The 110,710-nt window shown below is 51.2% G+C and overlaps 7 protein-coding genes, 1 non-coding gene and 1 pseudogene across 20 annotated transcripts in view; 7 read left to right on the top strand and 2 right to left on the bottom strand.

Annotated features, from left to right (window-relative positions):
- Nucleotides 1-8,038: 8,038 nt before the first annotated feature.
- Nucleotides 8,039-8,743, top strand: LOC109729940 (interleukin enhancer-binding factor 2 pseudogene; annotated as a pseudogene).
- A 6,336-nt stretch (nt 8,744-15,079) lies between these two features.
- LOC142861448 (U6 spliceosomal RNA) lies at nt 15,080-15,183 on the top strand. Its single transcript, XR_012912678.1, has one exon. It is a non-coding gene; the product is annotated as a U6 spliceosomal RNA (small nuclear RNA).
- A 15,235-nt stretch (nt 15,184-30,418) lies between these two features.
- MZF1 (myeloid zinc finger 1) lies at nt 30,419-45,730 on the top strand. 4 transcript variants are annotated; one of them, XM_075993332.1, is made up of 6 exons: nt 30,419-30,539; nt 35,639-36,074; nt 36,517-36,703; nt 37,457-37,527; nt 37,648-37,768; nt 43,284-45,730. In XM_075993332.1, the coding sequence occupies exons 2-6, from the start codon at nt 35,679-35,681 to the stop codon at nt 44,726-44,728; spliced, it is 2,220 nt and encodes a 739-aa protein (XP_075849447.1). In that variant the 5' UTR covers nt 30,419-30,539; nt 35,639-35,678; the 3' UTR covers nt 44,729-45,730. The 4 variants fall into 4 exon arrangements, with proteins under 4 accessions (XP_075849447.1, XP_075849446.1, XP_075849445.1 ...); XM_075993331.1 differs by lacking the exon at nt 30,419-30,539 and adding an exon at nt 32,628-33,810; XM_075993330.1 differs by lacking the exon at nt 30,419-30,539 and adding an exon at nt 33,821-34,503.
- A 4,515-nt stretch (nt 45,731-50,245) lies between these two features.
- Nucleotides 50,246-53,853, top strand: UBE2M (ubiquitin conjugating enzyme E2 M). Its single transcript, XM_012752406.3, has 6 exons — nt 50,246-50,940; nt 52,469-52,563; nt 52,696-52,734; nt 52,835-52,938; nt 53,184-53,247; nt 53,336-53,853. Exons 1-6 carry the CDS (start codon nt 50,832-50,834, stop codon nt 53,474-53,476), a joined length of 552 nt encoding a protein of 183 aa, XP_012607860.1. The 5' UTR covers nt 50,246-50,831; the 3' UTR covers nt 53,477-53,853.
- A 580-nt stretch (nt 53,854-54,433) lies between these two features.
- Nucleotides 54,434-57,525, top strand: CHMP2A (charged multivesicular body protein 2A). Of its 3 annotated transcripts, none has more exons than XM_012752405.2 (6): nt 54,434-54,601; nt 55,261-55,452; nt 56,682-56,861; nt 56,933-57,063; nt 57,141-57,202; nt 57,316-57,525. In XM_012752405.2, the coding sequence occupies exons 2-6, from the start codon at nt 55,285-55,287 to the stop codon at nt 57,441-57,443; spliced, it is 669 nt and encodes a 222-aa protein (XP_012607859.1). In that variant the 5' UTR covers nt 54,434-54,601; nt 55,261-55,284; the 3' UTR covers nt 57,444-57,525. The 3 variants fall into 3 exon arrangements, with proteins under 3 accessions (XP_012607859.1, XP_012607858.1, XP_075849448.1); XM_012752404.3 differs by having other exon boundaries at nt 54,435-54,601; nt 55,239-55,452; XM_075993333.1 differs by having other exon boundaries at nt 54,435-54,601; nt 55,186-55,452.
- A 788-nt stretch (nt 57,526-58,313) lies between these two features.
- Nucleotides 58,314-64,778, bottom strand: TRIM28 (tripartite motif containing 28). Of its 2 annotated transcripts, none has more exons than XM_012752396.2 (17): nt 63,772-64,778; nt 63,332-63,444; nt 62,973-63,105; nt 61,415-61,550; nt 61,223-61,339; nt 61,034-61,148; nt 60,765-60,911; nt 60,549-60,663; nt 60,362-60,468; nt 60,233-60,269; nt 60,098-60,146; nt 59,758-60,010; nt 59,344-59,663; nt 59,141-59,261; nt 58,966-59,052; nt 58,743-58,880; nt 58,314-58,654 (listed from the first exon to the last, which is right to left on the bottom strand). In XM_012752396.2, the coding sequence occupies exons 1-17, from the start codon at nt 64,100-64,102 to the stop codon at nt 58,478-58,480; spliced, it is 2,496 nt and encodes an 831-aa protein (XP_012607850.1). In that variant the 5' UTR covers nt 64,103-64,778; the 3' UTR covers nt 58,314-58,477. The 2 variants fall into 2 exon arrangements, with proteins under 2 accessions (XP_012607850.1, XP_012607852.1); XM_012752398.2 differs by having other exon boundaries at nt 60,098-60,143; nt 63,772-64,408.
- A 19,179-nt stretch (nt 64,779-83,957) lies between these two features.
- Nucleotides 83,958-90,500, top strand: ZBTB45 (zinc finger and BTB domain containing 45). 6 transcript variants are annotated; one of them, XM_075993328.1, is made up of 4 exons: nt 83,958-84,092; nt 84,596-84,659; nt 86,641-87,922; nt 89,750-90,500. In XM_075993328.1, exons 3-4 carry the CDS (start codon nt 86,641-86,643, stop codon nt 90,004-90,006), a joined length of 1,539 nt encoding a protein of 512 aa, XP_075849443.1. In that variant the 5' UTR covers nt 83,958-84,092; nt 84,596-84,659; the 3' UTR covers nt 90,007-90,500. The 6 variants fall into 6 exon arrangements, with proteins under 6 accessions (XP_075849443.1, XP_012607865.1, XP_075849444.1 ...); XM_012752411.3 differs by lacking the exon at nt 84,596-84,659 and having other exon boundaries at nt 83,959-84,092; XM_075993329.1 differs by lacking the exons at nt 83,958-84,092; nt 84,596-84,659 and adding an exon at nt 84,194-84,338.
- Nucleotides 90,501-92,513: 2,013 nt separating this feature from the next.
- Nucleotides 92,514-103,664, top strand: SLC27A5 (solute carrier family 27 member 5). Its single transcript, XM_012752421.2, has 10 exons — nt 92,514-93,239; nt 93,621-93,830; nt 94,392-94,550; nt 100,559-100,683; nt 101,405-101,599; nt 101,689-101,779; nt 102,400-102,598; nt 102,806-102,903; nt 103,114-103,244; nt 103,334-103,664. The coding sequence occupies exons 1-10, from the start codon at nt 92,549-92,551 to the stop codon at nt 103,508-103,510; spliced, it is 2,076 nt and encodes a 691-aa protein (XP_012607875.1). The 5' UTR covers nt 92,514-92,548; the 3' UTR covers nt 103,511-103,664.
- A 3,086-nt stretch (nt 103,665-106,750) lies between these two features.
- The window catches only part of ZNF446 (zinc finger protein 446), an 8,096-nt gene continuing 4,136 nt past the window's right edge, over nt 106,751-110,710 (bottom strand). Inside the window, exons 5-7 of one of the 2 annotated variants that reach the window (XM_012752420.3) lie at nt 109,699-109,783; nt 109,383-109,460; nt 106,751-109,274 (exon numbers count right to left, since the gene is read on the bottom strand). In XM_012752420.3, the coding sequence (XP_012607874.1) occupies nt 108,721-109,274; nt 109,383-109,460; nt 109,699-109,783 (717 nt within the window). In that variant the 3' untranslated portion in view covers nt 106,751-108,720. Of the gene's footprint in view, nt 109,275-109,382; nt 109,464-109,698; nt 109,784-110,710 lie in introns of both variants that reach the window. The other variant, XM_012752418.3, reaches the window with a different exon arrangement.

Genomic DNA, 110,710 nt, shown 5'->3' with positions numbered 1-110,710 from the left:
CCCTAACACATTTCATCACCTCCAATGGAAGGAAGTACTAACTCTGGAAGAGATTACCAAGAGAATAAAAAAAGACTAATTCAGTTGGGCAAAAAAAAGAAGTTCCCAATGCAAACATGTAGAGTGACTTACACAAAGAAGTGAGAAATTGCATTGATAACACAGTTGCTTCTGTCTGAGAAATGAAGCAGTGTGTAGGGTTTCATAGAAAACATGCATAAGGTACAATAAGTTCTTACATAAATAACGTCCAAACGCAAATATGCACAGTGATTTACAAAAAGAACCGACCACGTGTGTCATGGCCCGTTTATAAGACGGAAGATGAACACAGAACACAAAACACTAACACAACAAAAAACAGAGAAACACGTACAAATGGTTGACTCGAGTAATAATACACGGGGTCCGTTTTATTTTTATACTCTAAAAGATTAATGTTATTTCCTTGTTCGTAAGCACCCAGGCGTGGCAGCGATAGCCATAAATTCCGGAGAACGTAGGTTTAGGGAAGCAGAATGCCCTGACTCAGATTCTCAAGGAGGTTGCTCTAGGCACTAGGACTAAAGGACTGAGATTAGCAAGGGTGGGCAAGGTGAGCCTCAGGGGGCATTTCTCATCCACAGCTTCTCTTAGGGTGACCCCCTAAGATCGTCAGATGAACCCAGGCTCCTGTGCCTGGCTTAAGTTGCGCCTCCATTGAGGGGTGTCTAACCCATCATTGACGAACCAGCCATCTTATGGGGTGTACGCAGCAATCACAGGAACAATATATTTCTCGTGTGGCCTCCAGACCCCCAATGCTGTGCGGTGGGCGCTCTTGCTAGTTGAAGCTCAGGTCCTTTGTTATGCCTCTGGGCAACACCTTTGTTTATCACAGGGAGTCTGTCAGGAACAGATGACTTTCAAACACTGGTCAGAACACGTATAATACTAATTCTTTTTTTTTTTTTTTTTTGAGACAGAGTCTCACTTTGTTGCCCAGGCTACAGTGAGTGCCGTGCCGTCAGCCTAGCTCACAGCAACCTCAGACTCCTCCTGGGCTCAAGCGATCCTCCTGCCTCAGCCTCCCGAGTAGCTGGGACTACAGGCATGCGCCACCATGCCCGGCTAATTTTTTTGTGTGTGTATATATTTTTAGTTGGTCAATTAATTTCTTTCTATTCTTAGTAGAGACGGGGTCTCGCTCAGGCTGGTTTCGAACTCCCGACCTCGAGCAATCCGCCCGCCTCGGCCTCCCAGAGTGCTAGGATTACAGGCGTGAGCCACCGCGCCCGGCCTAATTCTTTAATCCCATGTGTAACTTTAATTCTGAAACTAGAAAAATATGTCAGTCCTCTATATCTCCCCATATCTTATTTAATTTTGAAGAGGAACACGCTGAAACACAGCCATTATTTTGTCTTTGCTGTTGCCAGGTAGCTTGCATTTTTTTCCAGCATCAGTAGATTAAGAACACAAAACATTATACAAGGAGGAGAACACCCAAATTACTTTCCAATACTACTAAGCATAGTTTTTTTTAATGAAGCCAATGGAAAGGCCTGGACCATCCACTGGCCAGGCCAGAAAAGAAGTCATTATTATTAAAACCTGGCAAATTGTCTTGGAAAGCAGAGGTGATTTCTTGTTCTAATTTTTGGAGGTCACTATATTGGTTTCAGCTTCCATTTAACAATTTTCATAATGACATCGAATGTCAACTACTATTGAAAGGCATAGGAGTGACACAAAAATGGGAAGACTTCTAATCACAACAGAGAAAAAGATTTTGTCAAACCTGAATTTGGTCTCCTGGCCACTGAACTGTAAGAACGGCTGAGGAAGCAATAGCTATTAAGCCAAAGACTGCCACGCTTAGTAGACTAAGGACAGGTTTTGTTTTACAATCCAGAGAAGTTATTTTATTTAAAAGAGTGGTGACCCGGGCTGAATCACCCCAAGGTCAAGATAGGTCGACAGGCTACCATATCTCCGTATGAACCTTGAGAATATATAGACTATGTAAGGATTTGTTAAAAGTAGCCCATGGAGTGAAGTTTATACAAGTAAATAGGGCACAATTCCCATGCAAGTCAGCTTTCCTGTAGACTGGCTCGAATAAACAGTTCCCATGTGTAAAAGATAAGGACAAGGAACGCATGCCAATAAAGTTTTAGAATGCCGATGCTGGAGGTGTCTTTTAAGCCTCCGTTCTCTTCTGAGGACATATTTCCTACCCAAATTTTGAGATTTCCTTTTGTAGCCAAGGGTTTCTAGACCTGCCTTTGTTTTTCTGACCCACTGAGTGAAGCTGTGGAGGGGAAAGGCCTTTATCATGCCAGATAACCTCCTCATTAGCAATGGCCTCAACAGTGTCTTGATAAACATGCCAGCATAAGGAGTGACCAGAAAACTTTTCTTTTAAAGTCACCACAGGGGCTCTAGTCAACAATCAGGATTATTTTGTACTTCTTTTAGAACTTTACTTCTATATATGCTCCACTCAAAATGAGTTAAGGGAGGTTTAAGATGAGGCATGGAGCAAAGCCGTAAGCAGGAGGTCTTCCTGTCAAATTACACATTACCCCCTTAAAACCTTTCATGGATAATAATGTAGTGCGGGTAGCAAACGAGGTGGAATTATAGTGCAAACCTCATGCTTTATATGAATGTTAAGCACTGTTCCCCAGCCCCAAGGCAAACGAGGTAGCCTTGAGCATAAGTGAAATAATTGAAAACTACCCCCCACCCTTCATCCTCAGGAGGCGGTGACTGATATTGAAATGGAGGTGGCACCAATTTTGAATTCTTAGTATAGACAAGGACGTTGGGCTCTCCTTATGACACTGCATTAAAAAGGGGAGGATATGGAACCTAAGCCCAATATATATACTAAGCATTAACAGAATCAACCTGGCCAATTACAGAGGAATATAAGATTAGCAAGGAGGCAGCTTGGCTAAGGAGCAGCCACATTGCCAGCATTACTGCCTGCGTTCCCTTCTTTTGTTTGGGGCACTTCTGTCCCATCTTGTGTGGTTTCCTGGTGTGGATATTGTCTTTTGAGTCATCGTACAGGAACTCTCTCAAAACCGTGTCCTGTGGAAACGTAAGCATATACTCGCCCCGAGTGAAGAACTTTTTCCTCAATCCATCCTCTAGTAGGAGCAGCATGCACAGGGTCCCAGGCCTACTGCAAAGGAGGGGAAGAAGCAAAATGACGCTCTGCTGTTGAAGTATGTAGGTCCTGCCAAAGATTTATTTATTTTTTTTTTTTTTATTCTAACCCCTGAGCAGTACAAAGATTTAAAAATTAAGGGCACAGAGGGCACAGAGTAAATGTCAGTGAGATTTCTTAACTCTTCCTTTTTCTTGAGAGTACGATTGACATGTTTAATGATGGCTTGCCTTGGCTGTTAAAAGGAATTTTAGTAATATGTTGAATGGAATATAATGTTAAGAACTTTGCAAGTTTTCGGGAGGTATAAGCTGTAGCATTATCTGTTTTTAATGTCGCTGGAAGTCTCATGAGAGCAAAACAGAATAAGGATGAGTAATAGCCTCATCGGCCTTTTTAGTGCTGTAGCCCACTAAAAATGAGAATAAGTGCTGTTCGAATGATGCACGTACCACGCAACTCTCGTGGGTTGCAACCAGTGGCGAGAGAGGGAACAGTGAGAGGGGCGCAGGCGGACCACAAGTGGATAATTGCAGGAGCTTGTTTTTTGGAGAGAAAAATTCCTTGTTGAAGGCTTTTAGCATTAGTAAAGTTTACTTTGCTGGACTGATGGAAAAGGAGAGATAACAACTCTTGGCACCTGGGAACTCCAATAACCAATTCTGCGAGTGCTGGAAGCATCAGTAAAACAAAGTAAAAACAAAGTAGGTGAGATAACTACTTTATGGCCATTTTACATAGAATAATTTTAGGTTTTATACTGGCTTTAGGGAAGAATTTATACAAGAGGCAGACAAGGACAGAAATTTTTTTCTTTGAAGCCTTTAAGTTAGTTATTTGAATCCCATCAACATAAGATCACCTGGCTGTAGACGGAGGGAAAAAACTTTTAGCAACAACTGTTAGCACCTCAAACAATAATACAAAGTGGTAACATGCTTTTTACATGAGGATCAAGCTTATTTACCAAAGGTTACTAAATTCACGTGAAGCATTTGGGTTAAATTTATGAGCGCTCACTTAAATTTAAACTGGTCCGGAACCATATAAGCACAAACACGTAATACATGGACAGACATAAAACATACCCAAACATATACACTCTCCCACACACATATACACACACAAAGTTTCTATAAATTTTACCCTAGAACTCTAGACATGAAATGGTAACCCAAACCCACCAGTCTGTAAAAGAAAGCAGGATCTAAATTTCTTCTGATGAGACTGGAACTTATTCACATGGCAAACTTAGTCGCTTTTGCTTGATAGGTAACCTAATTAGGCCTGTGGCTCGAAGTTTTGGGTAAAGCAGTTTTTATAGTGATTTGATTTTTTTTTAAAAAAGCTAGAGATTTATTGTTATTTTGTGATTAATAAATCATCAAATTGGTTATGACACTATCCCACACTGTATACCACCACTCACCAGTACAAAAGTTTTAAAACCAGACTGAGGCATAAGGCAGAAAGAGCAAAGACACATGAATATCATCCTTAGTAATCTCCAGTCATGCCTCCACCCTAACCTTTGTACATATTTTCCTCCTGGGAAAAGTGTCAGAGCAGTGCATGAACTGCTGGGCAACCTGGCCTCTTGACCTTTTTTAACAGCAAGCAACTTGTAGAAGTAATGGAATTCACCTTGTATTTCCCTTGATTTTATTGGTCTGGACTCATTTTAGGTTACTTTAACATTTTAATTTCCTGTAACTGTACATGAGAGAATGACCTAAGAGAATACTGAACCAGAGTCAGTCAAATATATTACTGACCCTAAATTATGTTTTAATTGGTCCTAAAGGAATGTACCATCCCAACAGTTTGAGTTAGGCAGAACTTCTCTGGGGAGGGAAGAAAAAGGCTGCAGAACAGCCAAATGTACTCAACATTGTTAAAACAGCTTTTGTTTTCACCCCTGAATGATACTTCTTTACTACACTATATGCACAGAAATCCTAACAGAATCTTAGTTGCCAGTATTATTTAAACTGGCCTAATCCAGGATAGATTCCAGTGCTCCCCTTTCCCTCCTCTCTGAGGCTCTGCACAATATTTAACTATTTCTTAATAGAACTACCAAAACACTTCAGAAACAAGTGGCTCACAAATCATTTTAAATCCATGTATTGCCTGTGCATGAGAAAACAGATAAACCCAAAAGATAGTTCTATTTTTATATGGCAATTAAAAATAACTGAAACATCAAGACACTTTCAGTGAAATCAACATTTCAATTACAAATTGTAATGCCTGTTAAAACTATCTATGGGAGAAGCTGAAAAGTCCTAGGCAAATGCACTTTTGGGTATACTACAGTGTTCCTTCAGTCTGCACAAAGATTAAGGTTAATTTACAGTCAATTTGTGAATGTTGAGACAATGTTACATTATGTTGTCTGTACAATTAAATGTCCTTAAAGAGATAACCAGAATCAGCTTTTCTACTATATTTTCAAAAAACCTGACTAACCAATACTTTTTGCTGGGAGATGTTTATCAAAGATGCCGTAAGATTTTATACAATTAGAAAATACTCAACTCTGAGAGTATTTCCTTATCTTGACTTTTTCGGTTACAGGTGTTTTGCTCAGATAACCTATTGCAATATGATTCTAGAAACGCAGTCCCAAATGTGCATACTCTGATTTGATTTTTTTTAAAAAAACCTTTACCCTTTAGGTAGTCTTTCAATTGTAAATACCATAAATAATGTTATCTTAACATCAATAGAGTGAGCAGGATTTACAGTAGCCAGAAAAGAAGAGAGAGAAATAAGTTGGACACATTTTAATAAGTGGTAGGTCGACCATTTCAGCTCTGAATTTTCTTTGATGTAATTTTGCCCTTTCATGAAAACTTGTGCAGAAGAATTAGTTATAACCAGCTGGAGGCCTAGAAAACCTGGCATGCCTTTGAATCCTTTTATTTACAAAAATACTTGCAAGTAAAGGTGGGCAAACCATTTGGGGTGCCCAAGAGTCATTTTCTTTGTTTTTCCTTGTTTTTAAAGGATTTCTTATTTTTCTTACAGAAAAGCCAATTGAGATTAATTTTAGGATAAAAAGACAATGGAGAAGACCTTTTAGAATGCACCTTCAAACTTAAATTAGGAACACAAACAATTTTCAGGACAGGAACTAGTTTAGAATACTCCAAGACCATCACCCAAAAATGGGAGGTTCGGATCTCAGGAGGGCTTACCAGTTCCTGCTAAAGGAGAAGCTTGGAGTTGGAAAGCATAAAAGGGTCATGCCGGGGCCTAGCGCCGAGTTCGCACTGCTCCTTAGGTTGTCCTGAGTCTTTTCTGAGATCTTGCTGACGATGCTGCACACCGAGATGTTAGAGAAGCTGCGGCAACCATTTATTTTTGACATGACAAAATCTTTAAATTAATAATATCTCCTTGCTGATGAACTACATGCAAGGCTGTAACAACATGCTGCCAGCTATATAAACTTGCTGAACTTAGCTGAACTTGTGATTGAGATTCAAACCAGTAACAACGTTTCTACACAAAAGCAAACAACTGCTTTAGGGTTCCTTCTTTTAATTTCACCCCCAAAGAGTTTAACAACCCTGAATTAACTTTCTGTATTCCCGCACTGTAGCGGAGGAGGTATTTCCCATTTTTCCCAAGAGTCCCCTGTTGGGTGACCATTAGCCAAAAGGGTGCCCTCTTGGTTCTCAATTTTTCCGGACAGTCCCCTGTTGGATGCCACTTACTGATAGCCAAAGAGGTACCTGCCCGGTCTTTGGCCCTGAAATGATACAGACCCTGCTTGCTGTTGACCCGTTAACTGGACGGAAGATGAACACAGAACACAAAACACAAACACAAAGAAAATCACAGACACACGTACAAATGGTTGACTCGACTAATAATACACCGGGTCCGTTTTATTTTTATACTGTAAAAGATTAAAGTTAGTTCCTTATACGTAACCACCCAGGCGTGGCAGCGATAGCCATAAATTCCGGAAAGCGTCGCCTTAGGGAAGCAGATATCCCCTGACTCAGAATTTCAAGGTGGTTGCTCTAAGCAGTAGGCATAGCTAAAAAACTATTAGCAAGGATGGGCAAGATGAGCCACAGGGGGCATTTCTCAACCACAGCTTCTCTTAGGATGACCCCCTAAGATCTTTGGCTGAACCCTAGCGACTGTGCTTGGCTTAGGTCCCCCCTCCCTTGTGTGGTCTTACCCGTCATTGACTAACCAGCCATCTTATGTGGTGTACAAAGCAATCACAGGAACAATATGTTTATCGTGTGGCTTCTAGACCACCCAATGCCGTGGGATGGGGCTGCTCTTGCTAGTTGTGGCTCAGTTCCTTTGTTATGCCTCTAGGCAACACCTTTGTTTATCACAGGGAGCCTGTCCAGAACAAATTACTTTCAAACAGTCTGAGCAGAACATGTACATTACTCACTAACTTTAATTCTTAAACTAGGAAAATATATCTCAGTCCCCTATGTCAGTGTCTACTGTGGGCCTTCTTCACTCTGAAGCCACTGTCTACCTCGTCCAACTCCACTGGGCCTCCCAAGTCCTCCAAGCTGGCTGATGATACCTTGGGCTGTGCATGGTGACTGATGTGTACTGTCTCTGAGTGTGTCTGGGCAAGCACAGCTGAACCTGTGGTATGAATGAGTGGGTGTGTGTGTGTGTGTGTGTGTGTGTGTTATGTTTATATGAAGGCTTCACTGTGTGGCTTTTGTGTGGGTCTGTCTTTGAGTGTTGCATATGCCTCTCCTTGTTTCTTCATGAGTTTTCGTGGCTCTGGAGTGTAGAGAAGCGGCTGTGCCATGGAGCCCTGGTGGAGGTATATCCACATAGGCCGTGCAAAGATGTACACCATGGCTGCTGAGTCTTGGTAGCATGTCTGTGCTCCTTAGAGAGCACCAGGGTGCTCCAAGCCCACTTTTCACACCCTGTCTCAGGAGACAGTTTCTCGTCACCTCCTGCCCCAGTTCTGTTGAAGTATGAGGCTCCCTGCTATCCAATCTCCAAAAACTGGACCCAAGGTGGAGATCAAGGTGTTACAGAGTGCCTTACCAGCCATCTGACATTCCCTCCGGTCTGAGGAAAATTCTTCGTCCAGAGTTAAAAGTTCTTATCAGACTGCTGAAGGACTTGAGGACTTGTTTTCTTGGATTTGAGCCCCTCACAGCCTAGATCCTTGACCTATGGGGGTTATTACCCTGTGATAGCCCCACCAGATGGCCTTTGGCCCTACATGTGGCACACAGGCATGGCTTACAGACTATGGCTGCAGGACTATTCTTGCCAGGTTCAATGGGTATCACTGACCACTCCGGTGAGAGTGGCAACTTCAGGATACACACAGTCATGACCCCAGAACAGGAGGACATGGTCTTCTACACAGTCCAGACTCTCGTCTGAATCCTCTCATGTGCTGGCTTTAGGAAGGTCCTTGGCCAGGAGGGTGATGCCAGCTATCTTTCATCTGAAAGACCTACCTGGGATGGAGTGATAGTGACACCTTTAGAAAAGGACTGTGAGAAGAACACAGAAGAACCACCTCAAGGAGAAGAAGAGGACAGCGAGGAAACTCAGGAGTGAGCCACTTCTTGTCCTACCCCAGGAGAAGGCCTAAGGGGGCTGCTACTATTTTTATCTGGTGGCATTTCCATGGCAAAGGGAAGACAACAGGAAGCAAAATGAGCCCTAGAAGGAAGTGTCATTTCACTGGCCTTTGATATTGGCTTAGAAGCCAGAGGTATATTTGTAATGGTGCATAAAATAATGCCTGTTTTATAAACATTGACACCCTGTGTTACATGAAACATATTTTCATTCTGATATTCTCAAATGCATTTGAGGTATAAGGTGTTTTTCTTGGAATATTTTTCATTTTATTACACAAAAAGGCACAGATCATTTTTATCATTAATTTAATGACTAGCTCTATTGACATTATAATTACTTAAGTTCAACTAAATTTGGATACATTCTAGAGTTTGGGCTGCCGATAATTTTTTATGATCATCTGTTTTTCCCATAAAACATAACAACATCTCTGCAATTGCAGAGAAATCACAGAGATTTCCCATGTAGCTCCACAGACAAAGTTTCTTCTCCATCTTCCATCAGTATTTATCCTGTGTCTTCTTAACATCTTATGTCTTTTGTCAAGTTAATGAACCAATATCGATATGCTATTATGAACTAAAATCTATATCGTATTTGCCTCCCTTCATCTGAGGACATATTTCCCACCCAACATTTAAGATTTCCTCCTGTAGCCAAGAGTTTCTAGATGTGCCTTTGTTTTTCTGACCCACTGAGTAAGTGAGGTTGTGGAGGGGAAAGGCCTTTATCATGCCAGATAACCGCTTCATTAGCAATGGCCTCAACAGTGTCTTGATAAACATGCCAGCATAAGGAGTGACCAGAAAACTTTTCTTTTAAGTCACCACAGGGGCTCTAGTCAACAATCAGGATTATTTTGTACTTCTTTTAGAACTTTACCTCTATATATGCTCCACTCAAAATGAGTTAAAGGAGGTTTAAGATGAGGCATGGAGCAAAGCCGTAAGGGGGGAGGTCTTCCTGTCAAATTACACATTACCCCCTTAAAACCTTTCATGGAGAATAATGTAGTAAGGGTAGCAACTGAGGTGGAATTATATTGCAAACCTCATGCTTGATATGAGAGAGTTAAGCACTGTTCCACAGCCCCAAGGCAAACAGGGTAGCCTTGAGCATAAGTGGAATAATTGAAAACTACCCCCCCAACCTTCATCCTCAGGATGCGGTGACTGATATGAAATGGAGGTGGCATCCATTTTGAATCATTAGTATAGAGTTACTGATACAAAGAAGGGCCAAAAGGCATTGATTACAAACTTGCTTTTCCCAGAAAACTGAAGCAGTGTTTTTAGTTTCCAGTCACATTTGTACAAAATTGTAATGTTCTTTTTAAAGAAGTTCAACATGCAACCATAACACTAACCCTAACCTTAACCCTAGCTGTAAACCATAACACAATCTTAGCCAGGCTGAAAACTCTAACCTTAACCCCATTCCTACCCTGAAACCCTAATCCTAACGTTAACACGAAACCTTAACCTTAACCCTATCTCTACCTCAAAGGCCGAACCCTATATTTAAGACTAGCCCAGAAGTACATTGAACATATGCTTGCTTTACTCAGAAAGTTAAACAGTGTTTCCAGTTTCTTGTGACTCGCACATAAGGAACAGTATCTACTTTCATAAAGAAGTCGAAAATGCAAATATTTAGACTGACTTACACAATAAAGCGAGAAATTGCATTGATAACACAGTTGAATTTCTCTGAGAAATGAAGTAGTGTGTAGACTTTAACAGAAAACATGAATAAGATACAGTAAGTTCTTACATAAATAACTTCCAAAGGTAAATATTTACAGTGACATACACAAAGAAGTGACAATGTTAGTTAATTACACACTTGCTTTTCTCTGAGAACTGAGGGAATGTGTAGAGTTTCCTAGAAAGCAACACAAAGTTATGAAAGTTATATCATAAAGATATTCCAAGGATATATATTTAAAATCCCACAAAGAATGGGAAAAGTGCATTCCTAAAAAGTGGCTTTCCAGGACAAATAAAGCAGTGTATATAGATTCCGGTCACATTCATACAACAACATAATGTTTTTTCTAAAGAAGTTCCATAAGCAACCCTAACCCTAACACCAGTTCAAATCCATAAGCCTAACCGAAGACCTGCCAAAAACCCTTACCCTAACCCTATCAGTACACTGAAACCCTAACCCTAACTCTTTTTTTTTTTTTTTTTTTTTTTTTTTTTTTTTTTTTTTTGAGACAGAGTCTCACTTTGTTGCCCAGGCTAGAGTGAGTGCCGTGGCGTCAGCCTAGCTCACAGCAACCTCAAACTCCTGGGCTCAAGCGATCCTTCTGTCTCAGCCTCCCAAGTAGCTGGGACTACAGGCATGCGCCACCATGCCCGGCTAATTTTTTCTATATATATTAGTTGGCCAATTAGTTTCTTTCTATTTATAGTAGAGACGGGGTCTCGCTCTTGCTCAGGCTGGTTTCGAACTCCTGACCTCGAGCAATCCGCCCGCCTCGGCCTCCCAGAGAGCTAGGATTACAGGCGTGAGCCACCGCGCCCGGCCCTAACCCTAACTCTTGCACGAAACCCTAACCCTAAAACGAAGGTGTAATCATAACCCTAAACCTAATACTATCCTAGAAGGACATTAAATATATGCTTGCTTTTCTCTGAAAGATAATAGTGTTTCTAGTTTCCTGCGAATCACACAAACAGTATCTACATTCATAAAGAAGTTCCAAATAAAAACATTTAGAGTGACTTACACAAAGAAGCAAGAAATTGCATTGATAACAGATGCATTTCTCTGAGTAATGAAGCAGTGTGTAGAGTTTCATACAAAACACACATAATGCACAACGAGTTACTACATAAATAACTTCCAAAGGTAAATATTTACAGTGACGTTCACAAAGTAGCGACAATGTATGTAAATTGCAATCTTGCTTTTCTGTAAGAACTAAAGCAGCGTTTCATAGAAAACAAGCATGAGTTAGAATAAGTTATATAATAAAGATATTCCAGGGATACATAAGGACAGTTACTCAAAGAAGTGATGACGTGCGTTGATTACAGACTTACTTTTTCCTAACAACTGAAGCAGTGTTTATAGTTTCCAGTCACATTTGTACAACTAACATAAAGTTCTTTCTACAGAAGTTCCATATGAAACCCTAACCACAACTATAACACTAAAATTAGCTATAAACGATAACCCTAACTCAGCTCAAAACCCTAACCCTATTCCTACCCTGAAACCCTAACCCTAACCCTAAAATGAAACCTTAAACCTAACCCTAACCTGAAGCTGAAACCCTAACCCCAGCAATAACGCTAGCCTAGAAGTACATTAAATATATGCTTGCTTTTCTCTGAAAGTTAAACAGTGTTTCTAGTTTCCTGTGAATCGCACATAGCAAACTGTATCTGCTGTCATAAAGAAGTTCCAAATGGAGAGATTTAAGGTGACTTACAAAAGACGTGAGAAATTGCATTGAAAACACAGTTGCTTTTCTCTGAGAAATGAAGCAGTATGTAGAGTTTCATAGAAAACATGCATAAGATACAATAAGTTCTCACATAAAAACTTCCATAGGTAAATATTAGCAGTGACACAAAAAGAAGTGACAATCAACGTTATTACACACTTGCTCTTCTCTAGAACTGATGCAATGTATAGAGATTACTAGAAAACAACCCAAGTTACATTAAGTTACATAATAAGGACATTCCAAGGATATATATTTAGAGATACTTACACAAAGAAGGGATGAAGTGCATACCTTACAAAGTTGCTTTTCCAGGACAACTGAAGCAGTGTTTATAGTTTCCAGTCATATTCATACAACAACATTATGTTCTTTCTCAAGAAGTTCCATATGCAACCCTAACCCTAACCATAGCTCAAATCCATAACCCTAACCCAAGACCTGCCAAAAACCCTAACCCTAACCCTGGCCTGAAACCATAACCCTAACATGAAACACTAACTCTAACCCTAACTCTTGCACGTAACCATAACCCTAACCCGAAGTTGAAACCGTAACCCTAATCCTAACACTATCCTAGAAGTAAATTGAATATACGCTTGCTTTTCTCTGAAAGTTAAACAATGTTTCTAGTTTCCTGTGAATCGCACATCAGGAACAGTATCTACTTTCATAAAGAAGTTCCAAATGCAAACATTTAGAGTGACTTACACAAAGAAGCAAGAAATTGCATTGATAACACAGTTGCTTTTCTCTGAGAAATGAAGCAGTGTGTAGAGTTTCATAGAAAACACACAAAAAGTACAATAAGTTCTTACATAAATAACTTTCAAAGGTAAATATTAAAAGGGACTTACACAAAGAAGAGACAATGTGCTTGAATTACAAACTTGCTTTACTCTGAGAACTCAAGCAATGTGTAGAGTTTCATAAAAAACAACCCAAAGTTACAATGAGTTATAAAGATATTCCAAAGATACATTATTAGAGTTACTTATACAAAGTGACGAATGCATTGATTACAAACTTGCATTTCCCAGACAGCTGAAGCAGTGTTTATAGTTTCCAGTCAAATTTGTACAACACACATAATGTTCTTTCTCAAGAAGTTCCATATGCAACCCTAACCCTAAACCTAGCCCTGCCAAAAACCCTAACCCTAACCCTATCCCTACCCCGAAACCCTAACAATAACCCTAACATGAAACCCTAACAACACAAAATCCTAACCCTAACCCAAAGCCAAAACCATAACCCTAACCCTAACACTATCCTAGAAGTACATTGAATGTATGCTTGCATTTCTCTGAGAGATAAACAGTGTTCGAGGGGCACTTTCGTCCCCAGTTTCTCTAGGCTGGCCCCCAGCAGCTGTGCATGTCTTAGGTTGTTCCTCCCTGAGGAATCTTATCCGTCATTGACTAACCAGCCATCTTATGGGGCTTAGCAGCAATCCTAGGAATAATGTCTTTATCATGTGGCCTCCAGGCCCCCACTGCCATGGGGCTGGGCAGCTCTTGCCTTAGTGCAGAAACTCAGATCCTTTATTATGCCTCTAGGCAGCAACCTTGTTTGTCACAAGGACCCTGTCCGGAACACATTACTCTCAAAGGCTCTGGGCAGAGTATGTACATTGCTCACTAAATTTAATTCTTAAACCAGGAAAATATGTCAGTTCCCAACAGTACAGTCATTTGGAAGACAATGTAGGAGACAAGAATATGCCACTCCAAAATATCACCATAGAATACCACAATATAACACCCCAAAATACACCTCTATTTATTTATTTTTGAGACAGGGTCTTGTACTATCACCCAGGCTGGAATGCAGTGGCATGATCACAGCTCACTATAATCTCAAATTTGCCCACTCAAGCAATCTTTAGCCTACCTAGTATCTGGGACTACAGGCACATATCTAAATGGATATGGATCCAGCTTTCTATGGATCAGGAGTAAAAAAAAAAAAAAAAAACAAACATGTTCAGTTAATTATGATGGGGAAAAGTGTAAGGCTTGCCAGGAAATTTCTGAAAAGGAAAAGTGATGAGGGAGAACTTGTCAGATTTTGAATCTGTTAAAATAAATAATATAGATAGTAAACAAAACCATGATGACTTAAGATAGCACTTACTGAGTATTGACTCTAATTATTCCAATTGCATGAAGAAAGAGGTCCAAAGAGGAGAGAAGCAATAGAGATGGTCAGTAAGTAACTTATCCAAGGTCACATTGCTATGAATCAAGTAACTGAACTGGGAGCTCATTCCATGTAGCATGGTCCAGAAGGCAATAGAACATCTAGAAATAGTGATTAAAGATGCCTTAGAGCAGCATCTAACATCCCATCACAGAGAGTGGAAAGGAGAGACAACTATATCTCCAATAGGCATTGATTGTTACATTTTGGCACTGCCTTCTATTGGAAATATCTAGCCTTAAAAGATCTAGCCATAGGCCAGGCGCAGTGGCTCATGCCTGTAATCCTAGCACTCTGGGAGGCCGAGGCGGGCGGATTGCTCAAGGTCAGGAGTTCGAAACCAGCCCGAGCGAGACCCTGTCTCTACCAAAAATAGAAATAAATTAATTGACCAACTAAAATATATATACAAAAAATTAGCCGGGCATGGTGGCGCATGCCTGTAGTCCCAGCTACTTGGGAGGCTGAGGCAGTAGGATCGCTGAGCCCCAGAGTTTGAGGTTGCTGTGAGCCAGGCTGATGCCACGGCACTCACTCTAGCCTGGGCAACAAAGTGAGACTCTGTCTCAAAAAAAAAGATCTAGCCATTAAAAGTGGAGCTTATAAATTTGTCTTGATTTAAAACACCTAGAATTTAAACTTCAGCAGCATATTTTGTGCACAGCAGAACAAAATTGTAATGATGCAGAGAAGATTAGCATGGCCCCTGCACAAGGATGACATACAAATTAGTAAAGCATTCTATATTTTTTAAAAGGTAGACTTTTAAGTCTAATGGTTAAGGTGGGCCACTTTGGAAAGTGTTTTAAAATTTGCTCACAGGCTGCTTGGAAGGCTCAAATAAAACAATATTGGTAATCAATAGCCTCTTACTTGGGACATATTGAGTGTTCAGCAAATAGCAGCGAAAAGTAACTGATTTTATAACAATGAATATAATCATAAAATTTGTTGAATTCAGTCAGGCTCAGTGGCACCAAGTAGCTATAGTTCCAGCTACTTGGAAGGCTGTCGCAGAAAGATCACTTGAACCCAGGAGTTCAAGGGCTGTGTGGGAAATACAGCAAGAACCTCGTCTCTAAAAAAATAAAAACACATAAAATAAAAAATTGTTGAATTCATTTAAGTTCATTTATGTAGGAACTTTGACATTTTAGATTCCACTGAGTTTTTAAATTCATTGGTGCGATCAGGAGTATTGCTCTCTTCTCTTCTATGTCTAGGACACACCCTAGTGTATCCTACAGAAACAGCCTGTGACTGCATGGAGAGTTTGCTGCAGGCGACCTCTAATTTCTGGTCTGCTCTCCACCTAGGTCAGAGTGGCTGAGGCCTCAATACACTTGGGCAGTCAGGACTGCTTCCCCATCCCTGCTGTCCTGTTTTCTCTTTCCACTCGTTGAAAAGTAGTTTAAAAATAGAAAACCACAAATTTATATTTTATAAAAATTACAAAATGTAGATAAACAAAAACATGAACATTAAAGTGTCTATAAATGTACTAAAACAAAATAATGATTCCATCACCCACAGGGGCAACCAGGGTTTAACAATGTTGCATACATCATTTTATCTCTACTTCCAAATGGACTCGTATCACTCAAACTGTCCTACAACACAGCGACCTCCAACCTTTTTGGCACGGGGGCCGGTTTCATGGAAGACAATTTTTCCACGGATGGGGTGGGGGCTAAGCAGAGCTCAAGCGATGATGCAAGCGATAGGGGACGGCTGTCCCCTATCGCAAGCGATGCTCGCCCACCGCTCACCTCCTGGGCACGCCTCCCGCCCCTTCCTAGGTTTCACGGAAGACAGTTTTTCCAGACAGGGTCGGAGGGGGCGAGCAGCGGAGCTCTGAGGCCCGGTCCCTACAGGCTGCGGACCAGCGCCGGCCAGTGGCGGGGTCTCGGGGCCGCAGTGAAACAGGCCATTTTGCTGTGCAACGTGTCATTACCACGAGCCGGTCAGGAAGCGTGCGTCCTCGGCACCAGCACGCGTCACCTTCCAAGAGCCCATGCTCGGTCCGAATTACGATTTACTTAGCAAACACTCTACCAGACATTTGAGTTCTGTAGATTTTTACTGGAACAAACACTAAAATGTTTACCTTTCGGCCCAAGTCCTCTGCATGAGCTCATGCATAAGCCACGACGTCAGAGAATTGCTTTCTTTCCAGTGAGACCTCGGCCACCCTGTGAAAGCCAACCCCAGCCCTCTCGCCCTTGCGCTCCCGGGCGCCTGCTGTGTGGGCGCCACGTGGGACCGAGGCCAGGCTGAGGGGGAGCAGGGAGGGTGCCCCGGGCCCCGTCCACTCTGGATCCGGCGGGCGGACGCCAGGCAGTGCCCTGCGCACTGCGCCCAGACGTACAGGCCCGCGCCCTGATGTACAGGCCCGCGCCCTGGGGTACAAGCCCGCGCCCCGCGCCCCAATGTACAGGCCCGCGCTCAGCGCCCAGATGTGCAGGCCGGCACCCCGAGCTCCAGGCTACCGCGTGGTCCCGGCGCCGCCTGCAGGCCAGCCGGCCCTTCCCGCTCCGACCTCTGAACTTAGGGGCCGGCGCGCTCACACCTCACGGTGGTTGGGGTCCAATCCACTCCTGGCCAGGCCTAGGCCCTTTCTGCCTCTCTCCCAAGGGAATCTGTTTAGCAGCTCAGCCCCCTTGAACTGGGCCACAGGAGGACACAAAGTAAGGTCCCGGCCCCCACGGTAGGGCTGCTGGCAGTTCTCCAAGGGCTTGGGGGTTTTCCTGAGGTAGGAAATGAAGGGGACTGGTTTTTTTAGCGCCCCCCCCACCACCACACACATCCCAAGGGACCGACCTACACTCTCTCCCCTCCCCCATGCGCTGTGCCCAAGCCCTGGCCCAGGTTTATAAGTGGCAGCCCATGGGGCAGCGTAGCAGCTGAAAGCTGTTCTGCCAGAAAGACCCAGGTGGCAAAGGGCGAGGGCACATGCACAGTCAGCCCGCAGGGGGGTGGGGGATGGACCAGGCTAGGGGTTTCCTCTTGGGCGGGGAGCTCGTACCCCACACCCAGGCTGCAGGCAATCCCGTGGCCCACCAGGGTCCCTGTGATGGGGGGGGGCGGGTTACCTGGGGTGTGCTAGAAGTGGGGGTTGCCGTGGCAAGGGGGCTCCTGTAGAAGGGCAGTGGTGGGGCTGGACAGTTTGGTAGGTGTAGCCAGACAGGGTCGGCAGAAGCAAGGCGGATGGGCCCGGGCGATGAGCAGGAGGGGAGCACCAAGGCCCCGGGTGTGCTGGGCCCTGAGGCCGCGGGGACGGCAGCCAGCCCTGAGCATGACCCTCTTTTGGGCTGACGGGAATCGGGAATCGGTCCCGCTTGGGGAAGGCCCTAGCGTCCAGCTCCCAGACAGGTCTGGGAGGCAGGTGGGGCGAGGCCCGCGCCTCTGGCGCCCTGTGGTGCAGCTGGACAGTGCTGTGCCTGTGGTTTGGGGCAAAGGGTGCTTGGCGGCCTGTGGGGGCGCATTGTGTGTAGGGGCAGCCTGCCCCGCCCAACACCCTTGTCCCGCAGAGCCCCTGGGCCTTGGGCCGAAGACGCGATGCCCAGGGTTAGCGCTGGCGCAGGGCTGTTGGCGGGACTAGGAGCAGGGACTCCTAGCAGGAGCAGCAAGGCCTCTTGAGGCTGTCAGGGGCACCCTCTGCCCTCTATGGCTATACTACCCGGGTTGGGCCTGGTTAGTACTTGCATGGGAGACCGCCTGGAAATCTGGGATGTTGTAAGCTTTTGCCTCCCTCTGCCGCCTTCTTGGGAGGGCACAGGGAGGCCATGCTCTGTAACAGTCCACATGCCTCCTCCCCACTGACCTTACATGCCCATTTATAGGAGGCCTCACTTTTAAACTCCAGTCATGTGGAAATCCAACTACATAGGCCACGTGGAGGCAGGTGGCCTGTTTTGGAGACACCATGTCCCCTATGCCCAGCACTGAGCCTGGTATGGGAGAAGCTGGCAATCATAAGTTAATACACCCCTATTATCACCGCCCTGGCACTCCCCACCTCCTGTCCTGGAAGTCCTTTAGGCCTCCTCCTGCCACACCCCCTGACCTTCTCAGGTGTGGCTCACATGTCCCCATCCCAGTCATGGCCTGGGGTCCTGTCCCAGACCGCCCTGCCTCTCCCACGCGGGCCCCCCTCATGCTTCCAACCTGCTGGGCTTTTCTCCCCTCCGTCCTCACTGCCTAACACCCAGATCGTGCCCTTACGTGTTTGTCCCCTGCCTGCCCCACCCCATGGATGCTCTTGAATGTCCTATGTCCTGCACCTAGAATGGGGTCTGGAACTCGCAGGCCCTGGATGAATGTCACAGATGGTACAGACAGCGCTCTGGCCTCTTCTCAGCGGGTACTTCTCTTCCAGGAGGGGGTGGCTGGGCCGGAGTTTTTTTTTTTTTTTTTTACAATACAAACTTTTTTTTAACAATATAAACTTTTTTTTTTTGAGACAGAGTCTTGCTTTGTCGCCCAGGCTAGAGTGAGTGTCGTGGCATCTGCCTAGCTCACAGCAACCTCAAACTCCTGGGCTCAAGCAATTCTGCTGCCTCAGCCTCCCAAGTAGCTGGGACTACAGGCATGCGCCACCATGCCCGGCTAATTTTTTCTATATGTATTAGTTGGCCAATTAATTTCTTTCTATTTATAGTAGAGACGGGGTCTCGCTCTTGCTCAGGCTGGTTTCGAACTCCTGACCTCCAGCGATCCGCCCGCCTCGGCCTCCCAGAGAGCTAGGATCACAGGCGTGAGCCACCTCGCCTGGCCTCAATATAAACTTTTTATCTTGACTGCCAGAGATGCTCCTTTATGATGATTTCCAGTAACCAAATTGTTGGGGAAAACACACAGCGGCCTTCATTTCTTCAGGGGCTGGTAAGCAGAGGCATTGGGATCCAGTCCACAGGGGTTGGTCTCCACAAATTTGGAAGAGTCCCGGTACCCCCAGGCTGCTCCGGGCCCCGTACGGGGAGGATGCTGCTGCCTTCATCAGCCATGCTGGTCTCCTCTGTGCGCCAGCATTTCCCTGCAGGACCTCAGGGCCTTAATGGGACTGCCCTTGCAACTTCAAAGGCTCTTCCCCGAACCCCCTCATCCCACTCTCTCCAGGGGGCATACCTTTCTAACAACTGCTTCGCCAGGATCATCTGGGGTCTGGCTCGCCTACTCTGCGTTGTTCACTCTGTCCATCAGTCATTCAACAGGTGTCAACTGAGCAGCTACTGCATGCCTGGCTCAGTACTGGAGCTGGGAACAAGACAGGCCATGCTCCATCCCCAGGGAGCTGCACCTGAGCAGCTCTGCTGCCTCTCCCCTCCACATTCATCTGCCCCTACCAGGTAGGACCCTCAGCCACTGCTCCAGAGCCCTCAGACAGGGGCTGCTGCTGCTGTGGCCAATGAGGCACTGGTGGGAGCATGAGGAAGGGGACACTATCTGGGGGTAGCAGCAGAGACAGTGACCTCAGTGAACCAGGGGCTCCTGGGTCCTGCAGGCAGTGATCCCCAACCTTTTTGGCACCAGGGACCCTTTTCTTGAAAGACAATTTTTCTACAGACTGTGGGGGTGGGTGATTCAAGAGCATTACATTTATTGTGCACTTTATTTCTATTATAATTATGTTGTAGTATATAATGAAATAAGTATATGACTAGGTTGGGAGCTAGGGATGGAGGCAGGGGAGGAGGCAGATGGAGCTGCAGCCTACCAGAGTGTATCTGGGTGGAAGCAGAGCAGAGGTTGGCTGGGGTTAAAGCCACATGATCTCACTTATGTTAGAATTTTAAAGCAACAAACCTTTTTAGGTGATGTGTGTATGTGTGCATGGGCATTATTGTCACAAATGTTCAGAAAAGGTCCAAAATGCAAATGCCCAACTGACAATTCTAAGGAAAGAAAGTGGAAGAGAATGCCCACGTTTTCCTTTATAAACTGTGTACCTTTTGAATTTTCTTTGCAATGGTCATTTGTTACTGTAAATAGGGAGAGTCTCTAGAGAATATAGGAATTCAATCAACCTGTTCTGTAGCCTTAGTTTAAGAGGCCTGTGGCTAATCAGCTGACTAAAACTAGCCCCAGACAGACCCTGGCAGCCTATACATGAACTCAAGTGAACTTTCCTCCTTATGCTAAAGTCTCCACCCGGGTAATAGCTATAGTTTCGTTACCATAACATGTGACCGTGTGTGTATATGACAACTAATCACATGTGTAAGGGAAACTATACCCCTACATGCAGTAACACATCTTTTTCTTTCTTTACTACCCCATAAAACCCCAATACCACTTTCCCTCGTAGAGATACTGCTTTAAAAATATTTCCAGTACTCTCCTCACTTGCTGTGATTAAAACTCCTACTGACCAAGATCCCCATGTTCTCACTGAGAGTCATTTGTGGCCAGGCAAGGTGGCTCACATCTGTAATCCTAGCACTGTGGGAGGCTGAGGCAGAAGTATTCCTATAGGCCAGGAGTTGGAGACCAGCCTGAGCAAGAGTGAGACCCTGTCCCTACAAAAAATATAAAACTTAGCCAGTCTACTGGGGAGGCTGAGGCAGGAGGATCCCTTGAGCCCAGGAGTTTGAGGCTGCAGTTAGCTGCACTCTAGGTTGGGCATGAGTGAGACTCTGTCTCAAAACAAACAAAAAACACGAGAGAGAGAGAAAGGAGAGAGAGAAAGGAGAGAGAGAGAGAGAGAGAGAGAGAGAGAGAGAGAGAGAGAGAGAGAGAGAGAGAGAGAGTCGTTTGTTACTTGCCGGCCAAATGAAACTGGATCTTTCAGGTAACATTACTATTGCAATTTCCAAAAATAAAATATTGTTTCAGTGCCAATGCATGCTTTTCCTACCCACTCAAGGCTCCTCACCTCCTGAGGAGATGACAGATGGAAGGGAAGGCATTCTGGGTAGCAGGAATACCACTGTGGCTAGGGCGACCTTTCAGGGCCTTTGGCCGGGTAAGGGCCTAGATTTTAATCCCGGTTGGGTAAGGGTATGCGGGGAACGCCCCCTCCACCTCAATGTACTGACGGACGCGGGCGCAGGTGCAGTGGAAACAGAGAACAGACCCAGACCTAGGCTAACGAAATCAAAGACTGCCCTGAGGATGTGAGACAGCTTGGGGGCGCTGAGTGGGAAAGCGGACAGCATCTGCACACAGAACTAGTGACCCCTGCAGGTCTAGGAGGAGCCCAAACCTAGCTGGTCTCTCCAGGCCACTAGCTTGTCAAATCTGCACATCAGACCCTACACCCATTCTGGAGCAAGGTCCTGAGAGCCGAACTAAAGGCGGAATCGCTTCCGGGGCAAGCCCCGCCTCCGCTGGACTCCACGTCCCAGCAGCCCCCCTTGCCGCCTTTTCCCACGGACTCGCCAGGACTCCTGAGAAGACGAGCGGCGCACCCTATCCCCGGCCTTCTAGATGCCTCTGGCCGCCCTGCGTCCAGACTCACCGTCCTACGTGACCTCCGGACCTACGTGAACGGTTTGCACCGCGCGGGAACGACGGCCGACCACCAGAGGACCCGGAGCTTGCGGCCACCTTGCCAGCTACCTTCGGCACCTTGCTCTCGAGACTCCAGCCTCTCATGCGCCACCCGCACCCCCATCCAATATTTGGGGCGGGGGACGGAGCCAGGTGCCTGTTTCCACAGCAACAGAATGTAACGCTAGCGCGGGAGTGGAAGGCGCCCTGGACAGTCTCTGCGCAAGGCCCCTGGGAAATGTAGTTCCGGTTGGTGCGGGAGGCCTTGCCCGCAGGGTTCGATACTACGCTTCCCAGGAGACAGTGGGTCCTGCGCCCGGAGCTGGAGTCGCGGCCCGGCTGCTCAGAGATGTAGCTCTTAAGGGGTTTGCGACAGGAGGCTGGTTGAGTGAATCCAGGGCATCCCACCACGCATTTCTTAAGGGCCAGTGACTGACCTCGAAAGAGCCCTGGAGCCACAGGCCCATGCGTGTGTCGTCACCATGCACTGCCGGCATGACCTCGAGTCCTGTCGCTTCCTCACCCTATGCTAGCACACAGCGGCTGTACACAGTAGCTGCTCGTTGTCCCTCCCTCCCCAACCGTTTGGGACTTAGCTGGCTCCCTCCTCCCCACACACTTGGATTTGGCCTTAACAGTGCCCGCCTGGTCACCTTCCTCCTTCATGTACTGTACCTCGCTCACTCCAGTGGGTGGCCTCCGCCAATACTGGGGCCACTCCTCTCTTCCACACTGGCTGCCCTCAAGCTCCTCTCTGACTCCTGACATTTTGAAATAAGCGAGGTTTCCGGTTGATTGTCGGAAGTGTCCTGGAAGGCTGGACACCACCTCAAGAAAGTCTATCATGTCCTGTCCTCTGCCCCAGGCTAAATGGAGTCCCTCCTAAGTCCTCATCATAACCCTTGTCACAAAGACTGTAACAACTTCTGGTCTGGCAGCTCCTGAAGCCAGTCTCATTCACCCTTGGTCTCCCCAGACCTAGCACATTACAAGTGCTCAAAATTTGTGCAATGAATTAATCCAGTCACCAGGGTCCTAAGGAAAGCTGCTCCCCTTCTTCTACATCCCCTTTTCCAGGAGAGCAATGGAGAAGCCTCATCTGACCTTTCCCCCAGTAAGTCTGGGCCCCCTAACCCTTTCCTGACCACCAGTCCCTGTGACATGTTGATAGCAGGCCCATCACTGCACTGTGGGGTTAGCCAAGATAGTAGTGGCAGGAATCCTTTCTCCTGCCTTTATTTCTTGGCTCACAGACATACATGTGCAGGTACCTGTGTTGAAAAAAGTCCTTTAAGCCAGACTTCACTGTCTAAACCCCTGTGGCTCATCCAGCTGGAACACAAACATCTTCCCTCACTGAATATCTGTGTTTTGGTGGTCCGTCTGATGTCTCACTTTTTTTTTTTTTTTGAGACAGAGTCTCACTTTGTTGCCCAGGCTACAGTGAATGCCATGGCGTCAGCCTAGCTCACAGCAACCTCAAACTCCTGGGCTCAAGTGATCCTGCTGCCTCAGCCTCCCAAGTAGCTGGGACTACAGGCATGTGCCACCATGCCCAGCTAATTATATATATAGATATATATTAGTTGGCCAATTAATTTCTATTTTTATAGTAGAGACGGGGTCTCGCTCTTGCTCAGGCTGGTTTTGAACTCCTGACCTCGAGCAATCTGCCCGCCTCGGCCTCCCAGAGTGCTAGGATTACAGGCGTGAGCCACCACACCTGGCCTGTCTGGTGTCTCTGTTGAGTCTAGCATATACCCCAGGGTTCCTGTTGTTACAGTTTGGGGGCAAAAGAACAAGCTGGAATGAGAGGAAATGTCCAGACTGTCCAGGGGGCCCATTCATTGGAGCCAGATCTCTGCATCTAGACCTTGGGAAGAGGTGGGACTGTGGCCAGTACACGAGGAGCTGACCCTGAGGTGGCAATTGAATCCTTGGAATGGGATTTTCCATGGAGTATTAGACCCAGGAGACCATTAGTATCACAAAAAGGCCATGTGTGGCGGCTCATACCTACAATCCTAGCACTCTGGGAGGCCAAGTGGGAGGATCACTTGAGCTCAAGAGCAATACCCCATGTGTACTAAAAATAGAAAAATTAGCTGGGCATCATGGCGTGCACCTGTAGTCCCAGCTATTCAGGAGGCTGAGGCAGGAGGATCACTTAAGCCCAGGAGTTTGAGGTTGCTGTGAGATAGGCTGACGCCATGGCACTCTAGCCTGGGCAACAGAGCAAGATGCTGTCTCACAAAAAAAAAAAAAAAAAAAAAAAAAAAAAATCACAAAAGGCTCTGCTGCAGACAGCAGAGAGAAACCAAGACAGACATGTCACATAAGCCCAGAAAACAAAACATCACCAAATCAAGGAAATGGTCCCTGGTATCAAAGGCCACAGTGGGGTGAGGCCAGGGTTCAACACATGCCCATTGGTGCCCAAAGACCTCAGACAACAGAAGCATGGAAACCAGAGTTGGCAGGATGGTGTGGAAAGTGAGCAGGGATATGCCGAGCACAGGAAACCTCCATCTAAAGTTTGCTGGTTAGTGTCACAATGGAGCAGGGAGTGATCTCTCCCTGCTCCATTGTGACACTTGTGATTAGCCCCTTACCTCACACCCCTCAAGGAAGGCTGCCCCGGGTAATGCTGCATCTTCATCTTGGGTGAGTACTCCTGAGCCCTGCAGCTCACCGACTGATCAGGAAGCACTGCCTTTCCATTCCCCAAGCCTAGCCCTATGTGTTAAGTCACTGCAGAAACACAGGACAGGAGACATGAGAACCATGGGGGAAAGAGGCAGTGTCTGCCCTCCAGAAACAAAACACCACCAGGCAGAGTTCATCTGAGGTCAGGCCCAAGGCCAAAATCATGCAGAACAGCTGCAGAAGTCTCTCCTTTCAGACCTGTGCCCTGGGCCACTCGCCTACCCTCTGTAGAACCTTCTTGGGGTGAATGCAGGCTTCCTGCCAACTCCCTTGTCACCACTGCCGCAGGGCTTTCTACGGATATTATCGCCTGAGCCTGCTACCTCCTGTCTCGGTGCAGCTTCTGGAGGTGGGTGAGGGCACTGTGGATACCCCGGGACACCCACAGACTGCGCTCCCAGTTGGGGTCATTTTCTACAAGGACTCAGAGGCCAGCAGCAAAGTGGGATAGGGCCTGAGCCAGGTACTCATGGCTCAGCAACCCCTCACTGGCTTCCTCAGTCCCCATACCCTCTGTGGTCTCCATGAACTCTGGCTTTGCTCTCTTGGAGGCCAGGCCTTTTGCTACTGCCCAGGATTGCCCAGAGCTGCTGGCAGCCCCATCCTCTGTGTCCTGGGAGACATGGCAGGGTGAGGGATTTCCATGGGCCTGCAGCAGGTGAGCAACTTCGGCTTCAGGTACATCCCCAAGACCCACATTGCTGGCTAGTGCCAGCTGCTAGTGGAGCTGGGACACCTCATTAGGCTCCAGGGAACCTGCAGGCACACACTCAGGCCAGAGCCTCCTCCAGGCACTGTTCATGGTAGCAGGCTGCAGTTTAGCCCAGGCCTCTGCAGTGTTGTCCATGGCGGTCATCACAGTGTAGCCGCACCAGAATTCTCACACAGAGGGCCTGTCATCACCAGCCATCTCTTGGACCAGCTGGCTAAGTGTGCAGCACAGGTAGTGGGCCTTGAAGGCAGCCATACACCCTGGTTCATGGGCTGGATCAGGGATGAGGTGTTCTTGGACAAGAACTCAACATGCACATGGGCCAAGAGGCCACCCAGCTGCGTATAGTGGCAGGGTGCACCATCTAAGATTAGCAGGGTGCGATGTGGGAGGCCATGGCAGGCACAATAGCTCTCCACAGCAGGGCAGAAGCAGCTGATGAACCACTCCTGAAACATGCTAGGAGCAGGCTGGGCTTGGAGCAGCCTTTGAGGGCACGAGGATTCTCAGAGGGGTACACCAGCAGTGGCTTTAGCTTGAAGTCACCAGCTGCACTGCCACCAAGCAACAGGGTCAGATGGTCCTTAGAGGCCTTGGGCCCAGGCCCAAGCCTGGCCACCACCTCCAGTGCCAGCATTGTGCGCTCAGGCAGCCACTTCCAGAATAGGCCCATCTCATCCACATTGAAGCCTTGCTGTGGTGAGTAGCAGCGCTCCTCCAGGACGGTGCAAAACACCAGGCGGTATCAGGCAGCAGCCTGGGTGTCGGCTATGGCCGGCTCATCTGTCAGCAGCAAATTGTGGTGTGCTTTGAAGCAGGCAAACCAGCCATTGCTGACACCAAAGGTCTCAGCCCGGGCACAATCACCCTGTTCTCACTGCAGCCGTGCATGGAGCTGGTGTGCTCTGTCCTGGATTAGCAGTGTGCCGACAGGCAGGTTCCGCTGCTTCTGCTCCTCGATCCACAGGTTCAACAGGCGCTCCATGCGGCCCATCACCACGCCTCGACAGCAAGTCAGCTGTGTGGTGCTGACCGGAGTGGCCACCTGGGAATTGACTTGGATCTTGTCCTTGTTGACACAGATTGAGGCAACAGTGGAGGTGGCCAGGCCCAGGGCCCGGGTGATCTGTGTCAGCTTCTCACCCTCTTTGAACCTCTGCAAGCACCTCTAGCTTCACATGCAGGGTGATGGATTTCCGGTCCCACTTGGCACTTCAGTGGAGGCCAATCTCACCTAGGGGTGCCTTCCTTGGCACCTGTGGGTGGGGGACTATCTTCATTCTGCCTCCCTGAGCCATGCCACTCAATAAGCTCTCTTCCCTCTGCCCAGTCCTGGCAGCTACCGCTATGCCCACAATAGCAGTCTCTTGCCTTCTCCTGCCACGCCTGCCTCTACCTGTAAGAGGAAGACACATAAACATTAATGTGTAAGCACATGCCTGGCTTCCCATGCTCTGACACAGAGCACTCAGCCCTGCTTCATCTCTCTGTGCCAACAAAAACACTGTATACTTCCCAGCCTTCATTGTATCTGGGGGACTATGTCACTCAGTCTGGCTTATGAGATCAAAAGAGAGGTCTACTGGGGTATTTTGCACTCCTCTTCCAGCGATGGGGGCTATAGGAACCTCTTGAAATCAACAAGGGGAAGCCAAGAGGCTCAAGACCCTGACCCACCTCCCAGACACAGATGAGTTGATAAGCTACCCACTTTTTTTTTTTTTTTTTTTTTTTTAGACAGAGTCTCGCTTTGTTGCCCAGGCTAGAGTGAGTGCCATGGCATCAGCCTAGCTCACAGCAACCTCAAACTCCTGGGCTCAAGCAATCCTGCTGCCTCAGCCTTCCAAGCAGCTGGGACTACAGGCATGCACCACTATGCCCAGCTAATTTTTTCTATATATATTAGTTGGCCAATTAATTTCTTTCTATTTATAGTAGAGATGGGGTCTCGCTCTTGCTCAGGCTAGTTTCGAACTCCTGACCTCGAGCAATCCACCCGCCTCAGCCTCCCAGAGTGCTAGGATGACAGGCATGAGCCACCGTGCCCGGCCGATAAGCTACCCACTTTCACACTTCTGAGAGATATCAAATGTCAGTGTGAGCCGGGCGCGGTGGCTCACACCTGTAATCCTAGCACTCTGGGAGGCTGAGGCGGGTGGATTGCTCGAGGTCAGGAGTTCGAAACCAGCCTGAGCAAGAGCGAGACCCCGTCTCTACTATAAATAGAAAGAAATTAATTGGCCAACTAATATATATATATAAAAAATTAGCCGGGCATGGTGGCGCATGCCTGTAGTCCCAGCTACTCGGGAGGCTGAGGCAGCAGGATTGCTTGAGCCCAGGAGTTTGAGGTTGCTGTGAGCTAGGCTGACGCCACGGCACTCACTCTAGCGTGGGCAACAAGCGAGACTCTGTCTCAAAAAAAAAAAAAAAAAAAAAAATGTCAGTGTGGGAGGCTGAATAAGGGTATTTATAGATGTCCACATCCTAACTACAGGAACCTATGAGTAAGTTACCTCACATGACAAAAAGAACTTTGTAAATTAATAATCTCAAGATGAGGAGATTATCCTGGGTTATTCAAGTGGCCCCTAAATATAATCACAAGAGTCCTTATAAGAGGAGGCAGAGAAGAATTTGACTCAGAAGAAGGCAATACGATCACTGAAGCCCAGAGCCTCCAGAAGGAACCAGCCTTGCTGTAACCTTGACTTTAGCCTAGTGAGACTTATTTCAGAGTCTGACTTCCAGGACTATAAGATAATAAATATGTTGTTTTAAGCCACTAAATTTGTAGTAATTCGTTATAGCAGTAACAGAAAACTAACACAGAAAATACCTAATTGGTGCCACCACTGTGGAATACTCAGGGACAGAGGACAGTAATCCTCCATATCACAACAATAATTCAGTAAAACCTTCGTCAGATCATGTCCCTCCTCTGCTTGAGCCCTCCAAGCCCTCCCAGCTCTCTCTGAGTAAAAGCCACAGTCCTCACCAGCTTCCCTGTGGGGTTCAAATACTCCTGCTCTCTTTCCCTTACTCCCGACCACATCCTCTAGGCAGAGCAAGGGTACTCAGAGCTTTGGTTCCTGCATTTCCTTTGCCCTAGAGCAGGTGCTCTGCCCCGTTTTCTGCATGGCTTGTTCTCTCACCTTCTGCAGGTCTCTGTTCAAATGTAACCTTATCAGAAAGGCCCTCTTCCCCTGTATTTGTGTGTCTGTCACACACTGCCTATGGGCAGAAGCTTTGTCTGCTGAACTCTCTATTTTGTTCCCAGGCCCAGGAACAGTGCCTGACACTTAGCAGGCACCCAACAATCACTTGTTGAATAAATCATTATTATTACTTCTGAAAAAGGGTCTGGCTCTGTTGCCCAGGCTGGAATGCTGTTGCATATCTCACTGTAATCTCAAACTCCTGGGCTCAAGCCATCCTCCTGCCTCAGCCTCCTCAGCAGCTTGAATTATGGGTGCACACCACTACCATGCCCAGCTAATTTTTAAAAATTTTTGGTAGTGATGGGGGTCTCACTATGTCATCCAGGCTCATCTCAAACTCCTGGCCTCAAGCAATTCTCCTGCCTCCACCTCCCAAACTGCTGGGAGTATATGTGTGAATAAATTAAATAAGTACAGTCGTAGGAGGCAGGCCTCTCACCTTGTCTGTCTTAACATTTTGAAACATACTAATGTAGCACATGATCAAAACAGAATTTTTTAAAGGAGTGCTTGTGAAATCAGGAAAAAAAAGGTCTGTGTTTATGGGATGGCTACCACACCTAGGATGAGTACCTCCATGGACCATGCACCTATCTTGAAACAAGGTTGCATAGCCCACAGAGCTCTAAGCTGGAAAGACAGAACGGCTGTGGGCATGAGGAAGGCTCCGACCTGGTCAGGGCCTTGAATTCTAAAACACTCACGCACCCATCCTTCTTTCCCCCCATTCATGCCGTCGCCTGATCTCCCATAATTTTAAATTAAATTTGCTGTGGCCTGTTTCTAGGACAGTGGATGAACACAGAACACAAAGAGACTCAAAAAGAAAGACACATACACACACAAAGATGGTACAAGACTGCAGTGCAGAACACACGAGTCGTTTTATTTTTATACCCCCAAAAATCAAAGTTAGTTCCTTATACGTGACCACCCAGGCATTGCAACAATGGCCATAAATTCTGGAGCACGTAGCCTAAGGACACAGATGTCCCCTGACTCAAGGTTTCCAGGCAGTTGCTCAAAGCATAGGTCTCAGGCTGAGATAAGCAAAGGTTAAGCAAGGCAGCCACAGGGGGCACTTTTTGTCCCCAGTTCCTCCAGGCTGCCCCCCCCCACCTGTCTTAGGTTGTTCCTCCTTGAGGAACCTTACCCATCATTGACTATCCAGCCATCTTACAGGGCCAAGCAACAATAATAGGAACAATGTGCTTATCCTGTGGCCTCCAGGCCCTTATTAACATGGGGCTGGGCAGCTCTTGCCTATTTGCAGAAACTCAGATCCTTTGTTATGCCTCAAGGCAGCAACCTTGTCTAGAGCACATTACTCTTAAATGTTCTGGGCAAGGCACCTACACTATTTACTAAATTTAACTCTAAGCTGGATAAATATTTTGTTAGTACCAAACATTAATTCATCCACATATTCACTTATTCCCTCCCTCACCCTCTGGACAGGCAGCCTCAAGCCCGCTCACCGCCCAAAGTCTGTGGGGAAGACAGGGATCGTCCCTCCAGACTACATTTCACAGATGCTTGAGATGGACAAAGAACTGAACAGTGCACACGTATGCGCTGTGAGACTGAAGAGGCCCGAGAGGGGGCCTTAGGACTGCAGGCGCTTGACCTACGCTGTCGAAGTCTTGGCGAACTCGCAAGCTCAAGCCTCCAGAGGAAAAAAGCCCTTGAACCGAGGAGTAGGGGACCACAACCGAGTTAGCACTTGCTGCATTAGGAACCAGGAGGCTGGCATCCCGCCCAGAGAGACTACATCTCCCAGACAGCCGTGGGGCCGCCGAAGGCTCCCACTGGCCCACTCGTGTGCGTCCTTGCTGCACACGCAGTGGTGTCTCCAGTTTCCCCGCAGCTGGAGGCGAGAAGGCGCCCCTGCTCCTGCCACCCAGAACTTGACGACACGCACGGCCGACCACCCTCACCTCCAGGCCGCGACCTGAGCCATCGGCTTCATCTGGGCAGGTGGGACTTCGGCCTTTCCCCATCAACAGCCTCACAGCGTCTTCCGCGGGAGGCCGAGCCCAGCCTCCATGTTGGCGGCGGAGGGAGAACGTTGCCGCCTGACAGCCAGCATTGGAGTCCGCGTCAGGCCCGCGCCAGAAGACGCGCTCCGCCTAGCGCCCTGCGCCTCGGGCCCTGGAGGCTGCTGGGAAACGTAGTTCCACAAGGAGGCTGCGGTGCGCAGAGTCTAGGCTGGGACGCCGGAGGCCATTTCTGCCCAAGGCTGGCTTTCTCGCTAATTTCTTTGTTTTTACAATCATCCTCTCTTCCTCCTTCCATTCCTGGCTCTGTCTGCTTCTCTTCCCTGTGTGTCCCCCAGCCGGAAGAACTGGTTCGATTCTTTTTTTTTTTTTTGAGACAGAGTCTCGCTTTGTTGCCCAGGCTAGAGTGAGTGCCGTGGCGTCAGCCTAGCTCACAGCAACCTCAAACTCCTGGCTCATGTGATCCTGCTGCCTCAGCCTCCCGAGTAGCTGGGACTACAGGCATGCGCCACCATGCCCGGCTAATTTTTTCTATATATATTAGTTGACCAATTAATTTCTTTCTATTTATAATAGAGACGGGCTCGTTCTTGCTAAGGCTGGTTTCGAACTCCTGACCTCAAGTAATGTGCCCTCCTCAGCCTCCCAGAGTGCTAGGATTACAGGCATGAAGCCACCGTGCCCCGCCGGTTTCGCTTCTGAACTGCTGAAATACAATTTTTTTTTTTTTTTTTTTTTGAGACAGAGTCTGACTTTGGTGCCCAGGCTGGAGTGAGTGCCGTGGCGTCAGCCTAGCTCACAGCAACCCCAAACTCCTGGGCTCAAGCGATCCTGCTGCCTCAGCCTCCCAAGTAGCTGGGACTACAGGCATGCGCCACCATGCCCAGCTAATTTTTTCTATATATATTAGTTGGCCAATTAATTTCTTTCTATTTCTAGTAGAGACAGGGTCTCACTCTTGCTCAGGCTGGTTTCGAACTCCTGACCTCGAGCAATCCGCCCACCTCGGCCTCCCAGAGTGCTAGGATTACAGGTGTGAGCCACCACACCCAGCCTGAAATACAATTTTTAAAAAAGTTAAAAACCTGTCTCTCAGAACGTTCCAAATGTTTATCTGCCTTAGTCAGGGAACCAGCAAGGTGACAGGAAAATGGGAAAGAAATAATAAACACTGAAATAAAAGCTCAAAGTCATTACAAAACTGCTTAGTGGCCTACACACTGGACAGAAAACATTTGCAATCTATCAGTCTTTACAAGGTAGCATCTAATTGAACAGCATCTGGATCTTGATTAAAAGTAAATATAGGGCCGGGCGTGGTGGCTCACGCCTGTAATCCTAGCTCTCTGGGAGGCCGAGGCGGGCGGATTGCTCGAGGTCAGGAGTTCGAAACCAGCCTGAGCAAGAGCGAGACCCCGTCTCTACTATAAATAGAAAGAAATTAATTGGCCAACTAATATATATATATATATAAATTAGCCGGGCATGGTGGCGCATGCCTGTAGTCCCAGCTACTTGGGAGGCTGAGGCAGAAGGATTGCTTGGGCCAGGAGATTGAGGTTGCTGTGAGCTAGGCTGACGCCATGGCACTCACTCTAGCCTAGGCAACAAAGCGAGACTTTGTCTCAAAAAAAAATAAAAATAAAAAGTAAATATAAAAAAAGAGTTGCTTCACATAGGGAGTCAGATGACCCGAAGCAGAACTGAGAGGTGGCTTACAATCATCTTCCTGTCTTATTGTCAAGTTTTTTTTGTTTCATTTTGTTTTTGAGACAGAGTCTCACTTTGTTGCCCAGGCTAGAGTGAGTGCCGTGGCGTCAGCCTAGCTCACAGCAACCTCAAACTCCTGGGTTCAAGCCTAGGCATGCGCCACCATGCCTGGCTAATTTTTTTTCTATATATATTAGTTGGCCAATTAATTTCTTTCTATTTATAGTAGAGACGGGGTCTCGCTCTTACTCAGGCTGGTTTCGAACTCCTGACCTTGAGCAATCGGCCCACCTCGGCCTCCCAGAGTGCTAGGATTACAGGCGTGAGCCACCGCGCCCGGCCTATTATCAAGTTTTGAATAACTTTTTCTAATAAGTCTGCCTCCAATTCTTCCAGTCTCACTTACTTTCTATCATCTTTCTCTGAGTCTTTGAAAACTGTCAATCCATCTTACTGTATCTCTAATTTCTGTCCCTTTCTCCCATCTTGCCTCTGTACTCCTGTCTGTGCCTCAAGTCTTGATGTCTGTATGTCCTGTCTCTGTGGATCCATTCTTAATTTCCCTCTGTCTCTCCTTTCATCTTTATCCCTTCCTGAGCTCTCTCCCTGTTCCTAACTGTTCTGACACACCTCCCTGGCCCTGATTCTGACCCTCTTTAATGACAGTTGAAATGCTCTTTGACTTGGACCCCTGTCTCTGTTTACTTACTTTTACTGTCTCCTCACGTCAAGACTCTGCGCTCCCAGACTGTGGGACCCTCCTTCCCTCTCTCTTCCTGCGTCCTGTCTCTGTTTCTGCATCTGTCTCCTCACTGTCTATGTAGGGGAGCATCTCTCTGCCCTAGTCCCCCCCCTTAGTCCTCCTCCCTCTGTCCATTTCGAACACCCACCAGGTCTCGGGGTTGCCCTGGCGACAACCGGGTCAGGTCACCAGGCTATCCTGGAGACTGGCAGGGCTGCCCACCGCCCACAGCAACGTAATCGCCCTGCGCATGCGCGAAGGGAAGTCACCGGCCGACTACATCCCCCAGAAACCACTGGTTCGACCCTCTTTCCATTTTGCGGTCCGCAAGGTAGCAGAGGGAAGGGGCCCCCCCTCCCAGCAACGGGTTGCCACGGAGACAGGAGGGGGGAACTGACGGCATCCTAGTAGGGGCCGCGATTGGCGCAGAACCCTGCTAATTCAGGGAAGGCCCGTGAAGAATTTAAGGAAAACGTGGTGGGATGCATGCGCGGTCTGGAAGGCGGTACTGTGGTCCGTTGCCTTCGAGGAGTTTGCGCACGTCGATGGGGGCCAGAGGACTGGATTCGAGGCGGGGAGCATGGAAAGAGGCAGCAGGCAGTGGGACCTAATCTTTTCGACCACCGCTATCTCCAGGGGACGGGAAGCGGCGGGGTAGAAACGAAGGCGAGGGGTGGGGGAAGGTAAGGAGGTGCTAGGGCTGGTACGCGGGCGTCCTGGGAAACGTAGTCCATCCTGGGAGGCAGAAGTCGGCGAGTGCGCATGCCCAAGTGCGCGGAGCGGCACGCTGAGCGCAGAGGTGAGGGCGGGGGAGGCCTCTCGACTGGGAATGCTCGGGTGGGGAATGGGGCGGCGGCTGCGGAGACCCGGAGTGCAGGGCAGGGACCCTGGCAATCTCTGCAGGCTGGCCCTGCGCTGTTGCCCAAGGCCCATCAATCACCGCTCGTTGTGACAACAGGCTTTGAGAGCTCGGTCCCGCCGTTGCCATGGCGGCACACCCTAAAGCGGAAGTTAGCCGCCTAGACTTCTGGGAAGTGTATTTCAGGAACCTCCGCGGGGACTCGCCGGCTTGATGACCCACGTTTCCCCCAGGATTTCAGGTTGACATGGGACCTTGAGGAGTGGAGGTTTGACCCACGGGATCAGGCGGCCTTCGAAATTGGTTCCACCCATGGGGGGATGACTGTGCGGCACCATCCCCTTAATAAACGCCAATTCCTTCACAAAGCCCAAGCTTCAGGAGGAGCGCGATGGGGACTTAGGCCTACCTTCTAGGCCTAAGTCACCCCACTTGCTGATGGGGAAACAGGTTCACAGAAGCACAGCGACCTAAAAATGGACAGAATCAGGATCTCGGAACTTTCTTGCAGGCTCCTGTTCAACCAGTGGTCTGGAGGGGGGGGAGTCTTTGCAGCCCCTTCAGAAGTTCCCTGGTCACTTCCCAGCCCCACCTAAATCACGGAGCTGAGGAATTGGGCCATTGCATGGTATGGTAAGTTGGGATTAGAGAATGGGACTGAGTAGGGAGAAGCTGCTGCCTGAGGGCTGGACCAGCGAGTGGCTTTGCACCAGTTATGATGGGAGACCAGGTGGGTGAAGCAAGTCTGCCCTCTGGAACCAGGACAGAAGGAGTATGATGGTGGGGCCCCAGTGAAAGGCCAAATCTAAGAGTAGTTTGGTAGGAGAGTGGATGATGAAGTGAGGAACTGGCATTGGGCAGGGGCCTGGCAGTGGAGCTAATGCACAGGGCTTAGATGGTAAAGATGCCATCCCTTTGGTAAAGGGATTGCCGCAGGGCAGGGATGAGGTTGCACGTGTAGAAGACAGGCAGGATTTAGGGAAGAGAGGAGGTACCTTCTAGGCCTAAGAAACAACTTGTGATGCTGGGTGTGGTGGCTCGTGCTTGTAATCTTACCAGTGGGAGACCAAGGCAGAGGATCATTTGAGGTCAGGAGTTCTGAGACCAGCCTGAGCAAGAGGGAGACCCTGTCCCTACAAAAAATAGAAAAATTAGCCAACCATGGTGGTGTGTGCCTATAGCCCCAGCTTCTTGGTTGCTTGAATGCAGGAGTTCAGGGTTGCAGTGAGCTATGATGATGCCACTGCACTCTAGCCCCAGTGACAGAGTGAGAGTCTGTCTCAAAAAAAAAAAAGAAACCGCCTGTGTTGGGAGCAAGAGGGCTACCAGAGACTCCATACAGGCCCACCTAGAGAGAAGGCCTCTGGAACCAGGACGGAAGGAGTGATGGTGGGGCCCCAGTGAGGGGCCAAATCTAAGAGTAGTTTGGTAGGAATGTGGATGATGAAGTGAGGAACTGGCATTGGGCAGGGGGCTGGCAGTGGAGCTAATGCACAGGGCTTAGATGGTAAAAATGCCATCCATTTGGTAAAGGGACTGCTACAGGGCAGGGATGAGGTTGCACGTGTAGATGGGTGGTTCAGTGAGGGCTTCCAACCTCATAAATCCCAGGGGTATGACCTGACTCTGTGAGCCTCACTTTCCTCATCTGCTTTCCACATAGGGTAGGTCTGAGGCTTGACCAACACAGTGTATAGTAGATACTCAGTAAGCATTTACTGTCACTGTCTACTCTTATTGCAGCAGCCTCATCCCATTCCTTTCGTAGGGGCAGACGGTGGCCTCAGAAACCTGACCTGGTACTCCCAATGAGGCCTGCTGCGCTGGGATCCCCAGGCACCACACCCCCAGAAGATGAGGGGCCTGTCATGGTGAAGCTGGAGGACTCTGAGGAGGAGGGTGAAGCTGCCCCATGGGACCTGGGCCCCGAGGCTGCGCGCCTACGCTTCCGGTGCTTTCACTATGAGGAAGCAATAGAACCCCAAGAGGCCTTAGCCCAGCTCCGAGAGCTGTGTCGCCAGTGGCTTCAGCCAGAAGTGCACTCCAAGGAGCAAATGCTGGAGCTGCTGGTGCTGGAGCAGTTCCTGGGTGCACTGCCCTCTGAGATCCAGGCTCGTGTGCAGAGACAGTGCCCAGGCAGCCCCGAGGAGGCCGCTGCACTGGTAGACAGGCTGCGCCGGGAGCTGGATGGGCCTCGGAGATGGGTGAGTCAGTGGCCCTGAGCGGAGGCTCAGGACTGGCACATTGTCCATCTCTGTCTCATCCTGGGGGTGCTGTGCTTAGCCAGAAATGTATCTTCCTCATGGTACAGAAGTGGCCACCTGCCACAGGGCAGAGTAGTTCCAAGGCCAGCCTTACCAGCCCATCCTTGTGTTATCTGGAGTCACGTGGACACAAGGGCTGCAAGGTAGAGTGAGACAGGGAGGTTAATGGGCAGCCCAGAGTGTCAGCAGCAGGAGAGGGACTGCAGGTGGTCCCTTTGCTCCTTGCTCCTTGCTCAGGAGAAATAGGTCCTTGGAAGACCTAGTCAGTAGTTGTTTACTAGACAGACCCCTGGGGTCCTGCAATGTGATGAGTACCTGTGAACCCCAGGTTGTGTCCAGGCCCCCTCTGCTTGAGCCTCTGATGGTGGGAACACTTCCCCAGGTCACAGTCCAGGTGCAAGGCCAAGAGGTCCTATCAGAGAAGATGGAGCCCTCCAGCTTCCAGTCTCTGCCTCAAAGTGAGCCTCAAATTCCAGAGCCTGGGCTAAAGATGCCCCCTGGGGCCATGCAGGGATCACCACTGCTGAGCCTTCAGGTGAAAGAGGATCCAGAGGTTACAGAGGACCCAGGTGAGGACAAACAGGGTGGGCAGGGCCTGAAGCCTAGTTGGGTAGACCAGAGGGGGCTGGTCTGAGTAGTCTGAAGTTTGCTGGGCTAGGCTTCTGCTAGATGGGAATGGTTTACATGTGCCAGCAGCCCCCACGTGCCACCCAGTTGGGTCTCCCCTGCAGCCTAGCCAATAGCCCTGTTGGTCACTGTTCCTTGCATACCAAGCCTGACTGCCACACCCCTGTTTCCATGACTCTCCCTAGCATGGAATGGACTTTTGGAATTTCCTCATGTAGAAAACTTTCACTCCCTGAGACGATCCACTGGGGGATATCCACTGGTCTTGGGGGAACAGACAGCAGGCTGCAGTATAGATGGGTGCTACTGAGGGAAGACCCAACAGTGTTGGGGGTATGCCCACCCATTCATGTGCCAGTCATGGCACTTAAATCAGCTGCCCACACTCTGCCATTCCTATGTGGGCCCTTGTACAGCCACCCCTACTGGCCATCCTGTCCTAGCGTTCATATAGGGCCACAAGGGCACAGACCCAAGCCCACTTCATTCCACTGCAGCTCAACCCCTGGCCTGCAGAGTACCGTGCTCCACCCAACTCCCAAGCTGGGCCCTAAGCTGCCCTGTGTTTCCCTCCCCAGCCCCAAGCCCATATCCAGGACTCCCCCATACCTGGATGCTAGCACATGACACACCACTGAGAAGGGCAGTAGGGTGGGAACTCCCTCAGGCTGCCTGACCCAACCCTTCCTCTCCAGAGCCCCTGGATTTTGGGCCTATAGCTGCCAGCCAGGAGGCTGCACCCATCCTCCTGCCTGAGGAGGCCCAGGTGAGTCCTGCACAGGCTGTGCCTGCCTCCCTACCCCAGGAGCTTCAGTTGGTGAGGGTTGAGTAGATCCCTCCCTGACCCCAGCCAGGCACAGATGAGCAGTAACCACTGTGGTTTCAGGGCTGTGGGACAGCGTTGGACCAAGCCTTTCCCCACAGCAAGACTGGGCCTGAATGGCCCTCATGGAGGCAGCACCCTGGGGCCCTGTGGCATGAGGAAACTGGGGGCATCTTCTCCCCAGGTAAGTGAGATGGAGCATGGTGGGGTAGACCCTCTGCATGGATAGCACTACTTCTGCCTGCTTCTGGCCCTACCCAGGCAGCCCTCTTCCTCTAGCATCTGCAAGCTCCCCTGTTCCCTAGACCATCCCCTGCAGTGTTCAGCCTGCTTGAGCATCTTCCGCTTTCCAAAGCCAAGCCCACCACTCAACCCACAGCCTCTCTCACTTTTGCTCCCCACCAAAATAAAACCTGAGAATGGGGCCTATGTTCCCCACACCCACATTCTCTACCAGTCCTGGCATCTTTGATGGCCCCCAGACTCTGGGCTTGCATCCTGCTGGCAGGGCATTGGAGCAGGGAGGGTCAGGACCTGCAAGGACAGCAGGTTAATATACAGGATGGGTGCACAGGAGGGACCTTGATATAAGATAGGGATCAGGCAAGGACAGACCAGGATCCTGCCCAGTCATCCGGACGTCACAGGCCGAGGCCCTCTGACATCTACCTCTTAGCCACTGTCCTGGTCTGCCATCATCCAGGCTCCCTCACAGCCCTTCCTGTTCCCCAGACCCACGATCTCCTTCTTCTTGGTTTACTCCCTTGTTTTGTTGGAGCTTTCTGTGAGGTCTGATGTGGGAAGTAAAATGTTGAGATGTCACATACCTGAACACATTTGTCTAACCCTCAACGTTAGATTGAAGTTTGCCCAGAAAAATTGTTTTGACACAGAGTCTCGCTCTGTCACCCTGGCTAGAATGCAGTGGTGTCATTATAGCTCACTGCAACATCAAGCTCGTGGGCTCAAGCAATCTTCCTATATCAGCTGTCTGAGTGGCTGGGACTATAGGTGCACACCCAGTGAATTTTTTTTTTTAGAGACAGGGTCTCACTCTTGCTCAGCCTGGTCTTGAACCCCTGACCCCTCAAGTGATTTCCCTGCCTTGGCCTCCCAAAGTGCTAGGATTACAGGTATGAGCCACCACCACCCAGCCAAGAATTCTTTTTAACTCAATCACAGACCTGTCTTTTTAAAAAATCACTGTTGTCGGTGAGACCTTTCAATTTGAAATTGACATATCTCAGTTGTAGGAAATTGTTTTGAAATGTTTCTTGGATTTCCTTCCCCTCCATTGCTCTGTTCTCTGTTTTTGAGAAGCCTGATACTTGGCTGTTGCCCTCCAGGACAGATCCTCTCATGTTCTTATCTTTTCATTCCAATTTTCCATCCCTTTGTCCTTCTGCTCTGTTTTCCAGGAAATGTTCTTACTTGTATCTTTCGGACCTTCTATTGAGATTTTCATTTCTTTTCTTTTTTTCTTTTTTTTTTTTTTTGAGATTTTTCATTTCTGCTAGCATATTTTTAATTTCCAAAAGTGTCTTCATTTTCATTCTGTGATTGGTTCATCTTTTTTTCTTTTCTTTATTTATTTATTTTTGAGACCAAGTCTCCTCACTCTGTTGCCCTGAGTAGAGAGTCTAGCTCACTGCTAGACTGTCTAGCTCAAGCAATCCTCCTGCCTTGGCCTCCCAAGTAGTAGGGACTTGGAAGTGTGCACCACGATGCTCGACTAATTTTTTTTTATTTTTAATAGAGACAGGGTCTTGCTCTTGCTCAGGCTGGTCTCAAACTCCTCAGCTCAAGTGATCCTCCCACCTCGGCCTCCCAGAGTGCTAGGATTACAAGCATGAGCCACCGCACCCGGCCTGATTGTTCATCTTTAAAGCTGTTGTTCTTTCACTTATAATGCCTTTCCTTATTTCTCTGAGGACTCTCTTTTTTTTTAATTTTTAATTTCCTTTGACCAGGGTGGTCTTTGTTCCCTACTAGTTATTGGTGTATGTGTAAGATGGGGGTTCACAAATTGCCTGGCAGCTCTGAGTAGCTAAGTAAGGGTTTTATTCACTGTGACAACACTAACCAGCACTGGGAAGGACAGGGGGAAGCCCATTCCCCAAGGAGATCCACTTGGAAAACGTGAATGGGTGGCTGGAGTCTGAATCGATGTCACTGAAGGATCCATGGGGCAATCTGGCTGCACCATTAGGGGGCATTCCCCACTGTGAGCATCTTCAGGTCCTTCCTCTGAGTCCCACAAGAAGGAACTCTTAGCCTTCTGCCAGCATCCTGTGAGAAAGGCTGATGTCTCAGCACCAAGTGTGACTGTTTACATAATTTCCCTGACTTTCTCAGTACAGTCTCCCACCTCCAACACAGCCTTCTGCTAGGATAGGAGAAGAAATCCAAAAATCAGAGCCACAGCAGTGCACACTGTTGGCTCAGAATCCTGTGCAGACAGAGCCCAGAGCGGCAGTTCTGCCCAGCATCCGCTTCTCACACTGCCTTTCCTAGCCTGGGTGGTCCCTGCACCTTCACCCACAAGGCCAGAGGTACCTGGTACCTCCAACTCCCAAGATTTTAGAATCTTTTTTGAAGTAAAACTCTGCCTCCTCTCTGTAGCCAGAGATGTCTTTTTAATGTTTTGGTCATGAGGATATTTTAAATGGCTAATACATTCACGTTAGAAAATTCCAAAGGCACAAGACAGTATAACAGTAGAATGTCCCTCGCCTGCCTGTGCCATGAAGTCCTACTTTCCAACAGCCAACATTACCAGTTTTATGTCTTTCCAGAAAGATTCTGTACATGGAGAAGCAAACACATGTACAGATGCAAGCTCATTTCCCTTCTATGAAAGTCATGTTCCAGGCTGGGCACGGTGGCTCATGCCTGTAATCCTAGCATTCTAGGAGGCTGAGGTGGAAGGATCCCTTGAGCTCAGAAGTTTGAGACCAGCCTGAGCAAGAGTGAGACTCCATCTCTACTAAAAATAGTAAAAATTAGCTGGGTGTGGTGATGCACACCTGTAGTCCCAGCTACTTAAGAGGCTGAGGCAAGAGGATTGCTTGAGCCCATGGCACTCTAGCCTGGGTGACTGAGTGCTGAATGAGACTCGGTCTCAAAAAAACAAACAAAAAAACACATGTTCAAGCCAGCAAGAGTGAGACCCTGTCTCTCCTAAAAATAGAAAAATTAGCCGGGCATTATGTCACCAGCCTGTAGTCTCAGCTACTCAGGAGGCTGAGGCAGGAGGATCGCTTGAGCCCAGGAGTTGGAGGTTGCAGTGAGCTAGGCTGATGCCACAGCACTCTACCCAGGGCAACGGAGTGGGACTCTGTCTCAAAACATTAAAAAAAATATATATATATATATATATGGATGGTTAATCTCCACCCTATTCCACACCTGACACTTTTCTTGCATCTTCCCACTTTTGATACACAGCAGTGAGTGCCTAGGTCTTTGGGATGGTTGCTTAGAGCCCCACTCTGGCTTACTGTGGACACACCACTGTCTATCGATCGAGGTTCCTACTGACAATCTTTTGGGCTGTTTCTCAGTGATGCACTGAGAATTCTTTTAACATGGGTCATTTAGTACAAAGAGGAACACAGCTGTTGAAGAAATACTTAAAAAGTGGAATTACTGGGTCAAAGTATAGGACATTTGATGTTTTAATGGATTTTTGCCACACTGGTTTCCCATTTATGCTCACCAGCAATGTGTAGGAACACTTGTGTCCCTGCAGTGAGGGTGTGGAAAATGGCAGATGAATTCAGCCCTAATGTGCATTTTTCTTACTAGGAGGAAACTGAGCATATTTTATGGGATTTAAACATTAGTTACAGGCCGGGCGCGGTGGCGCATGCCTGTAATCCTAGCACTCTGGGAGGCTGAGGCGGGCGGATTGCTCGAGGTCAGGAGTTCGAAACCAGCCTGAGCAAGAATGAGACCCCATCTCTAGATAGAAAAAAATTAATTGGCCAACTAACATATATAGAAAAAATTAGCCGGGCATGGTGGCGCATGCCTGTAGTCCCAGCTACTCGGGAGGCTGAGGCAGGAGGATCGCTTGAGCCCAGGAGTTTGAGGCTGCTGTGAGCTAGGCTGACGCCACGGCACTCACTGTAGCCAGGGCAACAAAGTGAGACTCTGTCTCAAAAAATAAATAAATAAATAAACATTAGTTACAGTTCCTTTCCTGTTCACATCTTTTGCGCTTGTGTCTGTCAGGTTATTGGTCTTTCTTTTTAATTTATTGAAACTCTTCACTTAGAAGGTTAATTAACCCTTTGCCTCTGGAGTCTTTCAGTTTGTCATTTGTCTTTTGACTCTGAGGTGGTTTTTGCTGATTCCCTTTGATGCATTCTAATATATCTGACTTTTCTTTGGCAGCTTATGGATTTTCTGTCACCCACTGAAGCCCTCACTACTCTCTCAGTCTTCTTGATTTAACCTCCTACAGGTTTCCTCTTTCACCAAGTGCTGCCTCTCAGTTGTAGTTGCTAACGCCTCCTCCCTCACCCAGCCTCTAATGCTAGAATACTCGTGGTGTGGCTAGGACCCACTTCTCTCCTCTGTAGACACCCACCCTTGTTGATCACAGGCAGGCCCAGGGTTCCATTTGCCATGTAAATGCGCTAGAGCCCTTGCTTGCACTTCCCAGCAGCCTGAATGAAACATCTGTTCATCAAATGCCCTACAGACATCTCAAGCAAGGCACATCCCAAACCCAGAACGAAGTTCAGGAGCTCACATTCCCTGCCCCTACCAATCCCTTTCTGTTGGCTCCACCTCCAGCCTCCCTCAGGCCCACCCACTTCTTTGCATTGCAGAGACCATCATTGCCCACCTAGACAGTGCAAGGGCTGTCTGTCCCCGCTATTGCCCTAAAGCTCTTCCAGAAAGAGGCAATTTTTTCTAACTTATGTAAGACCCAGAGTACTTTTTCTTCCTTTCTTTCCTCTCTTTCTTCTCTTTCTTCTTCTTTTTTTTTTTTTTTTTTTTTTTTTGAGACAGAGTCTCGCTTTGTTGCCTAGGCTAGAATGAGTGCCGTGGCATCAGCCTAGCTCACAGCAACCTCAAACTCCTGGGCTCAAGCAATCCTTCTGCCTCAGCCTCCCAAGTGGCTGGGACTACAGGCATGCGCCACCATGCCCGGCTAATTTTTTCTATATATATTAGTTGGCCAATTAATTTCTATTTATAGTAGAGACGGGGTCTCGCTCTTGCTCAGGCTGGTTTCGAACTCCTGACCTCGAGCAATCCGCCCGCCTCGGCCTCCCAGAGAGCTAGGATTACAGGCGTGAGCCACCGCGCCCGGCCGCTTCTTCTCTTTCTTCTCTTTCCTCTCTCTCTCCCTCTCTCTCCCCCTCTCTCCCTCTCTCTCTCCTCTCTCTCCTCTCTCTCTCTCTCTTTCTCTCTTTCTCTCTTTCTTTCCTTCTTTCTTTCTTTTTTATATCCCCTAAAATTCATATGCTGGTGGAAAGCTTTTTCTCACATAGCCCAGTCTTCCTCTTTATGCCAGGCTCTGTCCTATTGTCACCTCCTCAGGGAAGCCTGCACAGATAGAATCCTTGCCCCTGCTCTTGTCACCTCTCTGCCTCATTGGTCAGTTTCCATGTCCCTAGGGTTGAAGTGGGTCTAGGCACAGTGGATACTCTGTCATGAATGAGTGAGTCCCCTTTTGCACACAGGGTTTGTGCTCCAGATGAACAGCGTCTCCACAGGCCCAAGTACTGTAAGCCCTTCCCTTCACGTTTCCTGGGACATTGGCATGGCAGGCCTCTCAGGTGGGACACAGTCACCCTCTCATGAAGGTGGCTTCGCGCATGCACTTCTGCTCCCTAGCGACCAGAGCACTGAACAGGACCCCATGGATGAGGATTCCTGCCAGAGTGTGGGGCCCACGCTGGTCACCACCACCTCCCATTGGCGCACCCCCAGGGGCCAAAACCGGGGCCCAGGCCACCCCAGCACCGGGGCAGGGATAGTTCAGGGTGGCCGTTGTGACGTGTGTGGCAAGGTGTTCAGCCAACGCAGCAACCTGCTGCGGCACCAGAAGATACACACGGGTGAGCGACCATTTGTGTGCGGCGAGTGCAGCCGCAGCTTCAGCCGCAGCTCACACCTGCTACGCCACCAGCTCACACACACTGAGGAGCGGCCTTTTGTGTGCAGTGACTGTGGCCAGGGCTTCGTGCGCAGTGCGCGCCTGGAGGAACACCGGCGTGTGCACACAGGTGAGCAGCCCTTTCATTGCTCAGATTGCGGCCAGAGCTTCAGGCAGCGTTCCAACCTGCTGCAGCACCAGCGTATCCATGGAGACCCGCCAGGCCCTGGCTCTGTGCTACCGTCCCTTTCTGGCGCACCTGAGCCCCCAGGCCCCTTTCCGTGCAGTGAGTGCTGCGAGAGCTTCACACGGCGTGCCGTGCTGCTGGAGCATCAGGCGGTGCACACAGGTGACAAGTCTTTCGGCTGTGTGGAGTGCGGTGAGCGCTTTGGCCGCCGCTCGGTGCTGTTGCAGCACCGGCGTGTGCACAGCGGCGAACGGCCCTTCGCTTGCGCCGAGTGCGGCCAGAGCTTTCGGCAGCGCTCCAACCTCACGCAGCACCGGCGCATCCACACAGGCGAGCGGCCCTTCGCCTGCACCGAGTGCGGCAAGGCCTTCCGTCAGCGGCCCACGCTCACACAGCACCTGCGCGTGCACACGGGCGAGAAGCCCTTTGCATGCCCCGAGTGCGGCCAGCGCTTCAGCCAGCGCCTCAAGCTCACGCGCCATCAGAGGACACACACGGGCGAGAAGCCCTATCATTGCGGCGAGTGCGGCCTGGGCTTCACACAGGTGTCACGGCTAACGGAGCACCAGCGCATCCACACGGGTGAACGGCCCTTCACCTGCCCTGAGTGCGGCCAGAGCTTCCGGCAGCATGCCAACCTCACCCAGCACCGGCGCATCCACACAGGTGAGCGGCCCTACGCGTGTCCTGAGTGTGGCAAGGCCTTCCGCCAGCGGCCCACGCTCACCCAGCACCTGCGCACCCACCGGAGAGAGAAGCCCTTTGCCTGCCAGGACTGCGGCCGCCGCTTCCACCAGAGCACCAAGCTCATCCAGCACCAGCGCGTGCACAGTGCCGAATAGCTCCAGCCAGGACACACTGCGTCCACCTTGGTCAGAATACCTGCCTTACAGGGTTGTTGGGAGGCCAGTGGTTACATAGGTACAAGCAGGCCCGCTCAGACCCTGGTCCCCAGTAGGTGCTCAATAAACAGTAGATGGAAAACTCAGTCTCCATCCACAGAGTACCTCCCCACCTGCATGGTCCCTGTCCACCCATTCTATCCACTGTGCTGTACTGGGGTGTTCCCTCTGCACCCAAGTGGTTCCTGTGGGCCACGTTCCTCCCCTAACATCCCCTCATCTCCGCAGAGGTGGCTTCTGTCAGCACCTACTCCCATGTGTTGGGTGGTCCTTGTACCTTGTCTCTGGCTTACACTGAAGTAATGGCCCAGCAACAAGTAGGGCAGACCAGCCTTGGGCAGCCCAGCTTCCCTCTCTCTGGGCAGCACACCTCAGTTTCCCAAATCTAGAGAGGAGGAAATGTTCTCGTGAGCATCTGCCAGGAGACCACATAGCATGGTGCCATGCCTGATCATCAACCAGGGTCCAGTCAAGAGACAGAGCCATAGGAGGTGTTTTAACAGAGCTTCTACATAGGTGCTAGGTGGTTGATAGGTGACTGAAAAGGGTAAATCAAGCTGTCATGGAGGTGGGAAAGGTGAGAACTGCAAGGAGCAGCTAGACACCCCCCCACCCTCCCCGGGCTAGAGGAACAAAGAGAAGCATAGCAACTCAGACTCCAGTGAGTTTCCTATAGAGCTGAAACTCTGGCCCTTGAGAAGGATGGGAGTGCTGCCAGGCTGGTCCTGGGGTCTCTTACCTGGCAGGGAAGCCCTGTGGGCCTGCGACCCACAACTCCTAGGAGGAGATACTGTAGCTGGTGCTGGGGTCACTGGAATCAAAGGAAGGTGCCTCAGGGGTCTAGGATGAGACTCCTGAGGAGGGTGTGCTGGTATGGGTGTCTCTGAGGGGCATAAAGACTCTGATTCTGGGAGGTTATATAAAAACTGCTACTCCTGGAAAGACCTTCTGCCCTAGTCTTTTCTCTCTTCCCAACCCCACTTCCACTCTGTCCCTAACAGAGTTGCAGATGAAGAGGAGTGGATGAAATCTCTGCCCCATACATTGATGCCTAAGTGGAAAGTCTAGAGCCCAGCCCTTATTGGGCAGCATCTCACAGGATCCTCCCTTGACACTGAGGCCACTACCTGGGGCCTCTGAGGGGTTGGGAGAACACTCAGTCCCTAGGGGGATTACCAGCCTGTTAAGCCACCAAGTTTTCCACCTTGCTCCAAGTCAGCACTGATGAAACCACCTTTTCCACCCCCAGCTCAGCTATCCAATCACCCTGTCAGCACCCTACTCCTCCTTGCAATGGTCATAAGTAGCCAAGGATTTCTCCCCATCAACAGGAGTAGCTGCTGGAGAGTTGGTACTTGGGGCTGTCAGCACTTGGATAGCTGGGAGCCCAGGGTCCCACTTGGATCCTTCAGCTCCCAGGTTTGTGAGTGGCGCTGTGCCTGGCCTATGATGCCTGTGACCTGCACACCCCCTCCTGTCATGTCTGTCCCCAGGACCATGGGCCAAGCCAACTCCCAGGAGAGGACCTGGACTGGCCAGATTCTCCCCAGCTAACCGAGATCATCGGGTGCAGCAGAAGTAGCAAATTAGCACCTGGTGAGCCAAATCTTGCCTGCAGGTGTCTTTGTAAATTTCCTAGGTTCAAAAACTGGAAGGTCTTACCTGGAAATTCAGATTTTCCAAGACTTTCCTGTTCCCACATGTTTACAATCAACAGGTGCTGAGGGTGCAGAACCCTGCAGATGGAACCCCGGTTGGTCTGGAATGGCCCTGTGCACAGCCCCAGGAGGGCTCCCCAACATTGAGTGGTCTCTATAAGGAGTGCATTCAGCAGCAAGTCACAGGAAACACAGCTGACAGTAGCTTGCGTGAAAAGTGGACAGATGCTGCCAGTGCAGGCTCAGCATCCTGCAGACTTCAGGGCAGCATCTCCAGGACCCTGCGCCATTGCCTTTGTTGACATGGCCATCTTCTGTTTCCATCTCATTGACCAAGCCCCTGAAACAACCCTGCACCCATCCTAGTGGGTTCCTTGAGTGCAAGCAACACAGGATAAAAGTCAGTGCCTAAGAAGGGGTCTGTATGCAGCAGGGTCCAACTTAAGTCCTAAACCCCAGTCAAGGTCTCTGGGCAGGTGTCAGGCTAGTCTTGACCTGGATATTTCCAGGAATAGGGACTTGAAGCCTTGTGTCCAAGCTTCTTCCAGGGGTGTAGCTGGACCTTCCCCTCCTATATCAAGTTACCCTGACCCCCAAGACTGGGGCCTTCGCCTCAGGAAAAGACAAATGAGCTTGGGCTAGAGGCCACTCCTGGGTAAGGATCTGCAGAATCAGAAGGGTGGTGACTGGGCCCATCAGTAGGCAACTACTACCATACTATCAGCAGGGCTGAGGGCCTGGACAGAATGACCACTTGGCCCCACACAGCCAAAGCCATGAGAGGAATTCCGGGAAGGAACCACCAAGGCTCTGGTCAGCTGGAGCAGCTATAACAGTGTGCCCAGCCAGCCTCTTGCTGGATGGTCTGTACCTGAGGCCATATGTTTGCTCCCAAGTTAAGCACCCCTCCCCACAATGCCACATCCATCTGGTTATTCTTACCCCAACCCCAACCTCCTTAATTCTATCACTCACCTTCTAATTCCAGCTTCCCATCTCTGGCCTGATGGAGCACAGCACCTACCTTCAGCCTCCCTTCCCTGACTGCTTCAGCCCCTCGTCTCCAAAGTAGACCCTTTCCAGCATCAGGTCCCGGAAGCTACACTAACACACACAGCTCTCTGCCCAGTCCCTTTGAGGCACTGGCCCTGGCTTCCCTCAGAGCCTTTGTATATGCCAAGCCCTGTGTTGCCTCCCCATAGACAGCAGGGCCAGGGGATACAGGCACTCTTGCCTCCCAAGCCACCAACTCCAATGTTCCCCTGCCACTTGGGCAGCTGTGAGGGTGACAAAAAAGATACAGCTGCACCACATCCAACCCAGCACCCAGCTTCAACATGGCCATCCCCTCCTCCTTGGTGTGGACTCCACCACCCACTTCTTCCTAGCATGTTGTTGCATGGTTCACGGTCTTCCCCACTGGATGCTGAGCCATGAGGACGGAGAACACAAAAGTCCAGCTTTGGCTAGTCCAGGATCACATCTCTGGGGGACCAATACTCCATTCCTAGATGGATCTTCACCAGATGGACCTCAGCAATTGACCTGAGGAGGGACACATGGACCAGACTGGCCAATAGGAACTACCCTGAGACTAGATAGAAACAGCAGGAAGGTCATCGACTGCCACAGGGAGATGGCCTGCATGAAAACAATCAGTACAGAGCAGGGTGGCTGAGAAGAAAGAGCAGAGAAAGAGAGGGAGACTCAGTCTGCAGGGGCCCTCTGAGTCCCGGAACCAACAATGTGTGAAGCCTGAGGAAAGTGGGACGATTGAAGTCATACTGGCCCCAAATCCAAGCTGGTTTTTTTTGAGACAAAGTCTCACTCTGTTACCCGGGCTAGAGTGCTGTGGTGTCAGCCTAGCTCACAGCAACCTCAGACTCCTTGGCTTGAGCCATCCGCCTAGCTGGGCCTCCCAGAGTACTAGGATTACAGGCGTGAGCCACCGCGCCCAGCCAATCCAAGCTGTTTGAGGCCTCTGAGCCCCTTTCCTCACCCCAAATGTCTCTAGCACTCAACTCTCAGGGGTAAAGACAAGAAAGGGGCTGGGCAGGGTGGTTCACGCCTGTAATCCTAGCTCTCTGGGAGGCTGAGGCGGGCGGATCCTTTGAGCTAATGAGTTCGAAACCAACCTGAGCAAGAGCAGGACCCCATCTCTACTATAAATAGAAAGAAATTAATTGGCCAACTAATATAGATATAGAAAACATTAGCCGAGCATGGTGGCATATGTCTGTAGTCCCAGCTACTCGGGAGGCTGAGGCAGAAGGATCGCTTGAGCCCAGGAGTTTGAGGTTGCTGTGAGCCAGGCTGACGCCATGGCACTCACTCTAGCCTGGGCAACAAAGTGAGACTCTGTCTCAGAAGAAAAAAAAAATTCATCTTCCCATTAGCACAAAAAAATAAAAAAAATAAAAAAAGAAGAAAAAAAGAAGAAAAAAAAAAGACAAGAAAGGATGCTGGGGGTGTGAAGCTGGGACAAAAGGGCTGAAGGAGGAAGGAAGCTCCTTAAGGAACAGGAGAGGGGGCTCAGGACAGCTCTGAGATGGAACACTGAACCCAGAAGGGCCAAAACGAGGAGCAACAGAGAAACATCAGTCCAGGGGCCAAAAGCTGCCAAGGGGCTTTTGGGGGGCATACACAGGGCAGGGCCACCGAGGCTGGAACCAGGATGGACGCCACACAAAGCTCTGAACAGGTAAAGGCGACTCCCCTAAGATGAAAATGTGATGGGGCAGGTCCGAGGAGGTACTGGAGGTGAGGGGACAGAGCTTCGGCGAGGTGAGGACAGAGGACAGGTGAAAGGTGGACGCCAGTCGGGGTCCTGAGTAGGCGCTGGGGATGAAAGAGCTTCAGGAAGAGTCCGAGGTGAGAACTGCGGACCTGGGTGGGGTCAGATGGCGGAGGAGGGCCCATGAGCACACACGCCTGACCCCACTACGTCGCCGACCAGACCGTCGAGACTACGTCTCCCACAATACTCTGGGCGGCGACGGCGCGCCGCCACGATGAAGGGAGGGGGCGTGCCTGGGGAGCCGCATTCGCACGCGTCAGGACTGAGCTGTGGACTCTGACACCCTCTGCTCACCAGCTTGAAGACTGCGGTGAGATGGGCGGAAGTCGCTGACCCGCGGGACGCCATTTCCTCCCGCCCTCTGAGGCACGCTGAGCTGTGATTGGATAGGGGCTGACCCCGCCCACACTCCAGCTCCTGACAGCCGCGGAAATGCAGAGGCCGCAGTGCGTCTTCGCTAGAAACCGGGACTGCTCCAAGAGCGAGCTCGCTTGGCCCCTTCGTCCCGTTCCCCAAGTGTCCCGAAACTCGGGCAGGACTTCCACACCCTTGTTAACCTCCACAGTGCTTACCACTGTCTGGCATAATACACATTTTGTTTACCTGAATGAGAATCTCCATAAGCGGGTATATTTGGGTTTGTGATGGGACACTGAGGGTGCTCGACCCCTCACCCTCGGGGCAACGCCCCTGGCTTGGCCCAGGTTCTGGCCTGAGGGTATCATCCTACCTTTGTCTGAGACCTACAGGGTTAAGGACCTTGTCTGGCGCACCCCCGCCGCGCTCTGCACGCGTGCAACATAGAACCGACGGACCTCTAGCAAAGCTGCCCCACTCAAAGATGGCAACCAAAGCCATTTCCTTCCGGGGCTGGCAAGCGCCCCCGGAAGTGGCCGTAAGACAACCGAATCGTCATCGCCACAAACGGAAATACCCGAGTACCGCCGAAGGAGCCCGAACTCCAAACTCCATCGCCAAGCAAGGCGGGCTTGTGGCGACTGCGCAGACGCAAAACGCAGGCCGGCGGCAAGAGCCGAAGCGGGCAGGCGGCGGAAATATCCGAAGCGGCGGGGCACCCAAGGCCGTTGCCGACCTCCGCGCCGAAGCCGCTGGTGCCGCAGAAGCCGGGCCTCCTCTAGCAGGCGGCCTCCGCTTGCGCAGCCGCCGCCTCATCCTTCCCCACTGAGCCGCAAACCCCTCGGGGAGGAATTGATTGAGCAGGCGAGCGGCGCGGCCCGAGAAGCGCGGCTGGGCCTGAGAAGACCAGAGCGGGCGAGGGGGTGGAGGGAGCGGCCAGGGAAGGTAGGGGCGGGGCCTAGCGGGCCCGCGAACAGCCGAGTTCGTCCGAGGGCCGCCGAGCGACCCCGAGGCGCTGGGCCAGGCCGGAGCCGGACTACGGGAGCCGAGGCGGGCCGCGCGGTGAGCGCGGGGCGGAGCGGCGCGGCAGGCCGGGCGGACGGCGGCAGCAGCAGCGGACGAGGCCGCGGCGGCGGGTCAGAGGAGCGGAGGCAACGCAGGCGGCGGCGGGGGGCCGGGTGGCCGGGGTCCCTGGCCCCGCAGCGGCGGCGGCGGCGGCGGCGGCGGCAGGATGATCAAGCTGTTCTCGCTAAAGCAGCAGAAGAAGGAGGAGGAGTCGGCGGGCGGCACCAAGGGCAGCAGCAAGAAGGCGTCGGCGGCGCAGCTGCGAATCCAGAAGGGTAGGGGGTCAGGGGATGGGGGTTGAGGGCCGGGGACCGGGAGTCGGAGGTGGGAGGTCAGAGCCTGGGAAGGTAGGATGTGGGAGTCAGAAGTGGGGTAATGCGGTCTAGGAGAGTCAGAGATCTCGGAGGGCTGCAAGTGTGAGGGGTCGGAGGTCAGAGCTTAAGGGTTGGAGTGTTGGGGGAATCAGGGATGGGGTAATACAGTCACGGGGAGGGGTCAGAGATGAGGGCCCAGTATGGAGGATTTGGCGTCTGGTCCTAAGGACCCAAAATCTGAGGGTCAGGCAGTGGAGTGGGGCTCCGGGGACTGGAAGATCTGGGGGTCAGACGGGAACTTGGGTTTGGGGTTACAGGCTGAAAAGAGAGGCATAGTGAGGGCCGGGGATTGGACATATGAGTGGATGAGGATGTAGTGTGTTATGCTTGGGTCTTTGGGATCCTCAGAGTCAGACGGGTGGAGTAGGTTGGGGGCCAAAGAGTCATGGGTCTGGAGGTCACAGCAATTTGGGGTTTGGGGTGATAGGTGGAATAGGGAAGGGATAGTGGTTGCCAGGGATTAGAGATAGGGATGGGGAGAATTTAGGCTGTTGAGCTGGGAATCTCAGAGTCAGAGGGAGTAGGGAAGGGTGGGGTGCGGGGCCGGGGACCAGAGAATGTAGGAGTCAGACAAGAACTTGGGTTTGGGAGACAGGCAAAGAGGAGGGAAAATGAGTACTAGGGATTGGTGTAAGAGAATGATTTAGGATATGGGGGGAACAGGATCCTTGAGTTTGGGTGGATAGGTAGATATTGGAGAGTGGAGGTCATGGTTGGGAGCCTGAGGTTAAGGTGGTCAGAGGCTGTTGGAGGCCAGGGGTTTGGGGGCCATGTGCGAATTGGGGCCCTTGGGACCTGGGTTGGGGGGACTTGAGGCTTTAGATTCAGAAAAGTTGGATTTTACCCTGGGCCAGGAGCTGGGACACACAGCTGCAATTCACCATGTGCGTTTGGAATATGCTTTGGTTCCAGAAGAGTCCACCTGGAGACTGGGGAGTGGGAGAGGGTTGGCGATGTGGCGCACAGCCTAGGACAGAGGTCCAGGAGGAGGCCACAGAGGCTCTGCAAATGCCTGCCCTCAGTGTTCTCCTCTCTCCCTCTCTCTCTCTCTCTCTCTCTCTCTCTCTCTCTCTCTCTCTCTCTCTTTTTTGGGGGGACAGGGTGTCTTTTGCTGGGGCTAGAGTGCAGTGGCATCATCATAGCTCACTGCAGCCTCCAACTCCTGAGCTCAAGCGATCCTCCTGCCGCAGCCTCCTGAGTAACTGGGACTACAGGCCTGCACCACCACACCTAATTTTTTTTTTTTTTTTTTTTTTTTGTGGAGACAGGGTCTCATTATTGCCCAAACTGGTTTTAAACTCCTGGCCTCAAGCAGTCCTGCCTTGGCCTCCCAAACTGCTAAGTCAGGCATGAGCCACTGTGCTTGGCCTCTTTCTCACTTTCTTCCTCTCCCTCTTTCTATCCCCCCTTCTTTGTTGCCCAAACCCAGATATTAACGAGCTAAACCTGCCCAAGACGTGTGATATCAGCTTTTCAGACCCAGACGACCTCCTCAACTTCAAGCTGGTCATCTGTCCTGATGAGGTGAGGGCCCACGTGGCTGGACTCCGAGGAGCAGACCAAGGATAGCCCCACCAAGGGGGTGGAGAGCTGGTTTGCCCATCAGGCCCTGTGGGATGGGGCCCTAACACTTTCTTTTCTCCCCTCCCTTTTCAGGGCTTCTACAAGAGTGGGAAATTTGTGTTCAGTTTTAAGGTGAGTCCCATGTGCCCAGGGGTCGCTCCCTGGACTGACAAGGCAGCACCTGAGGCCTTGCCAAGCACCTACCCACCTCCCCTCTTTTTCCTGGAGCCAGGTGGGCCAGGGTTACCCGCATGACCCCCCCAAGGTGAAGTGTGAGACGATGGTGTATCACCCCAACATTGACCTCGAGGGCAACGTCTGCCTCAACATCCTCAGGTTAGGGCACTAGCCCTCCCCTACCCTGCCTACCAGGCCCCTCTTAGGGCCTAGTGGGCATTGCCCCCTTCTGGTCTGTGTCCTTTCCTTTCCAAGTCATCTTCATGGCCTGACCTCCATGCCCTCCCCCTCAGCTTCTTATATCCTCACTCTCCTGTGCCCTGAGCCTGACCTGTCCAGTATCAGGAGAGCCTGTGGCAACCTCTCACTCACCAGCCCCTGACCCTGATGCTCTTTGCCCACAGAGAGGACTGGAAGCCAGTCCTTACGATAAACTCCATAATTTATGGCCTGCAGTATCTCTTTTTGGTGAGTAGGAGGGGGTGGTTGGGGCTGGAGGTGGGTGATTGGCCTTCTGCCCCTCCGGCCTGTTGACCCCCACCTGTGCTGGCTACAGGAGCCCAACCCTGAGGACCCACTGAACAAGGAGGCTGCTGAGGTCCTGCAGAACAACCGGCGGCTCTTTGAGCAGAATGTGCAGCGCTCCATGCGGGGTGGCTACATCGGCTCCACCTACTTCGAGCGCTGCCTGAAATAGGGTTGGCGCATACCCGCCCCTGCCAGGGCCACCAGCCCCGGCATCCCCTGCAAATATTTATTGGGGCCACGGGTGGGGGGTGGGGAAGGCGGCCGGTGGGGGAATCCCCTGCCTTGGCCTTGTCTGTCCTCCCTGCCACCTGTCCCTAGTTGTTTTTTTTTTTTAACCACCATGTGATTAAGGTCGGCGCTGCCTCCCCCGACCCACTCAGCGATGGGAAATGAATTGGCTTGTCCAGCCCCCCCTCCCCACTGGGTGCTGTCTAGCCCCCACTCTGGGCTGTGGGGTGGGTAGGCAAGGGGCCTGGGTATCTGGGCCCGGGCAACCCACCCCTCCACTAGAGGTCCCACAGGCTATTAAAGGGGAATGTTACTGCATGGCCTCTGCTTCTTCCTTCTGTGGGTTGGGAGGGGAAGGAGAGATCCTCCTTCAGGGCCTCCAGAAGCAGGGATGGTGGAAGGTGTGTGGTCACGGGTGGCATTGGGGCATCGTGCAACAGGCTGCCCAGTGCCTGGGGCAGCCATGGGGATGATGGGGATACCAGGCCTGAGCCTCAGGTTGGGTGGAATGAAGCTGACTCTGGGATGAGGAGCAAGTACAGGATCCAGTGACTACTGGCGTGCTGCCCAGTAGGCCAGCATAGGGGAAAGAACATAGCATTTCCAGCTTTTCCTCTTTTTGGCATGGGTGGGCCAACCAAAGTGGAGGAGGCAGAAGTCAGTACCACAGATGATCGGGCCTCTCACATGTATGTGGGACCTACGGGGTGACTGCGCAGAAGGCGCCCAAAGGTGCACCACCCTCGTCCAGGATCTAAAACGGGGCCTAGATCGGGTCACTCGGGTGGGACTAAAAGCCATAGAACACCTTCCGACCTTCCGCAGAAAAAACGGGAGCTGATGCGCATGCGCTGGGTGGGACGCCGGCCTGCTCCAGAGCGCATGCGTACGCGCGTTCTGCCGCCTCCCGGCGTTCCGGGTGTGAGCGGGGTGTGTGACGTCAGGTCGTTTAGTCCGGAAACGGCACCGGCGACAGAGGCGAGGGGACTTCGTTGGGGGGCGCATCGGGTATTCGAGCTAGAGGAGCGTGACCCGGAAGCGGAAACGGGTCCCCGTCCCGTCTCCGGTGAGTGGCGTCTGCTGGACTGCAGATCCCGGGCGGGCGCGCGGGCGGCGGCTAGACGAGGGTTTCTCTTCGCCAGGGCGTCCATTGCCTTGCCTTGGGACTTTGGCCTCAACGTCAGGGTCCCCAACCTCGCCTTGCCTTTGATGTGCAGGGCCCATTGACGCCGTTCCCTCCGTACAGAGCGCCCCAGTGCCCACAACTGTTCTCACCCAGGTGCCCTCAGTATTCAGGGACAACTCCCAATCCTCAACTTCAGAGCCCCCACATCCACCCTGTTCTTCGCACTCGGCATCCACCCATGCTGTCCGCCCCGGTCAGGTCCCCACGGGCCCAAATGCTCCAGTTTACTCATTCATCTCCACCTCCACCCTCACCCCTGGGTCTGGAGAGAGAAGCTTAACTTCCATGCCCTAATCTCTTGTGGCGGCATGGTGATGAAGGAAGGGCTTGGGCCAGCACACGATGGATGACTTTCAGGTCTAGCTGTCCCTTCTGTGTCCCCAGGGCAGCCCCAATGTTCTCAGCTGCTCCCTTTGGCCCTTCATTCATGCCTCCAATCCGTTTGCCCCTTCCCATTTCTTAAGGCCTCGGTGACCCTGCTCTGCTTCTTCTCCTGTGGTCTCCCACGCCCCAATAGGTAGGTCTCACATCTGTCTCAGGGTTGTCAGTGGTCTCCTACTACCATGGACCTTTTGTTCGGGCGCCGGAAGACACCAGAGGAACTGCTGCGGCAGAACCAGCGAGCCCTGAACCGCGCCATGAGGGAGTTGGACCGCGAGCGACAGAAGCTAGAGACCCAGGAAAAGAAAATTATTGCAGACATCAAGAAGATGGCTAAGCAGGGCCAGATGGTGAGTTCGGACAGTCCAGGGCAAGGTGCCATCTCTCAGCACTGCTGTAGTAGCAGTAAACAAGACAGACAGGACGCCAAAAGACAGGTGCTTCAAGGAAAATGAACAAAGGGCAACTGGAGCTTTCCTCATTTGGGGGTCTGGAAGACCACCTCCAAGGAAGTGATATGAGAGCCAAGGCTTGAGTGAGGCCAAGTGAGCCAAGGCAGTGAGCCTACAGAGTTGGGCAGGGGAGTGTGTCAAGCAAACAGAGCAGCTAATGTTAGATCAGAGAGACTCAGCAAAATGGCAGGCCACTGGTGAGCTCCAAGGGTTGGGCACAGGCCTGACAACTCAGAATTGTGGACCATAGTGGAAAATGAGCTGAAAGGTTAACAACAAAGCTGTAAGAAGCCAAAGACAGCCAGAACCAGTAAGGAAAGCATTGAGAAAGAATAGACCGTTTAATGGGTAACAGGGTTTTTGCCTATACTACTGGACAGGAGGTGCCATTTCTTGGAATGGGCAAGGGAGGGCAAGGACTCAGCAGCTGAGTCTGGGATAGGTTTGTATGTAATTCTGGAGAGTCAAGGTGTGAACTTGTGTCAGGCAGCATAGGAGGTAGATTTTTTGTTTAGCCTGGGTATAGAAATTGAAGAATTTTGTTGAGTCAAGGGAATAACTGTATACGTGGAGGGAAAAGGACCTTCCTAAGCAGTGAGCCCAGGCCTACCCTCCAGCATTTAGGGATTAAGAGCTAAGGACCTGGCTGGGCACAGTGGCTCATGCCTGTAATCCTAGCACTCTGGGAGGCGAAGGTGGCTGGATTGAAGGTCAGGAGTTCAAAACCAGCCTGAGCAAGAGCGAGACCCCCATCTCAACTCTAAAAATATATAGAAAAAATTAGCTGGGCATGGTGGTGCACACCTGTAGTCCCAGCTACTCGGAGGCTGAGGCAGAAGGATCGATCACTTGAGCCCAGGAGTTTGAGGTTGCTGTGAGCTAGGATGCCACCACGGCACTCTAGCCTGGGCAACAGAGTAAGACTCTGTCTCAAAAAAAAAGTTAAGGACCTTATAAAGGAATCCAGGGAGTGGTGGCCCATGAGGCAGGAGGGTTAGGGCAGGAAGAGGAAGTAATGACTATTGGCTTAACCCACATAAGGTCTCTGGAGACTTCAGTGAGAATGGTAGAATGGAGGGCACAACTGCACCACTGCAGCATCCTTGATACCCTTGTCTATTCCACAGGATGCTGTGCGCATTATGGCAAAAGACCTGGTGCGCACCCGGCGCTACGTGCGCAAGTTTGTGTTGATGCGGGCCAACATCCAGGCTGTGTCCCTCAAGATCCAGACACTCAAGTCAAACAACTCAATGGCACAAGCCATGAAAGGTGTCACCAAAGCCATGGGCACCATGAACAGACAGGTACATTTTTCCTAATCCCCTCTTCCCCACCCCACCTGACCCGTGAGTACCAGTCTCTCTCCCCCTTTCAGCTGAAATTGCCCCAGATTCAGAAGATCATGATGGAGTTTGAGCGGCAGGCAGAGATCATGGATATGAAGGAAGAGATGATGAACGATGCTATTGATGACGCCATGGGTGATGAGGAAGATGAAGAGGAGAGGTATGGGGAAACTGAGATGTTTTGCCTTGCCCTCACCATCACATAGCTCTCACAAGAGTTCCTTATCTCTTCCATAGTGATGCTGTTGTGTCCCAGGTCCTGGATGAGCTGGGATTGAGCCTGACAGATGAGCTGTCAAGTGAGTGCTCCAAAAAGGAGGTTCCACTTCCAACCCAAGGCCCAGCAGCAGCCCAACTCTCCCTCTCCCTCCATTACTTCCCTGTTTTCCTATCCTACCCTTTCTCCCTACAGACCTCCCCTCAACTGGAGGCTCACTCAGTGTAGCTGGTGGTGGGAAAAAAGCAGAGGCTGCGGCCTCAGCCCTAGCTGATGCTGACGCAGACCTAGAGGAGCGGCTTAAGAACCTGAGGAGGGACTGACTGCCTCCACCACTCCAAGAGTACCAGTGGATGCCCAGGATTATTACCAAGACCCCTCTGTAATAAAATAAATTGAACACTGGTTTCTGAGCCTGTGTGACTTCTAGCCTGATGTGGGACCAGACTGGTGTCCCTGGGGGCTAAGAACAGGAGTTACTTGGGCAGAACTCAGTAAAGCGGCACTTGGCATAAGCTAATACCAGATTGGTTGGAGTTTGGGGTAACACACCAAGTACCCACGGGATGTTCGGGGCTTGGTGGCTTAAGGTCAGATGTGCACCAAGTCCCAACACATTCCCAGCCTGTTTCCAACGTGGTGAGCTCCTCAAACACCTTGGGAGTCTAAGCCCCTATTTGCCAGGCTGTAGTGCCCAACACCTGTCCAGTGATGGGTTACTGAACACCTAAGGATGGTCCAGGCCAACAGATGTGGGCAAGGGGTGACCAGTCCAACTTGGGATTCCCACTGAGGCTCAGCTGGAGAGTAGCCAAGAGTCATTAAGACAGGGATAAATAATGATGTCAGTAGTTTCAGCAAGGAAGGATGGCAACAAGGACAAAACTATACCACAAAGTCTCTGATTAGAAACAGCTGATTAAGAGTGGCCACTGAACCTGGGGGCCTCACCCCACCTACCCATCCACAGGTTCCTGACAACCTCTATTATGTGCAGCCTTTACCATGCCTGACCCTCTCAACACCAGTAAAGGACCAGGAAGGATGTTCTTCCTCACTCCCTAGGCATCCACATAGGTTCAGACAGGCTGGGGGCAAGGTCACTCAGGGCCACCAGTGCTTGATGAGGGTGAGGAGATGTAGTCAGAGACTGAGCCCCAAGACCACAGCCCCCTACCAGCCAAAGCCTGAAGAACTGGTGAAGTTTTTATTAAATCCACAGAAGTAAAAACCATTTATCATGTGGGACTTGGGGATGGGGCCACCAGGGAGTGGGAGTCAGGCCACCAGAGGGGTAGGGATGGGGTGACAGGACAGAGAACAGAGCCAGGCTGGCCTGGCCAAGGGGGACCCAGCCTCAGGGGCCATCACCAGGGCCACCAGATAGCTCCTGGGAGCTCAGGCCAGCACCAGGCAGGCTCAGCGGTGGGGGCTCCACCAGCACAGCAGAGAACTTGGTGTCACCGAAGGCCTCATTCATGCGAGTCTCGAAGAAGCGCTGCAGGCCGATGATAGACTGCACGTCCGCCTTGTCCTGGGCCAAGCAGGGATGTGGTGGGTAGGTGAGTCCTGGCTCTTTCACAATGTCGACCTGCCCACAGCCCCCCATCCTACGGGCTCACCTCAGTCAACTTGTTGAACTGCTTGAACATGCGGCCCACATCCTGGGCGAACTCCTGGGGGGAGCTATAGGGGGGTGACAACTTCTCCTGGAGACGGGCGCGGATTAGGGTCAGATCCAGGGTGCCACCAGGCTGGTCCTGCAAGCAGAGACCACATACACAGGTTGAGGGTGAGGCCCAGCAGTCACCACCCCTTCCTTCACTCTCCTGTCCGAGGACTCACCAAGGAGAACGTAGAGTCAGTAGCCAGCTGATGCAGGGGGCGGCAAGGTTCATGACAGAACAGGGCCAGGAGGACACGCTCACATTTCTATATAGACAGTGCAACAGACATCACAGTTCTGGGCAACCCCATCAAACCTTAGAGCTACCCCAAACTGAGCAGCCCCTGCCCTCACCCGCTGGTTGGCTGGTGAGAGCTTGGCCACCACACCAGTGCTGTCTGAGTCCAGGCTAAGGTTCCCATCCTCCTCCTTCAGGTCAGGGAGCACATGGCAGAGTGAGCAGCTCCACTCCTCTCTAGGGGAAAGAATAATGGGCTGCAAAGGACCCTGCCCAGCCCCCTGTGCCCTGTCCAGACGCCACCCAGCCTTGCACTCACCCTGGCACGTCCTGCAGGGCAGGCAGGTGGCAGTCTAAGTGGAAGCAAAACTCACACTGGTTGCACATGACCAGGTCACCTGGCTTCTGACAGACACGGCAAATGGTGGCACTGTCATCCAGAGTGCCTGGGCCACCACCTGAGGCCGAGGTACCCTCAGGAGCCACCACCTCCAGGCCTGAGCTGGTACTGCCACTGGGTGAGGCCAGGCGGGGGCCCTCAGCACCAGGACCCTCTGCCAGAGCCATCAGCACAGGTTTGGTCTCAGGGCCTTCAGTGGCAGCAGGAGGGGCTCCAATGGCAGCCTCTGTCTCCTCCTCCTGCAAGGTGGTAAGGGAGGAGTGTTGTTCAACAGGGTCCAGACCAGGGTAACAGCTGTCATCCTGTAGTCATGGTTCCCTGGGTCAGGCTCACCTTGACAATGGCCATGCCAGGTAAAGGTGGGGCACCAGGAGTTCCCAGGGGTGCAGTCCCAGGCTGGCCGGCAGATGCAGCAGCAGCGCCCCGCTCAATAACGATAAGATTGTAGTCCTCAGTGGTGCTGCCCGGGAAGACCTTGAAGACTGGGGGCTGGCTGTCAGCTGTGAGGTCCAGGTCCAGGCGTTCAAGGCTCACTCGTGGCACCTTGCGCATGAGGCCACTCACCTCACCCTCACCGGAGCGGGATCTGTAGGTGCAACTTAGTGTGAACCCTTCACCCTCCATCTAACCCCATCCCTACCTATCCTCCACCCTAGGGAACTACCACACTCACCGCTTCACGCCTGACACGTGGGGCTCTGCACTTGAGTAGGGATCATCTGCTTAGAGAACAGAAAGAAGTGACCAGCAAATTGGGATGAACACAGCACACTAAGGCCTTCCACACCCACCAGGCAGACCCACTTACCTGACCCGAAGCCATAGCCTTCCTGTACCTCCATGGGCTATAAACAGAGAACAGGTGGCCCTCAGTGGTGTAGGAACCCCATGGGACCTCCTGCCCTGCCCCCTTTCCTGGCTCTTCTTCCCTGCTCACCTGGCCACTGCCAGAGCCCTGCTTGCTCAGGGTCCCTGGGGCTCTCGGAGGAGCCATGGGTGCAGGGCCCGTTGAGTTGGTGCCAGGACGCTCTGCCACAATCTTCCCTGTGGGAATAAAACAGCATTAAGTATGTGCAGCACCTAGGGTGGTAACAAAGTAGAGCTGGGGCAAAAGACGGACCTACCAAAGGCCTCAGCACTCTTGGTCCAGGCGTTGAGATCCCACTGAAACTTCATCTCACCATGTGGCTCAACGGGATCCACAATCATCTTGAGGGCCCGGTGCAGCTGGAAGTAGATCTGGTGGGGTGGGGCAAAAGCGCACCAGGAAATGAATAAGGTTCCAGGGAGCTGGGGGCCACCCACTGGAGCCTATCACCTCGGAGCCCAGAAGCACACACCAACTTCTTAGAAAGCAGTAGGGCTGTGTTGTTGTCGCTCTCCAGAGCCCAAGAGGCAAAGCGCAGGATGTGCTCCTGGTGCTTCTGGATCTTGGTCATGGTCCAGTGCTGCCGCTCCAGGCGTTCCTGCTGCCCCTCAGTCACCTTCTGCAGGTGGAGAGGGTACAAAATCATTAAGGACAGAGAGTACCAGAATCCCTCCCCACTCTGGAAAGCATCAGGAACCAGCAGAGGGGGCCCAGGGACCCTCTTGCCAACCCAAGACTTACCTGGGCATCATTAACTAGTACACGGCCCCGCTTGTTCAGTTCCTTCATGATCTGCAGGATGGCCATCTTGACATCCACCTGCACACGCTTCTGTACGTCAGACACCTGGCGGATCCTAGGGGGCAGGACAGGTCAAGCTGGGCAGAGTCTCACCTAGGACCACCCCCACAGACTGGAAGCCATACTTACGAGCTGCGAACCTCCTTGGTGCTCTTCTGCAATGTTGCATGTTTGTCCCCAAGGCGCTTTACCAGTGAGGCCAGGAGCTTTCGCTGGTTCCTCACTGCATCCTCTAGGAACTGGTACCTGAGAGCAGACAGATGGGCCTGGGTGCTGAACCTGGAAACAGGTCCCACCCACCCACTGTGCCTTGGGACTCACTGGTGGTCCTTGTGGGCATTAAGCTGGCAGTCTCGACAGGTGAGGGTGTCACAGCTCTCACAGAACAGCACAAGGGGTTCATGCTTATGTACGTTGCAATAGACAGTACGCTCACCATCCCGAGATTTGGCCGGTCCTAGGGAGTGGAAATCATAAGGCTGGACCTTGCCCTTGGCCACTCACAACTCAGGCAGCAGATAGAGCTCTGGGCCTCATTTCCACCCTTTCCTGCAACCTTGGGGTATCTATTGGGAAGACCTACAGGATACATGGCAGTAACCAGAACAAAGCACAGGCCTACAAGTCTAGGTCTTTGCTCTTAGAGCCTCCTGCCCCATCTTAGCAAAGAGGAACATCCCCAGTTCCTTCCCGCTTCTGGGGGTGACAACATGAAGGATAAGGAGGACAGCCTCTGGCAACATTACTCCCATGCCCTCTAGTGAATACTCCTCCAAGTGTGGAAACTCAGAATTCTGCCTACAAACCACTCTCCACCTAGAACTCTTTCTCCTCTGATCATGGTAGCCATCTCTCTTTGCTAACAAAATACCAGGGAACCTTACAATCCAAGAGCCAAGAAGAAATCCTGCAGAGTCTTCTCAGACTGGTGAACATGAAATATCAGACCAGGCCCCTCAAAATGGTGTCAGGCCCCTTCTCTGGAGCAGGATCCAGGTGCTCAGAATAATGCCACGCAAGACCAACACACCAGTAACCTCCAAAACCTGTTTACCCACTAAAAGCTGATCAGGCACGTTGGTCCCCAATAGACCAAAGAAATCTATAACATGTAGTGTCCGGACACAGCTAAGCCAGGCCTTTGCTTCCCCAATGCCACTCATTCCTGCACCCTACCTTTGCCTGCAAGCTCTGGAATGAATGTAGGGCACCCTGTAGACCTCTGCCCATCCCTCCTGGCTCCTCAGGCACCACAGCCACCACTCCATCCCCATCTTCCCACCAATGCTGTCCTGTGGGATGGGAAATATCACAGCACAGCTACCTCAGGAGACTCTTAAGCCTCCTTCCATACCAAAGACAGCCCAGAAAAACCTGGAAACACCTAAGCTTTGGATGGGTTGCCAACAAACCTCCAGAACTCACCATCACTGACAATTCAAGGGAACATATCAAGGTTATCAAGAACCCCTGTCCTGAAGTGTCAGGGTCCAGAGAAGAATCTTAAGCCAGGCATGAGAGAACCCCAGATCTGGTAAGCCTCTCACATCATGCCTTTCCTTTTCTGCATATACTGAGCCCTCCACCACCAGGACCCTAAGAGCTTCCCCCCATGAGCCTCCTGGAACCCTTTGTACCCATGAAGCATGCCAAGGTGTTCTGTGCCTCCCATGCCCATGACCTTTCCCCTTCCAACTAGAACCCCAGAGACTGCACAACAGAACCCTAGCCTCCTTGCCTTTGGAGTTCAGCCTACAGACCGTTCAGGTGGCACCCCCTGGAGAACAACTCTAGGACCCATCCATCAGACTCAACCAATATTACAAGCTGAAAACACATATACGAGAACATCTGCAACAGCCTCCTAAGCCTCACATACCAGTGGAGCGCACAGTGTGGTCCTTGGTGTACTTCACTCGCTGGTGAGCCTCCACGCAAGTCTCACACAGCGGCTCAGAGCACTCCACGCAGTAGCTGGTGGCTGGTGCATTATCCTCACAGCTTGTGCAGCACTGCCAGGCAAAGGCAGGGTCAGAGAAGGCAGGACAACCTTGTAAGTCTACATTTACATCCCAGGAAACACAACCTTTGGTCCCTTTTACCCAGACTAAGCAACCCACCCAGAGCCTAGGAGAGTGGAAAGAGTAACATCTTGGAACTTGGTGCCAAACTCCTCCTGGGCAGATGCCCCCTCCCCAAAGCCAGAGACCTTCTGGGGATTGCTGAGGTACGACGCACCTGGTTAGCATCCTGGGCATCAGTGGCAGCCTTACTGCCACTATCACGCATAAAGTAATTCTCCACGATGTCTTTGGAGAAGCACTGCTGCTTGCACACGGGACAGTCCACCACTGAGAGGAGTAGGAGCGTAAGACCACTCTACGTACCCATCTAGGTTGTGCCCTCATTCCTTTACTGGGCCCCGACCATCATCCCGCGGCAGCCCACACCTCCCCTCCCTGAGCCATCTTCCCTCCAGCTAAGTCAGACTCCCCATCTCAGTCCTCAGCCACACCCTCGTCGCATGCTGGGTCCAGAACCCACTCCCCGTGCACGATCAGGCCAGGCCCTATTCAGGCCCCCACCCCCTTGCGCAGATGCACCCCCATCTCAGCACCGAGATGGAATCAAAAGCGAGAGGTGGGGGGAGGGGCGGTTCCCAGCCATTCCGTACTCACCAGCGCCGTCGCCAGCCGCACCGCCATCCCCAGAGCTGTTGGCGGCGGCGGGCGCCGCGGGTCCAAGGCAGGCACTGCAGGCCGAGTGCAGGCAGGGCAGCAGGCGCGGCTCCCTCTCAGGCCGCAGGCGCTCCCGGCACACGCCACAGTGCTCCAGCAGCTCCAGAGCCTCACCGCCGCCCCCCGCGGGCGACGCCGCCGAGGCCGAGGCCGATGCCGAAGAGGCGGCGGTGCGCTTCTCACCGCCAGCCGAGCCCTCGCCCGGACCCGGGCTGCCAGAGGCGGCCGAGGCCGCCGCCGCTGAGGCCGCAGCCGCCGCCGAGGCCGCCATTCACACGCCGCCGGGGGCGCCCGGGGGGGGGGAGGAGGGGAGCGAGGCCCGCCGCGCAGGCGCAGACGTGCTCACCGCCAACGGCTGGGCCGCCGCAGCAGCGAGGCCGAACGCCGCTACGCGCCGCCTGGGCCGCTGCCCGCCGCGAGCGGGGCGCTGCCGAGGCACGGCCGGTTGCTACCTGCTCGCCTTCCGACGGGGCCGTCCGCGCTTCCGCTTCAGCCGCAGCCTAGACCCGCACCACGCGCAACACCCACAACCGCTCGCCCGCGCGCCCGCTCGCAGAAAGAGCTGCGGTCGGGGGGCGGGACAGAAATAACTGGCGCCGCCGCCGCCGCGCACGCGCGCTGGGCGCCGCACGCCCGAGGGCGGGGCCCTAGCCGCTCGGCCCGGGCAAGGCCAGAAGTACGCACGCGCGCGGCCGGGCCCTCCCACCATCCCCCCTACTTCGGCGTGGCTAGCGTGGTGAGGGCGGGGCCTCCGTGACGTCACCGCTGCAATTTAATCCTCTAGCGGGGCGTGCGCGCTGATCCTAGAGTGTGATTTCCCGCTCAGCTCCAAGTGCAGCCTGCACCAGGGCAGGCCGCTCTGTGCCCAAGCGCGTGGGCATTCTGCACTCCACCTCACTCCGCGCCCCTTCGGCCCGCCGGGAGACCTGTCCATCCGCTACGTCACCGATAGTTGGGGACACGGGGCAGGACCGATGGCCAGTGGGCGGGGCCAAGGCCGAGGGGTGACTGGTGTGGGGGGAGGGCGGACGGCCTCCCTCCTGGGAGAGAAGAAGGTCCTGTTCGAGTGCGGAGGCTGACATTTGGTTTTAGCCTTGTTGTTCAACTTGAGAAACAGAAACCTGCCTAAATCAAACGGAGATCACGAGCGGCTACAGGGCAGCGAGTCCGTGCGATGCCACCCAGCCCCGCCAGGGGCTCCTCCCCGTGATCTAGCCGGCTGCTCCTGAGTGCTGCTTCCGGGTGGACAACCTGAGCCTCCACAGTGGGGATCCTAAGGAAGGAAGCAGGGTCTGTGTGGGGAGAATCCTGTCTGAGGGGGAGCGGAGCGTGTGCGTGCAGACCATAACTGGGGGGAAGCGGGGCCTGTTGAGAGAGGGGAGCCCCCTGAGTCCCCTCGGCGGGAGAAAACCCGAGAGATGAGTGCCTCGGGCTTTGTCCAAGGGGGCGGGCCTCAACTCCTGTGCAGGTCCTGAGGTCTCCAGTCCCGGCGACGAGTGGGATGGGTGGCAGCTTCCGGGAGGGGGCGTGGAGGCCGCGAGGGCTGGCGCCAGCAGCCGCAAAACCCTGTCCGCCGCTCCCCAGGCGCGCTCCAGCAACGGCGACGGAGCAGGAGGGAACTCGCCACAGTCCCTGGCCCAGCTCCCAGGTGCCTACACGTGGCGGCGGCTGAGGCAAGTCGGGCCACCGTGCCGGGTGTGGCCTTTGTTCCTGCCAGGGACAGGGGGCTGCGAGGCTTTGTCCCCGCCCCTGCCTTTGTTCCAGCCCTGCCGCGCGGCCCCCAAATCCAGGCCCCGCCCCTCCGTGGCGTGGTCGCGGACCTCCACGCCCTCCCTTCCCCTCCGCAGGGCCTCGCCCACTGCTCTCCCACTACCCAGAGGAGGCCGAGGCCGCGACCCTCACTTTCTCTGATAATTGGGAAAGAAAGTTGGTGGTTGGCAATGCGTAGAGTGAGGTGTGGGCATCCTTTAGCCATATTTGCTGAACACTTTCCACAGCCCCACCCTGTGCTGGTTCCCAAAATCACTGAAGTGTGGAGCACGTGACTGACACCTACCCCAGGCACAGATACCCAGGGCCAGAAGGTAGAAATAAGTAAAAAGTGTAGTCGTGGCTCTCCTAGGGGCCACCCTCAAACACCTGTGGGAAGGGCAGTTCAGACAGAAACAAGTGCAAAGGCCCTAAGGCAGAATAAGCACGTAGGGAGCAGTGGGTGGGCAGTGCCCAGCGAGGTCACTGTACACCTAGCAGATTCCGGGGGTATATTAGGTCTCTGCCACCCTGTGGTTGGCTGCCCCTCATTACAGGCCCTCCAGGCAACAGGCCCTGGGGTTTCAGTAGCCCACCGAGGCCCGGGCTCTTCTCTCTGCATGATGGTTGTAAGAGTGCCTCCTTCCTCCTTCTAGGCCTAAGACCTTCATCCCAGTGTGGGGCAGCCACACAAGCAGTGTTACCTGGTGCCAGAGCATCCTTTGGAGCATCCCCTCACTACCAGGCACCAGGCCAAATGTGGGCCCCATTGTCCAGATGGGAGATCTAAGGCTTCAAGAGGTGCCAGGACAGCATTGAAGGAGGGGGACCAACTGGAAACCAGGCTCAGGCAGACTCAGGGAAACCAGAGGGTTTATCCTGGCAGAGTCCAAGCCAGAGTGGGCATATAGGAGGGCGAGGCTAAGACCTCACCCAGAGGTGCTTTCTGGGAGCCAACACATCCAGAGGTCCAGAAGTATGTGGTGGAGGCCGGGCGTGGTGGCTCACACCTATAATCCTAGCACTCTGAGAGGCCGAGGTGGGAGAATCGCTCAAGGTTAGGAGTTCGAAACCAGCCTGAGCAAGAGCGAGACCCCATTTCTACTATAAATAGAAAGAAATGAATTGGCCAACTAATATATATATACAAAAAATTACCTGGACATGGTGGCGCATGCCTGTAGTCCCAGCTACTCGGGAGGTTGAGGCAGCAGGATTGCTTGAGCCCAGGAGTTTGAGGTTGCTGTGAGCTAGGCTGACACCACAGCACTCACTCTACCCTGGGCAACAAAGTGAGACTCTATCTCAAAAAAAAAAAAAAAAAAGCCTGAGCAAGAGCAAGACCCCATCTCTACTATAAAAAAATAGAAATTGGCCAACTAAAATATATATATATAAAAAAAAATTAGCCAGGCATGGTGGCGCATGCCTGTAGTCCCAGGTACTTCGGAGGCTGAGGCAGCAGGATCGCTTGAGCCCAGGAGTTTGAGGTTGCTGTGAGCTAGGCTGACGCCACAGCACTCACTCTAGCCTGGGCAACAAAGCGAGACTCTGTCTCAAAAAATAAGTACATTTGTCATTAGACTTAGGATCCACCTGGAAAATCCCAGACGACCTGATCTTCAGATCCTTAATTTAATTATAGTTTGTTTGGTCAATGATGGCCCACAGATACAATGGTGGGCCAAGAGTATTATAATGGAGCTGAAAAGTTCTTATCATCTAGTGATGTTTATTTTTTTGAGACTCTTACTCTATAGTCCAAGTAGAGTACAGTGGCATCATCACAGCTCACTGCACCCTCAAACTCTTGGGCTAAAGTGATCCTCCTGCCGCAGCCTCCCAAGTCACTAGGACTACAGGTGCGCACCACCTAGTCCAGCTAATTTTTCTATTTTTAGTAGAGACGGGTCTCACTCTTGCTCATGCTGGTCTTGAACTCCTGAGTTTATGCGATCCTCCTGCCAAGGCTGCCCAAAGTGCTAGGATTACAGGTGTGAGCCACATCACAGCATCTTTTTTTTTCTTTTTTTTTTTTTTTGAGACAGAGCCTCACTCTGTTGCCCTGGCTAGCATGCCATGCTGTCACCCTAGCTCACAGCCACCTCAAACTCCTGGGCTCAAGTGATCCTCCTGCCTCAGCCTCCCAGGTAGCTGGGACTACAGGCATGCGCCACCATGCCCTGCTAATTTTTTCTATATATTTTTAGTTGGCCAATTAATTTCTTTCTATTTTTAGTAGAGACAGGGTCTTGCTCTTGCTCAGGCTGGTTTTGAACTGCTGACCTTGAGCAATCCTCCCACCTCGGCCTCCCAGAGTGCTAGGATTACAGGCCTGAGCCTCCTCACCCTGCCCCATCATAGCATCTTTTTTTTTTTTTTTAGACAGAGTCTTGCTTTGTTGCCCAGGCTAGAGTGAGTGCCATGGAGTCAGCCTAGCTCACAGCAACCTCAAACTCCTGGGCTCAAGCAATCCTCCTGCCTCAGCCTCCCGAGTAGCTGGGACTACAGGCACACGCCACCATGCCCGGCTAACTTTTTCTATATATATTAGTTGGCCAATTAATTTCTTTCTATTTATAGTACAGACAGGGTCTCGCTCTTGCTCAGGCTGGTTTCAGACTCCTGACCTGGAGCAATCTGTTCACCTCAGCCTCCCAGAGTGCTAGGATTATAGGCTATGAGCCACCTCACCTGGCCCCATCATAGCATCTTTTTTTTTTTTTAAGGCTGGTCAAGTGGAGCAGTGGGAGTGGAGAAGGAACAAAGGAATCTATAACTTGGCCGGTGTGGTGGCTCACGCCTGTAATCCTAGCACTCTGGGAGGCCGAGGCGGGCTGATTGCTTGAGGTCAGGAGTTCGAAACCAGCCTGAGCAAGAGCAGACCCCGTCTCTACTATAAATAGAAAGAAATTAATTGGCCAACTAATATATATATAAAAAAAAAATTAGCCGGGCATGGTGGCACATGCCTGTAGTCCCAGGTACTTGGGAGGCTGAGGCAGTAGAATTGCTTGAGCCCAGGAGTTTGAGGTTGCTGTGAGCTAAACTGACGCCACGGCACTCACTCTAGCCTGGGACACAAAGCGAGACTGTCTCAAAAAAAAAATAAAAAAGGAATCTGTAACTGATTGTGATCAATTAGTTGTAAACACCATTGCACTCAGACCAACCTCCATCATAGCATCTTATTTATTTATTTATTTATTTATTTATTTATTTATTTATTTATTTATTTATTTATTTATTTTGAGACAGAGTCTCACTTTGTTGCCCAGGCTAGAGTCAGTGCCGTGACATCAGCCTAGCTCACAGCAACCTCAAACTCTTGAGCTCAAGCGATCCTACTGCCTCAGCCTCCCAAGTACCTGGGACTACAGGCATGCACCACCATGCCTGGCTAATTTTTTCTATGTATATTAGTTGGCCAATTAATTTCTTTCTATTTATAGTAGAGACGGAGTCTCGCTCTTGCTCAGGCTGGTTTGGAACTTTTGACCTGGAGCAATCCGCCCGCCTGGGCCTCCCAGAGTGCTAGGATTACAGGCGTGAGCCACCACGCCCGGCCCATCATAGCATCTTAATGCAAGACATACTTCACATATTTGTGGTGATACTGGTACAAACAAATGTACTGTTTGATTCCATTCCATTTACGTTAAAAAATTTTAAAAAATAAACAAATGTACTGTGCTGCCAGTCATAAACAAGTATAGCATGTACAGTTATGTAGAGTACATACTTGATAATTGCCTATATTACTGACTTGTGTATTCATTATCCCTGTTAAGTGATGTAGGACTGTATATCTGTAAAGACCTTTTCTAAATAAGTTCACATTTATAGGTCCTGAGGATTAGAACGTGGACATATCTTCTTAGGGTTTACTATTCAACCCATTATACGCCTGTTGTGGGCTGACTTCTGTTCTTCAAAAAGATATGTTGCAGCCGGGCGCGGTGGCTCACGCCTGTAATCCTAGCACTCTGGGAGGCTGAGGCAGGCAGATTGTTTGAGCTGAGGAGTTCAAGACCAGCCTGAGCAAGAGTGAGACCCCGTATCTACCAAAAATAGAAAGAAGTTAATTGAACAGCTAAAAATATATAGAAAAATTAGGCGGGCATGGTGTCACATGCCGATAGTCAGCTACTCAGGAGGCTGAGACAGAAGGATTGCTTGTGCCCGGGAGTTTGAGGTTGCTATGAGCTAGGCTGACGCCATGACACTCTAGCGCGGGCAACAAAGTAAGACTCTGTCTAAAAATAAATAAATAAATATATATATATATATATATTGAAGTCTTAACACCCTGGACCTGTGAATATGACCTTATTTGGAAATAGGGTCTTTGCAGATGTAATAAACTTAAAGTGAGGTCAAACTGGAGTAGGGTAAGTCCTAATCCAATATGACTAATGTCCTTATTAGAAGAGAAGAGCTACATACACAAAGGAGAGTGCCACATAAAGACAGAGGCAGAAGCCAGGCATGGTGGCCACGTCCTATAAGTTCAGCTACTTTGAAGGCTGAGGTGGGAGACTCCCTTGAGCCCAGGAGTTTGTGTCCAGCCTGGGCAACATAGTGAGACTCTGTCTCTAAAACAAATTTTTTAAAAAGACATAGGCAGGCTGGGCATGGTGGCTCTCGCCTATAATCCTAGCACTCTGGGAGGCTGAGGCGGGCAGATTGCTCAAGTTCAGGAGTTCAAAACCAGCCTGAGCAAGAGCGAGATCCCTGTCTCTACTAAAAATAGAAAGAAATTAGCTGAACAACTAAAAATATATAGAAAAAATTAGCCAGGCATGGTGGCCCATTCCTGTAGTCCCAGGAGGCTGAGGCAGAAGGATTGCTTGAGCCCAGGAGTTTGAGGTTGCTGTGAGCTAGGCTGACATCATGGCACTCTAGCCTGGCCAACAGAGTGAGACTTTGTCTCAAAAAAAAAAAAAAAAAAAGACATAGGCAGAGATTGGAATAATATGTCTAGAAGGCAAGAAGCCACCATGTTACAAGCCACCAGAAGCTAACAGAGAGGCATGGAATAACTTCTCCCTCATAACCCCCAGAAGGCACTAACCCTACCAACACCCAGAATTTGGACTTCTGGCCTTGGAAATGTGAGAGAATACATTTCTGTGGTTTTAGACAACCCAGTTTGTGGTACTTTGTTACGGGAACTCTAGGAAACTCATATGATCCCCAATCCCTGTCCTCCCAGACCCTGGTACCCTCTAATCAACTTTTATTATGGATTTCCTTATTCCAGAGATTTCTCTTTATATTTTATTGTGCTATTTTCCCCCCATAATTGCCCACACTGTCCCCACTGCCCTTCCTCTTCTCAGCTGTCCTCCTCAGACTGCTGCTGAGTGTCCTCTAGCATGATTGATAGATAGAAATCTCTGAGTGGCCATGGGTTAGGCTGCCACCTGCCATGGAGGGTTCCATCACAGGCTGCCCTGGTAGACTCATTGCCCTGTGATAGACCCCAGGCAGCCACTCCCTTCACCTGTGGTCCCTGCAATGCTGTGACACACAGCCTCATACAGACTAGGGTACCTGTGCAGACATATCTCTGGGTTTATACCTGGACAGGATGTGTCAATATGGTAGTTATTTTTTTTTTTTTTTAGAAATGAGGTCTCCCTCTGTAGCCCAGGCTGTCCTGGCCTCAAGCCATCCTCTTGCCTCAGCCTCCCAAGTAGCTGGAACCATGCATGACTAATTTACCACCATACACCACCATGCACGACTAATTTTTCTATGTTTTTATATTTGTAGAGATGGGGTCTCACTATGTTGCCTAGGGTGGTCTACAACTCCTGGTCTCAAGCAGTCCTCCCATCTCAGCCTCCCAAAGTGCTGGGATTATAGGCGTGAGCCACTACGCTCTACTTGTGATGGTTAATTTCATGTGTCAGCTTGACTAAGCTATCGTATCAGATACTGTAATTTGGTCAAACATTATTCTAGATGTTTCTCTGAAGATATTTTTTTAAGTGAGATTAACATTTAAATCAGTAGAGTTTGAGTAAAGCAGATTATCTGCAATAGTGTAGGTGGGCCTCATACAATCGGTTGAAGGTCTTAAGGAAGACTGATCTATCCTGAGGAAGAGAGAATCCTACCAGCAGACGGTAGAATTCTTCCCTGAGTCTCCAGATTGCCAGTCTACATTGCAGATTTCAGACCTGCCAGCTTCCACAATCATGTGCCCTCCAGTGATCCTATTTGGTTTAGAATAAAATCAAATTCTATTCTGGAACTTGATGGTTGTGATGGTTGCACATCATGAGTGTACTTTTTTTTTTTTTTTTTGAGACAGAGTCTCACTCTATTGCCTGGGCTAGAGTGCCGAGGCATCAGCCTAGCTCACAGCAACCTCAAACTCCTGGGCTCAAGCAATCCTCCTGCCTCAGCCTCCCAAGTAGCTGGGACTACAGACATGCACCACCATGCCTGGCTAAATTTTTGTATATATATTTTTAGTTGGTCAATTAGTTTCTTTGTATTTTTAGTAGAGACGGGGTCTTGCTCTTGCTCAGGCTGGTTTGGAACTCCTGACCTTGAGTGATCTGTGTGCCTCGGCCTCCCAGAGTTCTAGGATTACAGGCGTGAGCCACCTCGCCCAGCCAACCCTGCCAGTTTTATAGACCATAAGATGAGGTTTGGGTTCTATTTTAAACTTTTTTTTTTTTTGTAATTGAGTTAAAACTCACATTTAAAGTGTACATTCAGCGGCATTCGACATATTCTCAATATTGTGTGACTGCCATCTCTGCCTACTTGCAAAACATTTTTATTACCCCAAAAGTAAATCCTGTATCTATCAGTACTCCATTCCCATTCCCTCTCCCACCAGTCCCTGGCAACCACTAAGCTACTGTCTCTCTCCATAGATACTTTTTTTCCCCTCAAAGTCTTGCTTTGTTGCCTGGGCTAGAGTGAGTGCCAGGGTGTCAGACTCGCTCACAGCAACCTCAAATTCCTGTGCTCAAGCGATCCTCCTGCCTCAGCCTCTAAGTAGCTGAGACTACAGACACACACCACTATGCCCGGCTAATTTTATTGTTTCTGTTTTTAGTTGACTGGCTAATTTTTTCTATTTTTAGTAGAGACAGGGTCTCCCTCTTGCTCAGGCTGGTCTCAAACTCCTGACCTCAAATGATCCTCCTGCCTCGGCATCCCAGAGTGCTAGGATTACAGGTATGAGTCACCGTGCCCAGCCTCCATAGACATTTTAATCTTTCTTTAATTTTTAAATTATTTAATTTTTTTCCCTGACCTGCAGAAACTATGCAATTTTTTTTTTTTTCAAATAGTTATGGGTTCTCGCTACATTGCCCAGGCTGGTCTTGAACTCTTGGCTTCAAGTGATCCTCCCACCTTGGCCCCCCAAAGTGCTGGGATTACAGGTGTGAGCCACTACATCCAGCCTGACTTTTTAACCTTTTCATGGAGGCTTATGATGTATAGATATATGTACAGTGAGCACTGCAGGTTATCAGCTCTGATAGCAAAAAACAGAATATCTCTGGCTCCCAGAAATGCCTCATGCCCCTCTTAGCTGCCATCCTGACTTCACAGGGCTGCTTTGCCTGTCTATTCTTGGAAACACATGGAATTTGTACTTCTCTATGTGGTTTCTCTCCCTCAGTGCACATCTGTGTGGCCATGTGTGGCCTTAGTTCCTTCCCTGCCCTTGCTATGTAGGGTCTCACCATATGAATACCCTACAGTTTGCTTACGTGTTCTCTTGACTGCATCTGGGTCTCCCTCCTGCTTGTACTGTTAGTAACGCAGCTGTTGCAGTGAACAATACCATGTATGGCTTTTGCCTGGATGTTTCTTCAAGTGTCATGAGGAGCTAACAGGTTTTAGCAGAAGGTGATATGATCTGATTCCCATTTCAAGGGTTTCAGATGGGGAGTGGATGTGGGAGCAGGACGGGAAGCAGAAGATGAACGTCCAGCTGGATCTTCTCAATTGCTCTTTGGGATCATTACGGTTCCTCCATTAGTTTCCTGTAGCTTTTGTAACAGCTTACCACAAACGTGGCGGCTTAAAACAAAAATAGATGATCTCACAGTTCTGGAGGCCAGGAGAGGTCCTTCCCTGCCCCTCCCAGCTTCTGGGGGCTCCAGGTATTCCCGAGACTGTGGCTGTGTCGCTCCACTCTGTAAGGCCGACATCTTCAAAACCAACTTCCTATTCCTCCTGCTGTGGGCTGAGTTGTGCCCCTCGAGCTCGTAGGTTGCAGCCCTAACCCCCATGGGGTGGCATTTGGAACTAGAGTTAGATGAAGTCATGAGGCCCCCAGGATGGGTTTAGTGCCTTACAAGAAGAGAGACCAGAGAGTTCTCCCACACACAAAAAAATCCTACCTCCAGCAAACCAAGAGAAGTCCTCAAAATGAAACCTACCTTACCAGCACCTTGATTTAGACTTCACCCTCCAGAACTGTGAAAAATAAACTTTTATTGTTAAAGCTACTCAGTCTATTATTTTCTCCTCTGCCACTCTCTTACAGGAATGTATGTTAACTTACATTTAGGGCCCACCAAATAATTTGGGATAATCTTCCCATTTCAAGATCTTTAATCACAATTGCAAAGACCCTTTTGCCCAATAATGTAACACTTGCAGGCTCCAAGAATTAGGATGTATATATCTTTGGGGTCTGTTTTCAGCTTACTGTAGTCCCCATTTCACAGATGGGGAAATAAGTCCTCAGAGTGCAGAAGGGGTTATCCAGAGCTCCACAGCCTGTATGAGTTCAACCCAGTCCAAGATTCAGTGAGTGCCCTCACCCTTTCTGTCTGCTGCCTGCCTTCTGAAGGGAACCTGTGGTTTCCAGGGATGGGAGGGAGCCCAGGGTCTCATACCTTTCTCTGCCAAGAGGAACAGGACCCCCAGGAGAAATGACTGATTCCAGGCTTTTCAGGAAAAATCCCAGGTGAGCCTGAAACATCTTGTTATGCTACAAAGTAAAAGGTGCCCAAAGAATGACATGTTAAAAGGACACAGAAGCCAAACCTGACTGTACAACTCCAACATAAGAATGGTGAATGTCGGGCCAGGCGCAGTGGCTCACGCCTGTAATCCTAGCACTCTGGTAGGCCGAGGCGGGAGGATTGCTTGAGGTCAGGAGTTCGAGACCAGCCTGAGCGAGACCCCCGTCTCTACTAAAAATAGAAAAATTAATTGACCAACTAAAAATATATATACAAAAAATTAGCTGGGCATGGTGGCACATGCCTGTCGTCCCAGCTACTCGGCAGGCTGAGGCAGGAGGATCGCTTGAGCCCAGGAGATTGAGGTTGCTGTGAGCTAGGCTGACGCCACGGCACTCACTCTAGCCTGGGCAACAAAGTGAGATTCTGTCTCAAAAAAAAAAAAAAAGAATGGTGAATGTCATCACCTGACACACGGTAAATCCACATTATCCATGAGTCCTTAAATGTTCTCAAAAAAAAAAGAGAGAGCCAGTAAAACACACCCATCTGTCACCATATGATATGGCTTTTAAGCCAGCCCCTCACTCTGAGAACTTGGCATCCATCCTGCCTTCCCAAGGGCAAGTGTATTTCAGGGGAACACATGGCCCTAGCTCTTGCTTACAGAAGAATGCCTGCTAATAATTAAATGTTACGGCCGGGCGCGGTGGCTCACGCCTGTAATCCTAGCACTCTGGGAGGCCGAGGCGGGCGGATTGCTCGAGGTCAGGAGTTCAAAACCAGCCTGAGCAAGACCCCGTCTCTACCAAAATATAGAAAGAAATTAATTGACTAACTAAAAATATATATACAAAAAATATTAGCCGGGCATGGTGGCGCATGCCTGTAGTCCCAGCTACTAGGAAGGCTGAGGCAGTAGGATCGCTGAGCCCAGGAGTTTGAGGTTGCTGTGAGCCAGGCTGATGCCACGGCACTCACTCTAGCCTGGGCAAGAAAGTGAGACTCTGTCTCAAAAAAAAAAAAAAAAAAAAAAAAAAAAAAAAATTAAATGTTACAATTTGGAAAACATAATTTTCCAACCAGTAATGAAATCACTGCTAGGCCAGGATTATCTGCCTATGTTTGTAAAATGAGGTATGTGAAGGGTGTGGTGTCAATGCAGTTGCCTAGGGGGAACACATGAATGGGCAGGGGACAATGAGGATGTGACATTGAGATCCCACCCAACACCCATATGCCATATGTATTTTACGGCATATAAATTAGACTTCAATACAACTATCTAAAAAGGAGAAGGGGTCCCTAGAAGATATACAAGTGGCTAGTAAGTGCATGAAAGAAAAGATGCTCAACATCAGTAGTCACCAGGGAAATGCAAATCAAACCACAACAAAATACTGCTTCACACCCACTGGGATGGCTATAAAGAAAAACTAAAAATAACAAATGTTGGTGAGGATGTGGGGAAATTAGAACCTTCTTACACTGCCCAGCAATTCATCTCCTAGGTATATATGCAAAGGAACTGAAAACAAGTGTTCAAACACATCCTTAAGCAGGAATGTTCATAGCAGCACTATTCACAATAACTAAAAGGTGGAAATGACCCAAATATCCATTAGCTGATAAATGAATAAAGAAAAGTGTCATGTCCATCCAATGAGTCCTATTCAGCCATGAAAAGGAAGTACTGCTATGTGCCACAACACGGTTGAACCTTGAAAACATTGTGCTGAATGAAAGAAGTCAGACACAAAACCCACATATTGTATGCTTCATTTATATAAAATACCCACATATTGTATGGTTCATTTATATAAAATAACCAGAATGTGCACATTTATAGAGATAGAAAGTAGGTTAGTGGTTTCCAGGGGCTGGACGTAGGGAGGAATAGATTTTTATTTTGTGGTGAGGAAAATGTTTTAGAACTAGATAGAGGAGGTGGTTGTACAACATTGTGGCTATACTAAAAGGTTCTAAACTGTTCTGTTCGCTTTAAAATGGTTAATTTTGTGTCATGTGCATTTCACCTTAACTTTTTTTTTTTTTTTTTGAGACAGTCTCACTCTGTTGCCCGGGCTAGAGTGCCATGGTGTCAGCCTAGCTCACAGCAACCTCAAACTCCTGGGCTCAGGCGATCCACCCACCTTGGCTTCCCAGAGTGCTCAGATTACAGGTGTGAGCCACTACACCTGGCCTCACTTTAACTTTTTTTTATTTTTATTTATTTATTTATTTATTTTTGAGAGAGTCTTGCTTTGTTCCCCAAGCTAGAGTGAGTGCCGTGGCGTCAGCCTAGCTCACAGCAACCTCAAACTCCTGGGCTGAAGCAATCCTCCTGCCTCAGCCTCCCGAGTAGCTGGGACTACAGGCATGCACCACCATGCCTGGCTCATTTTTTTCTATATATATTAGTTGGCCAATTAATTTCTATTTATAGTAAAGACGGGGCCTCACTCAGGCTGGTTTTTTTTTTTTTTTTTTTTTTTTTTTTGAGACAGAGTCTCGCTTTTGTTGCCCAGGCTAGAGTGAGTGCCGTGGCATCAGCCTAGCTCACAGCAACCTCAAACTCCTGGGCTCGAGCGATCCTTCTGCCTCAGCCTCCCTGGTAGCTGGGACTACAGGCATGTGCCACCATGCCCGGCTAATTTTTTATATATATATCAGTTGGCCAATTGATTTCTTTCTATTTATAGTAGAGACGGGGTCTCGCTCTTGCTCAGGCTGGTTTTGAACTCCTGACCTTGAGCAATCCGCCCACCTCGGCCTCCCAAGAGCTAGGATTACAGGCGTGAGCCACCGCGCCCGGCCTCAGGCTGGTTTTGAACTCCTGACCTCAAGTAATCCGCCTGCCTCAGACTCCCAGAGTGCTAGGATTACAGGCGTGAGCCACCGCGCTCGGCCCCTCACCTTAACTCTTTTAAAAGGGCAGGTATCAAGTTGCTTGTGTGGAGTCAAAAGAAAAAATTAAAAGCCAGGCAGGGCATGTGGATCCACCAGGAGCAAAGGACCTGAGCAGGCAGAGTGTGTCCCTGGCAAAGACAAACTGTCAGTGACTTTTGGGGACAACTTGTGGCTTAGCAGAGCAGGTATGCTAAGGAGTGAGGAAGCTTCTGAAGGTGGACTACTAGGAAATCCATCCTTGTAATTTTTTGTGTGTTTTTTTTCTTTGATACAGGGTCTTACTCTGTCACCCAGGCTGTCCTAATCAAAGGTCACTGCAACCTGGAACTCCTGGGCTCAAGAGAGCCTCCTACCTGGGCCTTCCAAAGTGCTGGGATTACAAGTATGAGCCCACACAGGCCCCCATCCTTGTTTATCAAATATATTTCCTGAGGTTAAAAGAGAAGAGTTAGGCCAGGTTCTGTGGCCTAACTCCTAGCACTCTGGGAAACTGAGGTCGGCGGATTAGTTTGAGCTCAGGAGTTCGAGACCAGCCTGCGTAAGAGCAATACCAAGTCTCTACTAAAAATAGAAAGAAATTAATTGGCCAACTAATATATATAGAAAAAATTAGCCGGGCATGGTGGGGCATGCCTGTATTCCCAGCTACTTGGGAGGCTGAGACAGGAGGATCACTTGAGCCCAGGAGTTTGAGGTTGCTGTAAACTAGGCTGATGCCACAGAATGCTAGCCCGGGCAACAGAGTTAGATTCTGTCTCAAAAAAAAAAAAAAGAGAAGAGTTAATCAATGGCTTAAACACAAAGAGCAGGGTGGAGACCAGCCTTTGTCAAGAGGGAGGGGATGAGGTCAGGGCGTGGCAAGCCTGGGCTGTCTCTTCCTGGAAGATGGCTGGTCTCCCAAGGCTGGATGGCCATCCACAGCTGGATAGCCATTCTGCCTCAGTTGCCCACCTTGGTAGGGAAGCACTTATCAGACCAACTGCTTTTGAATGGAAAACACTAAGTAATCCGACCAAGCAAAATTCACAATGCTTGGGTAGCACAGTGTCTGGGAGTCTGAGCCAAAGATAGGGCAGTGAAGGCAGGGACCAAGACTGCGTATTGTGTGTTCCCACTGATATGAAATGTCCAGAACAGATAGTGATGTTAGATTATCGGGGACAGGGGCGGGGAAACGACTCACAGTATATTGGCCTGGCTAAGAGATCTTTCTGGGGATAAGGGCGGTGAGGGTTACACAACAGGGTCAAGTTACTAAAAATGATTGAACTGTGTGTTTGAAATGAGGTAATCATATGGGAGAGTTGGTGTCTGGAGGTGGGAAAGGCTGTCCCTTGGGGCTGTAAAACTGAAGGTGCCAGGTTCACACCTATTGTGGGTGGCAGAATTCCCAGCCCCTGGGCATCCAAGGAACAGTACCCTGGCTTCAGTGGATGATTTGTCTTCTGGGGATGGAGCTAGAGCTTCTTCTCTGTGGCCTTAGGGGTGGAACCACCTGGGGTGCCACAGCAGAGGGCTGGGGCTTTCCCCTTTGCTTAAAAATTTTTCTTGGCCAGGCACGGTGGCTCACGCCTGTAATCCTAGCACTCTGGGAGGCCCAGGCAGGTGGATTGCTCAAGGTCAGGAGAAACCAGCCTGAGCAAGAGTGAGACCCTCGTCTCTACTAAAAATAGAAAATTAATTGGACAATTAAATATATATAGAAAAAATTAGCTGGGCATGGTGGCACATAGCTGTAGTCTCAGCTACTTGGGAGGCTGAGGCAAAAGATTAGTTGAGCAGGGGAATGTGAGGTTGCTGTGAGCTAGGCTGACACCACAGCACTCTAGCCTAGGCAACAGAGTGAGACTCTGTGTCAAAAAATATATATATTTTCTCTTTTTTTTAGTATACTAAAAGCAGGACAAAACTGGAGCATTTGCCAATTAGGGGATTTGACTGCTCCATGCTATAAAGTCTATGCTCTATGTGTTGCTATGTTGTTTCTTTTTTTTTTTTTTTTTTTTTTGAGACAGAGTCTCGCTTTGTTGCCTAGGCTAGAGTGAGTGCCATGGCGTCAGCCTAGCTCACAGCAACCTCAATCTCCTGGCTCAAGCAATCCTTCTGCCTCAGCCTCCCAAGTAGCTGGGACTACAGGCATGCGCCACCATGCCCGGCTAATTTTTTTTATATATATATATATTAGTTGGCCAATTAATTTCTTTCTATTTATAGTAGAGACGGGGTCTCGCTCTTGCTCAGGCTGGTTTCGAACTCCTGACCTCGAGCGATCTGCCCACCTTGACCTCCCAGAGTGCTAAGATTACAGGCGTGAGCCACCTCGCCCGGCCTGTGTTGCTAAATTCTAGGTGTTTCTTGGGTTCTTTAATTCTTCAAAATCAATCCCAGGGCACAGTATGGGTCAAGGTGCTAGGACCCTGGAGAAGACAGTTGTTGTTATGATTATTATTTCACTTTAAGTCTCATCCTTCCTGAGGCCTTGTTTTCTCAGGCCTCTGTCCAAAGGAATGATGGATATGCTGTTCTTTGTATTTTACATATGAAAGCACATTAAAACTTTCTCTCAGCCAGACATGGTGGCTCAAGGCTGTAATCCTAACACTCTGGGAGGCCGAGGAGGGTGGATTGCTCGAGGTCATTAGTTGGAAACCAGCTCTGAGCAAGAGTGAGACTCGTATCTACTATAACTAGAAAGAAATTAATTGACCAACTGAAAACATATAGAAAAAATTAGCCGGGCATGGTGGCACATGCCTGTAGTACCAGCTACTCGGGAGGCTGAGGCAGGAGGATCGCTTGAGCCCAGGAGTTTGAGGTTGCTGTGAGCTAGGCTGACACCATGGCACTCACTCTAGCCTGGGCAACAAAGTGAGACTTTGTCTCAAAAAAAATAAATAATGGCTGGGCACCAGTGGCTCACGCCTGTAATCCTAGCACTCTGGGAGGCCGAGGTGGGCGGACTGCTCGAGGTCAGGAGTTTGAAACCAGCCTGAGCAAGAGCGAGACCCCGTCTCTACTATAAATAGAAAGAAATTAATTGGCCAACTAATATATATAGAAAAAATTAGCCGGCCCTGGTGGCGCATGCCTGTAGTCCCAGCTACTCGGGAGGCTGAGGCAGCAGGATTGCTTGAGCCCAGGAGTTGGAGGTTGCTGTGAGCTAGGCTGATGCCACGGCACTCTAGACTGGGCAACAAAGCGAGACTGTCTCAAAAAATAAATAAATAAATAAAAATAAACTTTTCTCTCTTGCAAATGTTCCTCACCCTACCCTTCTTTGTTGAGCCCTTAATACCTATCTGAATGCTGTTTTCGGTAAATCCCCAAGTTTCCAGGCCTGCTCCACCCCAAGGTTCTTTGACCACCTGGTAGACTGCACCAGGGCCTGGGTCTGGGCCTCCCTCTCTAAGTTGCAGCCTCAGAGGCCTTTCTGGAGTGTAAAGGGGACCCTGCCACTGCTCCTTCCCCACCCCAAGTGGGTCCCATTTCCTCTCTGTCCCCTCAGAAGGGCTCAATCCCCTGCTGCTGCCACTTGCTTTGAGGGACCCTCCCACTCAGCCTTCACCTCTATCTGCCTGATACCAGGATGGATTTGTTTGTTTTTTTAGAGACAGCGTCTCACTCAGTCATCCAGGCTGGAGTGCAGTGGTATAGCTCATTGTCACCTCCAACTCCTGGGCTCACGGGATCCTCCTGCCTCAGCCTCCAGAGTAGCTGGGACTACAGGCGTGCACCACTACGTCCAACTATTTTTTTTTTTTAATTTTTTTTTTGTAGAGACAGGGTCTCATCTCGACTGGTCTTAAACTCCTGGATTCAAGCAATCCTCTGTCCTCGGCCTCTCAGAGTGCTGGGATTACAGTCTTGAGCCACCACACCCAGCTCCAGGAAGCATGTCTGCCAGGATATTCTTAGAGTCTTCTCTCAGACCTGGATCTGGGGACCTGCATCCCACACCTGGAACAGCCATCTGTTCTCTGACCCATGCTGTCCTGCAATAATTGTTTTCTCAAGGCTTGTGACTCTGGAAGCCACAGTTCTCACCTCCCTTGGCTGCCTAAGAGGGATCAGGGTTTGGGTTTCTTCTTTCTACACCCATCCTAGCCTTATCCTCCCAGCTTCTTCCCTTGGAGCTGAGACTTCTCTAAAGCCACCTGTGTCCTCTCCTTCCTACCCTGAATCTGTCCCTTTCTGCCCTTCCCTGCTGAGACCAGAGCACCATTGCTGACTGCTGGGTCTCCTGGCTTTGCAACCCCACTAGGTCTTATCATCTAGTGATGTAGCCATCATAACAGGCTTTTTTTTTTTTTTTTTTGAGACAGATTCTCGCTCTGTCACCCTGGCTAGAATGCAGTGGCATCATCATAGCTCACAGCAACCAAACTCTTGGGCTCAAGGGATCCCCCTGCCTCAGCCTCCCGAGTAGCTGGGTGGGACTACAGGTGTGCCCGGCTAATTTTTCTATTTTGAGTAGACATGGGGTCTCATTCTTGCTCAGGCTGTTCCCCGAACTCCCGAGCTCAAGTGATCCTCCCACCTTGGCCTTTCAGAGTGCTAGGATTACAGACTTGAGCCACCTCGGCCAGACCAGAATCGTCTATTTTAAGGTCAGCTAATTTAACAACCTTAATTACATCTGCACAGCCCCCTTCACCAGGTAGTGTAACTAGGGATAGGTGATATATTTTGGATTTGGACATGGAATCTTGAGGGGGAGCATTTTCAGAATTCTGCCCCCCTCATACCAACTTGCAATGTCCCAGAATCCCACAATCCCACAGGGTCAAGATCAGTGGAGGTCCAGTGCAGGGTGAAGTGGCTGTCTGTTCCTGTCTGTAGTGCAGCAGCAGGTGCCAAGATGAAGGACACAGATGAACCCCTACCCTCACAGACCTTGCAACAGAAGATGAAGGGGAGCCTTGAGGACAAGGAAGGCCCTGGGGGAGGTGGTGGCATGTTAGCTGTGTGATAGGATACTACAGCCAGAGGGAACTGCACAGGTCAGCCTCAAATTGGGTACATCAAGGGGCCTGTGAGGCTGAAGAAGAATACACAGCCACAAAGAGAGGACGACAGGGGGTTGTCAAGGTTGATGGGAACAGACCCAATAGGTCCAGCCCATCATGGGGTGGGGCTCAGAGTCTGAACAGAGACAATGAAGGCAGGCCATGAGACTTGTGTTTTAATGAGGTTCCCCACCTGGAATATACTTTCCCCTCCCTGACCTCCAAACACCACATCTACAATACAGCCACCCAGCAGCTGCCTTGAGTGAAGGACAGGTATCCTGACCTTATCTCCCTCTTGGAGGCTGAGAGCCTCATGCTGGACTCCATACCTGCTGCATAAGGTATAGGGTCCACTGAGGCCCTGTGATCTTCTGACCTTGAAGTCCAGGCCTTTTTCTCTCTCTCCAGCCCCAATGGTGCCTGCCTCCACAAAGTGGCCAAGGGACTACTCACAAAAGTAGAGCACAAAGCAATGCCAGCCCACCACCTCATGGGTGAGATTCATGGGTGCCTCAGACAGCCAGCCCCATTTCAGGGCTTTTGCAGATCAAGGCTGTTCCCTCTGCCTGGACAGCTCTTCCCACAGATTCTCTCCATTATGGTCTTCTGCTCTTTGGTTTCTGGCTGATTACCACCTCATCTCACCCCCACATTCCCTTTCTTTTCTGACCTCGGGCACAAGTTGAGGAGCATAGGAAGGATTTAGTTCAATATCCATTCGTTATTTGTTGTCCTTGCCCAGGGTAGGTGGGCCTAGTGGTCTAGGGGTGGCGGCATTGGGTAAGGCTGTCTCCATCTTGTGAGTGGGACTTAGGCTCAGGGGCGGAAGTGAGGAGCCAGGGCCACAGTGGGGTCCGCTCCACATCTCACCCACAGCCAGAGGTCCTGGGGGGAAGCTACAGGTGTATGTCACCTGCGCCACAAGTGGGGCTGGGGTCCAACAGGCCAGGGGCGAGACCTACTTATGGGTCTACGCATGTTATAGGAAGAAGGGCGCTTCGTGGGTCAAGGTGGGGTTTAAAGCAGCCGGGTGTGGTGGCACGTGCCTGTAGTACCTGCTACTCCGGAGGCTGGTGCCCGAGGATTGCTTGAGTCCAGCAGTTGGAGGCTGCAGTGAGCTACGATTGCACCACGCACTCTAGCCTGGGCAACAGACCGAGACCTCATCTCTAAAAACGTAAGAAAGTAAAGGAAGAAAGAAACAAACAAAATAAAAAACAAACAAATAAGTAAACAAGATAATAACAAATAAATCGGGCAGGTCGGGAGGCTTGGGCCGGCCCTGCCTACTCAACCTACATTACTGCGCGCCAGCGGAATCACGGCAGGCCCTGCCCCCGCCCTAATCCCCAGGACCACGCCGGAAGTGTGCTCTGGTCCATTGGTTCCTCGCACCGCGGCAGCCCCAGCTTGTGCGACTTTGGTTCCGCCTCTGAGAAGAGTCAGAGGTGTGGCCTGCCGACGACTGCGGCACCTGATCGTCGTAAAAATACGGGAAACGTGCTACGGTTTAGGGTTTCCCCCTGCGCCGCCGCGGTCCAGGGCTTCGGTTCCGCTGGCGTCGCGGCTCGGAAGTACAGCCTTGGCGTTGGTGAGCAGGAGGCGGCCACGACCGGGCCTGGTGCCTGAGGAGGAGCTGGAGGTGGGGTCGGGCGGGCATCCCCCTACCTCGGCGCCGGCGGGGAGGCTAGGGCGTGCCAGGGGAGGGGCGCCCGCGTTACGCTCGAGAGCACGCTACGAACGCGAGAGGGCGCTGCAGGATCGGGGCGCAGCGCGGACAAGGGTGTGGAGGCGGGAAACCTAGGTTGGCGGGAGTGGAGCGGGTGCAGCAGTTGCCGATCAGCGAGGGGACTCTGGGCTCAGGCCAGGACGCGAGCAATGGCGCAGAGTACGGGAGACGGGGCTCAGAGCAAAGTCCACTGCGTGGGCGAAGGCGTGGCGGCGAGTATGCGGCGCCAGACCCCGGAGGGTGGGCCTGGGAGTCAGGTCTTAAAGGTAGCCCTTTGTTCTGAGGCATCCAAGAAAGCCCTGCTGCATCTGGACTGAGGAATCGGAGCCCGCCAGGGAGCAAGGTGGGGGCGGGTCGGAAAAGGAAGGATTCAAGCCCTGCGGGTTGATGCACAGGTTTCTGTCTCCATCGCCCAGACACAGATTTGAAGTCCTTCAGATGCTAGGTGAATAAAGATTGGGAACAGTGCTGCTTTCAGAGGTAAAGCCTTTGCACGTGTAAAGGCTTGTCTTATTTAAGGAACTGCAATGAATACATCACCATAGAGTACTCTGAGCGGGGGCAGGGTGGTGTGTGTCCCGGTGTTAGGTCTGATTAGGCTCCCTCTGGCTGCTGCATGGGGAATAGAACCGGCAGACGGGACCGGCCAAGAGGTTACCTCATCAAACCATGACAGCAGCAACCGGGACAGTGGAGGTGTGCAAAGTGGTCTGAGGGGTTATCTGTGGTGCATGCAAGAAAGGGAGGGGTCTTACTGGAGCAAAAGGAAGGCGGTTTGGGCATAAGCAGCCAGAAGCGTTGTCTGAGACACCGATAGACCCCAGAGTGTAGGGGAGGATTAAGTGTGCCCCACTCGGGGGTTGTGTGACCCCAAGGGAGAGGCAGGCTGGTGGAGAGTGTATGGATATCAGGGTGCATCCTGTGCCTGGATTCTTCTCTCTTAGACTGGAGGTGTGGTGCCAGAATCTGCATTTGGGATGAGCGAGTATCCTAATCCCTTGTTTGATAGAAGGGGAAACAGAGGCTGAATGACTGTGGGGTCACCTGGCTTGATGGGTGTAGTAGCAGAGCTTCTCAGATTCCCAGAGTCCCCTAGGACTACCCTTTCCCTTTCTGGTGCCTGAGGTTGGGCTGTGCCTGGGATCAGGCAGCCACAGATTCATAAGAAGCATGCTGATTGCTCAGCCATGCTGCTCTCCTGGTTGCTGGTGCTTCACCTGCGCCCATCCAGTCACACACCCATGCTCATATCCACATACTCCCTCTCTCTGTGCCACACCCACACCTTGGGCCCCATAGGCCCCATTGAGATTACAAGAAGCTGGGGCTGCAGGAGGTACATCCTTGCCCACTGGGCTGGGGTCTGCCCAAGGACCATGTACTTGTCTCCCATGGAGCACCTGCCAGGGTAATGCCCAACCTTCAGCCCTCTGTGACCAGGCATATCCCAAATCTCTCTGTCCAGGAGGCAGGTTGTGCCCCCCCACCCCCTGCAAAAACCTCTGTATATACTAGTTAAGGTAACCTAGTTCTTTTTTTTTTGAGACAGAGTCTCACTTTGTTGCCCAGGCTAGAGTGAGTGCCATGGCATCAGCCTAGCTCACAGCAACCTCAAACTCCTGGGCTCAAGCAATCCTTCTGCCTTGCCTCAGCCTCCCAAGTAGCTGGGACTACAGGCATGTTGCCACCATGCCCGGCTGATTTTTTCTATATATATTAGTTGGCCAATTAGTTTCTTTCTATTTATAGTAGAGACAGGGTCTCACTCTTGCTCAGGCTGGTTTCAAACTCCTGACCTCGAGCAATCCGCCCGCCTCGGCCTCCCAGAGTGCTAGGATTACAGGCGTGGGCCACCCTGCCAGGCTGGTAACCTAGTTCTGAGGCAGCAGTCCTGGATATGCATGGGGACTTAGATTGGGGGGTGTGGTAAACAGAAACCAAAAAGGAGCCTAGAGGTGGGGTGGGGGAATCAAAACTACCTGGTTGGAGAGCAAGGTCTGCTCTAGGTGAGGCAGGTTAGCTAGTTTGGATGGGGCGGGTGTTGTCCCTGGCCTCTTCTACACAGGGCTGCTGCCTTCCATAGGGAGATGGGGGGCTTAGGATTATTGGAGTTGGAGGAGAGTTAGGTGAGCCAAGATAGGGGAGGCCAAGCTCTGAACCTTCCCTGAGGCTGGGAGAGGGGCATACCTTCAGTATCGCCAACCCTCCTAGGGGTGTGCTGGGTCTGCGGAGGTGGAGGACGCTGCAGAGGACCTGGGGATAGAGTGGAGGTGGGAGCGCTGATGTGTCCTGTGTTGGGAATGGGACTGTAAAGAGCTACTGGGGAGGGATGCGGTCCGTGAGAGCTGGGATTGTGGTGCACCCTTGGGCCCTGCCCTGTGATAGGGGGTGAGGGGACAGGGACACTGGGGCAGAGGGAGGTCCCTGTCTGACCTCTCCCCACCCTCCTCGTTTCACGCAGATGGCGGCGGCAGAGGCGGTACACCACATACACCTGCAGAACTTCTCTCGCTCCCTTCTCGAGACCCTGAATGGGCAGAGGCTGGGCGGGCACTTCTGCGACGTGACTGTGCGCATCCGCGAGGCTTCCCTGCGGGCACACCGCTGTGTGCTGGCCGCCGGCTCGCCCTTCTTTCAGGACAAGCTGCTGCTCGGTCACTCTGAGATCCGCGTGCCTCCAGTGGTGCCCGCACAGACTGTGCGCCAGCTTGTTGAATTCCTCTACAGCGGCTCCCTAGTGGTGGCGCAGGGCGAAGCGCTGCAAGTGCTCACAGCTGCGTCTGTGCTTCGTATCCAGACAGTTATCGACGAGTGCACGCAGATTATTGCCCGTGCTCGCGCCCCAGGCACCTCCGCACCAGCTCCCCTGCCTGCGCCCGTGCCCCCACCACTCGCGCCCGCACAGCTGCGGCACCGCTTGCGCCACTTGCTAGCCGCGCGTCCCCCGGGACACTCTGGCATGGCGCACAGCCGCAAGCAGCGCCAGCCTGCGCGTCTGCAGCTGCCTGCGCCCCCCGCGCCCATGAAGGCCGAGGGGCCCAACGCCGATTCTGCCTTGCCCGAGGACCCTGACGACCGAGGTGATGATGAGGACGAGGAGACTGATGATGAGACAGACGGCGAGGAGGGCGAAGGCAGCGGACCGGGTGAGGGCCAGGCGCCCCCTTCCTTCCCAGACTGCGCTGCTGGCTTCCTCACTGCAGCCTCTGACAGCGCGTGCAAAGACCCTCCTGCGCCCACTGGCCTTGCTGACTACAGCGGCGTTGCCGGTAGGGACTTCCTTCGGGGAGCTACTGCAGCCGAGGACGTGTTCCCAGACAGCTACATATCCGCTTGGCATGACGAGGATGGCGCTGCAGCTGAAGGCTGTACTGCCGAGACCCCTGTCCCACCTGACTGCATCCTGGCTGGACCACGCCCACCCGGCGTGAAGACCCCGGGGCCGCCTGTCGCGCTCTTCCCCTTTCACCTGGGCGCTCCGGGGCCTCCCGCACCAACCCCTTCTGCACCATCGGGGCCAGCTCCTGCACCCCCGCCTGCCTTCTACCCCACACTCCAGCCTGATGCAGCCCCCACCTCTCAGCTGGGGGAGTCTCCAGCCACTTCTGTCGCTCCTGCGACGGCCTCCTTAGGCACTCCTGCACGTGCCCCAGGCGCGGAGCCGCCCGCCTATGAGTGCAGCCACTGCCGTAAGACGTTCAGCTCACGGAAAAACTACACCAAGCACATGTTCATCCATTCCGGTGAGCCTGGGCGGGAGAGGAGAGGGAACAACCCCCTTCAATGGAGATTCAAACCCAAGGGGAATTGGGCATTGTGCGCAGGGCATTGCCGTTTCTGTTGCTTTTTGGTAACTCCAGGCATCCTGGAAGTTAAGCCTCTGCCCCAAGTGCAAGGCATGTGGAGCAGAGGACCACCCCCTCTGGCCAACAGGAGCTGGCTTTTTGGGGGGGAGGGTTCTGACACACTCCCCTCGCCCCCCAGGAGCTGGCTTCTGTGGAGCAGGAATCTTCTCTTCCTTTTTAAAATTTATTTATTTTAGACATGGGTCTCTGGTGGAGCAGGGATCCTGAGGCTGGGTTGGGGAGCAGGAGGGCCCCCCCACAGTGGAGCCTTGGAAGGGGTGTCCTGGCCAGGTTGGGGAGCCGGGCTCGGGGCAGCCTCCTGTGTCTCTCTGGATGCCAGCCGTCTGGTTATGGGTTGGCAGTAAGGGAGGGTTAGCTAGCCTAGGGCATGTGAAGCTGGCAGAGAGGTTGCTGGATGAAGGCCTCAGGAGCCCTTGAGACTGGGGCAGGAGGAGGAAAACATGGCTGCAGTGTGGGGACCCCACAGCTGCAGAGGGAGGAAAGGGCCCCTGAAGGCTGTGAAGATGTTCCCTCAGACCCTGTGTGTGTCAGAGAGGCAGCTCTGCAGAGCTGGGGAGAGGGGAGGTAAAGAGTGGGAGGGTGGTAGTGTGCCACAGGAAGGGTGGCGTGCTCCCTGGAGGCTGAGATGGAAGGCAGGGATATGGAAAGCAGAGGCCTGCTGGGCATTGTCTGGGAAAGCAAAAGTCTGGCTGGAATGCCATGTTGGGAGTGAGTGGGGGGGGGCGGTGTGCAGGGGCCGGAACTTGGGGTTGACTGTGAGTGGTGGGGAGGCTATCATTGTTCTAAGCTAGGGAATGACTGAGATGTGGCAGTTTAAAATCTCCTTCTGGCTGCCTTGGGGAGCATGGGGAGAAGCCAAGGGCTTGGGAATAAGGGGAGCTGGGTAATCGGCCAGTGGGAAGCTGCCAGAGGCTCCAAGGTAGTGCTGGCTATACAAGAAGTGTGTGACTTCTGTCACTGAGATAGCTGTTTTGTTAACACCTGATGACTCTAGAGGCAGACACAGCCTGCCTCTTCTCCATCCCATGGTGAGGAGGGCAGCCATCTCAGCTCTGTCATCCCAGGGACATTATAGTGGCCAGTGGGCAGGGGTTCTGGGCAACTGGGGCTTCCAGCAGGAAGGTGGCACATGTGCCCAGATTCTCCTTGTGAAAAGGTACTAGGCCTTGTCAGATTGTCCCCAGAATGATGATCTGAAAGTTCTGCGGGCTCTATGGACATGGGGGGAATGGAGGCTGGGCCGTAGTGTTTCCCTGTTCCAGGTACAGTAGGGATTGAGGGGAGGGTCCTTGGAGGAAGGGGAAAATGAATGGGCAGTCTAGATGGGCAACAGATGTTCCAGACGAGCAGCGTTCCCTTCTGGAAAGGTACCTCTTGGATTTAGGGGGACCCTGCCAGGCAGTGGTATCCCAGAATGACAAAAAAGAGGTGTCCCTGCCAGGCAGGGGTGGGAGAGAGGTACTTAGGCATGTGTGAGAGTCCCTGGTGAACAGAAAAGTCCCCATGTGAGGGGTGGTCGGGGAGTGGAGGGGTCGTCCCTGCTGGGTAGGGAGATCCCAGAGTGAGGGGAGGGTTTCCTGATAGGTAACGGATCCCCGGAGTGATGATTTGGGAGGGTAGGGGAGCCCCTGCCAGGTACAGGCGCCGAGTGGGTGGGGAGCTGTAGATCTGACTTGCGTTCACTGCCCACCCTGTCATCCGCAGGGGAGAAGCCACATCAGTGCGCCGTGTGCTGGCGATCCTTCTCGCTGCGCGACTACTTGCTCAAGCATATGGTCACACACACCGGCGTGCGCGCCTTCCAGTGTGCTGTCTGCGCCAAGCGCTTCACACAGAAGAGCTCGCTCAACGTGCACATGCGCACGCACCGGCCCGAGCGCTCGCCCTGCCCTGCCTGTGGCAAGGTCTTCTCGCACCGCGCGCTGCTGGAGCGCCACCTGTCCTCACACCCTGCGCCCTGATTGCCGTCCTGGGCCAGGCCTCGCCCACTGTGGGAGCGGCCACACTAGCTCACAGTCAGCCACACCCGCCACGCTCTGTTTAGCAGGCCCTCCCTCTCTCCTCACCCATTTCTCCTTACTAGGGCCCAGGCCACCTTACTCCTCTCCACTGCCTACTTAGACCCTCCAGGTGGTACCAGGCTGGGGGTGGTCAGGGACCCGGGCTGGTCAGAAACCAGACCACCTCTGAGAACTGGACCATTTCCAGCCTGAACCCAGTGCTCAGACTCTTGGAGCCTGTCCCAGGATTCCTTCCCCTCTAGGGTGGGGCTGGGGCCTGGAGCATGGGGCCTGCCCCTGCCCCAGTGTTAGGCTGGGCGAGGTCTCTGGCACCCTACCCTCAGCTAGTGCTCCCTGAGGGGGTGCCTATGGAGGCTCAGGTGTACCCATCATAGAACGGAGCTGGGCCTCCAGACTCCTGCTCTGTAATAAAGGACTGTTGGCTGGGGCCTAAACCGTGAAGCTCTGTGCACCTGGACCCGCGTGTGCTTCGCTCTTGTAAGTGGGCTGTGGGTGACCGGGCTCAGCGTACTGGTGCTTGGGCAGCACCCATGCTGGCCCCAGGCTCTCCTGGGGCAGAGACTGGCTGACCCACGTTGCCACCCCTGGCTCCTGTTCTGGAGGGCTGCGGGGGCTGCATGTATGACTGGCACTTGGTTCTTCTGATGCCCTCCATCCTGTGGGGAGGGTGATAGGCTGGCCCCATCTGAGGTAGGTCTTGAAGAGGTCTTGAAGAGGGTCTTGATGTGGAAATCCCTGGTCACACAGTCACACTCCTGGCTGCTGCTGTCCACCATGTAGATTTCAAGGCTCCTCCCTTAGATCTTTCAGGCAAACTCTAAGGGCCTTTTGGACTTAAGACTTCAACCTCCCCACTCTGATGGGTATGATGGTTGAGCACCTTACTTTTGGGAAGCCCAGGGGAGGTCTCTGGCACCAGGTGGCTGTAAGGGTATATGAGCCTCACTATACCTGCTCTGGCTGCTGGGGGCCAAGTTCCAGGGTGTGGGGCAGATGTTGAGCAGCTGTGTGGGGGTGGGAAACAGCAAGGACTGACCACTGGGCAGATGGACATGGTGCCCCTCTAGTGGCAAGCCAGTGTCACAGGACCCAGCATCCAGCGTGGAAAGCTGCCCCTCTTCTCCCTTTTTCCCACCTCCAGTGCAGTGTGGTCCTTGGCCTGGGCGCCCAGCCCTAGGATTTGGAGCCCGTGGAAGGACATGCCCCAGCCCAATCTTTCAGACTCCTAGGCCAATGACAGCTCCTTTGTGATCACCCTTTGTGACTGCCTTCCAGAGGTGTGGGGCTGAGGACTTTACAGTCTGACCAGGCCATCATGTGCAGAGTTGAGTCTCCTGAACTCCAGGACTTGGTCCTCATCATTGATACCAGAGTGGGCAGAGAGTCAGAGCAGGCACATTGGTGGGGGACAGGGCTGGGTTCGAATTCAGATAATGCAAGTGTTAAGTATTTACTGAGCACTTGCTGTATACCTGGCAGGAGGCTGTTTCTTTGGATTATAGGAGGACCTCCTCGTGAGGTGGGTAGAGCAACAAGACATGCTAGGGGCCAGGTCCGCCTTGTATCCTGTTGTTTTTCTGTTTGGCCTGATTGGAACGTTCCCCAAGGACAGGGATTTCTGGTAGTCTCCCAAGTGCCTGGTGCACAAGAGGTTTGGGAGGTGAGGAGAGGGAGGCAAGTGCTAGCTCTGGAGGGTGGACTGGTCAAGCAGCCAGCAGGAAGGAGGCTGGTGATCATGCCCAAGGGGCAGAGATGTGGGAGCCCAGAAGCCAGCAGCAGAGCAATGGGGGACAGACCTGGTGAAAGAGGAAGGGGCTGATGCAGAGGGCACACAGGCAGAGGGGCTGGAGTCACACACAAGGCCAGCCAGGGCAAAACAAATAGACTGCCTGCTGGGTATGGTGGTTCATGCCTGTAATGCTAGCTAGCACTCTGGGAAGCCAAGGCAGGAGGATTACTTGAGCTCAGGAGTTTGAGACCAGCCTGTGCAAGAGCGAGACCCTGTCTCTACTAAAAATAGAAAAAATTAGCCCAGTGACTAAAAACAGATCAAAATTAGCCGGGCATGGTGGCGCATGCCTGTAGTCCCAGCTACCTTGGAGGCTGAGGCAGGAGGATCGAGTGAGCCCAGGAGTTTGAGGTTGCAGTGAACTAGGCTGATGCCACAGTACTTTAGCCTGTGTGACAGGGTGATACTCTTGTCTCGAAACAAAACAAAACAAAACAAAACAAACTAACAAAACCAACCCTGAAAACAACAACAAAAAACAAACCAAGCCTGACCTTTGGTGTGAGGGGGTGGTGCAGGGGGCAGAGTCCTGGGCACAAGAGCAGCCACTGTTGACAGTGCCTAGGCCACCACCTGGGGCCAGGAACAGTGATGTGGGGCAGAGCAGAGAGATTCCCAGAAGTCAACATCTGGGAACCTGGGGACAAAGGTGAGCCTGGGCTTTCCACAGCCACTTCTCAAGAGACAGCTGATATGATGGGTGTCCTACAGCGGCTGGCCTTTCTGCTACTGCTGCTGCTACTGCTTTGGGGACTGGGGCAGCCAGCGTGGCCAGCTGTTCTGGCCCTGGCCCTACGCTGGCTCCTAGGGGACCGTGTATGCTGTGTGCTGCTCAGCCTGGCTGTGCTGGTGCAGCCCTGGCTCAGCCCATGGATGCCTCACTGGCAGAATTTGGTGGTTGCATCCCTCGCACTGACCTTGCTTCCTGCACGGCCGCCCCCAGGACTACGTTGGCTGTTTGCTGATGTGGCCTTCTTGGCCAAGATCCTTCACCTGGGCCTGGACATCAGGATGCGCTTGAGCCGACAGCCGGCCGACACCTTTGTGGACTCAATCGAGCGGCAGGCAAGAGCTCAGCCTGGCCAGGTGTCCTTGGTGTGGACGGGGCCTGGGGCACACTCCATCAGTTTTGGCGAGCTAGATGCCCAGGCCGGCCGGGCGGCATGGGCCCTGAAGGCAGAGCTGGGTGGCCCCATGGGCCTGGGTGCCGGGGAGCCCGCTGCCCTTCTGGTGCTGGCCTCCCAGGGCATTCCTGCTCTGGGTTTGTGTCTGGGGCTGGCCAAGCTGGGCTGCCCAGCAGCCTGGATTAACCCGCATGCCCGAGGGGCACCCTTGGTACACTCAGTGCTGAGCTCTGGGGCCCGAGTGCTGGTGGTAGACCCAGGTGAGGCCCTTGGAGCCACTGGAGAGTGAATGGAAGGGGGCAAGGGACCACCTGGAGGATGGGGTCCTGGGAGGGGCTGGGCAAAAAGGCCCTTGCTCTCCCCCCACCCACCTTTTCAGGCAGGTAGAGTCAAAACTTACCATAACTGGAAAGTAATTCTGAGGTCACCAGAGTTTAAATTTTTTTCACACTGGCTATTTCAATTCTCTTCACTAAAAAATACTAACAATGGGTTCCTTTGGGATTCTTTGTTGAAAGCAGAAGCTTTTCTCTGTTAGCTACTCCTCTTTCCCCCCACCCCCCATCTGCAGGTCTCAGGTTCCCCCTCGAGACCTTGAAGGTGAGCCTTGCCTCAGTTTCTCCTCTGACCCATCCCTGCAGACCTCCGGGAGAGCCTGGAGGAGATTCTTTCAAAGCTGCAGGCTGAGAACATCCGCTGCTTCTACTTCAGCCATACTTCCCCTACACCCGGTGTGGGGGCTCTGGGGGCAGCACTGGAAGCTGCACCCCCTGATCCAGTGCCTGCTGACCTTCGTGCTGGGATCACACGGCGAAGCCCTGCCCTGTTCATCTACACCTCCGGGACTACTGGTGAGGGTGCCCAGCAGTCCTAGCCCCAGACTCTGAACTCTCACTCTGACCTGACCCCAAGCTTGACCTGTGTCCCAATGCTGAACACTGAAACCGTGCTGCTCTCTGATCTTGACATTGGCCAGAACTCTGACCCCAATGTGATTTGAGTGGTCAGTGCCAGAATCCTGCCTCTGTCTTTTTTTTTTTTTTTTTTTTTTTTTTGAGACAGAGTCTCACTTTGTTGCCCAGGCTAGAGTGAGTGCCATGGCATCAGCCTAGCTCACAGCAACCTCCAACTCCTGACCTCGAGCAATCTGTCCGCCTCGGCCTCCCAGAGCGCTAAGATTACAGCCTGCCTCTGTTTATTAAACAGCGAATGAAACCTTTACTGACCTTTGGTCTTGACCGTTACTCCAAGTCCAAATTCAGCCTCTGAACCCAAACACAAATGCCCACACTTGAGCACCCTCTGAGAGCCTCAACCCTCCCCTCCCCCTGTATAGCCCTGACTGCTGGAGACGCCCTCTCTTCCATGCTGTCCTTTCCCTATCCCACCATTCCCATTCCTTCATTCCCCAGGCCTCCCAAAGCCAGTCATCCTCACGCATGAACGGGTACTGCAGATGAGCAGGATGCTGTCCTTCTGTGGGGTCACAGCTGATGATGTGGTCTACACAGTTCTGCCTCTGTACCACGCGATGGGGCTTGTCCTTGGGGTCCTTGGCTGCTTAGAGCTCGGTAAGCCCTTCTCTGAGAATCCTTCCAGTCTATGGGACTATTAGAGTTGAGTGTCAGGGTGGGGCTGTCAGGTGAAACATCTAGCATCCTGGGGTCTCACTTTTTTTTTTTTTTAGTATAAGTAGAGTTTATTTGGGCTAAGTTTGAGGACTGCAGTCCTGGAGCATAGACTCAAGTTGCCTTGAATATATGCTTCTAGTCTCATTTTGAGTGGGGACACATGGACAGAGGCTTGGAGACCCAGATGGTCCCTAATGGCTGTGCTTTGGTCAGGAGGTAACAAGAGCTAATATGAGTAATGGCTACCAGCCTTCAGGGTAGCTGGGGTGCTCAGGAAGTGATGGAGATGCTGATTTGTGACACCGCCCAAGGAGAAGCTGGTGAGGGAATGCCCCACAAGCACTCCATGGGGCTGTCTCTCTGGATACCTGCCTCAGAATTTAGACTGGAACCTCTGCACAGCCTGTTCCTTATTTTATTTTATTTTATTTTATTTTATTTTATTTATTTTATTTTATTTTTGAGACAGAGGCTCACTTTGTTGCCCAGGCTAGAGTGAGTGCCGTGGCGTCAGCCTAGCTCACAGCACCTCAAACTCCTGGGCTCCAGTGATCCTCCTGCCTCAGCCTCCCGAGTAGTTGGGACTACAGGCATGCGCTACGATGCCTGGCTAATTTTTTCTATATATATCAGTTGGCCAATTAATTTCTTTCTATTTATGGTAGAGGCAAGGTCTCGCTCTTGCTCAGGCTGGTTTTGAACTCCTGAACTCCAGCAATCCACTTGCCTCGGCCTCCCAGAGTGCTAGGATTACAGGTGCGAGCCACCTCACCCGGCCTGTACTTTCTGTTTTCAAATTTTTATCATGAAACGTTTGAAACAGGCCAGGGTGGTGGTTCACACTTATAATCCTAGCACTCTGGGAGGCCGAGGTGGGAAGACTGCTGGAGCTCAGGAGTTCAAGACCAGCCTGAATAAGAGTGAGACCCTATCTCTGCTAAAAATAGTAAAAATTAGCTGGTCATGGTAGAGCATGCCTGTAGTCCCAGGTACTGAGCCAGGAGGATCACTTGAGCCCAGGAGTTTGAGGTTGCCTTGAGCTAGGCTGACACGCCAAGACTCTAGCCTGGGTGACAGAGCAAGACTTGTCTCAAAAAAAAAAAAAAGTTTGAAACATACAAACATTTCTAAATTTTTCTACATGAATCTTCATGTGCCCATCCAGCTTAAGCTATTAGCATTTTGCAGTACTTGTTTCATTTATTACCCTCCCCCCATTCCTGGATGTCTTTTACTCTCATATTTAAAAACAATTTTTGGGCCGGGCGCAGTGGCTTATCCTAGCACTCTGGGAGGCCGAGGCGGACAGATTGCTCGAGGTCAGGAGTTTGAAACCAGCCTGAGCAAGAGCGAGACCCCGTCTCTACTATAAATAGAAAGAAATTAATTGGCCAACTAATATATAGAGAAAAAAAAATTAGCCAGGCATGGTGGCACATGCCTGTAGTCCCAGCTACTCGGGAGGCTGAGGCAAGAGGATTGCTTGAGTCCAGAAGATTGAGGTTGCTGTGAGCTAGGCTGATGCCACGACACTCAATCTAGCCTGGGCAACAAAGTGAGACTCTGTCTCAAAAAAATAAAAATAAAAAAAATTAATAAATAAAAACAATTTTTGCAGGCTGGGTGCCATGGCTCACACCTGTAATCCTAGCTCAAGGTCAGGAGTCCAAACCAGCCTGAGCAAGAGTGAGGCCCCATCTCTACTAAAAAGAGGAAGAAATTAATTGGCCAACTAAAAACATATAGAAAAAATTAGCCGGGCATGGTGGCGAATGCCTGTAGTCCCAGCTACTTGGGAGGCTGAGGCAGGAGGACTGCTTGACCCAGGAGTTTGAAGTTGCTGTGAGCTAGGCTGATGCCACAGCACTCCAGCCGGGCAACAAAGTGAGACTCTGTCTCAAAATAAATAAATAAAAACAGGCCGGGCATGGTGGCTCACGCCTGTAATCCTAGCACTCTTGGGAGGATGAGGCGGGCAGATCTTTTGAGCTGAGGAGTTCAAGACCAGCCTGAGCAAGAGCGAGACCCTGTCTCTACTAAAAATAGAAACAAATTAGCTGGACAACTACAAATATATAGAAAAAATTAGCCTGGCATGGTGGCACATATCTGTAGTCCCAGCTACTCGGGAGGCTGAGGTAGAAGGATTGCTTGAGCCCAGGAGTTTGAGGTTGCTGTGGGCTAGGCTGACACCACGACACTCACTCTAGCCTGGGCAACAAAGTGAGACTCTGTCTCAAAAAAATAAATAAAAAATAAAAAAATAAAAATAAATAAAAACAATTTTCGGCCAGGTGAGGTAGCTCACACCTGTAATCCTAGCATGCTAGGAGGCTGAGGCGGGAGGATAGCTTGAGCTCAAGAGTTCAAGACCCGCCCGAGCAAGAGCGAGACCTCTTCTCTACTATAAAAATAGAAAGAGGCTGGGCCGGTGGCTCACACCTGTAATCCTAGCACTCTGGGAGGCCGAGGCAGGCGGATTGCTTGAGGTCAGGAGTTCGAAACCAGCCTGAGCAAGAGCGAGACCCGATCTCTACTATACATAGAAAGAAATTAATTGGCCAACTAATACATATAGAAAAAATTAGCCGGGCATGGTGGCACATGCCTGTAGTCCCAGCTACTCGGGAGGCTGAGGCAGCAGGATTGCTTGAGCCCAGGAGTTTGAGGTTGCTGTGAGCTAGGCTGATGCCACAGCACTCTAGCCCAGGCAAAAGAGTGAGACTCTGTCTCAAAATAAAATAAAATAAAATACTAAAAATATAAAAACAATTTTCTTCATGGAAAATTTCAAACATATATAAAAGTGCACATAGTTTTATGATGTCTCATGTGTCCTCATCTAGCTTCAACAATTGTTAACATGTTGCCAGTTTTATTTCACATGTACTCTCCTCTTTCTGGATTATTTCAGAGAAAATCCAAGATGGTGTATCTTTTTTTTTTTTTTTTTTTGAGACAGAGTCTCACTTTGTTGCCCAGGCTAGAGTGAGTGCCGTGGCATCAGCCTAGCTCACAGCAACCTCAAACTCCTGGGCTCAAGCAATCCTGCTGCCTCAGCCTCCCGAGTAGCTGGGACTACAGGCATGCACCACCATGCCTGGCTAATTTTTTTTTCTATATATATTAGTTGGCCAATTAATTTCTTTTTATTTATAGTAGAGATGGGGTCTCACTCTTGCTCAGGCTGGTTTTGAACTCCTGGCCTCAAGCAATGCGCCCACCTCGGCCTCCCAGAATGCTAGGATTACAGGAGTGAGCCACTGTGCCTGGCCTAGATGCTGTATCTTTTTGCTTGTAAATACTGCAGTATGAATCTCTAACATATAAGGATTTAAAAACTATGACTACAGTGATTATCACATCTAAGAAAATTAACAGTAAACTTGTAATATCATTTAATGTCCAGTGCATGTTCTAATTTCTCCAACAGGTAGGTTTTTTTTTTTTTTTTATTTCGGCATATTATGGGAGTACAGATTTTAAGGTTTCAATTAATGCCCTTTCCTCCCCTCCCCCCACAAGTCTGAGTTTCCAGCATGACCATCCCCCAGATGGTATGCATCTCACTCATTATGTATGTATATACCCGCCCCCCTCCCCCCTGCCCTATACCCTATTACTGTAGTACCTGTGTGTCCACTTAGGTGCTACTCAGTTAATACCAGTTTGCTGGTGAGTATATCTGGTGCTTGTTTTTCCATTCTTGGGATACTTCACTTAGTAGTATGGGTTCCAGCTCTAATAGGTAGGTTTTTTAAATTTGATTTTATAACAGTTAAATTGTTTCCTTGTCATATTTACTTGTTAGGTCTCTGTTTCTCTTTCCCCAAATTGCTTGTTAGATTGGAAACTTTCTCAAGAGGTATTGTTAGATTCAATAATTCTTTATTCTTTTTATTCTAATTAGTTTAGAATTCTTTATTCTTTTTATTCTAATTAGTTTCAATAATTCTTTTTCTTTTTTGAGACAGAGTCTCACTGTGTTGCTCTGGCTAGAGTGCCATGGCATCAGCCTAGCTCACAGCAACCTCAAACTCCTGGGCTCAAGCAATCCTTCTGCCTCAGCCTCCCAAGTAGCTGGGACTACAGGCAGGAGCCACCATGCCCGGCTAATTTTTTATATATATTTTTAGTTGGCCAATTAATTTCTTTCTAGTTTTAGTAGAGACGGGGTCTCTATCTTGCTCAGGCTGGTTTGGAACTCCTGACCTTGAGCGATCTGCCCATGTCAGCCTCCCAGAGTGCTAGGATTATAGGTGTGAGCCATTGCCCTGGCTAGTTTCAATAATTCTTGGAAAGAACCTTGGTAGGAGTGCTTTGTGCTTCCTAACTCATTATATTGGAGATGGCTCATGCCTGTTGTCCTGCCTTAGAGAGGCTAAGATGGATGGAGAATGCTCCCCTGTTGGCTTTACCAGCTCTTGAAGACCTTTCCTGAATTAAATGTTTCATTAGGGTTTGCAAACAAAACTGTTTCTTTCTTTTTTTTTTTTTTTTTTTGAGACAGAGTGTCGCTTTGTTGCCCAGGCTAGAGTGAGTACCATGGCATCAGCCTAGCTCACAGCAACCTCAAACTCCTGGGTTCGAGCAATCCTACTGCCTCAGCTGGGACTATAGGCATGCGCCACCATGCCTGGCTAATTTTTTCTATATATATTAGTTGGCCAATTAATTTCTTTCTATTTATAGTAGAGACAGGGTCTTGCTCTTGCTCAGGCTGGTTTCAAACTCCTGACCTCGAGCAATCTGCCCGCCTTGTCCTCCCAGAATGCTAGGATTACAGGGATGAGCCACTGCGCTCAGCCAAAGCTGTTTCCTTAAAGGACTCATCATTCATTTTCTTTCTTTCTTTCTTTCTTTTTTGAGACAGAGTCTCACTTTGTTGCCCAGGCTAAAGTGAGTGCCATGGCATCAGCCTAGTTCACAGCAACCTCAAACTCCTGGGCTCAAGCGATCCTCCTGCCTCACCCTCCCGAGTAGCTGGGACTACAGGCATGCGCCACCATGCCTGGCTAATTTTTTCTATATATATTAGTTGGCCAATTAATTTCTTTCTATTTATAGTAGAGACAGGGTCTCACGCTTGCTCAGGCTGGTTTCGAACTACTGACCTTGAGCAATCCGCCTGCCTTGGCCTCCCAGTGTGCTAGGATTACAGTTGTGAGCCACCACACCCGGCCTCATCATTCATTTTCACACAGAGGGCATTATATGTTACCTCCCCACCAAAAATACAGCATCAAAGAAGACACACACTTGTTACCTCACTGATCACATCACATGAGCAGTTGTCCCTTGGGGTGTAGGGATGATGATATTTAGCTTGCAGGGTTTCATTGAAGATTAGGGTTGGGGTAGGGAGAATGTCTTCCACAGAGCCAGATGCAGCAGAGATCAAGAGGGAGGGATCACTTTTCTGGAGTGAATATAGTGGCCCCTAAGTCTTACTAATTCAAGTGTCCATCCAAATCAATACATTCATCCACCAACCTACCCATCCATCCACTCACTTACCTCTTCACCCTGCCATCCATCCACCCATCTATTTATCCTCACATCTATCCATTCATCTTTCCATCCATGTATTTACTCATTCACCCACCTAATCTATTCATTCACCTACTCATCTTTCTATCCATCCACCATATCCATCCACCCATCTGCCTAGCTGGGCATTCATTTATCATAATCAAGAAGATTAATAGCCACAGCCCATATTTAGCAGTGTACATTTTGTACTGGCCACTCAGCTTTCCACACATCCTGGAGACAGGATTTGAACCCAGGGCTGTGTTCTTATGGGAGCAGCCCTGAATGGGCTGAAGACACAGCGATGAACTTGACATTGTCTTGTGTTTCAGGGGACCACACTCAGGTTAATCAAAGCAACTTCTTACAGCAACTTGGAAGCATGACCTGAAACCCCCTCCTCTCCTCCCTTCCAGGTGCCACCTGTGTCCTGGCCCCCAAGTTCTCTGCCTCCAGCTTCTGGGATGATTGCAGGCAGCATGGTGTGACAGTGATCCTATATGTGGGCGAGGTCCTACGGTACTTGTGTAACACTCCCCAGGTGAGGCCCTAGGATTAGAGCTCCATGGTGAACATCCCAAGTATGAAAACCTAGGAAAAAGTCTCAGGTAAAGATTCAGGTACTGGACTCAAGCAAGGTCCCTCAGGTAACATCCCAAGCAAGAGCCCCAGATAATGAGTTCTACACAAATTTTCTGATAGTGGCTCCTTTGATGATCAGCTGTGCTAACTTGAGCAGGTGACTTTAACTCTCTCAGCCTCAGTGTCCTCATTTGGAAAAAAGGGATAATAATAGCCCCTACCTCAAGGCAGTATTATGAGAATTGAATGAATTAAGTGTATACAAAGTGCCTAGAGCAGGGTAAACTCACTAGGTGTGAGCTGGCCTCACCCTTAGAGAGCAAGGACTTATGGTCCCCAGGTAACTGTATCCAAGCAAAGTCACCGGCTATTCCTCCAGATATCCCTCAGGGAAATGCTTCAAGTAACTACCCTCAGGTGACTCCTCAAGATGAGGCTTTCAGTCACTCCCCAGGTTGCCTTCAGGTAAAAGCCCCCCCTAGGGAACTTCCCCCTGGCAAGATTTTCAGGTAATCCTCCAGGTAAAAACTCTGATAACTATTCTCAAGTAAGAACTCCAGGTAGATCCCCTAGGTATATGTGCCCAAGGAAATGCCCTAAGATAGCCCCCCTCCAGGTAAAGGTTCCAGGGCATACCCTTGAGGGTACCTCCTCCTCACCCTCTGGGGCCATCCCTATAGCAACCAGAGGACCAGAAACATACAGTCCGCCTGGCGATGGGCAATGGACTCCGGGCTGACGTTTGGGAGACCTTCCAGCAGCGCTTTGGTCCCATTCGGATCTGGGAAATCTACGGCTCCACAGAGGGCAACATCGGCTTTGTTAACTATCCGGGGCGCTGTGGAGCTGTGGGCAAGACGAGCTGCTTCCTTCGAGTGAGTGGGTCCGGTGCCTGGTGTGACAGTGGCTCTGACTGAGACAGAGCCCAAAGAACTATGCCAACGCTCCCCACCCTTCATCCCAGATGCTGTCCCCTTTTGAGCTGGTAAAGTTCGACACAGAGACAGAGGAGCCTGTGAGGGACAATCAGGGCTTCTGCATCCCTGTGGGGCCAGGTATGAGGGCCGGAGAGCCTTTCCTGGGTGTGGAAGGGGTGGAGACCCTCTCTCCTCCTTGGCTGGAACAAGCTGCCCAAAACCTTGGGACTGGTGCTGTAGTAGAGGTATCTGCAGCCCTCATCTGGACCCTGAGTCCCCAGCCTGTCAGACCACCATCTGGGACCCTTACTTCAATCTCTCACTCTGGTCTGTTGAGTCTCTTGGTGTCCATATGAACTGTTTTCTCGAATTTTCTGTGAAGGTCGCATCTTCCTAGGCATAGGTCCTTTGTCCTGGACCTTCTCTTAGTGTCTTCTCTTCTGGGCCCTTGCAGGGTCCTGTTCATATCTTTCTTCCCGCCGCCATTTATCTCTATCTCTCTTCCATCCCTTGTTATATTTTCCTGTTTCTCATGGGCTCCTGATGCCACCTTCTCTCTGCTTCTCTTATTTTTGGTGTCCCCCTGCCCCAGTCTCTCAAGGTCTCTCTGTGTCTCCGCCCCTATGTCTCTGGAACTCTGTGTCTGTCTCTGGCATAGTCCTGAGTGATGAAGAGTTACCATCGTGGAAACCTCCAGCAGGAGGCCGGTGGGCTCCAGAGCTGCTGCTGCTTGTTTAATACTCCTACTCCTACCCCAGGGGAGGCGGGGATCCTGTTGGCCCAGGTGTTAGGCCGCCAACCCTTCACGGGCTATCGCGGCCCCCGAGAGCTGTCGGAACGGAAGTTGGTGCGGGACGTGCGGCGCACGGGTGACGTTTACTACAACTCCGGGGACGTACTGGCCATGGATCGCGAAGGATTCCTCTATTTCCGCGACCGCCTTGGGGACACCTTCCGGTTTGGGACGGGGCTTATCTGGGCGGCACTAGGAGAGCGGGCCGCTGGGGCTGGGGCGGGGCCGCAGGGGCTTTCTGATCGCAGAAGGAGACAGACTGGAGGCGGGACTTCCGGATCCCGGAGGGGGCGGGGCTTGGAGGGCAAGAGGCAGGGCCTCCCCTTTGCCAGGGGCGTGGCGTGGTCGTAAGCTCGGGTCCAACCCCGCAGGTGGAAGGGTGAGAACGTGTCCACGCGGGAGGTGGAGGGCGTGTTGTCGCAGGTGGACTTCTTGCAGGAGGTTAACGTCTATGGCGTGTCTGTGCCAGGTGCGGAGGGTTCGCCTCAGTTTAAAACTACAACAGCTTTGTGGGTGGAGGGTTGTTACTCCAATTTTATAGGTGGAGAACTGCTAGGGCACAGAGCGGTTTAGAGACTTGCCTGGTCGCACAGCCAGTGAGCAGAGCTGAGCGAGGCAGGAGGGTCAGTTGTGGGCCCCTCGAGATGGTTCAGCTGAGAGTGACCAGTGTGCTTCCTAGGGTGTGAGGGTAAGGTGGGCATGGCTGCTGTGCAGCTGGTCCCCGGCCAGACTTTCGATGGGCAGAAGCTATTCCGGTACGTCCGTGCTTGGCTCCCTGCCTACGCTGCCCCTCACTTCATCCGTATCCAGGTGAGTCCAGGGTGGCAGGAGTAGGTGGGTGGGGGATAACGGCCAGGGGTGGCTGTCACAGTCTGGGGGTTATGATCACCACTCTGCAGGACACCCTGGAGATCACAAGCACGTTCAAACTAGTGAAGGCCCAGTTGGTGCGTGAGGGCTTCAATGTGGGTGTCATCGCTGACCCACTGTTTGTACTGGATAACCAGGCCCAGACCTTCCTGCCTCTGACAGCAGACATATACCAGGCTGTGTGTGAGGGAACCTGGAGGCTCTGACCCTCTGACTGCCACCCTACTCAGTGTCACCTTCACCCTGGGCCTGCATGAGGTTGTCATGAACCCAGACTGACCATATCCCTAACCTCACCACACTGGAAATGACAGTAGGCCCTGTAGCAGTGAGAGAATAAACTCGAATGTATACACTTAAGTCTGTGTCTGTGTGGATGAAGGAACAGTGGCAGTGCAGCACCTAGTGCCCCCAGAGACCTTATTTTACAGTCCTCTTTTTTTTTATTTTCTTTTTTTTGAGACAGAGTCTCACTCTGTTGCCCAGGCTGGAGTGCTGTGGCATCAGCCTAGCTCACAGCAACCTCAAACTCCTGGGCTCAAGCAATCCTCCTGCCTCAGCCTACTGAATAGGTGGGATTATAGGCATGCACCACCATGCCCAGCTAATTTTTTTTATATATATTTTAGTTGGCCAATTAATTTCTTTCTATTTTTAGTAGAGACAGGGTCTCACTCTTGCTCAGGCTGGCTTTGAACTCCTGATCTTTTTATTTTTTTGGGACAGAGTCTCACTTTGTTGCCCAGGCTGGAGTGCTGTGGCATCAGCCTAGCTCACAGCAACCTCAAACTCTTGAGCTCAAGCAATCCTCCTGCCTCAGCCTCCCAAGTAGCTGGGACTACAGGCATGCACCACCATGCCCAGCTAATTTTTTCTCTATATATTAGTTGGCCAATTAATTTATTTCTATTTATAGTAGAGACAGGGTCTCACGCTTGCTCAGGCTGGTTTGGAACTCCTGACCTCGAGCAATCTGCCCACCTCGGCCTCCCAGAGTGCTAGGATTACAGGAGTGAGCCACCACGCCTGGCCATTTTAGGGTCCTCTTGACTCCCCACCAGGGACCTCAACTATGCCTGTGGGATGACTCTGTCTGGGTAAGGCCAAGGGTGTAGGAGCAGCTGGCCAGCACGGTATTGTCACAGGAGTGGACTAGATCAATCCAGGAACAGACCTTTTGGAACCTGATATATGTGAAAGTAGTGAAGACAAGGTGGACATCCACTAAATGTTGGGGAACAATTGACTATTTATTACTTATTTTTTTTCTTTTTGAGACAGGGTCTCACTTTGTTGCCCAGGCTAGAGTGAGTGCCGTGGTGTCAGCCTAGCTCACAGCAACCTCAAACTCCTGGGCTCAAGCAATCCTCCTGCCTCAGCCTCCCAAGTAGCTGGGACTACAGGCATGCGCCACCATGCCCGGCTAATTTTTTCTATATATATTAGTTGGCCAATTAATTTCTTTTTATTTATAGTAGAGAAAGGGTCTCACTCTTGCTCAGGCTGGTTTCGAACTCCTGACCTTGAGCAATCCGCCTGCCTCGGCCTCCCAGAGTGCTAGGATTACAGGCGTGAGCCACGGCGCCTGGCCAATTATTATTTTTTTGAGACAGAGTCTCACTCTGTTGCCCAGGCTAGAGTGCCGTGGCGTTAGCCTAGCTCACAAGCAACCTCAAACTCCTGGGTTCAAGCGATCCTCCTGCCACAGCCTCCTGGGTAGCTGGGACTACAGGCATACACCACCATGCCTGGCTAATTATATATATTTTTTTAGATGTCCAGCTAATTTCTATTTTTTTAGTAGAGACGGGGTCTCACTCTTGCTTAGGCTGGTTTCGAACTCTTGAGCTCAAACGATCCACCTGCCTTGGCCTCCCTGAGTGCTAGCATTATAGGCGTGAACCACCACACGTGGCCAACTGGATTTTTATATAGAAGAAAAGAGATTTCTAATACATACACAGTCAAAAATAAACTCCAGATTTATTAAAAAACCAGGATATTTTCAATGATTTTTTTTTTTTTTTTTTTTTTGAGACAGAGTGTCGCTTGGCATCAGCCTAGCTCACGGCAACTTCAAACTCCTGGGCTCAAGCAATCCTCCTGCCTCAGCCTCCCAAGCAGCTGGGACTACAGGCATGTGCCACCATGCCCGGCCAATTTTTTCTCTATATATTAGTTGGCCAATTAATTTTTCTATTTATAGTAGAGACGGGGTCTTGCTCTTGCTTAGGCTTGTTTTGAACTCCTGACCTACAGCGATCCGCCTGCCTCAGCCTCCCAGAGTGCTAGAATTACAGGCGTGAGCCACCGTGCCCAGCCTGATTTTTTTTTTTTTTAAGACAGAGTCTTGCTGTCACCAGTGCTAGAGTGCTGTGGTGTCAGCATTGCTCACAGCAACCTCAAACTCCTGGGCTCAAGCGAGCCTCCTGCCGCAGCCTCCCGAGTAGCTCAGACTACAGGCAAGCACCACCACACACACCCATGCCTGGCTTTTTCTATTTTTAGTAGAGACAGGGTCTTGCTCTTGCTCAGGCTGGTCTTGAACTGACCTCCTCCCACCTTGGCCTCCCAGAGTATTAAGATTACACCATGAGCCTCAGAGCCCAGCTAATGATATTTTTAAATATTAGGAAAAAGTGAAAATTTTATGACCTCTGGAGTTGAAAAGGACTCCCCATCCCAATACCCAGAATCGATGAACATTTTATCTCCCATGGCAAAAGGGATGCTGCAGGTGTGATTAAGAGTGCAGGTGGGGCCGGGCGCTGTGGTTCACGCCTGTAATCCTAGCTCTTGGGAGGCCGAGGCGGGCGGCTTGCTCAAGGTCAGGAGTTCAAAACCAGCCTGAGCAAGAGCGAGACCCCGTCTCTACTATAAATAGAAAGAAATTAATTGGCCAATTGATATATATATAAAAAATTAGCCAGGCATGGTGGCGCATGCCTGTAGTCCCAGCTACTCGGGAGGCTGAGGCAGAAGGATCGCTCGAGCCCAGGAGTTTGAGGTTGCTGTGAGCTAGGCTGACGCCATGGCACTCACTCTAGCCTGGACAACAAAGGGAGACTCTGTCTCAAAAAAAAAAAAAAAAAAAAAGAGTGCAGGTGGGTGGTGCTAACTGTTCAGCACTAATGTGCACTTATAGCAAGTAACATTCACAGGGTGTTAGGCAGGTGGGAGGCAGTAGGAAGGGATGGGTAAATTCACACTTAAGGGATAAATTTTTTTTTTTTTTGAGACAGTCTCAATTCGTTGCCCAGGCTAGAGTGAGTGCCGTGGCATCAGCCTAGCTCACAGCAACCTCAAACTCCTGGGCTGAAGCGATCCTTCTGCCTCAGTCTCCCGAGTAGCTGGGACTACAGGCACGCGCCACCATGCCCGGCTAATTTTTTCTATATATATTAGTTGGCCAATTAATTTCTATTTCTAATAGAGACAGGGTCTCGCTCAGGCTGGTTTTGAACTCCTGACCTCGAGCAATCTGCCCACCTCAGCCTCCCAGAGTGCTAGGATTACAGGTGTGAGCCACTGCACCCGGCCAATAAATTTTTTTAAAAAGTACGGTGAGGGGAGGGGACAAGATGTGATTAGGGATCTTGAGATGGGGAGAGTATCATGGGTATTAGGTGGGCCCTAGGTATATCACCAGGTCCTTAAGAGGAGGCAGGAGGACCAGAGCCAGGGAGCTGGCAGCCTAAGACTTGACCACCTATTGCTGGTTTTGAGGATGAAGGAACCACAAAGGAATGTGGGTGTCCTCTAGAAGCTGGGGAAGGTAATGATATGGGTTATCTTCTAGAGCCTCCAGGAGGAACCAGCCTTGTTGAAACCTTGATTTTAGCCCAGGGATACCAATTTGAGTTCTGACCTTCAAACCTGTAAAAGAATAAATCCATGTTGTTGCAAGCAGCAACATGTTAGAGCAGCAATAGGAAATTAATACAGTGCATTGGTGAGTCCTCAGTGACTGCCCAGAGATCCAGATGGATCTCCCTGGGCAGCTGGACATGGTGGCACACACTTGTAATACTAGCTACTCGGGAGATTGAAGCGGGAGGATCACATGAGCCCAAGAGTTCCAGGCTGCAGTGAGCTATTATCACGCTATTGCACTCCTTCCTGGGCAACAGAGCGAGACCCTGTCTCTTAAAAAAAAAAAGAAAACCAAAAAACAACCTCCTTGGATACCACAGAGCTGACCCTTTGCCCTCCTGCTACATAACCAACTGACCTTGTTGGGATGCAGCCCTGACCTGGAGGTGTACATGGCCTCAGCGATACCTGTGTGCGGCCCTCTTCTCGGTAGTCACCCTTGCCCATCCATGCTTGGAAAGGAAATCCCCTTTCTTTCCACTCAAACCCAAGCTCAAGAGTTCAAAGTCCAGAGAAGCTGGTGAGTGACATGGGTGGCCAGGGAAAAAGGGAGGCCGGCCTGGGCACCTTGGCCACAGGAGGGATGGCCCTTCTGGGCTTAGCTGCCTCCTGACTCCAGCTGCTGGGAAGAAAGAGCACACTGCTTTTCTTCTGACCAGCAGAAGCCAGAAACCAGGATTCTTATTCAAAAACTCCCCATTATAAAAATGGAACTTGCCGGGCGCGGTGGCTCACGCCTGTAATCCTAGCACTCTGGGAGGCTGAGGCGGGCGGATTGCTCGAGGTCAGGAGTTCAAAACCAGCCTGAGCAAGACCCCGCCTCTACCAAAATATAGAAAGAAATTAATTGACCAACTAAAAAAATATATATATAAAAAAAAAATTAGCCGGGCATGGTGGCGCATGCCTGTAGTCCCAGCTACTAGGGAGGCTGAGGCAGTAGGATCCCTGAGCCCAGGAGATTGAGGTTGCTGTGAGCCAGGCTGACGCCACGGCACTCACTCTATCCTGGGCAAGAAAGTGAGACTCTGTCTCAAAAAAAAAAAAAAAAAAATGGAACTTATGTTAAAAATCTAACACACACATAGAGGTCAAGGGTCACATGAAGCAGGACGAACAGAAGCCAGATGTGCTTTCCTGGGCTTTCTACTGCCTTCCAAACTGAGACCTCAGGCCCAGCCACTGCAAGCAGGAACAGCAATGGGGTCCCAGGAGTAGACAGTGTTGTCAGCCTGAACCATGTCACAAGCAAGGGGTCCTGGGGCTTGGCAGCCTGGGGCCATCGTCATTAGTTAGCCTAGGACTTGAACCCAGACCTCATTCAGGAAGACAAGGGCAAGAAGGGAAGGAGCAGCTTCTTTTTCTTACACCCAGTTCTTTTGGGGGAGGCCGGGGCAGGGGACCTGCTTGGACCACCGTTCACTCCAGAGGCCCCTGCTGCCTTCAGAATCTCCTGGACTGAGGCACATCCTGATGCCACAGGGGCTGGCATCCAGGCCGTGAAAACTCTGAGGCCCAGGGCAGGGCTGCCCTGTCCAGGTGTTCACATGGCCTCAGCCTGGTGGCTCTTTCTGTGGATGACCAGCTGGGATTTCCAGTCAAAGCTGCGGCCGCAGTCACTGCAAAAGTGGCGCCGCTGGCCAGCATGGTTCTTCCGGTGGATAACCAGCTGCGACTTCCAGCTGAAGCTGTGCCCGCACTCCTCACAGACATAGCTCCTGGGCCCCACCAATGACCGCAAGGGGAGGCGCGAAGCAGCATGTTCCAGGGGAAACTGCAGCGAATTCTCCGCATCGCCCCCGGTGCCCAGGGCCCAGGCCTGCGCGCTCTGCCCGCCTGCATGCGTCCGGTGGTGGATGACAAACACCGACTTCCAGTCGAAGTCGAGGCCACACTGCTCGCACGTATAGGGCTTCCTGGCAGGCGCACCAGGCTCCCCAGCCTCTGGGGGTGTGGGTGGGGGATGCACTGGTGGGGTCCCCAGGCCCATCGACGGAGCAGTTGGAGCGGCCCCAGACAGACCCTCCCAAGACACAGGCCCCTGGCGCCGGGGTAGCTGGGCCTCTGGGCAGCCCGGAGGAACCTCGCTCTCATCTCCTGGGGGAAGGAGGGGTGCACTCAGCTGAGTCTTGGTACCCGTGTCACGGGCCCACCCCACTCAGGCTTGTGAGGTGGCATAAGCTCCCCACAAGGAGGGGCACTCACCTGGGCAAAGGATTCTGCAGACCTCAGTCCTGGGCTCAGGCTGGGCCCGCACTGGCTGCAGCTGTGGGGTCGGCAACCCTGCTGGTGTAGGGAGCACAGTCAGGCACTAGGCATGGCTGGGGGCTGGCACAAAGGAGGGGTGGAGTGGGGGCTCCAGGGAGTGACAAGGGTGCCCCCCAGGAAGGAGGGAGAACAGGGCCAAGCACTGGGAGGCACACACAGGACAGGCTGGTACCGCAGATGCCCAGCCCCACAAAGGCCAGCCCCCAGCGGTGCGTGCATCAAAGGAGAGGGGAGGGGTAGGCCAGATCCTCACCCAGAGAGACTACTGTGCCGTACTTCTCCAGCATCGTGTCCCAGTACAGCTCCTTCTGTGACGGGTCCAGCAACCCCCACTCCTCCTGCAGACACAGCCCATCACGGCAGGTGCCAGTCCACTCCCTGCCCCGCCCCACCCGGTGGTCACATCCTTACTCATTACCTGGGGGAGCGAGCAGGTTACCTAAGTCTCATCTGCTGGGAGAGGCTAAGGATGAAGCTGAGATGGGTGTCTGTGAGTGTTGGGGTCCTCCTTCAGATCACCTGACCAACGCCGCCAGCACTCACAGCCGTCAGCTGTCCCACCCCACTGAGAGAACGTGACCTTGGCAGTACAGCAAGAACCCAAATGGCTTTACCAAAGAATGTACTCATCTGGGGCTTTCCTGGGCTGGGAAAAATAATCCAGAAAGACAAGCTGAAGCAGGTCCAGGGACAGAGAGGTGGCAGCCCCAAGGAGCCACAGCTAGAGATGGTGCTGACTGGAGGGAAGTGACAACACTGGGGAGAGTGCATCCTGTCGACCCTGCATCATGTTTCTGACTGTGCTATGAGGCCAAAGAGGGAGCCTAGAGAGACTTCTCAGCCTCAAAACATGTCACAACTAGCAATTCTACTGGTTGAGACGTTGAGCAGCAGAGGAACTAGGAGAGGACAAGACTCCATTACCAACACTTAAGAGCCAAGTGCTCCAGGTAGCAGGGCGTTTGAGCTGAGCTTCTAGGCCCAGCAGATTGCCCTTTGAGGAAAGCCACAGGATAGAAGGAACTTCGGGCATTTCCCAGGAAAGAGTCTCCATTCTGGTCTCAGGTGTAGGGGGAGTCATGCCACAGCTGGTCATCTTGTCCTTTCCCACTTACACACAAAAGTTCGAACCTCCAGGTGCCAGCCTAGGACCTCCAGGAGCAGCAAACCTCTCGACTAACTTCTCTGGAAGTGATGAACCCAAGCCCACAAGTTCTAGCCACTCTAAACCAGGTTTCCATGGCCGTTCTAGCCACTCTAAACCA

This window comes from Microcebus murinus, chromosome 16, assembly GCF_040939455.1.
Source record: "Microcebus murinus isolate Inina chromosome 16, M.murinus_Inina_mat1.0, whole genome shotgun sequence".
NCBI classification, from domain to species: domain Eukaryota; kingdom Metazoa; phylum Chordata; class Mammalia; order Primates; family Cheirogaleidae; genus Microcebus; species Microcebus murinus.
Note: the sequence above shows the minus strand (reverse complement) of the source record. Positions and strands in the feature narration are given on the sequence as shown.

Excerpts from the sequence above, each read along its gene's own strand:
- SLC27A5 (XM_012752421.2), top strand. The coding sequence starts at position 92,549 with ATGATGGGTGTCCTACAGCGGCTGGCCTTTCTGCTACTGCTGCTGCTA. Across the intron at positions 101,780-102,399 it reads CTGCATCCCTGTGGGGCCAG|GGGAGGCGGGGATCCTGTTG; the intron begins GTATGAGGGCCG and ends CTCCTACCCCAG. Across the intron at positions 102,599-102,805 it reads CGCCTTGGGGACACCTTCCG|GTGGAAGGGTGAGAACGTGT; the intron begins GTTTGGGACGGG and ends CCAACCCCGCAG.
- TRIM28 (XM_012752396.2), bottom strand. The coding sequence starts at position 64,102 with ATGGCGGCCTCGGCGGCGGCTGCGGCCTCAGCGGCGGCGGCCTCGGCC. Across the intron at positions 59,664-59,757 it reads CTGGCATGGCCATTGTCAAG|GAGGAGGAGACAGAGGCTGC; the intron begins GTGAGCCTGACC and ends ACCACCTTGCAG. Across the intron at positions 59,262-59,343 it reads GCCCTGCAGGACGTGCCAGG|AGAGGAGTGGAGCTGCTCAC; the intron begins GTGAGTGCAAGG and ends TCTTTCCCCTAG.
- MZF1 (XM_075993330.1), top strand. Across the intron at positions 36,704-37,456 it reads AGAGGTTACAGAGGACCCAG|AGCCCCTGGATTTTGGGCCT; the intron begins GTGAGGACAAAC and ends CTTCCTCTCCAG. Across the intron at positions 37,528-37,647 it reads TCCTGCCTGAGGAGGCCCAG|GGCTGTGGGACAGCGTTGGA; the intron begins GTGAGTCCTGCA and ends CTGTGGTTTCAG.
- UBE2M (XM_012752406.3), top strand. The coding sequence starts at position 50,832 with ATGATCAAGCTGTTCTCGCTAAAGCAGCAGAAGAAGGAGGAGGAGTCG. Across the intron at positions 52,564-52,695 it reads TGGTCATCTGTCCTGATGAG|GGCTTCTACAAGAGTGGGAA; the intron begins GTGAGGGCCCAC and ends CTCCCTTTTCAG. Across the intron at positions 52,735-52,834 it reads AATTTGTGTTCAGTTTTAAG|GTGGGCCAGGGTTACCCGCA; the intron begins GTGAGTCCCATG and ends TCCTGGAGCCAG.
- ZBTB45 (XM_075993328.1), top strand. The coding sequence starts at position 86,641 with ATGGCGGCGGCAGAGGCGGTACACCACATACACCTGCAGAACTTCTCT. Across the intron at positions 87,923-89,749 it reads GCACATGTTCATCCATTCCG|GGGAGAAGCCACATCAGTGC; the intron begins GTGAGCCTGGGC and ends TGTCATCCGCAG.
- CHMP2A (XM_012752405.2), top strand. The coding sequence starts at position 55,285 with ATGGACCTTTTGTTCGGGCGCCGGAAGACACCAGAGGAACTGCTGCGG. Across the intron at positions 56,862-56,932 it reads TGGGCACCATGAACAGACAG|CTGAAATTGCCCCAGATTCA; the intron begins GTACATTTTTCC and ends TCCCCCTTTCAG. Across the intron at positions 57,203-57,315 it reads CCTGACAGATGAGCTGTCAA|ACCTCCCCTCAACTGGAGGC; the intron begins GTGAGTGCTCCA and ends TTCTCCCTACAG.